At 29.2% G+C, this 133648-nt stretch overlaps 17 protein-coding genes across 17 annotated transcripts; 4 read left to right on the forward strand and 13 right to left on the reverse strand.

Annotated features, from left to right (window-relative positions):
* Positions 1 to 30462: 30462 nt before the first annotated feature.
* On the reverse strand, positions 30463 to 30744 carry VNE69_01068 (uncharacterized protein; the record flags this gene model as incomplete). Its single annotated transcript, XM_065472202.1, has 1 exon — positions 30463 to 30744. The coding sequence occupies one exon, from the start codon at positions 30742 to 30744 to the stop codon at positions 30463 to 30465; it is 282 nt and encodes a 93-aa protein (XP_065328274.1).
* Positions 30745 to 48706: 17962 nt separating this feature from the next.
* VNE69_01069 (aldose reductase) lies at positions 48707 to 49615 on the reverse strand (the record flags this gene model as incomplete). The annotated part of the gene is made up of 1 exon (XM_065472203.1): positions 48707 to 49615. One exon carries the CDS (start codon positions 49613 to 49615, stop codon positions 48707 to 48709), a length of 909 nt encoding a protein of 302 aa, XP_065328275.1.
* Positions 49616 to 53514: 3899 nt separating this feature from the next.
* On the reverse strand, positions 53515 to 54330 carry VNE69_01070 (NFATC2-interacting protein; the record flags this gene model as incomplete). The annotated part of the gene is made up of 1 exon (XM_065472204.1): positions 53515 to 54330. One exon carries the CDS (start codon positions 54328 to 54330, stop codon positions 53515 to 53517), a length of 816 nt encoding a protein of 271 aa, XP_065328276.1.
* A 3688-nt stretch (positions 54331 to 58018) lies between these two features.
* On the reverse strand, positions 58019 to 58687 carry VNE69_01071 (uncharacterized protein; the record flags this gene model as incomplete). Its single annotated transcript, XM_065472205.1, has 2 exons — positions 58019 to 58575; positions 58645 to 58687. The coding sequence occupies 2 exons, from the start codon at positions 58685 to 58687 to the stop codon at positions 58019 to 58021; spliced, it is 600 nt and encodes a 199-aa protein (XP_065328277.1).
* A 2001-nt stretch (positions 58688 to 60688) lies between these two features.
* On the reverse strand, positions 60689 to 61354 carry VNE69_01072 (uncharacterized protein; the record flags this gene model as incomplete). The annotated part of the gene is made up of 1 exon (XM_065472206.1): positions 60689 to 61354. The coding sequence occupies one exon, from the start codon at positions 61352 to 61354 to the stop codon at positions 60689 to 60691; it is 666 nt and encodes a 221-aa protein (XP_065328278.1).
* A 1819-nt stretch (positions 61355 to 63173) lies between these two features.
* On the reverse strand, positions 63174 to 63916 carry VNE69_01073 (uncharacterized protein; the record flags this gene model as incomplete). Its single annotated transcript, XM_065472207.1, has 2 exons — positions 63174 to 63593; positions 63671 to 63916. The coding sequence occupies 2 exons, from the start codon at positions 63914 to 63916 to the stop codon at positions 63174 to 63176; spliced, it is 666 nt and encodes a 221-aa protein (XP_065328279.1).
* A 9636-nt stretch (positions 63917 to 73552) lies between these two features.
* On the forward strand, positions 73553 to 74461 carry VNE69_01074 (aldose reductase; the record flags this gene model as incomplete). The annotated part of the gene is made up of 1 exon (XM_065472208.1): positions 73553 to 74461. One exon carries the CDS (start codon positions 73553 to 73555, stop codon positions 74459 to 74461), a length of 909 nt encoding a protein of 302 aa, XP_065328280.1.
* A 141-nt stretch (positions 74462 to 74602) lies between these two features.
* Positions 74603 to 75250, reverse strand: VNE69_01075 (uncharacterized protein; the record flags this gene model as incomplete). Its single annotated transcript, XM_065472209.1, has 1 exon — positions 74603 to 75250. The coding sequence occupies one exon, from the start codon at positions 75248 to 75250 to the stop codon at positions 74603 to 74605; it is 648 nt and encodes a 215-aa protein (XP_065328281.1).
* A 2434-nt stretch (positions 75251 to 77684) lies between these two features.
* VNE69_01076 (Ste12-like transcription factor) lies at positions 77685 to 78596 on the forward strand (the record flags this gene model as incomplete). The annotated part of the gene is made up of 1 exon (XM_065472210.1): positions 77685 to 78596. One exon carries the CDS (start codon positions 77685 to 77687, stop codon positions 78594 to 78596), a length of 912 nt encoding a protein of 303 aa, XP_065328282.1.
* Positions 78597 to 78909: 313 nt separating this feature from the next.
* Positions 78910 to 80496, reverse strand: VNE69_01077 (kinesin-like protein KIF22; the record flags this gene model as incomplete). The annotated part of the gene is made up of 1 exon (XM_065472211.1): positions 78910 to 80496. One exon carries the CDS (start codon positions 80494 to 80496, stop codon positions 78910 to 78912), a length of 1587 nt encoding a protein of 528 aa, XP_065328283.1.
* A 1565-nt stretch (positions 80497 to 82061) lies between these two features.
* VNE69_01078 (uncharacterized protein) lies at positions 82062 to 82469 on the forward strand (the record flags this gene model as incomplete). The annotated part of the gene is made up of 1 exon (XM_065472212.1): positions 82062 to 82469. One exon carries the CDS (start codon positions 82062 to 82064, stop codon positions 82467 to 82469), a length of 408 nt encoding a protein of 135 aa, XP_065328284.1.
* A 201-nt stretch (positions 82470 to 82670) lies between these two features.
* VNE69_01079 (structural maintenance of chromosomes protein 5 (SMC5)) lies at positions 82671 to 85886 on the reverse strand (the record flags this gene model as incomplete). Its single annotated transcript, XM_065472213.1, has 1 exon — positions 82671 to 85886. The coding sequence occupies one exon, from the start codon at positions 85884 to 85886 to the stop codon at positions 82671 to 82673; it is 3216 nt and encodes a 1071-aa protein (XP_065328285.1).
* Positions 85887 to 99368: 13482 nt separating this feature from the next.
* VNE69_01080 (uncharacterized protein) lies at positions 99369 to 100091 on the reverse strand (the record flags this gene model as incomplete). Its single annotated transcript, XM_065472214.1, has 1 exon — positions 99369 to 100091. The coding sequence occupies one exon, from the start codon at positions 100089 to 100091 to the stop codon at positions 99369 to 99371; it is 723 nt and encodes a 240-aa protein (XP_065328286.1).
* Positions 100092 to 109175: 9084 nt separating this feature from the next.
* On the reverse strand, positions 109176 to 109892 carry VNE69_01081 (putative SP-containing protein; the record flags this gene model as incomplete). The annotated part of the gene is made up of 1 exon (XM_065472215.1): positions 109176 to 109892. The coding sequence occupies one exon, from the start codon at positions 109890 to 109892 to the stop codon at positions 109176 to 109178; it is 717 nt and encodes a 238-aa protein (XP_065328287.1).
* Positions 109893 to 119280: 9388 nt separating this feature from the next.
* Positions 119281 to 121244, reverse strand: VNE69_01082 (uncharacterized protein; the record flags this gene model as incomplete). The annotated part of the gene is made up of 2 exons (XM_065472216.1): positions 119281 to 119575; positions 120637 to 121244. The coding sequence occupies 2 exons, from the start codon at positions 121242 to 121244 to the stop codon at positions 119281 to 119283; spliced, it is 903 nt and encodes a 300-aa protein (XP_065328288.1).
* Positions 121245 to 125945: 4701 nt separating this feature from the next.
* VNE69_01083 (ubiquitin-conjugating enzyme E2 D1) lies at positions 125946 to 126455 on the forward strand (the record flags this gene model as incomplete). Its single annotated transcript, XM_065472217.1, has 1 exon — positions 125946 to 126455. One exon carries the CDS (start codon positions 125946 to 125948, stop codon positions 126453 to 126455), a length of 510 nt encoding a protein of 169 aa, XP_065328289.1.
* A 275-nt stretch (positions 126456 to 126730) lies between these two features.
* On the reverse strand, positions 126731 to 127825 carry VNE69_01084 (uncharacterized protein; the record flags this gene model as incomplete). The annotated part of the gene is made up of 1 exon (XM_065472218.1): positions 126731 to 127825. The coding sequence occupies one exon, from the start codon at positions 127823 to 127825 to the stop codon at positions 126731 to 126733; it is 1095 nt and encodes a 364-aa protein (XP_065328290.1).
* Positions 127826 to 133648: the final 5823 nt, after the last annotated feature.

Raw genomic sequence — 133648 nt, forward strand, 5'->3', positions numbered from 1 at the left:
TATTTCTTTATGTTGGCGAGATAAAGCATCGACATGTGCCAATTCCGTAGGTTTTTTGTATTTATTTTCACAGTCATACATCTGAATATTTTCTATTTATCTAAAAATTCGTGATGACTTAATTTCCCCTTTTAGGTTGAGGGCTTCTAACGCTCTGTGGTCTAAAAAAAATCTTTAACCAAGTAACCAATATTTAAAATGCTTATTGCCCATAATGAAGCCAACATTTCTTTCTCCGTGATCGTATAATTTAACTCTGAGTCTCTCAGTTGCCTGGATGCAAATGCTATGGGTCGTTCTAATCCATCACAAATTTGACTGAGTATTGCACCAAGTCCCGTGTTGGACGCATCAGTCGTTAAAATAAATTTAGAAGATAGTTCGGTTTGATATAAGCATAATCTAGTTAATATTTTCTTAAGCGTATTAAATGCCCGTTCTTGGCTTTCTCCCCATTCAAACTGTTGATTTTTCTTTAACAAAAGCACTAACGGGTTACAGATATCATCACGATTCTTTTTAAATTTTCTATAATATTTAATGACTCCTAAAAATTTTCTTCCGTCGTTTGCGCTCTTGGGTGTTTTGTATTTATTAATTCCTTCTGTTTTATCTATTATTGGTCTAATTTTATTTTGTGAAATTTTATGACCTAAAAACTCAACTTCTTCTTTTAAAATTGTGATTTTCTTTCTATTTGCAGATAATCCTGCTCTATTAAGCAGACGGCATTTTTTAGCCAAAGATTTATAATGCTCTTCAATAGTTTTGGAGTAAATCAAAACATCATCAACATATGCAAAACATATTCTCCCAATTTCCTCATTCAAGACTTTATCAATTACTCTTTGAAACATTGCCGGAGAGTTTTTAAATCCCATTGGCATACGGACATATTCATATGTTATATTTTTTATTCGAAAAGCCGTTTTTTATCTGTCCGCTTCACGTAGTTTGGCACGAAAAATGCTTCTTTAAGATCTATTTTCGAAAAGTATTTGCTTTTACCTAAGCAATAAATTAATTCCTCCATCCTAGGTAGGGTATAACTATCTAGCTCAACAATATTGTTGAGTTTAATTAAATTTATGGTCAATTTTACGCTACCATCTTTCTTTTCAACAGGCCTCACATTATTTAACCATGTTAATTTCAACTCTCAAATGTAATTATTATGTAATAATCTTTTTATTTCCACTCTACTTTCTTCTCCCAAGCCTGTGAAATTCTATTGGATCTTTCGACAACCTTTTTTTCCTTTTCTGTGTCAATTCTACGTTCAAAACCTTTAATTCCTTCTGGTTTCCATGTGCATAGCTTGTCAATTTCGTCTTTATAATTACAAATCTTTGATTCTTCAATTTTCTGACCCCCATGGGACATCCAATGCCTTCCTATAATAACTGTTTAATCTGAGCTTTTTGGTAATATATAAAATTTTTCTCTGTAAAATTTTCCTTTGGAGTTGAAATCTAACCATACATATTCTTTTATTTCAAATTCTTCTAATAAACAGGTATACAGACCGATTGGTTCCTTTAGTTTATTATCCTCTCTTTTACTTTATTTAAAATTTTAAGTGCAATGAAACCTACCTCCGAACTAGTATCAAATATGGTTCTAAATTTATAACTTTTTATTTAAATATAATTGTCTTTTATTATATCATCAATCTTTTCAATATTATTAATGTCTTTTTTCCTTTTATCTTCTCTTACAAATGTTTTTTGGCTCTTTCTATGCGTAGCATCTTTTATTATTTCTTCTAACTTGTTAACTATTTCTGAAAATTCATCATTTATAACCGAAAACTGTACAGTGGCTTTCCTAATTTCTACCCGCATCTTCTTTAATCCAAGAAAACCGACTAATAAAATTACTTCCTCATCTTCATTTATGCTGTCTCCAAATTGCTTCATTCTTTTAAAATAATCATAACATGTTTCATTCTTCTTCTGGAATTCTCTAAAAAATCTCTTTTAGAAATTTTATTGCAAAGCTGGCAATCATAAATTCTTTCCAATCTTTATAAACATATTTTTTTAAATTTCTTGCCTTTTCAAATTTCTCATGGGCATCAAAAATTTAATTGCTTGCCCTTTCAAGTAAGTAATCAATCTTGTACTCATCGGACAAGGACTTAAAGTTTTTATTCCTTACTATTCTTTTCAAATTAGCTATTATATCTTTACCCGATATTTGTAGGGTGAGATTAGCCAACAACTCCATAATGTCTGTTTTTTTCATATTCTCCACCATGTTAGACATATCCAAGTTAAGGGTTATTTATTTATAAAATATTTTTAGGATAATAATCCGCAACAATGATAAAACAAAAATTTTCCGGAACTTAAGCTAAATCTTTTCTACTGTGTTACATTACAAATATCACTTTTTACTTATTTTTATTTTATCAACTTTTCTATTTAAAAATTGGCTAATATTAGCATCTATAATAAAAAACTGGGGGTCAAAATTTTAAAAAATTTGCCCCTTTTTTAAAAAAAGGAAAGGAAGAGAAAACATAAGAAAAAACAAAAAATGTAATTAAAGTCTTTACATGCAATAAAATTAACATCAAAATATTTTAAATATATCAAAAACATAATTTTAATAATGCTTTAAAAGTGTCTTGGCTCTCATTTCTCTTAATCATATATGAAGTTACATATATTTCAGCAAGTTCATAAGTCCTAACCTTTTCGGCATAGAGGCTTTCGAAAACCTCCAATTTCCTTCTATAGTGTTTGTATGAACACCCGTCTCTCTGTCATTATAAGTTAAACTGTATTTCACAGTTCTATGGTCCGTTAAATAATTTTTTACAGTTATTTATGCTTTCCTCAATTAGAAATATGGTTGAATTAAAATAAACATGCTTGAAAGGGAGTGCAAGCAGTGTATCTTTGTTTCTTTTGTTTATTTAAACAATAACTATCTTCTTTTCTTCTGTTCTTTCTACATTCCGAACCACCTTAACAAGCCCACCCCTATGATAGTTGTTTGCCCTCATTTTACTCTCACCTATCTCTACTATAATATCTCCACTTCTAATCTGCTTTATCTTATAAAAATACTTATCATAAATTTTTAACTTATAAAATTTATTAAGGGTGTAACTTACATTTTGTGCATTACATCCTTAAATTCTTGATTTATGAATTACTTTAATTCCTAAAATACATCAGTTTACCATTTTTAACATTAGTAAATGTTCTATTTTAGTGGTTTCAAATAAAGTATACTTCCAAATAGAAGATCTATGTCTACATTTTTCAGCCTCACACTTTAAGTAGCTAGTTTCGTTAAATATTAAATTTAAAACCAACCACATTTTATACTTTTTGGTTGTATTGTTTATTTGACAAAGATATATAAAATTTTAATCTCTTCGTTGCTCATTATTTCCTTCCTTTTTACAAAAAGTAACAAATATTAAATTATTTTGACCCCAGTTTTTTTACATAGATGCAGATATTAGCCCAAAAATATAATATTTAATTAATTTTATCCTGACCCCACACGAAACCATGAAACAGACCAATGATTAATACCCTTGAAACCCACGACCAGGAAGGGCTACCAAGCCAGGGACCAGAGTTCCTATAGAGAGGGCCACGAGACAATAGTGCAGACATTACAGGGTTTTGCATTTTTATAGTCCAACTTTTGCATTTTTTATAGTCCAACTTTTGCATTTTTATAGTCCAACTTTTGTATTTTTTATAGTCCAACTTTTGTATTTTTTATAGTCCAACTTTTGCATTTTTATAGTCCAACTTTTGCATTTTTATAGTCCATTTTTTTTAATTTCAATGGCCTTTTTTTTTAATTTCAATGGCCTTTTTTTTGAAAAAAAAAACCCCCCTAATGCCCAGAAAAGCGAGATCTTCGGTCACTCCTGATGTCTTAAAGCTCATTGAAAGACATATAAAAAACGAAAACTTGACCCTAAAAGATATTGCTACGACATTAGATTTAAGTTATAAAAGAATTTGGAGGATCTATAGGAAAATGTTAGAGGAAGAATCCATTGTTTCTACAAATACAACAAATCGTTCTAAAGTTTCAGCTCATAGAGTTTTAAAGCCTATCGACATTGTGCTTAAAAACGTCATTGCACGTAGTAATGACAAGACTCTAAGTGAAATCAAAGAAGAACTTTATACAATAGCAAATGTTTCAATGTCTTTGTCAACTATTTCGAGAAAGTTGAAATATCTAAATATTACAAGAAAAAGACTGTCTCTAATTCCTGCAGAGCGTAATTCGCAGGACAAAATTGATAAAAGAGCAGAATATGCTATGGAAATATCAGGATATTCACTAGAAAATTTGATTTTTTTGGATGAAACTGGATTTAATGCTCATACCACAAGGCATTATGGGTTTTCATATAAAAATAAAAAAGCATTTAAAACAGTCCCTGCAAATCGAGGCAAAAATTTAAGTTGTCTTTGCGTAATTTCAAAATCGAATATTATAGCATACGAAATGAAAAGGGGCGCATATAATTCTGCTCTATTTGTCGAATTTATTGAAAGACATCTTGTAGAATTTTTCCAAAGAAATCCTCAAAAGATTTTAATCATGGATAATGCTAAATTTCATCATTCAAGAGAAGTTTTAGGAAAGCTAAGAGAATTAGGCATATCTTATGTTTAGTTGCCTCCGTATTTCCCACAGCTTAATCCAATTGAAGAGTTTTTTCTATGATAAAATCAAGGTTTTGTGCTATAAGGAACTCAAATAATTCTGTTGAAACGGATTTGGAACAAGTGCTGAACGATGATTTCAGCCTTTCGTGTAATGGATTCTACACTAATATGTTAAGATGGTTAGAAATGGCAAGGCAGAAAAACGAGTTTATCTAATTAAATGAGTTTGTATATATTTTTTGCATAATTCTATTGATTTTTGATTTTTTATCAAATCTTGGTTTTTTTTCAAAAAATGGACTATAAAAATGCAAAAGTTTGACTAAAAAAATGCAGACCCCTGTAAACATTAAATTTAATCGAACTATATCTATCCAGAGGAACCACCTCTGGTTTTCTTCATACTGCATTATTAAAATTTCGTATACTACAAAATCTCGATTCTATCATAGACTTATTTTTCAATATTGTTTAGACAAGGTGAAATCGGAGGAAAAAAGATAAGAAATGCCCAATTCTCTTAGTTATCCCTAAACTTCTCTTTAATAATAAAAATTTGCAGACTAGTATGATTGCTCTCGCCTTTATAGACATAAAAAAATAAGGGTTTCAAAAAAAAAAGTGACAATAAAAGTGCAAAAGATGGGCCACAAAAATGTAAAAGTTAGACTATTAAAATCCAAAAGCTATTTTTCTTGCCCAACAATACTGCAAATTCCAACAAAAAAATATATCATCGTATGAATGGTTAAAAAAATATAAATTAATCGGTGCTTCTTTGGTATGCGATCAGAATTTTTTTTTTAAAAAAAATTTCTGACCCCCTAAAAATGGAAAATAGTGACTTTAAAATTTCTGATCGCATACCAAAAAAAAGCACGAAAATCAAAATAAAGACAATACAAAGGCCTTTCTATGGTATTGACGACTGTTTAAAAACATTACGCGAGTTAGAAGTCTTGAAAGAGCAAAAAACGTGCTTTAAATGCAATGAGATTTCAAATGTGGTATTATATAAGAAGAGAGAGGTTAAAAGAGTGGTATACAGGTGTTCTAATTATAAATGCAGTGCTAAAATATCAGTTAACAAAAAAAGCAAGTTACCTTCATATAATTTTTGTGAATTAATATTTAATTTTGTGTAGGAGTAGTTATTTTACCTTAGAGGCAAAACTGGGAGTTTCTTCATCGCCAGTTACCTTTGCAAAAAAAATAGAAAAATTTTAAATAACAAAATTTCTAAGAGGCTTATTATTGGTGGACCATGAAAAATTGTCCAAGTTGATGAGTCTGTGATTTGTAGAAGAGGTAAAATAAGAAATCCAACAAGTTGTGATGATATAATCCCGGATACTGTTTGGATACTAGGTATAGTAGAAGCATCTAATCCTACGAACTTTTACATTACAGTGGTGGATAATAGGAAAGTCGAGTGTTAAACAGTTGCTCTAGAAGGTAAAATAGGCGTTAGTTCGATTTTACATAGTGATGGTCATCCGAGTTATCCAAGTGTAGCATGAAATCTTTGTCTTGAACATAAGGTAGTAAACCACTCTATCGGGGTTAAATCTGCAGATGGTACTCATACCAATAACATTGAGAATGTATGGTCGCAGCTAAAATCTGAAATGACCAAAGAACATGGAGTTAAGCGTAATGAAATTGATTCATGGCCCAATGAATTTATATTTAGGAAAAGTTTTTGTGAAGGTGACAATTTGAAGGGGTTTTACCACTGTTATGTTGATTTATTATATAATTTACTTAATTAAATCAAATTTATAGTATTTTTTAACGTTTTTTTCATTTTTTTTTCATTTTTTTTTCCTTTACAAGGGAGGGGTCTTAATGTCCGATCGCATACCAAAGAAGCACCAATTAATATTTTTTATACACCATAGACATACAAATAATAACTTCCTAAAAATAAAACCGATTTCAAAAATTTGAAGCATCCAGAACGGACAGAAAAATCTCAAAAAAAAATAAATTTTTAATTTTATAACCAAAAACAAAAAAAGCCTTTACCTTTTCAAAAGTTCCATTAGTTACTTACTTATCAAATCTTCTCATTATTATGCATTCAAATGTATAATAAAAAAGCTCGTATTTTAGATTAAATAATGAAAATTCACAATGTTATAAATATTAATATTTACAAAAAATCTATAAAATATATACTTATATAGATAAATTAAATTTATCTTGCAAATGTTTTATTTTACAGTTCACAAAATGATGTCATTACATGGATATAAATGTTTCAAAAAACATAAATATAAAAATGATCTCATATTTTATCTATAAAAACAATAGAGTTACAAAAAATACAAAACAATTGCACGTCATAGAAAAGATAAATCGTGAATCTTAAAAACAAATATAATATTAAATTAATGAAAATGCTCTAAACACAATAAAATTTATCACTATGACACGGTAAGATATTTTTTTTATTACATATTTAGAGTCTGTTTAAGCACAAGTTTTTTAAACGATTAAACTAAATTTGCTTTTATGTTTTATATACAATTCGATCAAATTTGGAAAAAATGTAACTATTTTTTTGTACCATATTAATATTTATTGTTATACATTATTTAATTAGAAGTTGACCCTCAACACTTCCTCTATATGTATTGTCTCAATTAATAGCTTTATTTTTAATATTCTTTAAGTTTATTGTTCTTTCAAAATGTATTTTTTATTTTCATCCCTTGCTATATGGATTTTTTCCACGCTTTAACATCATTTTACCTACACTTGTGATCCATTCTTTATTAAATCTCAACTCTCTACCTAAGTCTTTTCTTTTTGTAAATCCAACCTTCGATTCTCTCCTTTTGGTTTATACCTTTGCTTAAACTTTCTAGCATACTCGCTACATTCATCACTATATAGAAATACCTCATTTTCTTTATCTTTCTATGCTTCTAGTGGTGTACGTTTTGGTGCCGTATATCGAGGTTGTGTGTTTTTATGGCCTATCCTACGTTTTCTTTGCGTTTCTTTTATTTTATTAAATCATTGCTCCCTAGCGTCCCAATACATAGTTACATCCTTCTATTGCTCCTAAAATCTTTTACAGTAACTTTGGTTAACTAATTGTTACCGGCTGTGTTGCACACACCAATAATCAGACTAAAACTGAAAGATGAAACAAATCATAATGATCTGAAACATGATTGTTTCAGATCCGAAACTAAAACTATTTAAGAAATCTTAAATAGAATAAACATGCCAAATAAATATAGTTCTTCTTCTAATAAAAAGCCTTCTTCAATAACCAGCTCTCCTTCTGGTAACACTGGCTACAACTATTCGAAATCCAACGAATTGGGCCACCTACTAGAAAAATTAGGGATATCTACTAACACAATGGTGAAATTCAACGGTACCCAAGGCGAGAACGCATGGGTCTGGATTAATCAATTTAAATACCTCGAGGGAGAATGGAATGATATAAAACTGCTCAACTACATTAAGAGATACTTAGGGGAATCAGCTCTCCTATGGTATGAGGCTGTAATTGAAGACGAGGTGGAAGGATATATGGAATTCAAACAGAAATTTCTAACAAAATATGGGAAAGAAGAATTCCGGGAGGGAATTAATCCCATTAAAATGCTTTATAAGAGACTATACTCTGGACCTGTAAATATGAAAATTGAAAACTTTATATACGAACTAATGAAGCTTAACAAGAAAGCAGGAGTTAGCGTGTCTGAAATTACGGAGGAGTTGGCTAGATATTTCCCACCGTCACTTAAAGAAAAGGTGGAAGAGGCAACGTCATGGGACGTTGTACTAAAGATTTATGAGAGAAATCACAAATTTATTGAGAGTTCAAGGCAGAGACCTGAACAGAGTAGGCCAAGAGAAGCGAGGACTTTGAGGTCAGATACTACAAGGACTAAAGAGAGTCCAAAAAAGCTAGTATGCTATAAGTGCGGAGGTGAGCACTTGCTTAAGGACTGCAATAAACACGAGGAAATAGAGGTGTTTTTAATCGAGGCAGATCCGGTGTCAAGAGACACGAACGATACTACAGTCGAAGGAACCGTTAATGGCGATGTAGTAAGAATGCGCCTGGGATCAGGTGAATCCAACTCATTTGTTGATAAAACCTTAGTTAATAGAAAGAAACTAAGAAGGGCTAAAGGAGGCCATTGCATTCGAAACTATCCACAGAGTATAGACAAAAGAGTGTCAAAGCAAGAAGATATGCGGATTAAAAAAAGAGCAAGTATAGAAACAGCTCAGACCCCACTTCAGTATCGAAATCTGAGATTAACCGAGATGAGTGCATCGACCAGCAGGCATATTGTTTGCTTACAAAAGAACATACTTGGACACGATGGAAACCACCCAAACATTGCGCAAGTAAATAAAAGCGCGGGAAGAGACGACTATACGAGCACCAAGGACTCATTAAAATCGATCGTAACGAAAAGAGACGATGGTGTGCGCCTATGCAATGAAGATACAAAAGCAAAAGAAACCATGATTGAAGAAGTATGTCAACCTCAGTTGTTTGAAGAATCTTTTACATATTTGAGTACAGTGAAATTGAACCGCCAGCTCGACCCGGAAAGGCGATACTACCAAACACCCGCTGTAATCGCAACGGAAGGGGTCGACTGTATGCAACTATGCATAGATTTTAAAGAGTTTAATGGAACAAAGTACAACAAGGCCAAATCTGGATTAATTGCGCGTTGGGCTTATCTAAGTAGCACGAAAATAAACCAACAGCTCGACCTGGAAAACAGATACTATCAGATACCCACGAGAAAGGAATTAAGTGGGTATGAAGGAAATAAAGAAATCCCTATACGACCATTTAAAAGCGTGGCGAGCGAGGAAGATACGGTCGCTCGAAGCGCTCACGCATCAATCGTGCCAAAAAATGATGTTGTTTTTAGGCCGAAATTTACAGGAAAATTACTGTGGAATATCATCCCCTATGGATTAGATAACTCGAGAAAAAGGTTAAAAAGAATAACGTACAATATCCTCAAGAAGCCACGTAAAAAGTTCCTAATGTCTTACCATACATTATATAGAAATGAAAGATTGGATAAAATTTATATAGGACCCTACATAGTCACAAAAAACAAACTAAAAGGAGCCTATGAAGTAAGGAGTCTTGAAGATGGAATAGAACACTCTATAAACCGAAATGATTTTGTAGTATATAAGAAAGACGACGATATATTGGAGAATATAACATCTTCCCTGGAAGTGAAGCCTTGTTCTAAGGAGGGGAGAGTGTTACCGGCTGTGTTGCACACACCAATAATCAGACTAAAACTGAAAGATGAAACAAATCATAATGATCTGAAACATGATTGTTTCAGATCCGAAACTAAAACTATTTAAGAAATCTTAAATAGAATAAACATGCCAAATAAATATAGTTCTTCTTCTAATAAAAAGCCTTCTTCAATAACCAGCTCTCCTTCTGGTAACACTAATATTCTTTATCTACAACAAATAGCAAATTTATTACTAATTTTTTGTCAACATTATCTTTCTTATATTTTTTGGATCAAGTCCATTATATGCCCAGGATTAGAAATTTTGGGTATATAATGGACTTAACTCAAAACTCTGGTCATATAATGGACTTAAGTTTTTTATCAATTTTTTGAATTTTCAAAAGCAAGTTGCTAATACTTTAATGAGTCGAAGAGAACTTTCTGACTTCGAAAACTAATATGATATTCTAACAAATGAGTGTAGAGAAGCACATACAATACCTTAGGGGGGAAATGCTTCTCAATGAAATGTCTTGTTGCGGTTGTGGATTGAAAATGGTTGAAAGACCAAAAGAAATTGTAGATGGTCGCTGTTGGATATGCGAAAATAAGTTGTTTCCGAAGTATAGCATCACTTTAAGCATTAGACATGGTTCCTTTTTTAAGGATTTTAGAATGCCAATAATCGATGTTTTTACTGTCATTTATCTTTGGGCAGCAGACAAACAGTTTATGGATATAGCTAATGACTTTTGCATTCAAAAAATATTGATCAAAAAGATATTTTGAAAATTAAGAACTCTTGTGGGCAAATATTTTGTTGAGAACCATATTAGACTAGGTGGTCCAGGCAAAATATGCCAAATTAATGAAAGCCTGTTTGTACACAAAACAAAATATAATCGCGGTTGGTGGCTAAGTGGGCAGGTATGGGTATTCGGAATCGTTGATACAAGTATCAGCCCTGAAAGATTCAGTTAAATTTTTTTTTCTAATAGAACAAGAAATACTTTATATCCAATAATCACCGATGTATGCATGCCCGGCACAACTATTTATTCCGACAGATGGGCTGCTTATGTGGAAATTCAAAATATATTTGGGTTTAATCATGAGATGGTCAACCATAAATTTTATTTTGTGCATCCTAAGATTGGAGTTAACACACAGACAGTCGAGTCATTATGGAACAGAATAAAAGGAAAAATTAAGGCAATGTGTGGGATAAAGAAAAGCCAATTACCGGGATTTTTGGAAGAGGTCATGTTTAAGAATGAGTTCGTAGAAAGTTTGTTGGGAAGTCTAGCAGTTTTGTTGGCAGCAAAACATGATTAAAATTATTCATTATATTTTTCGTTTTGGATATTTGTCTTTAAAATTATCGATTTATAAAGATTTGGGCATATAATGGACTTAACTACAAACTCTGGGCACATAATAGACTTAAGTTTTTTCTGGGCATATAATGCACTTGATCCTATTTTTTTTTAAACATCCAACCTCTTTCATGCATTTTCTAAATTTTTGAAAAACTTTAGTCGCTTTTTTTTGAATTTTAGCGCCTATGTTCCCCTCGTAAAGTAATCAATTCATACAAACACGTATCCTTTCTTTCCTCCTATGTCCATCATAAAAATAGCCTCCTGCATAATTACTTTGTTGTAATTTCAAAATATGAACTTCCCGTCAATTTCTGCTATAAATATCATACAATTCTCAGTTTCTTAATGTTTTTGTTGCGTTGTCTTCCATATCTGGCCAATACCATTTTTGTTTTATACTTTAAAATATCTTTTTGGCTTCTTAATGGGTTAGCTCTTCATGTGTCCACCAAATTTCTGTTACTCTCAACTCATTTTGTAGTATTTCTTTAATTATTTCCGTTAATAGTTCTAATGCGTCTCCCCCAGTTGACGTTTGTGTGCTTTGACAAATTCCTTTTTTTTTATTTTTGGGCCCGTATTTCTCTTTTACTTTTTTATATTTCGTGCACCTCTTTGTTTTCAAATTGTCTACTAAGAAGATCTGCATCCGTAATCATTTCACCTTCAATATACTCTATTCTAAGTATAACTTCAGCAAATGCTTTATGATTAGTCATTAGAATAATTTTAACGACGCAGATCTGTCTAAAAAGTTTCCTATTTAATTTCACTACCAAAATATCTTTTGCGCTAATTGTATAATAATTTGGTCGACGTTCACATTTTCGATGCCTACTGTAAATACATTCCTTTTCCTTCCTTGTCTTTTTTATGTAATGTAGCTTCAATTCCCATATCACGTGCATCTGTTCTTACCTTAGATATCTTACACTGGTTTTATTTGTAGTCATCCTGTATCCTTGGCCTGTTTTTATAAATATATGCTATTCGCACATCCTCAAACCATTCCTATTCAATATTCTCCATCAATTCTTCTGTATGTCGCCAGTCCTATACTCTTAATGATAGACGTAACTTAACTCGTTAGACCAAATATATCAATGTTCTGTTTTAGTTTTATTCCTTCTATATTCTATTGTTTCTTATTTCTAATTTAAATGGGTTTGTATTTTCTCAGTTAATTGGTATTCCGAGTGGCGTTACTTCCCCAATTTTGTATTCTTTTGTTCAAATACAATTTTCATTCACGTTCTTTAGACTTTAAGACCTTAGTTCTAGTAAATTATCGTGTATATTACAAATCCTCGCAGGAATAACAACATCATCCATTTCCACCTTAAAATCTTAACCTATAAACTTGTCTAATACCTCATTCATGGCTTTTTACACTATATGACGGGATTAACAAATCTCATATCATACTTCATCAATTATATACAATGCTTTATTTAAAAATTGTCTTATGTTTATAGGGTATCTTGATTCTACATGATAATTCTCCTCCTTTGAGTCCACAACGTTAAATATTTTAGAACAACGTGTAGCTCTAATTATATCTTAAATCGTCACAATTAGTATAGATTCATCCAATTATTATTCTAACGCCAATGTGTTGTACCAATCTTACTTTTACGTTACGTTTCATTAACTGCTTCTATTGGGATTTCCACTAACTATTTGACCACTAATAATGTCTCTGCATTCCAATGATTATAGGTTCTTTTGGTTTTTAGAAAATAAGCGAAACATTTTAGTTCTTGTTATCCCCCTTTCTCCTTGTTTAGTATTTATGTACATTTTTCTTCTGTTAAGTACTTTTTTTACATACACCCAATCTGCGCCTTTCCGGATATTTTACTTCTGCTTCTTATGATTAATCAATAACCTTTCCCCAATTTCATCTAGTTTCACAACATCAAAAAAGGTTATTCTTGTTGTTTTTACTTCCGCATTCTAATGAGTGTCATTTTTCAATTATTTCTTCTTAGTATTTACATTGCTAAAAAGGCAAATACTTATAATTCTTATTTTCATCATTCTCTTCTTGTACTTCTACACTATTCATTCAAATAAACCTTTATGCTCAACCTTCCACGTACAAAACACTTCTTTTCTCCTCTTCTTCTATGCTTGTAACTTCTTTCTTTCTTTTGCTCTTCTAAACAATTTCCTCAGACTACATCTCTATAATCTTAGAGTAACATTCTTACTATTCCTTCTAACTCTCTTTTTTTTTTAATACATTTTTTCCTTTTTTCATTTTATTTAACTTTTGAATTTCTAAATATTTTATTCTAATTTTTCGCTCTACCAAATTTTTCTCAATAATAAGTTTCTGCAGTTAAACACTCGGCACTCCTAATGCCTGATTCTTAGTTACTTTTTTAGCCCTTCCAATGCTTAGTTACCGCATCTATTATTTTTTCTTATTTTTTTACTTTTTGAGCTCTTGGCCCCGGTCTTACTTGTTAACCCCTTTTCCTTTGTGTTCGCCATGTTATACATTTATTTAATAAGGTGTTACCCCGTGAAATTCGGCGAAACATGTTAAGTTTCAACAAACTATTGTTTTATCTTAAGTTCGTTTATCTTAAATTGTCTAAATGCAAGATAAATATTATTATATCATTATATTTATGTTGCTATTGAAAAATTATATGAGTAAATATTAGGGCTTAGACATAAAAGAACTTTTTGCCTTCATTAACTGCATAGACACTATGCTAATAAATCAACGACAGAAGAGAGACACATAAATTATAATTTTCGTGGGTTTAAGTAACAGGAAGGAAAAAAAAATGGAGGAAGGATCCGAAACACCCCCCCCCCTCAGAGGGTGTTCACTTTATTTTTTCGAACCCCAAAATTGAAGTGCAAAAAAAGAAGGAGCAAGAAGGAGACAAAAATTTCTAACCACTTTAAATATTAAAAATATAAAATAAATAAATATTTAAATACAGAATTTAATTTTAAATTGATTTATTTAATCAAAAGTGATTTTCATTAATTTTTCGAACGTATTTTTTGGATTATTTCTTTTAAAAACAAATAAGTTTAACCAAGGTGTAATATGTTTTTTGGACCTATATCTAAACGGAATTCCTAATTTTACGCCTGCACATGTACCTTCGATGTGGTTTGTGTGTACACCTGTCGTCAAGTTTACAAAACCAATGGAGTGGTTAACAGTAAAATGTCTGTATATGCCAAATTTGAAAAGGTTTACGTAGCCTTTCCAAAAATCCGTATATATGATACTTCCTGCTTTAACATATTTGAGAATTACACTTTCTAGTGTAATTGCCTTCCTATTTTCTACTTCTACTAACACTATTTTCCTTTGTGTGGTCCTTTCAACCATCCCAAGAACCCATACTCCATCGACTTTATGTCCTCTATGATTTTTTCGCTTACCGAACTTAGATTCGTCTATTTCAACTATGATGTCTGGACCACCAATCATTTCATTGCTTTTTAGGTCTTTTGCAATGTTTTTTATTGTTCTATATACCGCCTTTTACTTATTGATAATATTTTAATTATTGTTTTAGCGTGAGTATTGTTTATAAACAGAAATATTGCTTGGCTTATTTGTAACCAACTTAATTTTGTTCGGAAAAAAGGTTTTTTATACACTAAAGTCATTTCAAACCTACATCTTTTTTTACTACATCTTATAAGATTTTGTGTTTCCTTTGTCTTTTTCATATTACTAAGACATTTTGGACAAAATCTCCCTAATATGCATAAATCAATGCATTTAAGCATGATTTCTTCTACGTCTTTATATTTTTCTTCTGGCATTTCTTAAAAGTAGGGGCAAATAACCAAAATATAAAGTAAAATATAGAAAATTTAATATGCCCAAAAAAACAAGTTCTAATAAAGACGGGAAGTATTTTCTGGTTTAAAATTAAATTCTGTATTTAAATATATATTTATTTTATATTTTTAATATTTAAAGTGGTTAGAAAATTTTGTCTCTTTCTTGCTCCTCCTTTTTTTGCACTTCAATTTTGGGGTTCGAAAAAATAAAGTGAACACCCTCTGAGGGGGGGGGGTGTTTGGGCATCTTCAGCCAAAAAAATTAGTTCAAACATGTTGTCATCATATATATATATATATATATATAGTAAACGTTGCATCAAGAAGTAAATATATTGTACAACTTTGTGACTATCAATAGTCATGAAAAAAAAATTCGTTTCAAGAAGTGCTGTGGTATTTTATTCGTATTCTAGATATCATGACTTATAACTCTAGATTGATTATAGGACTGAAATAGACTAATAATAAATTGGTAATAATCTGATACATCTCGTTTCGGATCTTTTCCTAATTGTATCTAAGAATTCTTTAATATAAAAACAGGAATTTTTAATACTAAAGAAGTGAATGGCAACACATTTCTGATTGGTGCCCTTAGCACAGTGGTAGAAGGCAATGCTTCCATTGAGCAATGGCTGGGTTCGATTCCCAGGGACACCAAAATTGTTTCTACTTTCTATGATGCTGTTGGAACAACTCAGATGATGAAAATGTCCACGATAATCATTAAGTTGATTCAATGAAACTTGTGTGTGTTCAGCCACAAGGGGATTAGCATCTAGTGTGAAAACGCACCTCAAAGCCAAAAAGCAGTATCACCCTTTGGTGACTTAATGATACATAAAAGTATCTAATGTGTACGGCCTAGTTGGAGCCCATGCTGGTGCGCCCTAGAGTAGGATTTTAGAGCTAACTAAGAGACTAGAGGAAGTAGGGCAATAGAAGGTCTCGTGCCCCTCACCTACAAGATTCTGTAATACGGTGGCCGAAACTAGTGGGAGGCCGATGGTCAACGCAGCCCAATAAAAACGCCGGGCCGGGGATGTGGTCGTGTAAGGAGACGTGTGTGTAATACAGATGATTGTAGGGACCTTTGAGTCAGTAGGATGATGTCATTTCTCGGGTTATAGATAACCATGTGTTAAGTTATTTCGCTGTAAGGTCACTCTGGACGCGATTAAAGGTATAAATAGAAAGTGTTCTCCTGGAGCCAAAGTCCAATGGATAAGCGGAGCTTGCTGCTCCGGCAAGTTGTGTGGAGGGAGTTTTAGGGAGATAGAATCTCACAGTACCAGTTGGATGAGGATCACACCCAAATCCCTTTGGTGCCTAAGTAAGGTTTCTCCTTACCTCTTACTTGCAAGAAAAAAACACATTTTTTGCAAGGGCCTCAACACAACCCTTGCTTTGCCTCGTCGTAATAAAACAAAACAATGTATTGTCTTTGTACAATAACGTAAACAACGCATCTATTTGAACTAAGGAAAGAACATCATGGGGAATTATATATGTTTATGCTCGCTTCGGGCATGTGATACCACAATTATCAAGACATTTGTAGTCCGCACACAAAAAACATGTATGCATAAAAAATTTATAAAACAACAATTTGTCCTATTGCATAGGGTCACAATGAAAGGACAAAACTGGAAGCTTAAGAAAAATATAATATCTATATATTAAAACCCATGTGTAGTTCTATACATCATAGGCCGTTTTTTTTTATGGAAAGTTGTATAATATACATTTTTTATAATATATTTACCATGTTATGTTCAAATTGCTCTGATAGTTACGTAAAGCAACGAGGTCAATGAAGATATGTAATGTTGAGATAAGTATTCACTAACACCTAACCGACGATATTATAGATATTAAAAAACAGTTTGCTACTTATCATTCTGTGTACAACGAATGGCCACTATACAAAAAAAATGAACTCTTTTGAATGATATTCCAAGACGAAAACCGTTACCCAATAAAATTTGCATGAATACAATGATAACAAATCTGTAGTATTTGTAAATTAATATAATATTTTGCTAAAAAACTCCAAATTATTAATTTTTGGATAAATATAAAAATTTATTTCTATATTGACATATATCTAAATCTTTTTTTTTAAAAGTGTTTTTGGCATTATATGTTTGTCTAACATTATTTTGTGATTTGTATAACACAATTGCAATAAACAAATAATATATGAAATGGAAATTTAAACATTTTGTTAATTTTGCGTCCTTAAATCGATATTTATTTTTAACCCAAATTTTATGCTTAAAAGATCTTGAAAGGTGACAACCCATCACAAAATGATGTAGTTGACATTCAGTAGCGTAAGACTATCAAATCAAAATATGACGAAAAAACATGGACTTAACAAATTAAGATACACTTCTGTATTATGTGACTAAATCGTTGGGGCAGATGCCTTAAACACAATTTGTCAATGATTTCATAAAGTCTGTTGATAAAATTAGCAAACAAACACTAAAAAAATTTATTTAAATATGTACAAAAGTGTAAAGACCCAACACGTGGTATTCTTGTTTGTTTTATGGTCAAATAAAATCTTCTATAAAAAGAAGTTTATTAAAAAAGATCTGAGAATCAGAATGTTTTATAGAAATATGGACAATGGGAGCACAAATAACAGAAAAAATTATATTCTAAGCTATTTTAAATAAAAAAAATAAATAAGTAGCTTCCATACAGGACGACTCTAAATAATTTAATATTTACACTAATAATATTATAAACGTTTCCAAATTATAGACTTGATAAAAATCGCAAATTACGTAGTTTCCTATTAATGTTATAAACTTTATATCGTTTTGATATAAAATTGTATTTTTTATTTATTATTTTTGTTTACTTTAACATTTCTTATTATTTTTGTTAATTTTTAACCCCTATTAAGGATAGGTCCCATGTCTCCACTTCCATTGCAGAAGACAAATGCAACGGAGATATCCTATCAAGTCGGGGCATGCTCTTTTAGCATAAGAAAGCCAAATAAGGGTCATAGGCAGATCAAAAATAAAATTAGGAATTCTACTACCGTTTCAAAAGAGATCAAATTTTACCAGAAGAGTTTTACTTTTTATGTGGTCGCCAGCCTTTTGAGGGAAGATGGGGCTATTCTGGGAGTATAGCAAAGAGCACAAGCAGTAAAGTGCCTCGATTTACATCTTAGTGTGTTATAATATTGCAAGACGTATTTGTGACACATCATACTTCGTTGTTGAAGACTTTTTGTTTAGCGAGTAAGCTGAAGGAAATAGTTACTTTATTGCCTAGACAAAAACTAATGAACAAATTCAAAAAGTGTGACCAGAACATTTGACGTAAATAAGTAGTCAAAACATCTATATTATTTATTTTATCTTACGTCTTTAACGTTAGATTTGATATATGTATTTCTATATAAAAGATATGAGTAGAATATATTTTACATCATAAATTCAAACCATTTTATACGTATGACCAAATCTAATTTATGATGTACCATTCATACTTTTTTGACCTTTCTACACAATACAATGATAACAAAAAAAAACTTACTTGTTTTTTACCTCCACTTTATGCAAATCAGACAAATTTATCATGTTAAAATTGATTTCAAACCATTAACAATTAAAAAATTATGTATTATTGGTAATTTAAAAATATTTCAAGATTATCATAAGTTCAGAAAGGGGATCCCTTGTCTATGAAAAATTAAATATAATTTATTTGGGTATAATATTCGGCTTATTAAATACTTTTCACAAGATACGCTTACAGTATCAATTGGCAGTTTCAGGACTTCCTTCTGAGATTCACCCATTGGGCTCTCGAAACCCCCTTCCTGATCTGTATCAAGCCCATGTCTGGCCGACATAGTTAGGCTTTCTAAAGTCATTTTAAGGACTCTTAACTGTATATATGCTTCCGTTCTGGGTTCTAATCTGAGCACTTTGATATGCGTACGGAGAGTCCATGAAAAAAAATATTATTTTTCGACCCTATTCTTTCTTAGAGAAGTATATCAAAAAAAAAATTCTATAAAGAGCATAGCAAGCCCATCATGTTTTTTAACTAAGAAGCTTTACATAAGCATACATTTAAAAAGAATTTTATTTGATTTTGCATTCTTAAATAAAACAAAAAGAAAATATAAAATGTGTGAATTGAAGTGTGACAACAGTGTTTTTTATTGCGTTTTATGGATATTTTAAAACCGAACACTATTTACACATTACTTACAAACCATTCTATATTCTTGAATATACTTTTCATTTTGAAATTTTTCTTTCTAGCAATATAAAACAAAAATAATAAAAACGAAGTCCTTGCATATTGTTATTATTGTGTATATAATATGTTACTAGTGGCATATTTTCTTTGCTTTAAAAACAACAATTGCTTTTCTTTTTTTTTTTTTGCAGAACTGGAAAATCGAAAAGACAAACGTTTTATAGTTGGTTATAAAAGATTAAAATTTATCTATAATGCCAAAACAAATATTTGTGGATGATTAACTCAAAATATTATGTTAGACATAATCCAAGTTTGAGGTTATTTATTTATAAAGAAATGTAGGATAATATTCTATAACATCTCCGCGACTAGGTATTTGTACACCTTTAACCCTCTGAAAATAGGACTGCTTTTTTTTATTACAGAGTTGAATTATATGTCTTTTACCAACTTTACCTTTCAGATTAATCAGATACGTATTGTTATTCAATATACCTACAACTTCGCCCATAGCTGAAAATTGAGTTTTCCTTTATATTTTTGTGTATGATCTTCTATCAGAACTGTTAAAGACAATTGTAAGTTAAGGGTTAAATTTATTAAATCTATATTCTCAACATCCCCGCGCTAAATTCAGAATTGGGCGATGAAATTATCTTTACTACTTCCTACGCCTACTACTGGGCTCTCAAAATAAAAGTGCATTTTTGTGTTAACTGGCCATGGGCTGCGCTTTACTCTACCGCGTCTTACAATCCCTTCTAGTATTGGTCTTCGAGGTACTTTCTTTCTCTGTTTTAATACATGTAGTCTATGGGCATGTGATTATTCTTTACACATGTCTTCCCAACAATGAAATCGAATTTTTTCCGTCTATCTCATTCTTCGACTATAACACAGTTTCTTTTTAATTTTCTTCTCTTTTTAAATCTCTCTGGATTTATGAACACTATTGGTTCAACTATCTTGCCACGATAGCTTTAATGTAAATAGTAAGATTACCACTACACACAATCTCGGCAACTCTTATGCCAGATCTTATTACAGTCAATACTGTTTCTCTACAGCTCTTCATTGCTACTCTACGTCTTCACCTATCCGCGTCCCTAGACTGATGCAAGTCATTACCTTCTCTTATGTTAGACAACCAACCATCCCCATTCTAACATTACTGCATTTTTTACGTCACATGCCTTGACGGAACTTACAACCTCTTCTTTTGTAAATGTTTAGTTTCGATCATTTTTTTTATTCTCCACCATGGTAAAGATAATTGTAAGTTAAGGGTTAAATTTATTAAATATATATTTTCATCAGAATTAATTGAATAAATTTTAGTTTTGTCTTTTTTTATTTTTTTAGGGATGCAGGGGGGGGGTAACATCGCAACTTAACACAAAGCTAAAGTGCACTTTGGCAGGAAAAATCTAGTATAGGTTTAGCATCCACCACTGAGAAACGTGACTAAAATATCATTGTTTATTTAATTATAGTAACTTGCGTTTCTCTCGTCCTCGAGTCATTGTCGTACCCTTCTAAGATAAAATATTTGGATCTAGTTTGCTACGCGCCCGGAATAAAAAATTAAAGCTTTTAAGAGAAAAGAACTTTTATAGCATGATAATAAAAAAGCAGCATTGTAAAAAGACAGGCTTGTTTTAGAATTATTTTATTTTTAGCTTATTGCTAGTAAAGCTAGCATTCTAACGAACGCAGTCTCCTTAAACTCATCTCTGAACATCAGTTCAGCTATAAGCCCGGGAAGTTGCGCTTTTTGAAAACCATACATTTTCTTAATCACAAGCTTCATCTTATTCCAGAATGACTCAATGTTCTGGGGATGGGCTCCAGTTATCGGATCAACGAAATTTGTCTTGTAGTTCAGGACCAAATGACGGAACCCGAGCTCTCTTTCAATATTCGCATATGATCCCCAGCCATCTGAGTGAATGATTGTGCCAGTCTACATATCCTAGCAATGATCGGAAGTAAACCACCAGCTGATCGATTTGGGACAAACTTTATATAGCACTTCGCAGGAAAGAAAAGGTGTCTGCGATCCCCCAAACCCACACATCGCTGTATGGTGCTCTGCCATGATGATGATTGATCTTGTGGACGAACTGGCAATAATACCTGGACCTATCAATCTACTAGGATCAGCCTCAAAGTATACTTTAAGGATAGTCCTCAGCTTGTTTATAACTGCCACGATGCTGTTTCTTCTGAATCCATGGTCTAAAATAATCTCTTTAATCTGTTTTCCTCGCTCCAAAGCATAATCATAGCGAAGATCTCAGACAATGGCAATTTAAATTCCTCAAAAAGGATCCAGTTCTAATGCTCTTTGTTATCCTGTAGAGCCTGCACACTTTATTATCGCAAATCCAGCATATGAGGTCTGGGCCTTTCTTCGATCGCTCAACCATGCCAGATGACCACTTAGAACAGGACATACTGGTCAGAAACTGGTTTTGTTTTCGCAGAACAGAAATCATTTCTAAAGGTGGCATCCAACGGATTTGTACGTAAATTTTAAACTGCGACACAACCGTTCTCATTGGGATAAAATTTTCTTAACCTAGTTTGTTATACACTCTTTTCGGGCGTATAACAAACTAGATCCAAATAATTAAATAATTGTAGGCGGGGAAGCTGAGAAATTTGGAGGGAAATACATATATAAATATGTTTTATGATATTGAACACGAAAGTGTCTATGTAACAAACCATCTTCTATTTATTGATATCTAAAGCTCCTCACAGAGAACGATGTTGTTTTAAAACTGATGAATGGGGAAACTAAAAAATTTTCTCGGCCGTAGGATAGAAATGAACTGAAGTAAGTCTGCGACTAACTGTATTGATTGTGGCGAAGATGAAGTAGTACTAGAAGGGCATCGAGAATACAAATACCTTGGAATAACAGAGGATGCCTCTTGTGCTGTCAAAAGAGAGACTTTTGAAAAAGTAAGAAATATGATCCTACAGAAAGTTGAAAAACTGTGCAAGACCCAATAAAATTGTAAGAAGATGATTCAAGTTTTTAATTAGCATGCAATATCAGTAATAAGTTATAATGTAGGATCTCTAAAATTAGAACCAATAGATTTCAAAAGTCTCGATTTTGATATCCGACAGGTACTTATCAAGTAACAGGTAAATCTGCTGCCAACCTGCAAGAAATACTATACCTATCTGGATCTGAAATGGGTAGAGGCCTCATAAGTATCGAAGATAGAAGCGAAAGTATGCTTCTAACATTTATAAAACATTAGATGAGTCTAGAAATGGCTCACTAATACGGGCAGCGATACTTAAGGTAGAGGCAGAGAGCAAATCCCACTTGTTTACAATTAAAGAGTATTTAAGAATTATGTTTAGCTTTGCAGGAGAGATAACGCAGAAGATGCTAATAGAATCCCAAAAAGAAGCGCTTTACAACAAAATTAACATAGGGACAAACTATGGAAAGTTGTTTAAAGCTAGAGACAATGATTTAGTAAGCATTAGGGACTCTTCTACCTGTCTGGTTAAAGGAAACAACCAAGCTAGATCCGAAGCAATTTATTGCTTCTCTACCGATAGAAATATCTTCTGTGGACAAGAGATACAATGTCCCCATTGTGGATCTCATAGGAAGACCGTGGATCATTTAGCTACCAAGTGTGATCGAATGCTGGGTTTTGATTATATTAAAGAACACAACGAGGTAGTTAGATGCATTTATCTCTTACTATGTATTAAATATGGGGTTAAGAAGAAAAGGAAAATACGTGGACACTCAGTACAAGAGATCATGGAAAATGATCGTGCAGAAATAAGAGTAGATACGAGAATATCCACTAATATAAAGGTAACCCATAATAAGCCTGATATTCTTGTGTTTGACAAGAAGAAGAAAGAAATTTTAATAGTTGAAGTTGATATAACCAACCAGGATCGACTTACTATAGTTTAGAATGAAAAACTGAAAAAATATGACCTTCTTGCAAATGAACTGGGACTAATACATAAATCCCGGACAAGATAGTTTCTTATGTAATGACATGGGATGGAGTGGTGACCAAATATCACAGAAAGTACATCAGGGAGCTAGAAATTCAACCCTACCTGGAAGCATACATCCAGTCTATTGTGATGAAGAAGACTCTAGAGTCCATCTCTTTGGAACGACGACGAGGATACGATCAGGAGGATGCAGGAGAAGAAGTGGCTAGAGCTGTAATTCACAAGCGACTATGGCGACTGTTAAAGAAATGGTGTCGGCAAAGGGAATGAAGCTGAAAAGTAAAGTTGGAAAACATTAATAATTCCACAGAAACCAAAGTCTGTGAAAGCTAAACCCCATGAGCGATACCGGGGAAAGCTGGCCTATGAATATCTAATCTTAATGATAAATTAACCTAATAAATCTTTTATTTTTTACAAAAAGATCTTTGGAATATCATAATAGAATTTGTCGTAGGAGCACTGGGCTCCTACATGTTTGACATTTTTTAATATTTGAAACTTGTATATTTTACTTCTAAGCCACATGGAAGGAAACGAGATGAAAACAAATTAACAATTAAATATCGACATGACGACAATAGCAAGGCTATTAGTGATTTTAGTGATGATAAGGGCTGAGACATTATGATGTGGCTAAAGAAGGTAAACATCCTGTCTTAGAATGCAGAATTATCAGAGAACGCTATTTTAAGCGATCGTAATTAAACTTACGGAATTGCCAAAACGTACTTAATATTTGTCCTGTATAAACGGGACTTTGCTATATTTAAAATAGCTTTCTTAAATATTGTTAATATTAAGATATTTAATGGTGGTCTCTTTGTTTTTCTTATACTCCATGCCTTTCACTGAAAGACTTTCTTTTATGGTTTATCTTTAATTTATTAATTGTTGTCAACACTAAACACAAACATTGGCGTACTTTCGAATGTAGTAGCAGCCGTGCAATTTTCGTTTGTTTGTGCGACTCATCTTGACAGGTTGCTTGTGACGCCCGACGCGTCATTAAAGATATGTGACAGGTGATGTTTATGACACATGCCCTTGGGATGTAGTAATATACATCACAATATTTATAACTAATTAGAACATTGCCAATATTACTTTGAAAAGTTTAATATTAAATTTTAAAAACGTTTTGGTAATCGAACAGACAAAGACGAGATTCTTGACCGCTTCTTAGCCATCAAAACGGTAAATTCAAACGAAGAATATGTAAAACTGTTCAAAGTATCTACCATTTGTTCGAAACTGGATGCATTTCACTTCAATCGCTGATAAGGATGATTATTTCAAAGTCCCCGGGAACTTTAAATCTTGTTGTATCAATACTCATGTTGCGCTTCAGAATGAAATCCCCTTGGCCAACAAGCGGAGGAGGTGACCTGGATGGCTTTCCCGAGAGAATTTTTTTTAGTTTTGGCTTAAAGATCTTTATTCATAATAAACATTAGGGGTAAATACATAAATTTCTAAATAATACAATATCCCACTAGTCAAGAGGAAAGCTCGTCTATAATTACTTGCAGTTGTAACGCATGCCTTTTGATTATATTATTTTTCGTTAATATATATGAATTTTACCAGACTTGCTAATAATTATTTCTCTAACCTTGAATCTGGGCAATCCCATAGTTCGAACTACTTCCTCTTTACTTAAATCTATATCATCTTATTTTAATATTACCCTTTTCTCTGTTGTAGTTTTCTTCACTGAACTTAATTCTTTTCTTAAATTGTATTCCCATAAACATTGATGATTTTCTTTTTTTTAATGCCTCTTCAGGTATAATCTCTATGGCAGTGTGATATGACTCATTATATAATTTTATTGCTCTTGCTAGTTTTTTTGAAAAGGTTTATCCTATTTATTCTTGTATATTAGATCTTGTAGAATTCTGTTGAATCTCTCAACACATCCATTTGATTTATGATGCAACGGAGAGGTGTAATGCATTTCAAAATTTTTTTCTATTGCAAAATCTTGGATTTTTTCACTCGAATTTTTTAAATTGACCTAAATTTAACATCTAAATTTTAATTTTTTGTGAAGTTCCTTTACAAACACAGGGCATTCCTATCTTGTCTTGACTTGATAATTTTTGGAATCGCATTCTCAAAAAATAAACAATTCCTAAAATTATGTAAAAATTTTCTTTTGGCCTTATATCCATGGCCATCTTTCTACTACTTTCTGAGCTGTTACAAACATAGATTATTTATTTCTTTTTGGATTGTATTGTTTGCATACTACACATTTTAAAATCTCCTCTTTTATTATTCTGTCCATTTTATTAAAGCAAGTATCATGTGAAAGCAGTATATGTTTTATTGTCTTTTCGCCTCTGTGTAAACTGTCATGTCCTCAAAACCATGACATCTGTGTTTTACTGTGTTAAAACTTTAATCAGTAAAACACTGCCCCGAACGAATAGTCTAAGGCAGTGATCTCTAACGATCGGACATGAAACGTTATGTTTCATAAATAAATATAAATAGTCCAAAAAAGTTAGAAGACACCGAGCATGAAGAGTAACTTTAATAACAAATCAAATAAAAAGAAATATAATACAAATATTTTAGAAATGTATTTAAAAAACGGAGATATTACTCCGGTTCATGTCATTTTGAATTCAAAGACATTAAATGAACAAAACGAAAAACGAAATAACGAAGATGACTATATACAAGTCAAAATCAAAGTTCCAGACTCGGACCTGGAATTTACGAAGAAATTAAAAATAATAAAAAACATCGAAAAATTCGATTTCATTCCTTGGTTTAAGGAATTTGAAGAAATAGCCACACAGAACAAATGGAATGCTGAACAAGGCATCATGATACTACGAAATTTAATTACTGATCGACGCCTAGAAGCGGATATTTTCATTACAGATGCAGCAACAACCAAAAGAAACTTAATTAAACATATTTTTGAGCAAGATGCTAAAGAAATGTTGCAAGAAGCCTTTAAGGTAAAACAAATAGATTTTCTTTTTATAGAAAACTATTATGAAAAGATTTACAACAAGATAAGTATCTATAGCGCTTATTACGAAATAAGCAAATCGGAATTTAACAGACATTTAAGCGAATGCTTTTATCAAGGGTTAGGAAGAAACTCTACGTTTGAAATAATAAAACATAACTTAGGCGAGAACGTCTTAAATGCTTATAATCACCTAAAAAATATTGAGAAAATGATTCGAAAGAAAGCAGAAACTAAGAAAATAAACAAGGTGTCTAATGACGAGCCAGTATATCAAGAAAGAGAAGGATCATACAGTAAAAAGTTTTCAAACAAGACGAATAACCCAAGATCTTCGTATATAAATAAATGGTGTTCTATGCACAAAAACACTAGCCACGACACCAAAGACTGTTATTACAATAAAGACCGACAAAATGAAAATAAGAAGAAAGAAACGAGAGAAAATCTTAAGATAATCAAAGAACCAATAAAAGTAATAAATGGAATTGAATTAGAAGGTTCAATTGAAAAGAAAGAAACCAGATTTTTAATCGATACAGGTGCCACAAGAAATTTTATTAGTAATAAAAAGATCAAAGAATTGAAATTATCACCCATTGAAGATGTGGAAATCCAAACAAAATTTGCCAATGAGCAAAAAGAAATAACTAACAAAACAGTACTTGTTAGAATAACATTAAAGAATCTAATGAAAGAAAAATACGTAAGATTTTATATATTAAAAAACAACAGCGATGATGTAATATTAGGAAATGAATTCCTAGTCGCAAATGAAGCAGTAGTAAATTACAAAGAAGGAACAATTTATGTAGGAAGGGAGAGTTTGAAATTTCTACATAACGACGAATGTTGCGAATTAGACGCAATGTTATTTGAGAAAATGAATGTGTGCAAACAGGTAGATGAATGTGCATTAAAAACAGAAAATAAAAAGAACTTTAAAAAAGATGAAAAAGAAAGATTTTATATTGACAGAAAAATGACTAAAGAATTTATTAAATTTGTCCACGAATTGTCGGGACATTGCGGGCAAGTAATCATGTATTTAAACTTAAAAAGATGGTACAACATCATAAACATTAGAACAGTGATCCGCAAGATATGCAATCAGTGTATCGTATGTAAAGAAAACAAGGATTTTAAACAACAGAATCTAGAAAGAAATAAAATAGATAGCAGTGCACCATTTGAAATAATAAGCACAGATATTTTTGGTCCTTTTCTCCTGGAGGAGTTTGAGGGCGACTCTCTAAACCATAAGGGTTATATCTTGACCATAACCGATGTGTTTTCGAGATTCACGAGAATTTGGTTTGGTGAGAAGTTTAGGAGTGAGGAAGTTATTATGTGTTTAAACGAATGGAGTGATGATTTTGCGAAGCCTAAAGCGCTAATTTCGGACAATGGTCCGCAATATAAAAGTAAAAAAATGAAAGATTATACTAATAAAATACAAATCGAACATCGGCTAATACCGATATATTACCCTCAAAGCAATGGAATTTCAGAACGTATAAATCAAACAATTGCAGAAGTGCTGAGAATGAATATAGGAAAGAATATAAAACACATTATTATGCAAATTGAACATCGGATAAATAATAATGTTAATACCACACTGGGAATTGCGCCTATAGAAGCAATTTATAAGAATAGTTTTTATGACATTGAGAAAAGGGTTAATGTGCCATTTTTGCGAAACATACCTGCAGTTGAAGTGAACTATAAGCGATGTATCGCAGTAAATGACATTGTATACTTAAAAAATCATAGCAATAATAAACTCGAGCGGAAATACTATGGGCCGTTTAAAGTTATGGAAATCGGTAAGAAAGGAAGTTGGGTTCGACTTAAAGACATGCCCAACTGGGTTCATATTAAACAGTTGAAGCTGTAGGGGGGCAGACTGTCATGTCCTCAAAACCATGACATCTGTGTTTTACTGTGTTAAAACTTTAATCAGTAAAACACTGCCCCGAACGAATAGTCTAAGGCGGTGATCTCTAACGATCGGACATGAAACGTTATGTTTCATAAATAAATATAAATAGTCCAAAAAAGTTAGAAGACACCGAGCATGAAGAGTAACTTTAATAACAAATTAAATAAAAAGAAATATAATACAAATATTTTAGAAATGTATTTAAAAAACGGAGATATTACTCCGGTTCATGTCATAAACAAACTCAAAGAACCTTACTTATATATTTTTTTTGTTCACTTTTTTCACAATCTACGTAATTTATTTTCATTAAGACATTTTCCTCCGTTTTCTCCAACTCTGTATTCGTGATGTTTCTACTAAGACAAACTACATGAACCATCTCATTTCCTTTCCTATATTTAATATTAAGGTTAAACATACACAATCTACCTTGCCATCGCTGAATTTAAGACATTCTATATCTCCATTATTAATAACATCTAAAGCTTTATGATCTGTAATAACATCTACAGGTGTCCCCAAAACAAAATATTAAAAATGTTCTAGTCCTAATAAGGTAGCTGGAAATTCTTTTTTCTAGAATACTATACTTTCTCGTGTTCTTTTAATCTTCTCAAAACAAATGCTATTGATATCTTTCCATTTCATTCGTTTGAGTAATAATTACTCCTATACCATGATTAAAAGCATCTGTTTATAATTGGAGAGGCTTATTAAAATCCGGCCGTTTCAAAACAATTTTCTTCTTAAGTTCTCCCTTTAATGCTTCAAATGCATTCATCGCTGTCTCATGCCATATATATTTTTTCTTTTTCTGCAATAAACCACACGAGGGTGTTTCAAAAATTGCACATCCTTTAAAAAATTTTTTATAATAATTTATAAACCCATAAATTCTTGTAGTCGTTTTCGGTCTTGGGGCATCTTTGTATCATCAATGCCCTGTGTAACTGAGTTCTTTGAATATACCTTATTATGAGTGATTATATGGCCTAAAAATTCTACTTTTTCTTGCTTATAAATTGTTTTTTCGGTATAAATCTCCAAATGATTCCTGTCTAAAATGTTAACAATATTTCTAAAGACGGCCTCATATTCTTCTTCACTTTTACTAAAAATTAATATGTCATCTACGTAAACAAAACACGATTTACCTATTTCTTCAGCCAAAACTCCATCCATATGCCTTTGAAAAATTACTGGGGCATTTCTAAAGCCCATAGGCATTACATTCCACTCGTACAATCTATGTCGTACTTGAAAAGCTGTTTTATGTCGGTCTTCTTTGGCCAACGGGATTTGAAAGAAACCATCCTTTAAATCAATCTTACTGAAATATTTCATATCTAAAAATATACTAAGATAGTATTTATATTAGGTAAGACGTATAGATCTTGTTCTACTAATTTGTTTACTGCTACAAGGTTGGTTGTGACTCGGATGCTTCCATTCGGTTTAACTACAGGCTTATATTATTTAGCCACATGGACTTAGATTCTGAAATGTAGCCTTTCTGCAGCAACTCAGTTACTGCCTCATCAATTCCTGATCCAATTTTCTTGGGCATATCATAAACTTTTTAAACAACATTATTGCCCTCTTTTTTCGTATTTCTGCTTATTTGACACTCTCCACTTTTTCCATTAAATTTTTTATGGTTCTCTTTCTACAAATTCTTCTCTGCTCCGACTTTTGGTAAAATATAGAATTTCTGTCTTAATCTTTTTCTTTTGTATACAGTTTTCAAAAAAAAAATGTTCTATTATACAAAGGGGCTCATCTTAACAAGTATAAACATTCATTTTTTGATGGTTACTCTTTGTTTTAACTTTTAGTAATCTCCTAACAGCATCTGATGTGAAATTATGATAAACAAGGTGTTTAGTGTACCTTAAATAATAATACATTGATATGAATTGAATTATTTTAATTAATTAAGTCTTGAACTTTTTCCGGCGTCTCCTACTATTTCATTAATTCATTTGTATGACATGTTATTAATTCGCGGGCTCTACGGATTTTAGATGAATTTCTGATCTTCCACAGTTGTAACAAGAAAACTGTTTCGGTCCCTATATCTTTGACCTTTGAAGCTGTGACAATATACCTTTTTTTCAGTAATATTTCTTTTTTAGATTTAAGGTACTTTTTTTCTTGTTCCTTCTTTTCCTTTTTCTTCTTTTTTTCTGCCTGATAAATCTCTTCTAACAAAAATATCATTAATTAAAACCTCATCTAACACTTTACTCCTAATTATTAATCTTTGTACATCTAAAATTTCCCCTTTCGGTCCATCTAAAATTATTTTTATCTTTTCTTCGCTTTTTAATTTGTAAGGCTTTGCTAATTCCTCCGCAAATTTAATGTATTCACAAATTGTTTGATTATGTTCATGCTTTAAACATAACAAGCCGCCCATCTCTAACTTATTTGAGCTGCAAACCCTCTCTAACTCCTGTTTAAAGCGAATCTAGTTCATGCAGTTTTTCTTGACGTTGAACTAAAAACCATTCATGATTTCATGGCATGCTCTGCTAATAATAATTTTTTTCCTATTCGCTCATGCCTTTAAGAAAGAAAAAAATTCCAGTCTCTTTAGCTCTAGAGCGGCATTTTCCACCGTTATTTCCCTTGTCATAGTCGCAAACTAAATATTCTCGACCATTTTTTTTAAGAACTTTATTCGTAGTAAAAAATTATGGGTAATTATATAAATTTTTTAATAATTCAACCAATAAGAAAGCATCTACTGAAGCAAAGACGGTTTATCAGAGAATAGAAAGGAAACTTGAGAAAAGGTGCTTTTCTTCACTATCCACAGTCAAGAAGGTCACCACAGAGAATTGCAATGTTGTATAAGCAATTGGAAGGGAAGGGATGGAGAAAGGAAAATTGGCTAATGCGTTGGAATAAAAATACAACACGAGAGAAAAATGGACGAAGAGTATGTAAACTTTAAAATCTATACATATAATTCTCTTATATTTAATAGAACTCTTTTCTTTATATACTCTAATCTTTCAAAGTGAGCTCTCCATCTGACACTCTTTAGACACAGGAGCCGATATCTCACTTTTATACATTGACCAGATATCAATTTAAAATAAAATAATTTTTACAAGTGCGAAAATCAGATCGGCCGCTGGCACTTTCATTAATATAATAGGCGAAATAATATACCTTAGATTAAGAGTGTTCGGTGAAGAAATTAAATGCTCATTATTGGTTTGTATGATACTGCCTGACTATTCTATCCCTGGAGATGTTATATTAAAATTCTCACGCTTAGTTTAAAAATTCTAAGAATTTGTTTACCTTCAACGAGAATACATAGTATCCCACGGGAGCAAGAGTTACTACAGAAACTAAAACAGAGCATAGAGGATAAAAAATATTGAATCTAACTCTAGTTATTAGGGTAGAATTTATTTCAACCAATAACTTCAAAAATTTGTTACAAAAAGAACAAAATAATTACCAAATTTTAAGGGGGCTTCGGAGTGACGATAGCACTAGAACCCATTAAAGGTGCAACATTGCATTTTATGGTCACAGGAGAAGATCCTTTAATAAACCAAAAGAACTATCGGATCCCTATACACTATGAACAAGAAATCACTGAAGACATTCGCCGAATATAGATTAGGTGTTATGAGAAACAAATAGCCCATGGTGATAAAGACTCGTCCTATTCAAAAGCCCGATAAACTGTTAAGACTATGCATTGACTTCTGAGCTCTAAACAAAATAATGATAGGAGACAAATATCCACTTCCTCGAATTGATGAATACTAGACAGACTAGCTGTAGCAAGTACATTTTCTACCCTAGATGCTGTATCTGGATACTATAAGATGTGTATGAACGAATCAGATAAATATAAAACAGCGTTTGCATGGAAGGTCAGACATATGAATATAACAGAATGCCTTTCGGGTTATTTAATGCTCGCGATAAATTCTAAAGAGCCATCCATAGACTGATCAGAAATCTGTGCAATGACTTTGTTTTCCAAATCTAGTCTTAAATTATTTTTTAAAGAACGACAAGGAACACGGAAAACATCTTTTAATTGTGCAGGATAAATCGGGGGAAAAACGTAGAGTATTTAAGAAATCAGAATAGACATTTTTTAATGACGAAATAAATATTCTAGGGAATCTTGTTTGAAGAGATAATTAATTCCCGACCCTAAAAAGATCAAGACAATTTAAAAATTCCCATTTCGAGAGAACCAAAAAGCTTACGGCCATTCTTGGGGTTAGTTAATAACTATAGAAATATGTAGCATCTATTTCCGAGTTAACAGGGCCATTTTGGGAGCTTTCCCACTTTAGTCCCACCCCCTACATATATAAATATCAATTTTTAAAAAATATCCCTTTTTTCAAAAACCAAAATGAAAAAAAATCAGAAAAAAGTACTGCTTAAATAATCGAAGATACAAAAATAAATATATAATTCAAGTTAATTTTATTATAAAAATGTAAATTTAATTCTTTTATATCATCATATGTGTCATATATATTAGTTAGGATTTTAATTTTTCCAGAAAATAATAAGGTAACAAAACATTCAAATAATCAATATTTTGAACTTCTATCAATTATTTATCAATATAAATGAATTTTTAGTGTTCATAGTAACACTGATGAGGATTTTTTTATTTAGTACCCCATTACATGCTTAACAATAAAGAAATATACAAAGCATATGATAAAATAAAAGAAAAACTTCTTCAAAAAAAATGCTTCAAATGCGGGGAAGAAGTTAAATTAAGACAACAAAAGCCGTGTGTTGTCAGATGCATTGAAAAAAATGCAAAAAAGAGAGGAGTCTTTTTACGAACACAATATTTGCAAAAACCCACTTGGATCACATAGTTATGTTAAAGATTCTGAACCTCTGGCTTACGAAAATTTCGCCTCTTCATATTGCCAAAATGTTAGATATTTCCCTTAGTGTTGTATCGAGGTCCCTTAAGCAGTTTTTGTTAGACGACGTTTATCATAAATACATGGAAAACGCAAGAGAAACACTAGACGGTAAGAATATAATAGTCGAAGTGGATGAAAGCAATTTGGAAAACGTAAATACAACGTTAGACATAAAGTAGAGGGTGTGTGGGTATTTGGGATGGTCGAACGGACCTTAAAAAGAAAAATTTTATTTGTTCCTCTCCCAAATAGATGTAAAAATACATTACTAAATCTTATTGGTACATATATAGATAAATAATCGACAATTTAGCTGATATGTGAAAAGGATATGCAAAAATGACATCTATAATTGCCAAACATAATACAGTTAACCATAGTAAATGGTTTAAAGATCCTATTACAGGTGTTCATACAAACACCATAGAGGGGAATTGGTCTGCGAAAAACGTCAAACACCGCTAAGATGTAGAACAAAAACTTTAATTTGCCCTTATTTATTAATATTTATGTTGCTTAGAAACTCTAAAGACAATTACTTTGATGTTTTTATAAATTTATTTTTTTGATTTTTTTTTCTCCTCCTTTTTTTTCATTTTGGTTTTTGAAAAAAGGGATATTTTTTTAAAATTGATATTTATATATGTAGGGGGGACTAAAGTGGAAATTGGTCCCATTTTCTAACCTTCTTAAGAGAGAATCAAAAAATAGTGTAAAAAAGTACTTTAGTCAGAAGATTTACATATAAAGTTTGCCAAGATAAAGCAAGCTCGTACAGGCGAAAGCAAAATGTGACAACCAGGCCTTTTAAAAAAATTTATCTTATGACGGATGATTCTGAATGTAAATTGGTGCTGTCAATGCATAAGCTGAAGGTAATGGTTTAGAGAAAGCGATTTCCTTTCTAGTGAAAGACCTGATAATTGTTCAATGAAATAAACAGTTACAGACAAAGAACTTCTGGCCGCCGCTAAAGCTATTAATAGCTTTGACACTTCTCTCCTATGGAAGAATTTACATTTAAAACGGACCAAAAAGCACTCACATATCTATGGGAATCAAAAAATTACACAAGCAGAATCCTAAGATGGCCAAAAACGTCATAATAATAAAAATCTAACTTTGAATATATAGAGGATGAGGCCAATATCGCGGATGGTTGTAGTAGAATATTTGGCAAGGAAATAATAATGGCAAGTATCAAAAAAGTTTTTTCAAGAAAAGAAAATGAGAAGATGCTTAAAGCCTTTACATAGAAACAGGACATGGATCCTTAATAACATTAAATTCACATTCAAAGAAAAATATTATGGGGAAGGACTTCCTAAAGATATTGAAAAGCTGGTTTCAGTGTGTGTTATTTGCTTGAAACTCAATATAAAATAAGAAACATAAAGCATATAAAAATAAAGACAAGTATTAACAACGAGCTATAGAGTTTGCTTGATAGGATTAAGTTCATATAATAACACCAATAATTTTATCTTAGTAGAGATCGATCATTTCAGCAAATGTATAAAGACAAAATACTTAAAAACAAAGAAGCTGGAACCATTAGAGACGCTATCAAAGAACTAATAATTAGGAAACATATTACACTGTAAACAATGTCGTCGGAATGCGGACTCGAGCGCAAGAACAAGCAAATAAATAATTTGAAAGTTAAACATGGGCTTGAATGGAAATACTCATCATTGAACACCACTATGTAGTAGGATATGTTGATAGAGTAAACCAGACACTTTGGACAAATCAAAAAAAACTTGCCAACTACGACGAAACTTATAAGATAATTGCGTTAGAAAAAGCAACGCACGCAGTAAATTTATTTTTAATTCGGCCTGTGAAACTTCCCTATACATTTTCAATATGCAAGATCTCCTAAATTTAAGATTGATAATTATTTTGAACCGAAACCAATAAAATGCTTAAGAACATTCCTGACTAAGAAGTGAAACGAAAACAGTGCGAAGTATAAAAAAAATATAGAAACCGCCTATTGATTTTTAAATTAGAGATGAAGTTTTAGATTACAGAGAAAGCAAAAATAATAAAATGGAAGCGAATTAGTTGTGGGATATGGAATAACGGATAGATAATTACCAGGAGGCTTTATGACCAAAATTAAAAAGACTAAGTAGAGTGAAAAAAGCTCGTATTAGGCATGATCTTTCTTTTGGGGAATCAAGATGTCGTGGAGCCCTTGGGCTCCTACATGTTTTACATTTCTTAATACTTAAAACTTTTACATTTTACCCCTAAGCAACATGAAAGAAAGGAGATAAAAACAATTAAATATCGACAAAGTTTTTTGTTTTTTTGCTCTTTTTTCATAAATTGAAGAGAGAAAATGCTAGGAAGGAGTCAAAACAAGTAAAATAAAAATTTTAATAATTCGTCAAAGACTGAAGCCGAGGAATTCCTTTGGGGTATATACCTAAACAAATAAAGTTTTGAACTATTGACTGATCTTTTTCAATAAATATAGAATTTTAAAAGTGACCAATTACCTTTTATGGTATTGGTATGAACTCCCGTATTTGAGTTTCTGAAGTGCAATGAATGATTAACCATATGATGTTGGTTTAATATATGTGGCATCCCACATGTCAAACATATCATTTTTGACATTTCTTGATTTGTTTACCCTGTAAACAAACAAAAAAAACTATAAAAGAAAATTCCATACTTAGGGGTATGGAAGATAAGAGAAATAAACTATTTACTCAAAACTTATCTTTATTGGAGTTGTACTTTCGCAGGAGGTACGACAATATAATACTCAAAGAATGATAAGATCCCCCAATATCGCTATATAATACTATCTCTTTTCACATATTTTACTAAAGATCTGTAAGTATTTTTAATCCCTTTTTATATGTAATATTATTATTCTACGTTAATAGAACGTCCGATCGTGCAAAACACCAGAAGCCATTTGTTAATTTACCTCTGTTGTATTTATTTTTTCCATTTTTTGACTCGTCAATTTCTACTATATTGCCTTCTCCACCCGTAATGTTTAGAGAAGTTAATAACTGTCACCGTTCGGGGCGAACACAAGGACAAATACTTATTTGAGAAGGGTAAAATATTAAGAAAAAAATGTCTGTTCGGAGCGGACGCCAATGAAATGCTTAATTGAGAAGGTTAAAATATTAAGAAAAAACTTTGGTATTTATTTGTAATTTGTATATAAAAAAATTTAATTTGAAGGGCATAAAGGTAACAATGAAAATAAGAAGATTTTGTCTTTTTACAGACTGTATGTTCCAACAAGGTTGGTAGAAAAACAAAAAGAGATACTTTTCAGAAAAAAAGAATAAACTTTATCCCCTTTGAGGATGTGATTAATGGTATCACAGAGCTCACGGTGCGATTTAAAGTAGGTCTATACAGATCATTAAAATTATTTGACACCGACGAGCAACGTTTCAAAATCGATCTTCGTCATAAATGAACATGTGGGGCAGGACAGATTGTTTGCATTATGCAAACAAAAGTCTACAACGCAACCAAAGATAGATTCGGAGAGCTTTGAAAACTTTGATATATCAATATCAAAGAGAAATCTAGATACTAAACCCGTTATTAGACCAATTGTAGCAAAATATCCATTGAAATATTTGTTGCAGACTTGATTGATCGTGGTTATATCACAAACTCGACGGAGGATATTGTCATACGCTCACTATGACCAATTATATTAAGGAAAAAGTTGTTTCAGATCAATGTTTTAATTGGTACTTGTGTATCCAATTATATTTGATTTAATTCAGAAAAACTATTTAAGAAAATTATTTTAGAAAAAATATGAATTACACTTCAACTTGTAAATCTATTTACATTTCTTTTTCAAAAACCAACAAGGCACCGCAAAGACATGGCAGATATAAAGGTTATGAATTATGTAGATTTTTAAACCAAATTTTGTTGGACGGTACCAATGCTTGACAAAACAAGTATTAATGTATGGAATCCCTTTAAAATATTGTTTATGACGTTTGTTCTTGTTATATACTTCATACGTATAACGGCAAAGAATTCTTAAACCAAGTACTCGTCGATTTATGTCAGAAATATGAAATAGAACACGTAAGGAGGGCTAGATGTCTATGAAAACAAAGACAGATAGAACGATGCAATCAAACAATAAATAGATGATTGCATCTATTCAGGACAAAAAAAATTTTGATTTAATGAACCAAAGCACAAGAAGAAGTTATGTGGTCATGTAATATTTTAAGACACTCTTCTAAAAACAAAGACCATTCTCTAAAATGTTCTGTGAATTTATTAAGGACATAATGGACGAGTCTAGAATCACGGGTATTCTAGATTCGATTAATAGCGATAATCACGAACAAGAATGTGAGGACGAAGAACACGAAGAATAAAAATTTATCAGATGTTCTAGATTTATTATCAATGAAAAAACACAACAACTATATGCTCTTAATAACACAAACCTTTTTGAATGAATTCATCGTGATGCAGCTAAAATTCATACACAAATTGCTACAGATAGAATGGTACAAAGAGATATGTCGTTAAATGATTTTTTAGAATTTAAAATAGGAGATATGCTCTTTATAAGACCTTATTTGGGCTTAACGTCAATACTCGAAGACATTCTCTTTAAGCTCATTTAGATGCAGAAGTATATCTTGTAACTGACATTATACAAACTAATAAAGTAAAATTTTCAGAGAAGATGTTATGGAATTATATTAGAAGAAATACGTACTAGAGATTTAAGGTTGTTTTGTAATACATAAAGTACTGAAAATTTTGTTTATTTCATTTTTCTCCATTGTTCGTTATTCCCACTTATTATTATAATAAAAAACAAAAATATACCCCGCAAAAAATCGAAACAAAATTTGGGCCTCATTATAGACGTAATTACTTGTTCTTATTTTCTAGTTCGCCCCTCACTGGAGAGATTTTTTTAATTTTTTACCCATGGTGTACTCTCCACACTATGACCATAACTTATCGTAAAAAACAATTCTTTTCATTTTTTTATTGACATTGATGTAGGTTTTTTTTAACAACCTGAAATTTGAGAAATATGCTTTCGAGAATAACCGAAAGCCTACATATTAAGTATTTGCAAACATGTTGTATGGTTGAGTTTACAATTATCAAAGAACGTATTATGCTAGATGAAAATAACTTTTAACAATCTTTCCAAGTACATTTTAAGATACAACTGCCTTTTCATTCTTTCTTTCTTCATTCTAGCAAAACATATATCAAAATTAATTTTGAAATTTCATTATTGAATCGTTGTATGATTTCCACTTCTTCTCTCGTTAGAATTTCCTCCTCCATTTTTGATTAAAAGGTGCAAAAAACAACCCCACAATATCGAATTTTGCGTGTCAAGGTGCACTTTGGCCCAAAACAAAAGTAAAGGTGGTTGAAAAGATCTAATTAATCCTTAATATCTTCGTGAAAAGTTTGGAAAGTATAATAATTTAAAAGAAAGTAGAGGTATGTTTATAGGACAAAGAGTGAAAAGGAAAGCTCATAAGAAGCATAGAAACCCCAAATGTAGAAGTGAGATTGATAAGTGGAGTGCTGCACAGAGATACGGCTTGTTCCAAAGTAGTACTTCAAAGAACTATATGTTTTGCGTCTTTCCCCGCAGGCTTTTAAAAGTTTTAGTGTGAATTTTATTGGGGTTCCTAAAATATTTTAAAAATAAGAAGGAGGGAAATTATTAAAAATTGTAAAATACATCCTATGGGAATTAGAGATGTTTTTAAAGCTGTAATACCACAACAAGCAACTTGATGGCTTCAAACGAACTGGATAAAAAGGATGCGAATAAATTGCCACTGATTAGAGACATTATTAAGCAACGTAAGGTTCTTAATATTTATGGTTATAGACCTAAGGATATGATTCTTTTATAGAAATTGAAGAACGTTACAATTATAAGGCAGCGTTTGAGATAAATGGTAGAAATACGAATGTTTTAGCATGGCAATGGGATCTAAAATTTTCCCATAACATGCAAAGAGTTTTGAACAAAATTTTAGATAAGCTAAGAGGCAAAGGTATTGAAATGTACATGGATATTATTATTATTCATGCAAGAGAAAGTAGTGTCCACAATAATTTATTAGAAAAGTTGCGGAAATATAAAGAATGTAGCTTAAAAGAAAACTTAATGAAGCTATAATACAAATTCGAAGAAGTAAAACTATTGGAGTAACGATCACAGGAGAAGACATATAATTAAACAAAATTATAAAACAAGAACGTTAGAATACAGAAGGGCTAATAACATAAAAGAGCTTAAAGATTTTTAGGGTCGGCAGGCTGGTTTAAATTTTATTCCCCATTATGCTTATCGTACACATGACTTACAGAAGCACTAAAAAAGATGTCATAAGGGAATGGTCTAAGGTTATGGAAGAGCCTTTATGGATATCGTAGAGGGTTTAAGGATATAAAAATAAAAAATAGTAGACAACCAGAAAATGTTTAGACTGAGAACAGACATATACTCAAAGGAAACTTGAACATACTATTACAAGAAGACAGGGATGTAAGGTGGGTCTTATTACAATGCGCATCAAAAATGTCAACATTAACAGAAAAAGGATATTTAATAATTGAAAAAGAAGATTTTGGCAGTGTTTTAGAATAAAAAAAATTAAATTTAGATTTGGACAGAAGAAAATTCCATTTAATGACAGACAATAAGGCACTGGACGAAATTAGCAACAAGCCCTTTTAACAATGACCGAATCAATAGATGGATAGAATATATACAAGAATTGACTTTACTATTGAATATGTAGAAGTATGTTTATGACGGATGTAGATTGCCTAGACGAAAATTTGAAAATGATTTAGTGAAAGAAAAAAAGAAAGAGAGAAACAGACATAAAAACAGATGAAGGGGAAGGAACAAAGCGCATGGCTAAAAAAAGAGGGAAACTAATGAAGTTTTCATCAGGAGAAAGTACAGAAATCCTATACAATGAACTGAGGGAACCGAAAATTCGCGAGAAACTAAATCATCGAGAAGTTAAGGGAACACATTTTAGATAAAACAAAGATGGCATTGACCAGGTATGAAGGACCTGATAACGACAACATTAAACAGTTGTGAAGTTGTAACGTTACTAATAGGAAACCGATCGGAGGCTACAATTTTGTAATGACATTTAAGAAATTAGAAAAGTAGCTTTAGACCTAATGGATACTGACAGAGAAAGAAATATACGTGCTATTGGGGATTGACTACTTTACGAGAAGAGTATGGGGCGCAAAAAAAGAAAATAAGGAGGTGATGTTACTACGAAAATTTTAGAAAAATGGACAAATAGAGATGGATGCCCTGATGCATAAATTATGGATAATGGTAAGGAATTTTTTAGTGAGAAACTTGTAGTTTTTTGTAACGAAAACGAAATTATGCAACGGTTAGTAGGTTTAGAAGCTCATAGAGCAACGGAAGAATAGAACAATGTAATTGAATAACAATGAAACCAATGATTAAACAAAAAGAAGGAAACTCAGAGAAAAAACTAGAACAAGCCGTACAAACTTTTAATAACACTCTACACACAGCGATTAAATTACACCAATGAAACATGGAAGGATCAGGAGAAGAAGTCTTTATGGAAACGATGAAAAGGGCGTATGCAAATAAAATCATACAAAGGCATAGAAAAAATTTTGAAGTGGATCATGTTGTAAGAATCGCAAGAAGAGTAAACTTGGGCAAAGAGATGAAAAGTATGAAAGGATGATTTACAAGTGTTGGTAAAATATTGGGAAAGAGTGAGAATGATTCATATATTGTAAGGACAAATAATGGAAGATACATCTAGAAACGACATTATGACTTAAAAGAATATAAAAATGAGAAACTAGAGGCTTGTAACGCGAGAGTACTCGTCTGAGTGGAGTGTGAGAGTGGAATTCCCTATCAAAAAAATGTAGTACATGATATTCTAAGAATTATTCAATATATTCCAAAATCATCCCTTTAAATTAGTCTAGTTTTCCCTTCAACATTTACATCAATATTTTACCCAGAGAAGAGTACGTTATAATCAAGGAAAAATAAATTAATAATAAAACCCTATAATACATTCCTCAGCAGGGTACCACACTGAGTTATTATGAAATATTAATAGGGAATAAAAAAACAAAATCTTAACGATTTATTCTCTTACTAATTTTTTGCACCATAAAATTGAATTTAGTTCATCGCAATAAAATAAGAAAATAGAGATTGTCAGAGGACAAGACCAGCTGCATACTGTGAGTTGCCCTGCCTAAGGGATGGCGTGTGTTTTGACAGGCCTTTGAGAGACCAACATCATGTTTGAGATGGGGGATACGTCAAACCTTAATTATGTTAGAATGTCTAAAACAACCATGTTTGAGCAATTATAATTTTGTTGCAAAACATGTCAAAGCTATCATTCTCGCTTATTTAAGCGGAAGCACCTCGAGGGGATGAAACTGAGGTCAGAAAAAGAGATAGAAAACTCCGCAATACCAAGTTCTAATGAAAACGTTACTTATAAAAATCATTTAAAGCGGGTAGGCAAAGCCAGCCTCACAGAGATCTTGTTTTATTTTCTTTCTTTAAATAAAGTCAAATTTGATTCTGTTTATAGTGACAAATTTGTAGCTTTTTTCCAAACAAATTTGTTTTTTTTCGTACAAACACATATCATATTTTCGTACAAACATATTACATTTTTTTCATAGAGAAAAATTTGATTCTTTTCATAGAACAAATGTTTTTTTGGCTGTATAGATATTTTCTAACCGAAATTATCTGGCTATTTTGACTTCAAATTTGCTTGACAAATTCTGTGATAATCATTAATTTTAGATTAACATTTTGTAAAGAGTACTTATCACTTTTTTTAGGCCTTTTCTCAAAACATCTTACTTGTATTTTTATCATTTAAAATTTTTTATCAAAAATTTTGCCGTTAATTTTGTTGTCTGATCTATTGCTTCTGATATTTTTTGATTTTTTAATTAACATCATTTGATTGATTTCCTAGCCAATAAGTGATACTCTCTATTTCTCCAGAAGTACACAAAATGTAAAAAGTTTATTCATTGTTTGTTTACTTCCTATTGATTTACTAGTTTTAATGTGTTTTTATAATAATCTAAGCGAATAGCCGTAAATAATAATATATCACGATGACTATCTATAATATTAAAAAAAATACGTTTGAGGTCACGAATTAAAAAATTTAAATTTTTAATGCTGCATTAAATACTCCGTTGCGTAATATTTCACTTTTTATCTTCTATTTTTGTGATTTATATACCTAGTTTTGATAAGAAAGATTAAAGTTCTATTGAAATTACTAATAACTATAGTAATTAAACGTTCATTTTTTATACTAGAGTCGATATATTCTATTCTTGAACATAACAAATCAAAAATTCTTGATGTAAACAGCTAGATTGAATTTATTTGCAATTCCTCTTTGCTAATATTTAGGAGCTTAATAATGAAAAGTTTATATGTAAACAAAAATTTGCAATTTTTGATAAATATATGATGAAACAAGAAATAAAACACATTGGATCAATAAAAGAAACATACTAAATCTTTTTAATGAATACACATAGAAATACAAAAAAATTATCATTTTATTTCTTTTTTGTTTTTATCTATATTTTTCTTAACATATTTTATATTAAATTTCGTAATTTATTTTTATTGTTTCAATGATTCGTTTAAAAACAAATACGAGTTATCATATGTAAACTTTCCATGAACCCCCCCCCCCCAATTTTCCGACGTTATGTTTTATATAACGTCTTTTAATAATTGTTGTATTTAAAAGTTGTTGAAAATTGAAAATTTAATTATAATTAAAAATCGTAATCGAATAAAAAATATTTTTTATCGTTTGTTTTATACATAAAATACAACGTAAAAGTTATAGTCGAAAAACGGCATTTCATTGATTTTTATTTACTATTTAATTTTTTTTGTTTATGTATTGATAAAACAAATATCGTAAATTTTAACCTCATATTTTTTTTTTATTATTGCCAGTTTATGTTTAGATAACAGATTTCGGAAGTGTCGAAAATAACATAAGTATTTTAAATATACTGTATTCTAAACTTATATGCAATATGCGACTATTACATTGGAAAAGAAACTATCGAAACTTGATTATATCAATAAAACGTTCACAAGATGGTTTTTTCAATGAAAATTTCTGTTTAAATATGGATTTATCATTGAGTAGGTGTTTATTGGTTATTATATAAAATCAACAATCACAGATAGTATAACAGGGAACTGGAAAACTAACTCTACCTTGAAGCTTACATCTAGTCTATTGTGCCCCCAAAACGACGAAGATACGATTAAGGGGATGCAGGATAGGAAGAAGTTGCTTAGCTATAATCGCACTAGTAGATATGGTGACTGTTAAAGAATTGTCGTGGTCAAAGGAAAGTGAAGCTTAAATTGCGAAAATTAAAAACTAAAATTATTAAACAGAAACTATGGTTTGTGAAAAGCTGAATCACATGAGCGATACCCGGACAAGTTGTGCTACAAATATCTAAACTAAAGCAAGAAAATTCACTCAATCATCTTTTATTTTTTAAATGTACCAACATGTATAAAGTCGAAAAAAGTAACTATGATTTTTGATGATTTATATTTCTTTATGATATAGCAGTAACTTGAACAATTACAATAAAGAGTTTTTACAGAAATATCAAAAAAAATAATTTAAAAACAATTTTTGGTACTTTCTATATTTTATTAATAAATTTTTTCCAAATAAATGATACAAAGTCCTTTGTATAATATATTTTTATTTTAGATTTTGGACTATAGCCTTACTTTTTACTTTTTAAAAACGAGATCTTATCAGAGTAAATTAAAAAAATGTATGTACATATTTTTAAAGCATGATTACTGAAATGGCCATATATACATTATATCGTTGTTTTATATATAGACATATATATAAGTAGTGGATGCAGAAGTAGAATAAGATATTTTCTATGTCTTTAATGACTAATTTTAGACTAAATGTATTCATTGTATTTATTCACTAAAAACTGCAAAACAAAACTAAATTGCTGATAATCTCCTCGGCTCATTTCTTGCAACTAACATTTATTTTGGCGTTTCTTTGGTATATGATCAGAAATTAAGACTTCCCCTTGTAATGGAAAAATGAAAAAATGGGAAAATAGAAAACTACTAGAAATATAATTTTTTATATTTTTAGTTTTTTAATCAACATAACAATCAAAAAACTCCTCCAACATATTCACTTTTGAATTTTTATAACATGATTTAATAATCCAAGTATTTATTTTTATGCTTAACTTCATGTTCTTTGGTCATTTTAGATTTTGCCTCAACCAAGCGTTCTCGATGTTGTTAGTATGAGTTCCATCTGCAATATAAATCCGATAGAGTGATTTACAACCTTATGCTCTAGAGAATGTTTTCGTGACACATCTGGATAATTTGAATAACATTAACTGTGTAAAATTATACCCATACCTTTCACATTACAAAGCCTCTGTTAAAACACTCGACAGTCTTATTTTTCCTTCTTTTATTGTAAAACTATATAGGATTTATAGCTTCTACTATGCCTACTATCCAAATATGTCGGAAATTTAATTGTCTGAACTTGTTGGATATCTTATCACGTATAAAATACAAATAACAAATGGTTCAACTTGGACAATTTTACCTAGTCAAACAATATTCAGACTTCTAGAAAACCATATTTTTTGAGCTTTTTAAAAGGTTTTTTTTGCACCAGCAGCTGTCGACGATGAAATTCCCAATTTTGCTTTTACGGCAAAATAATCACTTCTACACATAATTAGAAATAGTTATTAGCTATAAATAACCAAAGACAATGTGATTTTTTATCACTGTCCTCTTTGCACTGAACTTACATTTGGTATACTTGTATGATACTCTTTTAATCTTTCTTCATGAATGAAAATAACTCTACAACTTCACTGCCCTTACAAAAAATATATTTTATTCGATGTTTCTGACGTGATAATAAGTCTAAATAATAATTCAATACTATAAAAGGTCCTTGTTTTCCTTAGGCTTCACTTTAATGCTTTTCTTTGGTATCTGATAAAAAAGTCAATGCCAAAATTTTTATTTTAAAAAGTCGAATTTTTTTGTGAAAAAATTCCATCAAATGCCAAAAACAACCATACCATTGAATAATGATATCTTTCTGTACATCAATTTGGATTTACAGAGCTAGTTTCGGTTTTTTCTTTAAGAGCACTAATCTACACATTTTTTTTATTGAAGTGCCGCAAATATCATTTCAATTTCTTCAATGGTATTGTTTGAAGACTAGTGACCATCCTCTGTAAAAAACAGAATATAATCCTGGTATTTTCAATTATAGGTGTATTTGGCCTGTATTGCCGACTATGTTTGGCCAAATTATAGTTGTAAATGAGTTTATTACAATGTTTCACACATTCATTTTCATCTTCGGTTCTAAAAATATCCACGGCCAGCAAACATTCTCCAATTACATGTTTTTGAATAGTTCTAGTTAGAGTTTAGTTACTCCTTTCTTTGCAAGTACCACTGCGGGTCATCGTTCTACTCTGTTTTTAGACAATAACAAAGTATACATAAAGTTTATTATATGATAATTCCAGATATTTTTTTCAATTATCACTTTGAAGAATTTTGCGCGAACCAGTTAAGATGAAAAATAAGAAATCTAGTTTTTTGAAAACTTCTTCTGGCGTTTTACTTTAAGATAGAAAAGCCTTAAGCAAGCTTAGAACACACATCTATTATCATCCAATCAACAATACTTATCGTAAATCTTTTTATAACACGTAATGTCTACAAAATCAATCATAATTCATATCATCAAGTTAGAGGCCGTAAATTAAACTTTTGCTCTTTAATTTTTTGGCAGTTGCTATTGTCCACGTGAGATGCATTCTAGACGACTTTTCTTGTAATGAACCTAGTTGTTTTATTAAAACCTTCTTACATGATGCTTCATATATATATATTGTGCATTATGATGAAGATGGTACAAAGCATTCCGTCTTACTTCCATAGCTGTAAATAAACACTATTAAAGACCTTTAGGTGTTTTCCATCGGAACAGCCTTTAAATTTAACGTACCATCTATAAGAAGATAATTGCATGACATTTTTTGCCAACTATTATTTGTTCTCATCTAAAACAAACCTTTTATCCTTGCATTGTAAAATAAAGCTATTTTGTATATGCACAGCATTTCTGGGAGAAAGAAACATTTTCTAAGAAATCAAAAATAATTATTTATCCTCGAATGACACTATGAAAGTAATTACTATATATAGGTTTAATTTTTTTTGATAAGCCATAGTCAAGTTGTATAATTCTACAAGTTTTTGTGCATGGTCCTATGGTTCGATCCCGTTTGGAATATTAATTTGTTTAATTAAGAAATTTTTTAGGCAGGGTTGTTGTAAGAGAAACTCAGAGGTCAATGCCTATTCAGTTTGGAAAATCCTAGAAGAACACTGTTTGCACGAGTAAAAAATTCCTAGTTATCAATGTTGGTAGTAGTTGGAAATATCTTAGGGGGTAACGATCGCGCGCTACAGTTATTATTATGCCTCTTCTATATTTTACATAGAATTAGAAATTTTTATTCAAAAAAAACATCCCTTGTGTTTATAGACAACAAAAATTATTCAAAAAATAATAATAATATTTTTTTTAAGATCCATGTTTTTTAGTGATTTTTTTTATTTTTTGTGCTTATGCAAGTAAAACAAAAAAAAGCCGAGAGGCATCGTAGATCGGCTTAAATCATCATTATAAACAAACTCACATGCTAAAACAAATGTTGATGCTGATGTAGTACTAAGAGCTTATGATAGAAAGGATAAAAGTTGCATATCAAATTTGCTTGGTCATAAAACACTTACTATAACGCAAATTCATATTAACTCGAATTTACAAGAACTTTTTGATTATATTTATAAAAATATGAACTTAAGAATCATAAAATTCCTCCTTTACATGAAGATATGAAGGCACATGACCGTTTGGAACCCGCTTCTGAAATTTTAATAGACCCCCCTTTAAGAAAATGGCAAAATTGGCAAAAAGAATGTTTGTTGAGGCAGATGAGCTTTTTAGTGATGAAATGTATTTATGCATGGAATACAAAATAAGTTTATGTTGGAAACACTTGATGGTGAATCGGCGTGCGCCTTGCACGCTTCTGTGACTAGTAGAAATACTGCTTTTCCCTTGAGGTAATACAAGATAATGTATAACCTGTTTCTATTACGATCTCTAATCAATGGTTAGCATATGGGGCCACATTAGACAAGCAAAGGGATGAGGCACAGTACTATGAATCATTCCATCAATGTTGTAACCCGACAGCGATTCTGAGTCACAATTGTAAATAATAAAGTTGGTTTTAGCTCATTTCTAAAAGAGATATTTGGCTTAGACATAAACAAAGACGAACACTATGAGTACCTTTTACAGTTCCTTTGGGCTTTCCAAATTCCCAAAAATTACCGGAAAAATTGTCTTCTGTCATTATTTAAAATAAATCTTTAAGTCTCTTTTTTTATAATTTTTTTGATTTTTCCTTTTTTTGAATTTTTCAAAGCGGGTTCATTTTCCCAAAGTGGGTTCAAAACGGCCATGTACCGATATGAAAGCTATGTTGCTTATGGATGTCGCTAATATTATAATCAAAGATGAAAAATATATTGAGACTAAGTGTAGGAATGAAATATTACCTATTGTTAGAAATTGGGCACGACTTCATCCGAGGGAATTTTAGGCTCAATTGCAAGAGGTGCTGGGTTTATAGAACAGAGTTCAAGTTTAATGTTTTTTGTTCTTTATAATTATGAGTATAAAGTTTACAAGTGGTTTATGATAATGTTTGACATTAGAATTATTTATTTAGGCTTTCAAAACGAAGAACTATCAATAAATGGATACAAGATTTGCATCAAATTAGTATGCAGTTTCACGTAAAAATTCTTAAAATAATAAATTTTGTCTAACAATACCATAAATGTATCTCTTAAATCCTAATTATAATAAGTTTTTATGTTATCGGCGCGGTTCTTGCATCCTTAAAATTCTACTGCCTTATAGATACTTTGACAATGACTACACTATTGCATAGTGTAGAAGCCGCCATTGAAAGCAACGACTCTACCACTTTAGATTCTCTTATTTAGAGAATGATAATTGTTAATAGATAAGACAAAGGAAATTATCGAATTATTTGTCATTGTCATAATCTATCATGTCGTGATTTCAAAAATCAGCAGAATCTATTATTATGCCGATTAAAAATATTTTATATGCCCTTATTAATATAAAAAAATATTATAATTTAGTTTTTTTCCAAAGTTGTTTATTTAAATCTATCTGGGCCGAGTTGGGGTGCATCAATAAATCTAAAATTTTTATTTAGACCGGAAATGAATTTTACATCTTCTTGAGATATTTCAAATAAGTCTCCATTTTCTTTAATATGTTGCTCACTTGTGCTCTTAGGAATTACAAGGATGTTTTTTGAAATTAGATAACTTAATAGAATTTGTGAAACAGACTTATTATATTTTTTTGAAAGATTTATAATTTCTTTGTCTTCTTTGAGATTATATTTTTTCTTGTCTGTTCCTCCCAATGATGAATAGCTTACAACATTGATATTATTTTTATGACAAAAGTCTACTAAATTTTCTTGTGTAAGATATGGATGTAATTCAATTTGATTGATAGCTGGTTTGATTTTGCACTCCTTTAATATTTTCCCAAGATTGTATTCTCCGTAATTTGCTACACCAATGGATTTTGTCATTCCCTTTTCTACTAATTTTTCCATTTTTTGCCACAATCCGATGCAGTCAAATTTATCTAGTACATTGTTACCTTTATCATCTGCGGAAGATTCGAAATTGTTATTTGTTCTAAACTTAACGGGCAGATGTATTAAATATAAATCTATATAATCTAATTGAAGATCATTTAAAGTTTTTTGTAGACCCTTTTCTGGATTGTCGTGATAATTGCACCACAATTTTGATGTAATAAATAATTCTTCTCGTTTTATTAGTCCTTCATCGAAAATTTTTTTCAAAGTTTCTCCAATGTATTTTTCATTTCCATAGATAAATGCGGTATCTATATGTCGATATCCGCATTTTATGGCACTTCTTACCGAAGTTTCAATTTTATCTTTGTCTGTAATCATCCAAGTCCCAAGCCCAACTACGGGCATTTCGTAACCACTGTTTAGTTTTACTTTTTTCTCAAACATAGAGAAAAAATTAAATTTTTAACTTATATATTTTTATTTATTACTATAACCAATTATTTCTTTAAATAAAGGGAGTAATCTTCCATACTAATTTTTGTAGCCCTTTAGAAATATTCAGCAAATTAATTTAACGTCAAATATAAATATTTGTCTTTATAAAGTACAAATTATAACTTTCTCCTTTTTGACATAAAATTATAGACTAATAACAAAGGCTTCCGATTGTTTTTGTTAAATTGTTTATATAGTTTTTATTGCAGCTTGCCTTAGTGTTTTCAAGTATCATATAATTTTAATATTGGTAGATAAATTGATGAAGAATCTATATGTTTCTTGATAGAGATTATGTGTTTTCTTTTGTCTTTACGTACAAGTTGATTTAAAATCTACGTGTACAAATTTTTTATATTTTCCAATTTTTAGGGATATTTATCCACTATCAATATATGAATTTTTTGTTCTTATAATTTTTTATCACATTAAGACTGAAATGTAGGCGGCGTCATATTCCAAATCCCGTATTATAAAATAGCAATTTACTCAATGTGTGGCATATAAATTACACGAGAACCTCAAAAAGAACAAATAAAATTATATATGTATACGGGCCACGTCATATACTAGTGGAAAAAAGTACTGGGTATATGTTTGAATCATAAAAAGACAATATGCAATAAATTGTGATTTGAATAACCAGGAAACGATGCTCTACTTCAAGAATCTTGCTTTCTAAGCAGCAAACATGGTCTTGATTTATATATATAAAATAACTTTCTGAAATGAATTAATTTTAATGTATAGGAAAAACGATATATGATCTTTTACACACAATTAAATTATTATATACTCTATATTGAATTTAAGTAGGTAAATTTCATAGTTATTCACGTAGTAGCACAAAAACATATGATAAAACAAGAGCATAAACCTAAATTAAATAGTAAGTTAGAATGCTTTAAATCTAGTGATTTTACAAATTATTTTTTATAAACAGTTTGCATGTTTATATACAAAATAAAAATCTTTTTCTAGATTAAACGTTCACGCATTATAGCAATATGAACATGCGTTTACTAGGTTTAATAATTATTATTTATAGAATGGTATCATTGGTTTTCTTCCAATATGTACACTATGATTGAAATAATTAAAAATCACGAGTCAGTGACATCGGCGTTATGTATAAAAGCCTAATTTGAGTTTACACAAAATGTTTGTATTTTCGATTATTTTATCATGTAAAATATTTTTTATCCAATTATAAAAAAACATTGTCTGTTTTCTTCGATCTTTTAGTATATTCAAATGTGTAGTCTACATAAGTATGTCATATTACATCAAACTATTTTGTACTGTTAAGGTATATAAATGTTTTATTTTTGGCCTAGGTTTATTTTAAAATTTAAAAAATCGAGGAGATAGGTATATAAACTATATGATTACAAAACCACCGCATAGATTTTATAATTTTTTTGTGCAATTATAAAATTCAAGACTGTGATGTTCTGAACTCCTCACATCAACTTTCAAAGGTTTCCTCTATGATGTGTCAATAAACAAACAAACAAAAGAATACTTTGACAATAGGTCTATAAATGTAAAAGCATTAACCTTTAGTAGAATTGCTAAACAATTCTTATATTGAAAATATTATATAAAAAGAAGTTTGTCTTTAAAGGTTATGGAATATATGGAGTATAAGAGAAATAGAGAAACCATCTGTCAATTGCTTTATTCGAATTTTCCATCCCCTCTTTTGGAAATGGTTTTATAAAGTTTAAGTAGCCAATCAAATACGTCCATTTGTCGAAATATGATTGGCTGAACTTGATGGGCTACGACACCATCAATAAAATAAATAATATTAAAAGCTATTACAAATATAGCAAAGTCCCTTCTATACAGGACAAAGACAAATCGAAAAATTTACAAAAAAATAAAACAAATCATGTAAACTTTTTAAGTGCAGGTAAAACATTTGGACAAAATACAAAGAAGAAGTTAGAATATCCCTTACACATCTTGTTAGATTTAATGTTTAGACATTTTGATCAATCACGCATTTTGTTTTTCGCCATGAAGTGCAAATTTGCATTGGAATTTTTTTGTAAATCAAAATTGTATTTCTCTTTATTTTTTATCTAATGAATTAAAATATCTATTTAATAAATTTTGCTATATAAAAAGTATTTAAACCTTCACTATTTTTATACCTAAATATTATAAAACAAAAGGCTGGAACTAAATGGGCACTAAAAACAAAGCTTAGCACATTTTTTAATTCAAATCGAACACTAAACTCTACTATTAGATTGTGAATTATAGTATAATTTACAGTATCTTGAAAATTTTTAATATTTTGTACCTTCCGCATAATTTCTGTATCTTTTATGCTCCATTAACTTTTATTATGTTCCATTATGTTTTAAAAGTACACGAATTCAAAAGTGTATAGTATATATGTAAATTTTAATTTAGAAATTTTTCGGTAATTAGTTGTCAATCCAAAAAACATATGTTTTTGATAAAACCCCCATGCAATACATTAAATCGTACGTGACGATAAATTATTTTTTTATAAAGTGTACCAGTGTACCCACATTTTCCATATTTTGTCCCGAAAAGTCGTTTTTACGTTACCTATCATATGATAACACTCGTACTTAAACTAAAACGCATTTTTTTGTTGCAAATAATTTTTTTAAATCATTTTGGAAATTTTTTTGTTAGTAAACATTTCCCATGACTTTATGTTATTCTTATAACTTTCCTTTTTTATAAATTATTGTGCTTTAGGTTAATTTTTACAATATAAATAACGTTTAGATATATATTTGTTTATAGTTATTTAAGTTGTATGACTATTAGAGATTGATTTTAAATATTAAATGAAAAAATATGTATAATTATTAGTAATACATAACGGAAATCAGTTTTAAAGACAATTATAGCAAATATTACTCAATTTTGATATCTCTAATTCTTTATATGCTATAAAATTATATATTTTGATTATTATTATAAAAAACCACAATATTTATAGTTTAGTGGCTATAAAGATAAAATCTTTGGAAATAAAATAATTCGTATAAGATCTAATTATTTGTCGTCAAAAAATTTATTTTTTTTTAAAACATCTTTTAGAGAAAATATTGTAACCATATTAAAACATTAGAAGTTATAAATTCGGACATATTAAGACATATAGTGTGTTTAATTAGTATTGTTAAATTCATTTTCAATGTACTTTCAACTATTTTATGGCCATAAATTTTATAATTTTTAATTAGTAGATGCTTTAAGACATTCAACATTATAAATTTTATATTAAATGATTTTGAAAACCGGTTAATATATGATTTTTTATCTTAGTATAAATTATTTTTAGTTAAACATAACATTATTAATATATTGCACCTCTCAGCATTAGTATATAAATCTCAAATCGTACTTTTTTATAAATACTACAAATAATATAGAACATAAGCCGCCAATACATGAATCTTTAAAAATTTAAAATTGGAAATATTTTGCTGTGTTTAATCAAATTCAATAAAATTTTTACAACCATGTTTAAATATTATTATTTTATTGTTAAATTTTGTAATATCATAATGTTAAATAAAATTTAGAAGCTTAATTTTGATTCATCTGCTTTTTAAATTGTCATTAAGACACAATTTTGTATTTTTATAATTTTTTTTATTAAAAATTAAGTTGTCATTTGCTCTCTTAGCCTCCGCGTTGTCAAAATACAAAGTCTTTTTTTTTATATTGAGTTTACCCGTGCTGTTATATTAAATTTGAATTTAAGTGTTTTTAGATGCCTAAATTTAATTGTAAGCCTCGACGATAAGCTGTGCTATTAGAAATAAATTTTTTTTCATTATAAATATTTATTATACATCTTGATAAATGTCAATAACATCATTGTCCTCAAATACTTCTTTTATTTCTTTATGATCATCAATTATTATCCCGTTCATTATGATGCTTCCTTCTTTGCCACTAATTTCTAAGATATCTTTTACTAATTTGTTCTTCCCTATTGTTATGTTTTTTATCGTGTAAAAGTCTAGATTTAATTTTAAATTAATGTCGGTATTTAATTTCTCTACTACTTCAAAGTAAGGCTGCGTACTATCAAACCCAATTTCATCAAGAGTTAAATATTTTGATACTGGTAAATTATTATATTTAATTTTAATATAATCGTAATCTTCAAATATATTTTCTAATGTATCATCTTTTTCTAAATACAATTCTAATTCTTTGTCATCATCTTTTATGTAAATCTTAGTTTTTGCTGGTACTAATTTATCTAAATTAGAAATTGGTTCTATTTTAGAACACAACATATTATTTGACGATAACTCATTCTTATTTTCAGAACTAACTAAAACTTTTTCTTGTTCAATAAACTTTGATTTGTCATTTTTTTTGATTTCTTTTTTTGATTTATCATTTTTTTGGATTTCTTTTTTTGATTTGTTATTTTGTGGTTCTTCAATTTCTTTATTTTTTATTGTGTCATTTGATTGTCTATCATTTTTCATAGTTAACATCTGAAAACTTTTTTCTTCATCTGAAGATAAAATTTCTATAATTTTTTCACTTTTCTTAAAATTATTATTCTTTTTCTTTTTTGTTACTTTACTGACCTTAGTTATAATTATATCTTCATTACTACTGTCTCCATTGTCTTTAGACATCATGAAAAGGGATCTTGAAAAAAAAAACTTGATAGAAAAGAAAGGAAGCCCAATAATTAAAATACAACATTTTTAAGTAAATGTACTTTAGATAAAAAGAAAACAATTTGAGTTTAATCAACTTAAAAAACAAATCATTGGACTAGTTTTATATCATCCAATTTTGTAATATTTCATTGACTCGGTCTGTTTATTTTCCTTATAAATTTACGGGAGCTCGAAAAAAAGAAAAAAACGATTTCTTAAGGCTTATGGATTCTCAATGAAAAATGCTTCTGATTGTCAAAAGTCGAGGTGGAAAAAACTTGAAAGAGAATATAATAACTTATTAGTACTTAAAAAATTTAATTTGACATTTAATGAACATATAGTACGACAAACATCATAAATAAACTAATATTTTTGAAATTAATATTTTTAATTTTTAAAATTATTACTTCATTTTTAATTTTTTATCTAACACTACACTTGTGTTATACATGCTACCGATTCTTTAAATAAAACATTTTTTTTTGTTATAATTAAAATGTTCCTTGCATTTTACAATGCTTAAATTTTATAATTAAGAAAATTTTTACAAAAATAACCAGTAAATGTTCTCTTTAATAATTTTTTGGTTTTATGTTCACATTAACTAAAAATACATGTGCATACTTTTTCGATCATTCATAATGCATTTATTAAACCAAACCAAGTTATGTTTACATTTTAAAATTTAATTTTAAACAACTTACATATTCTGTCTTGTATATTAGATTCATTTAAATGTAAAACATTTGAAAAAGATTTTTTGTAAGATTCTCTATAATACATTGAAATGTATAATATTTGAAGATAGAAACTTAATACTTAAAAAGTCGAACATAATAAGAAAATGAAAATTTTATGTTGAAATATGCCTTTTATCTTATGTTTTCATTCCAATACATTTTTAATTAGTCTCTTAAAAACATACGTAATAAAAATCTTATTTCCATATTGTCTAATAAAATTGCAATCCTTTCATTAATTCAAATTTTGTACAATATTAACAATTATATTTCAAAGTACCTATCCACATATTCCGTCGTAAAATAATATCAAATGAGCTAATCTTAAAAATTTTCATGAGTAACATAAAAAGAAAAAGCTCAATTATTTAACCAATAAAGAAGATAATTAAATGTCTAGATAAAACTCCCGTTTTTATATACTAAAACAGCTAGGATACAACTAAAAACTTATTCGAAATTTTTTTGACTATAAAATTACAATTGGGTTAAAAAAATGTATAAAGAAATATTAGTACTGTATAATTTAAATAAATTAATATTAATATCGTCTTTTTTAGCCAATAGGCAACAAAAAGTTTGATAATTTTAATCCAATTATTGTTTATTGATACTTTATTATAAATAATATTTGTCTAGAAGATCCATATCTTCTAGCTTCAATTTGCGTATTTTTATGGAATATTTCTTAAAATCAAAATCTCCCAAATATATTATTTTAATATTAAACATTCATAAACCATTTGTAGACTCTATATTCATGATAAAACTGATCAAATTCTTTAAAATCTATAGTACTCGGTCGAGAATTCGGAATTTTTGGATCTTCAATGTGTAGTTCTTTCAAATGTAAACGTGCAAAGTTTTTTACGACAGGGAATATTATTTTTAGACATTTGATTCTATTGTATTTCTTATCCTTAATGATACAATTGCCAATATTCATTAATAACACGTATCTCATAACTATATGTAGTGACGGGGTTGTATAAAAATAGTCCATAATTATGAATATAATTAAAAAGTTCTTCTAAATGACTTGATTTAATATGGCTTTGCTTTATAGTAAGTGTTTCAAAGTCGAACAACTTTGATATATCACTTATAACAGGCCTGTTACGACGTCTTAGTTTCACCCCTCCTTTGTTTTATCTAACTGGTCATTCTTCAATGAAGAAGTGCTCTTATTTATACCAAGATTTGACATCATTTGATTCGAACTTCCGTAAACACAAGCATTAAATAAAATTTTTAAAAAAATCATGGGTGCAAAAAAAAAAATATTATTTATATTAAAATTAAATCCATTTATTTATTTTTTTAAAAATGTTTTATAGAATTTAGATTTAGTGTAAATACAGATATAATAATTATAGAGAATATGTCAAATTTCTCAATTTCTGGGTATTTATTTGACATGGCATGGAGTCAATTTACAATAAAAAAAGCCATGCTCGATCATAATAAGTAAAAATTCTTCTATAATATTATAAAATTGGTCAAAGATATTTGAAAATCTTTTTATCACATTATAAATACAGAAATGGACAAAAAGGATTTAAAAAATTTTCTAAAAAAGAAATATATGTTTTACAAAAAAGGAGAAAATGCCGGAGGAAAATATCGCATAAAAAATTTAGAGGTACATACATAAAATGATTTATGTAATGGAATTATTGTATTTAAGTTTAAAAAGATATCCTAACCTCAAAAAAAAATTAAATAACAATGTAAGAAGTCGCCTGCTGAACGAATATAGGAAAAATTTAACAAAAATATGGTTTCATTCGAAGCAGACGTCGGGATATTTTTTTTTATATAATTATTTAGATGCGCTTGGGCTCAATATCAATGTAAAAAAGTTTGATTTTTGGTGGTTGACAGAGGAGGCATAGATTTTTTCAAGGGTAATTATAAAATACTAAAATCAAATTGACTTTATCTTTTTTGTTGTAAATGTTTTAGTATCTAAATATGTATTAATATCAATAAATCAGTTTTCTTGAAAATTTTGTGATTAATGATAATTTTAAGATAAAACAATGTACATACGTTGATAGAAGAACCTAGATAATATGCTGTATTAGATAACTTCAAATAATGTTATTAAAGTTTTTATTTTTCACTGATCTTTTGGCACTCAAAATTCATTATAAGTTAAAATGTGATCATACAGTCTAGTGTGGAAATTATATCGTTGAAAGATACATGCAAAATGAATTTATTGAGTTAAAATAGTATGGACATAAATAGTCAATATAAAATAAGCATTGGAATATTTTAAATGCAAAGCATATTCAATAAATGTAAAGTAATCTTTTAACAGAATTACTCGAAAAGTATAATTGAAGGTGCTACACTTGGTTTAAAGATTTATTTCATCTTTATTGGTCATATAGCGTGCATATGAGCATGGAAATTATAATTCGAGGATATGAAAAACGATATTTACTCACAATATATCGAACATGCAGGAATAAAATAACAATGTTCAACTTAGTATAACATAAATATCGGGCCAATATTGACATTATTACAGATTTTTGGACAAAAAACGTGTTAAAAGATAGAAAAAACATGATACTATAATTTATAGAATCAAAACATCAAAATCGATAGATTTTTCAAGCTGTGTATGTAATATAAAGCTTGAAGCAATAAGATTAAGTTTTAAATTTTTAGGGTAACATTGTAATTCGTAAAGTAATTATGAGTCATACAAAGATTATACACATTATTTGACAAAAAAGGTTGGAAATTTATATATAACTTGTATATAAGTTTTAATTTGGGAATGAACGAGGACACAGCCCAAATAAAACATCATTATATAAATTGTTGTTCGTAAAAAAATTTACGTAAAAGTCAAACCATGTAATACTATAAATTTAATAAAAAAATATTTTATTTTGAAATTCTGTCTAAACTTTAAAATTTTCCTTTTTATAATATTTATCAAAAACGTCCATATCTTCTAACTTCAATTTTTGTATCGAAACTAAATATTTTTTAGAATCAATATCTCCCAAAAAAATTATTTCGATATTAAACATTTTCATAAACCATTGGTAGACTAAATATTCATAATAAAATTCATCAAATTCATCAAAATTTATGGTTTTTAGCTGAGAATTCGGAATTTTTGGATCTTCAATATGTAGTTCTTTTAAATGTAAACGTGCAAAGTTTTTCACAACAGAAAAAATTTTGCTTAAACATTTAGTTTTATTGTATTTCTTATCTTGGATGATACAATTGCCAATATTCATTAACAAAATGTATCTTAAATCTTTATGAAGTGATGGGGTTGTATAAAAACATAGTCCATAATTATGAATATAATTAAAAAGTTCTTCTAAATGACTTGATTTAAGATGATTTTGCTTTATTCTAAGTGTTTCAAAGTCCAATAACCTTGATATATCACTTTTAACGTGCCTGTTACGATGTCTTAATTTCACCCCCTCCTTTGTTTTATCTAACTGGTCATTCTTCAATAAAGAAGTACTCTTATTTATACCACGATTTGACAATACTTAATTCGAACTTCCGTAAACACAAGCATTAATCAAAATTTCTAAAAAAATCATGGGTGCAAAAAAAAATATTATTTATATTAAAAAAAATCCATTAATTAATTTTTGTTAATAAAAATTTTTATAGCATTTGGATTTAATGAAAATACAAATATAATCATTATAAATGATATGTCAAATTTCTCAATTTCCTTGCATTTGTTTGACATGGCATGGAAGTCAATTTACAATAAAACTCATGCTCGATCATAATAACTAAATATTGACTTAAGCATAATTAAATTAGTTAAAGAGATTTATATATCCTTTTATTTATTATAAATACAGAAATGGACAAAAATGATTTTTTAATTTTTCGAAAAAAGAAATATATGTTTTACAAAAAAGGAGAAAATGCCGGAGAAAAATATTCCATAAAAAATTTTAGATGTACATATATAAAATAATATATGTAATAGGTTATTGTATTTAAGTCCAAAAAGATATTCTTAACTCAAAAAAAATTATCTTTACAATAATTTAATGAATTGCTTTCTGAGCTAATATAGAAAAAACTCAACAGAAATATGGTATCATCATAAGCAGGGAGTTGTGATTTTTTGTTTTTACATAATAAATTTGGATGCGCTTTAGGCTCAATATCAATGTAAAAAGAGCTAGTTAATGGAGGTTACGAAATAGGCATATATATTATAAAGCGTAATTATATAAGACTGAAATAAAAATGACATATTATTTTTTGTTAAAAAAATAAATAAGCTCTAAACTTGTATTAATATTAAAAATTTGGTTTTCTTGAAAAATCTTTGAAATAACAAAAATTATTAGATAAACAAAGTCCTTGCGTTGATAAAAAAGATCCAAGATAATTAGTAGTGGTTTTTTTAAAAAAATGTTATTGTGGTATATTTTTTCATAACTTTTTGACAGTTAATTTCTTTTTAAGTGTTGAAAAAATGGGAGCATGCAGTCTAGTTGGGCAATAGTATCGTATTAAGTTACATGCAAAATAGATTTATCAAGTTTATGTAGTATGGGCATACAATAGTCATTGCAAAATAAGCCTATGAGATGTTTTATTAATGAAAAGTGATATTTTTAACAGGATTGTTCAAAAAGCAAAATTGAAGATGCTACAATTTAATGTAAAGATTTATGACATCTTTATTGATCATATATCGTGCATATGAGCACGAAATTTTATATTTGAAGATATATAAAACGGCATTTTTTCACAAAATTTTGTTATTCAGACACAGAATTACATTTTTCACATAAGTTTATCATAAAGATTGGGGCGATATTGGCATTTTTACAGATTCTTGATCAAAAAATGTGTTAAAAAAAATAAAAAGCCGATGCCATGATTTAATTAATCCAAACAATAACAACTATGATTTATTAAATTGCATATGTGACGTATACCTTGAAGTAATAAAATAAAATAAGATCTTGAGGAGAACTTTAAACTTCGTAAAGCTTTATGAATAACATACAAAGGAAATACACTTATTTAGCCTTCAAATAAAATGAAATAATATATGGGTCTAATAAGTTAAGAAAGTATAATGTTCTCGCGAACGAACTGGGTCTAATATACTGTTTAAAAGCAGAAATAATTTCCTACGTAATCACTTGGGACGGTATAGTGACTAAGTTTCACAAAACTTATGACAAAAGACTTAAAATCCCTAATAAGGTAGAAGCGTACATTTAGATGATCATGCTAAAGAAGACGCTAGAAAGCATTTCTCTGGACTACAGAAGGAGCGGAGACGAAGCCGATGTGAAAAGGACTATGGAGACAAGAAGCCACATACAAGCAGGAGACGCTAACGCGGAACCTATCCTTGTTATACTAAAAATATAAATTACAATAAGCATACCCTAATTTAATCAATTTATTTTGAATATTTGTGGATTAATTTGATAATTCACATGAATACAGCTAAAATAAATTTTCACTACATAAATTGTTGTTCTTTAAAAATTTACTTATAAGTCATACTTCTTAATAATATAAATTTATTTAAAATATTTTATTTTGATAAAACTTTAGTGCGTTTCTTTAAAATATCTATCAAAAACATCCATATCATCTAATTTCAATTCATGTATTGAAAAATCATATGTTTCAGATTTAGGCATAGTCTCTATCAAATATATTATTTTAATATTAAACATATTCATAAACCATTTATAGACTCTGTATTCATAATAAGAGTCATCAAATTCATTGAAATTAATTGTTTTTTGTAGAAAATTAGAAATTTTTGGATTTTTGATATGTAGTTCTTTTAAATGTAAACGTGCAAAGTTTCTCACAACAAGAATTATTTCGCTTAGACATTGGCTTTGATTGTATTCTTTATCCTCAATGATGCTATTAGCAATATTCATCAATAATATAGATCTCATAACTTTATGTAGTGAAGAGATTGGATGATTATTAAGTCTAATTTTATATATATAATTAAATAGATCTTTTAAATGACTTGATTTAATATGACTTTGTTTTATATTAAGTGTTTCAAAATCCAATATCTTTGATATGTTATTTTTAACACCCCTATTATGACGTCTCAATACCACATTTTCCTTTGTTTTATCAAATCGATCATGCCTTAATAATGATGAATTCTCATCTATACTACTAGTTGCCCCTATACTATCAAAACTTTCATAAACACAAACATTGAATAAAAATTCTAAAAAATACATGGGGTCGAAAAAAAAATATTTTTTAATGTTAAAATTTAATTACTGATTTAAGTTTTATGTTAAACATAAAAATTAAAAATTGTGTTTTATAAAATAAAGTAGAGACGATTTATAGAATAAATGTCAAATATGTCGACATCGTTTTTAATAAATTTGACACGGCATGGAGGAATGAAATAATTTACACTATAAATTACTTTCCATATTTAAATTGCTATTTGTTTACTTAAACCTTTTTTTATTACAAGGCTGTAGAATGTTTTAATTTTTTTCATAAAAAAGCAGATAAAAGAGTTAAAAAACTTCTTAATAAAAATTTATTTGTTTTACCAAAAATAAAAAAATTCAATAATATTCTTTTTAACCTAAAAGGTCATGAGTAATACTATTGTTGAATTTGATTTGTATCAAAACACGCTAACTTCTACAAATAAATCTTTTATAAGTATTATATTTTCGAAAAATTCGATATTCAAATTTGACATATGTTATGAATTATGAAATTCCTCGCATTACTGGTCCTATGTTTGGCCACAATTTTCCTTTGTACTTTATGTTTTCTCACATAATTAAAAGAAATAATCTTCAAAGTCCTTTCCAAAGTTATAAATCGAAATAAGTCACAATTTGGTTAAGTATGCTAACTTTTAGGATCTAATTTAATTTATTACGTTTATATGCAAAATCGTTTTGAGAAATTATTAGGGAAATATCTAACAACATTACGATATGGTAAAACTGGAGTCAAGAGACATTCGTAGTCATTAATTTGATGTGGACGCTAGAAGCCTTTAAAATTATGTAAAAGCCTAATTTGAAAGTATTGGCCGGAACTAGCAGGCATACAAATAGCATAATTTCATTGTACGTATTTTATATTAAATTATTATTTCGTATTATACTATAGAATTTATTGGCATCTGAACATGCATTTTATAGTATAAAACAATTTTTATGTTAAAACATTTAAAATAATGATAGTTTTGGGCAAACAGTGTTCTTTCCTAGGAGATAATATCTGTATACCTATATTCAAAACTTAAATACACTAAGAGACTTTTATTATTAGTAAGTAAAAATCCCAAAATTTTATTACATGGCTATGCGTTACAAATGATACAAACGTGTATCTTATGGCACGGTAATAACTTAAGTAATTGTTAGTGTTATAAGAGTGAAGATGTTTTTAATAGTATCACTGATGCAATTAGTATCAGGAAAAGACTTTATTTAACTTATTTATAAAGCACATTTAATATACTAAAAAAATTCTATAGAATATTCTAACACATAAAAGGAACGAGTTAAAGCCCGATGTTTGGGTAGATTGACCTTTTTTATGTTTTTAAAAAGTATATTAGATATAATCTATAGAATATGAAGAATAGTATTGAATATGAGGAAATCATATTCGACATTCACGTAACTTGACTGCGAAGATTTAGTCAATATGACAATATTACAGATTTATATTTGAGAAGTTTTTATAAGTTAATTAGCATTATCGTCAAAATTTATTAGAAGATTAATAAAATCGCAAATAAAAATTCTTAAAACAAAAACGGGGAATTATAGCGATAATATGTAATATTTTTTCATTGCATTCTTAAGAGTAGCTTTTTAATTCAGTTAGACTATAAGTAGCAAAAAAAAAGAAATATAAATTGTTTAACTCTGAAAAATATAAACTTCATATATATTTTTTATCAATTTTATGACATTAGATCCATCGTTACACAGACCAGATAAAATAATAAAATATCATTTATTAAATAAATGTCATATTATATAAAATTTTAATTCAAAAATAATTGATTTTTTATTTTTGTGGATCATCAATCAAAGTTTTTTTTTCTTGTTCCTCAATATAATATTTATCAAGAACATTCAAATCTTCTAACCTCAATTTATACACCAAAAAATCAATTTTGTTAGATTTAGATACTGTTTTATAATTATATTCAGGTGGTAGCCCGAGTTCTGGTTTACTTATAGTCTCTCCTAAATAAATCTTTTTAATATTGAACTTTCTCATATACCACCAGTATATTTTATATTCATGGTAATCATAATCATCTTTCTTGAAATTTTTCGTTGCTATAATGGAATTCGAAATTTTTGGGTCCTTGCGATGTAGTACCTTAAAATGCAGTCTTGCAAATAAATAGACAATATTGAATATTTTGCTTTCACACTCGGTTTCATTGTATTCTTTATCCGCAATAAGCAGCTGGGAAATCTGCATTAAAAACATCCACCTCATTTTTTTTTTTACAGGTTTAATTTTGAAAGAAGAATTGTAATCATAAAAATAACTAAATAGCGTTTGTAAATGGCTTGGTTCAAATGACTTAGTTTTATTCTAAATTCTTCCCGATCTACTATATTTAGTATTTCTTTTGCGTCTTTTCTATTATGTTGTCTTAATGTGACCTCGTTTGTGGTTTCAACATCTTTTATATTCTCAAATACTTCTATTTCCTCGGTTATTTCCCCACTCGTCTCATCTTTATCTGTAATGCTGTAAACACAATGTATATAAAAAAAATATAAAATCTCCATGGGGTTGTTTCATTATTTTTTTTTAAATTTAAAATCAATTTACCAAAAATATATTTTTCATGACTAACACAAATATGTAAAAAAATATAAAATTTCATTACAGCGCCACAAAATAACGTGTTATATTAAAATGCAATAATCAATAGTTTTTAGCATATTATATTGACAGAATTGCATATATAATAGCATATAAAACTCCTTTATAGTTGATTTAATTTTCCCCTTAAATGATGGATATAAAATGGTAATTACAAAAAGGGAAATTTTTCTATAATGGTGTCCATTTTACTTTTATAGTTGATATTAAAAAATTTTACAATACTTATAAATGCTTAAATTCATATTAAACTTAATTATATATAAATAATAAATTGCACATTTATATGCAATAGGTGTAAAAAATGAACAGTTCTCTTATAGTATTTATGTATAAGTTAGTCTTATCTTAATTATATGATTAATTACGTACCCGTATGATCATCTTTAGTTTTATTAATAAGGCACATTTGGAATCAGTGGCCGAAGAACTGAATATGCCGAATTTAATGTTATCTTGTTTATTTAATTCATATTTTTTACCCGGCGGAATATATATTTAAAATGTAAAAAATATTTAAGCTAGTTTTCTAGAACTTTGTTCAAAAAAAATTGTGAAAAAGAATAATTGTTTGCATGCTTTATTAGATTACTATTTAATAATGTCTTACACTTGTCATCTTTAATTTAAGGAAAAAATTTTGTTTCTTAGATGTGATTTTTAGAAAAACTAGAAAGTTTGAGATTTTATATTATACAGGAAGTGCAAATTGCTTAAACAAAACGAGTGATAATGATATTCTAAATATCATAAAAATTTAGAAAAATTGATACTTTAAAATGTAAAGGTTACCCCTTAATAATTATTTATTTTACCCTATAGGGGTTCGTGATGAACATAAAGTGTAACAAAAGAAATATTTAAAACACATTTCTGAGTGGTGGATGCCAAAGTGATATATCTAACTTATTTTATCTCCTAAACAAACTTTAAAAAAATTACAAAGTGCACACTATAATATTTTACAGCCCAACCATTTATATACTTGCTATGTACATGTTTTTTGCAAGACCAATTCGGAATAATGTATGACAGTAATACACAATTGTATTTGAGCTTATATTTGCAATGTAAATAGTTTTACAAAAAATCGTAAGCAGCTCTATAAATAGATCAATATACCCTTATGTACATACCCAATTTGAACATTTAAGCACTAGCTAAAACATCTGGAATTGTAAATTAATTCTATGCAACATAGGAAATTAATTTAATTTTAGTTATATTTAGATAAAAAATATTAAATGTAATTCAGTTGACTAGATGTTTTTTAAGCAGAGTAAAATGAGTTTCACACTAGACATAGTACTTTTTTTTATTCCTTGTGAATATATAAAAATTATTTTTTTTTAGTATAAAATAGCTCATAATGATTAAAAATTTTAGATTATTCGATATGCATATCATTACATTGTTTAATATAGCCAAAATTAATATAATCTATGGACATATTTGGATTTTGTCAAAAATTAGTGGCAGTTATTAAAAATCATGTATGAAATTTATTTTTATTGTTGACACATTCGCAAATACATCTTCTTGCCCAAAAGCCGATCTTAGATAATTTTCCTAAAATTAAAAAGGATGAAAGATTATGCGTATATTAGAAATTCAATTAAATACTTTAGGAGTATGGAAGGAAATCCCCCTCCCCGCCATTGCAATAGTAGTATGCATCAATTAAATATTAAATGTGCAAACTGGGATGTACAACGTAAGAATATGTAAATAGCTGTAGATCTAAAAACATTTGTGATCGAGCTTATTTATCCGACCTTACATAAATACCAATAAATAGATTAACAAATACTAGTATACTTTTTTGATTAAGAAAGATTATATCTCTCCAGAGCCGGACTTGGAAGAGGGCTCCAATGCGTAGAACATAAAAGTGAAAGAATGCTTTTACAACTAGCCAAAGAATTTGAAAGCACGAAAGAATCTGTTCTAAGACGCAAAGCGATTTTCCACTCCGAGAAAACTGGCTACACATATCTATCCACCATAGAATGATATATAAAAGAGAAATATAAACTTAAGGAAAACGTAACAGCTAAAATATTAATAGAGGCTCAAACCGAATCTCTTTATAGCGATATAAAAATAAAAACAAACCATTCAAAGCTATTTAGACCAAGAGACGATCCACTTATTGATATAAAACAGGCTGCCACGTGGCTCACAAAAGGAAATATAAGCCCGAGAGAGGAAGGCAATTTATGTGCATTACAGGACCGAAATATTTTCTTAGAGAAATAGATAAAATGCCCACACTGCCATGAATATGCAAAGACAGTAGATCATATGGCCACCCAATGTGATCGTATGCTTTCACATGATTACATGAGGCGGCACAATGAGGCACTGCGATGCATCCACCTGCAGTTGTGTAAGACGTATGGTCTATCCCATGCCAAAAGAATTAGAAATCATTCAGTCCAGGAATGTGTAGCTAATGAGTATGTTGAGATACGAGTCGACAGTAGGATACATTCAAGTATTAAAATAAAGTATAACAAGCCTGATATACTAATTGCAGACAAGTTAGGAAAGAAGTGATCGTTGTAGAAGTTGGAATCACAAGTTTTAACAACATCCATGCAGTAGAAACAGAAAAGAAACATAAATACGACTTGCTCGCAAATCATGTGGCTTCTCTCTACAAATACAAGCCGAAAATTATTCCTTATGTGATGACGTGGGATGGAATAGTAACTAATTTTCACCGTACGCATATCAAAGTGCTCAAATTAGAACCCAGAACGGAAGCATATATACAGTCGAGAGTCCTTAAAATGACTTTAGAAAGCCTAACTATGTCAGCTAGGCATGGGCTTGATACAGATCAGGAAGGGGCCTTCGAGAGCCCAATGAGTGAATCTCAGAAGGAAGTCCTGGAACTGCCAGATGAGACTGTAAGCGTATCTTGTGAAAAGTAATTAAAAAGCCAAATAACATACTCAAATAAATTATATACTACTTTTTTGATTCGATTTAATTGGGGCCATTATAAAACACATGTTTAATTTTGGCATGATAATCTTTAGATAAAATTTATCTAAGTAAACATGCTTTATTATCAAGTACTTGTCAAAAATCACGTCTACAAAAAAATTTTAATTATCAGATGATGTAAATTATCGTAAGGTCATAACACATAAAACAACTAAGTTTGCCTGGAAATTTTTATAAAGAATGATTACTTCATGTCTTGTTTAAAAGCCAATGAAATCTTTTTGAAAATATATATACAAATATGCTGTATATAATCAAAAGGGAAAGATCCGACATTCACATTGTTGATATTTTTATATTTTTATTACCCCAATTTTTAAGATGAGTAAAGAAGTGGAGGAGAAGAATCTCATAAATAAAATGGTGGAGAATATGAAAACAAAGCCAGTTGAAACTACCATCAAAAAGGAAAATTTGATGAGTGAATGTAGAAGGTTAGAAAATATGACCTTCTTCAGAGAAATGTGCGATGAGAGGAAAATCGAATATTTGATTGGAAGAGCTGACTACTTTATAGTAGATTGGCACCATGAGTTGATGGACACTAAAAGGAGGTGTTCGTTGGATTACGAAAAATGGAAAGAGTTGGCTAGAACCGAATTTGAAAAGAAAAGGCTTACTATAGGGGAGTTATATCGCATGGTACAACAAGATGAAGAAACTATACCAACGTTTATAGAAAGAGTTAGAGATTCGGCCAGAGAGTATAAACTTGCAAAAAAGGAAATCATTGATATAATTACAGCTGGACTATAAACAGGAATGGGCGATGTAAAAAGATTTTTATTGGCAAATAGTGATATTACAGATGAAAATCTAGAGACAATCAAGAAATTGGAAAGTGAGTGTACAGCTGAATTACACCGAATTAATGATTTAAAATTGATGATTGAAAAAATTGATACTCTTAAACTTCAGAACAAGAAAACAGTTAAATGTTACAACTGTAATAGCTTAGGCCATTATGCTAGAGATTGTCGAAAGCCAAAGAGAAGTAATAATCTTAGGAGAAACATTAATGAAATTACTGAAGAACTTAGAGATTTATTAAATAAAGAAAATTCAGTTTACATTTGTGGAGAGAAGGTTCCAGTATTGTTTTATACAGGTGCAAATTATAATTTTATAAGTAGTGCTAGTGTAGCAAGATTCAACCTTTTAACACATAATAACACAAGGAAATTAAGATTTTGGACATGTTTGGAAGAATCATTTGTGATAAAAAGACATGTTATATTAAATTATACATATAAAGGACATTTATATAGATCAAAGTTTTATATATTGCCAAAAGTACGAACTGAAAAAATCCTATTTGGTAGAGAAACATTAATTAGACTTAATAATATTGAGAAACTGTGTTATACATGTGAAATCAAAACACCTGAAGGCTCAAAAGTGATCGAAAAGATATATAATTTACCAAAGAAATTGGAAGTAGGAATTGAAATTGCTATTAATAAATTATTAGAAAAGGGATATATACAAAACTCAAAATCAACGTGGGTTAGTAATTTGAGACCCGTGATAAAGCCAGATGGCACTGTAAGGGTTACAACCAATTTAATAGCACTTAATAGGTTGGTAGAACAGGATAATTATTCTTTACCAAGAATAGATGAAATCCTTTGTAATTTAAGAGACATGACAGTATTTTCTAAATTGGATTTGAAGGATGGATTTTTTCAAATTCCTTTGGCACCGAAAGATAGATATAAAACGGCATTCAGATATAAACATAAATTATATGAGTGGAAAGTAATGCCACAGGGGTTTAAGAATGCTCCAGCAATATTTCAACGAAAAATGGATAAAGTTTTGAGAGATGAAATTGGTAAAAGTTGTTTCTGCTACGTAGATGATATTCTAATATTTGGAAAAACTGCAAAAGAGCATGACGAATCATATAATAGAATTCGAAAACTTTTACTAGAAAATGGTCTCAAAATCAATAAGGAAAAGTGTGTATTTAGACAATCCGAAGTTCTATTCCTGGGATACAAAATTAAACACAACATCATTATTCCGCTCATAGATAAGATGCAAGCTATTGAGGATTTAAAACCACCTAAGGACAAAAAACAGGTTCAAGAAATTTTAGGTGCCATAAACTATTATAGAAAATTCATTAAAAACTGTTCAATTGTATGTGGTCCTTTGTATGAATTATTGAAAAATAAGAAAGAATTCAAATGGACGAATATAGAAGAGAACGCTTTTAAAGAAGTTAAAAGAATTTTTATTAAAACGGTAGGACTATTTCAGCCAGATTGGTCAAAAGAATTTAAACTAGAGACCGACGCTTCAAATGAAGGTATAGCTGCAATACTCTCGCAAAATTTTGATGGAGATGAAAAACCAATTGCATTTGCATCGAGAAGGTTATTAGAACATGAGATTAAATATAGTATCAGCGAAAAGGAATGTCTGGCCATGTTATGGGCAATGGAACACTTTCGATATTTTTTATACGGTACACATTTTGAAATTATCACAGATCATAAAGCGTTAGAAGCATAAAATAAGGGTCAAATTAAGTCTCTGAGAATACAAAGATGGCTAGATAGAATGTCATTGTTTAATTTTAGAATTAGGTATAGACGAGGTAAAGAAATTCCTCACGTGGATTGCCTAAGTCGAAATTCTGGATTGGCAACAAACGACGCGAGATTAAATTTACACGAAGGATCGATAAATTAATGTGAAGAAATAGACGAAAAGAAAATGCTTCAGATGATTCGAGAAATTCATAATGAGTTACTTCACCGTGGGATACAATCAGTAAAATATGAGATGTTTAAAAGAGGTATTAATATAAAAAATTCACAAAAATTGATTAGAAAAATTATAGATTCGTGTGAAACATGCAACGAGTACAATTCTAAAAAATCTAAACAACACATATTTGTTACCTCGTATGCAAAGGGAGAAAAAATTGCTATAGATATAATAGGTCCAATAAACACACAATACATTATAACCGGGATTGATTATTTTACGAGAAAAGGATTTGCTAAAGTGATAAATAAGAGAAAAGATGAAAATGTGGTTAACTTTCTAAAAGAAATAAGTTCATCTATGCCTTTGAAGATATTGATCCTGGATCAATCGAAAGAAAATCTCAGTAGTAAGGTAAAAATGTTTTGCCAAGCAAATAAAATAGAATTACATTATACCACACCTTTCCATCACCAGTCAAATGGGCGTGTAGAAAGGTTTAATCGTACTTTACAAGATTTAATTTATAAAAATAAAAAGGAAAAATTACTTACTGAAAAGGTTAACAGAGGAATAGAGATATACAATAATAGCTATCATTCGGCTACGAGGATGACGCCAAATGAAGCTTTCTTGTTAGAAAATACGGATGAATTAAAAAATGCACAAATTAAGAATATTGTTGCATATAATACAGCCCAAATGAGGAAACCAAAAGAAATTAAATTAAATATGGGCGATATAGTAATTATCAAAGAAGAAGGAATAATAAAGAAGGGACAACCTAGATTTAAATTAAGGGGTAAAATTCATGAATGTTTAGAGGGCAATACGTACATGTGTCGTAACCTCGGGTGAGGTGTCCGAAACGAAGTTGTTGTTCTATGAATGAACAAATAAAGGGTTTTGTTTTAATTAAGTGTTTATTTTTATGATCTCTCTGTGGAGTCATGTTTACTTGTTGTCTCTCTGAGCTATTATATCTTTGCATCTTTTTGTGTGCCCTTCTTTTCATATTTTTTATTTATAGAAAACTAGCGTATGCTTTCCCGTTTTGAAAACGGGATTTACATGTTTTGTTTTATAATATGTACCTCCTTTATCTTTTTTGTTTATTTCCATTTTGGGATGAATGAATTTGAAAAGGAGAAAACATGATTTTGAAAAAAACTTTTTAGTAACATATAAAGAGTAATGTTCCTTTAAAACATTTAATAACTTCAATGAGATAATTTTGGGACCTACTAAGCTCAATTTTTGACACTTATATTCAACTTTTTCTTTGGTTAATATTTTTGTGAATTTTTTCTAGAAGGGTTAAATAAATTCTAAAAAACGATTCTGACGATATTTTGGAACTGAGTTTTACAAAACAAAGAATTAAAAACAAAAAAGTATTAACATACAGTACACGCACATATGATGGTCAAAATCCTTCAGTGAGTTTAAATTTGATATTACAATAACACAATAAGCTATAATAAGAAGTTTAGATTTTACAAAACCATAAAAAATAGGGGTAAAAAATTAAATAAAATTCTTTTATATATATGATATTTTCTAAAAATTCACTTTTTCTAAAAATTAAAAAATATGAAAAATTTAAGAAATAATTGTGGTGGATACCACAACATGATAGACACCGGTAAAAGAAAGTTTAAAAGGCATATATCTCAACTCAAACTTGTCATTGATGACCCCATCCTTTAAGCGGAGGGATGTTGATATTTTTATATTTTTATTACCCCAATTTTTAAGATGAGTAAGGAAGTGGAGGAGAAGAATCTCATAAATAAAACACATAATAATGTTAGTTTTAATTAATTGAATATAGAATGGGGGGCACTTGCTGATAAAATCGCGATGGGATGTCTTATTATCAATTATGCTATGTAATAGGAGTGTTGGGATATAAATTTCTCAAAAAACAAGGATTCTTGATGTAAATATGTGTATTTTCTAGATTGTTATATTTTAAAAGATTTTAATCTTATAATATAGATAAATATTCTATTGAGAAAATAAGAATACTGTGATATAAATATGAAGGCCGATATTTACGATCGTATCTTAAAAGGCCGTGGGTCTGTAGTGTTACTGAATAGCAAACAAGCAATTGTATAAATAATATATTACGTAAAAGTTCTAAGTTTATAGATTTTAAAACATAAAAAAACTCTTTAATATTAATTCTTTGCACAAGGTTTTTATTTTTTGTAAAAATAAAAAAATTTTTAGAAAAAATTGCTCCTTAAATAAACAAAAAGCAAACAAAATTTTACTAAATTGAAAAAATTAAATATGTTTACAAGGCATTATTATTGGCCTTGTCGACCAGATTTTAAAAATTAACTGTACACAATGACGTTACAAACTCAAACAACACTTGGTCTTTATGTGTGATTGGTCTGTTATATATAATTACCAATGTATCCATAAAAACACAAAAAAACAATAATTTTTGTAATAATCGATCTGTAATTTTTTGTATTTATACATCATTACCTTCAAACACTTTAGATAATTTGGTAGTAATATATTTTTAGTTATTTAAAGTACCTCTGCTCAATTTATTACTATAATAACGTCTTATAAATGATATTTTACGAAAAAATGAAAATATATGGTAATACTTACGGAATTATCAAAAATAAACTAACACTAGACAGCATAAAGACTAATTACAGAGTAAACCTAATAAATTTTAATTATTTATTCAAGTAACACTAAACGGAAACTTTACGACCAGCTACCGATCGTTATTTTTTGCAACATTTGACTTTTGAAATGATTTTTTTTTGCAAATCCCATTTTTATTATGATCTTATTGATAGCGTTAATATAAGTTAAGATACATATCACGACTCAACAAATTCCTTAAAAAATTTCCAATAACTTACATGTAATTTTTTCTTTTTATATTAAATTTATACTTTTTATGGCTAATTATGAAAGTCTCTTTAAGTAGCATTTTTCTCCTAATTTTGCCATTCTTACATTGTAACTGCATTTTTTTTTAATATATATATATATATACATATGTATGAATAGAACACGTACACTCACAAGAACAAAGTTAAGTAAAGATATTTATAATTTTTTTTAGTCTGATAATGACAACAAAATGAAAATAAACTAAAAATATGGCTACTTTTCAATGTTGTTTTCCAATAATACATATAAAACTCTTTACAATTTTATAATATAAGAAATAGATCATTATTTTAGAAATCATAAGGAGGATTTAAATGATATGAATTTTATAAAAAAGTTAAAATATGTTTTAACTGTTTTGATTTATTATTTATATTTTTTTTCATATTATAATGCTAATTATATTTTACTAAAAAAATTAAAATATATATTTTGCATAAGTGTTTATAAAATTATAAAAATACATAACGTTTTTTATATGCAAAAAAAGAAAACAAAGGCAATATTATATATAAAAGTTAAATTTATTAATAGAGATTTAAATATATAATTAACATCATGTTCCCCTTAAATAACATATATAATAGATTTCCCGTTTAATTGATTATTAAATTGTCACTTGTTGTCAAAACACAAATCATCTTTATTAGGGAAATGGTTTATCTATTTGTTAGTAACTAAAAAAGGAGAATTAATATCCATATTACCGCATGCATTTATTATAAAAATATATTACTTTGGAAATTTTTTACACTTCGTAATTTTGTATATTATTTAAAAATTTAATATAATCAAAACTCCTTTTTCTCCAAAAATTAATTGGTTAATAAAAATAAAAAAAAATATATAAATAAAAAATTAATTTTTCTTCTATGTTTGAGAAAAAAATAAAACTAAACAGTGGTTACGAAATGCCCGTAGTTGGGCTTGGGACTTGGATGATTACAGACAAAGATAAAATTGAAACTTCGGTAAGAAGTGCCATAAAATGCGGATATCGACATATAGATACCGCATTTATCTATGGAAATGAAAAATACATTGGAGAAACTTTGAAGAAAATTTTCGATGAAGGACTAATAAAACGAGAAGAATTATTTATTACATCAAAATTGTGGTGTACTTATCACGACAATCCAGAAAAGTGTCTACAAAAAACTTTAGATGATCTTCAATTGGATTATATAGATTTATATCTAGTCCATTTCCCAGTAAAATTCAAAACAAATAACAATTTTGAATCTTCCACAGATGACAAAGGTAACAATGTACTAGATAAATTCGACTGCATCGGATTGTGGCAAAAAATGGAAAAACTAGTAGAAAAAGGAATGACAAAATCTATTGGTGTAGCAAATTACGGAGAATACAATCTTGGGAAAATATTAAAGGAGTGCAAAATCAAACCAGCTATTAACCAGTTTGAATTACATCCATATCTTACACAAGAAAGTTTAGTAGACTTTTGTCATAAAAATAATATCAATGTAGTAAGCTATTCATCATTGGGAGGAACAGACAAGAAAAAATATAATCTCAAAGAAGACAAAGAAATTATAAATCTCTCAAAAAAATATAACAAGTCGGTTTCACAAATTCTTTTAAGTTATCTTATTTCCAGGAACATCCTTGTAATTCCCAAGAGCATAAGTGAGCAGCATATTAAAGAAAATGGAGACTTATTTGAACTATCTCAAGAAGATGTCAAACACATTTCTGGTCTGAATAAAAACTTTAGATTTATCGATTTACCAGAACACGGACCAGATAGATTCAAATAAACAACTTCTATAAATTTTTTTTAAAAATTTTTATTTATGCAATTCATAAAAAACCAAAATAAATATAGTTTAGCATTCGTGATTTTAACCAAAAAAAAATAACACAAAAATAATATGTTTATTATAAGAAAAAATATTATTTTAATAGTGCAGACCAAGAAGCTGCATACTTTCTAGTTCCAAAACTTCTATCCATTTAAAAGAACCATTTTCGTTTTCAAATATTAAATACATATTTTTTATGTTATACATTTGCATAAACCACTTGTATACCTTATACTCGTAATTATAGGGATCAGAAGCATCAAAATTCTTATCTATTCTATGAAAACTCGGAATTTCTACATCTTCAATTTTTAGAATTTTTAAATGCAGGTGCGCAAATTTTTTAACAACATCTAATACTTCATCCAAAATAACGCTTTTATTATATTTTTCATCATTAATGATTTTAATAGCAACATCCATAAGTAAAATGCATCTCATACCCTGATGTAAAGGTGGAATTGCATGGTGTTTTGGATTATAATTATAAATATAATCGAAAAATTCTTCTAAATGATTAGATTCGATGTGACTTTGTTTTATAAACAGCGTATCACGATCGAATAAATCCGAGATATTAATATTATTTTCTTTTTTTTGACATCTTTTAAACTTATCTTTCACTCTTTTGAGAGTATCACTATTTCTAAACGATTTTCCTAATTTACTTATCATATTACTTGTTTTCTTTTCTATTGAACTTCCGTAAACAAAAACGATGCACAAAATTTCTATTAAAAACATGGGCATAAAAAAGATTTTTTTAATATTTATGATTGAATTTTTGATATTTAATCGAATCAAATATTTTAAAACTGAATACTGTTTAAATTAAATTTTTTATTAAAATTATTTTTTATAATTTATAAAACAAAAACATTAGAAATCTTTTATAAATTCCGTCTTACTAGTAAATTTAATTCTAAAAAGCTGATTAAAAAATTTAAGTGAAGAAATGGCGCCCAAAGCAATGTGAAGTTTTGTATCTCATCTAATGTGATTATAAAATTTTTTTTCGGCTGTTTTATTAATAAAGATATTGCAAAGTTAAATATTGCATCAAGAAAATGTTCTTTTGTTTCTATCTTCGCCAGGTGATATAAATATTGGCTCGCTAAATTTTGTATGTAAAAAAAACTATTCATTAGGCAAAAAGGATCAAATGGACATATCAGAATCTTAAATGATTTTTTCCAAAAATTTTGTTTATAATTTTGTATATAACAACAATACGCTAAAATCATCTAAAAAAAGTAAAAATTATGTTCTATAAACTCATAAGAAACAAGAGTTGCAAGCTCGGTCTTACAACAAAGACGCAAAACAAATATCGATGTAGCTAGTATTGAAGAAATGTTGATTGACAAGAATGTTAGAAAAATTTCCATGAGAATAAGAACAAACTAGAAAAATAAGATGTGAATGTACATGGACTTTGCGCGGATATAAAGTTTAAAATTTTCCTGAAGTGGATATTAGAGAGTGTAAAAATTATTTAAATTACCATGAGCTGAAAGATGAAAAATTGTAAGTGTATGTATGTGTATCTATGGATCGAAAAAGTTGTAAACACAAGAAAATATTAGTGATAGTTTACTACGGGGAGCTCATGAAGTTTGTCGATTCGAAGAGCACAATGACATTAATAAATTTTATATGTTAATTAAATAAATAATTATATGAAACGTTCTAGAGTCAAGATGTTGAATTGTATTGATATTATATATTTATTTTTTTAACTTACAATTTTCTTCACTATGAAATATAAGCAGAAATGGTAAAGCTTTTATACTATCAAAGATGGATAGTCATTGTATAAAAATTAAAACTGTATAATACTATCGACATATATTCATGTAACATTAATAATTAACATTTGAGATTTGTTTATGATAACTAAATGTTTGTTTGCGTATAATTATAAATCATCATAATATTAAATTGACAACAAATCTAAGTAATAATATTACTAATTAAGCTGTTTACTTTACAATATCCCTCTTCTTCAAATAATATAACCTGTTTGAAGTCGGGACAAGGCATCTTTTGTATGAATACAATTAGTTTGTTTAGATAAACTAAGTTAATGCAAAGGTATATAATTGTGTAGATAAAACTATTTAAGTATTCTATACAAGTCTATAATTTTAGGCAAGCGTTTTAATATGTGTTATGTATCTTCTTATAGATCGTAGTTATGATCTCAATCCTTTATATTTACTTTGCGTATATAAACAATAATCCGTTTTTATAATTACTATTTATAATAAAAATAATATAAATCCTTTTTTTTACTTGTCACTAAAATTTTCTTTTTTATAAATTTATTTCTAATACTGTTATGAAAACAATATAAATAGCGGTAAGCTTATATTTATACTGTACTCGTACACAATTAAACATATACATTTGTAATAATTAAAGAGATTTTTTTATAATAATAATTAAATATGCCTAAACATAATCATCAAAAATCTTTTTTTAATAATATTGGATGTTTTATTATGAACTCTGCTTTGCCATTTTATAAGCTGAATTATATTTTTATATAATGTGGTATTGTATTGAGTCTATAAACAAATTTTTAAAATGTTGAATGGTAACCATTAACCACTATTAATCATAAGAAATTGTTTTTAAATTAGTTTATATCTTTTTTTGAAAGCAAAAAAATTAAATAAATTTCTAAATTTGTAATTAATATAAAAAATTTCTAAATTTGTAAATAATATAAAAAATTTCAAGTTTCAAGGTAAATGAGTTACAAATGATACAATTTTTAATAAAATATTGAAAAAATTTATAAAAAAAAATTCTTATAAAATTAGCTAACCCCTTCAAAATGACATAATTTTCTGATATTTTCATTTTCGATCAATTTGATTTATCCATTTTGTTTCATCATTTTCATCCACAAATAATTTAGTTTCTAATATACTTGACCAATAACAGTACACAATTTACAAACATTAATTTTGTCGTTTATACATTTTTGCACCAAAAAAAGTCTTAGTTTCATGTCAAAAAAATCAATACAAAAAAAAACAATATAACCTTTTTAACTATTTGTCCCTTTACAATTATATTTCTTCATTTTTTTTATTATTCTTTATACCAAATCTGAAACGTTTCATAATACATCGAAATATAAAATCAAATAAGTAAATAAATAAACAATATGTTAAACAAAGACAAAGAGTTATTCGATTTTTTATCAAATGCTCCTAAAGAATTCAGAGAAGGAGAACAGATTAAAAAGTATCAAATGAAGAATGGTGATTTCATACATTGTGTTTTATGGAATATGCATTTTTACTTAACAGGCACAGACATAGTAAAAATTTTATTGTATAGGTTTCAAACTTCAGGGAGACAACTTTCAAACCTTAAGAAGTTTGAAGAAGGAATTTTTAGTGATTTAAGGAATTTGAAACCTGGTATTGATGCTACTCTTGAAGGACCCAGAAGTGAATTTTTGGAATTTTTATATAAAAATGGGTGTATTAGGACTCAGAAGAAGCAGAAAGTTTTTTACTGGTACAGTGTGCCACACGATGCGCTTTTCTGTGATGCAATGGAAAGAGACATGAGAAGAGAGACACAAATGATTTCTTACAATAAATATGTGAATAGTTCAGGAAGAATGACACCATCTCCGAATTTTAATATGTTAAGAACTAATAGTACGAATACCCATTTCCCCCGTATGGAATCAAATAATAATCATTTTTTCAAGGAGCCAGTTCGTTCTTTTGATATTAATAATACTAATAAGTATTTCCCAGATTATTTACGACACACACCTACTGCTCCTGTACGAGTTTATCCTGAATATGATGATTATGATCAAGATGCGTTTTATATGGGAGTTCCTAATAAGTTGACTATGGATTTTTATGTTAATAATCACAAACAAGTTTCACCATCAGACATTTCTAAGACTCATAAAACCAAATCTCTGTCTATTGATGATTTTGATTTTTTAAGAGAGCGAATTGAGTCGAGATCTAAAACAGAGTCTGAGAATAAGGTAAAAAAGAGTAAGAATATTAGTGCAGGAGATAATAAAGATATCTTTACAAGATTTTAGGAAGAGAATTAATAATGATTAATAAAATATATTCACATTAAAAAAGACTTAATTTTTTTTAATATAAATAAACTTGATTATATTAATTTTTTATAATATAAATAAACTTTATTATATTAGTTTTTTTTAATATAATTAAACTTGATTATATTAGTTTTTTTTAATATAAATATACTTGATTATATTAGTTTTCTATAATATAAAAATCTATAAAGATAGTTATATTTTTTTATAATTAAATTTTATTTTACAAAGTTACCTTACTTGTTGTTTACATTCTATAAATTTTTTTTTTAATATAAAAAACTTTTCTTTACAAATCTATAGATGCTAATATTGATGATATTACTTTCTCTGTAAATATTAATTTTAAATCATCCAAATTTTCAAAAAAGTTCCCACTATTTATAAAATCCACTACACTTTGGGCTCTTTTATCTCCCACACTTTTTATTTTTTTTATTTGTAAAAAGTTCCCACTATTTAAAATGTCAAGTAGTTCTCTTTTTGTTATTTTTATTTTTATAATTTTTTTCTTTTTCATTTTTTCTGTAATTTCTTCTATTTTTTCTTGTATTTTTTCATTATCTTTTATTTTTTTTAGAGTTTTGTAGTCGTCTAGTGCTTTTTTTAAGTTTCCGTCTTTTTCGTATTTTTCTGCTCGTTTTAGAAATGCCTTGTAACTTTTTTCCTGTGTATTTGGAGTTAGAAGTATTTCTGGTTTATCGTAGAATGATGATTTTATAATGAAAGTTGAATCTTCTTTGATTTTTTTATTCGTCTTATTTGTTTTATTCGTCTTAAACGTCTTATTTGTTTTATCTTTTAGAATAGAATCTTCTCTATTTATTTTATAAGAGCCTTCTCTATTTATTTGATAAGAACCTTCTCTTATATTAGTCAGAGATCTTTGTTGTTCTCTTATATTAGTCAGAGATCTTTGTTGTTCTCTTATATTAGTCAGAGATTTTAAGTCGTACCTTTGTTGTTCTCTATTTTGTATATTCGTTCCTTTGTTTATTATTTTTCTACTTTTACTCGCAAATTTTAATGTGCTTATTGTCTCTTCTAAATATTCATATTCGTCTATTATATTCGCTATTATGTAACACACACTTTGTCCCCCTAAACTATCTTGTAATAATCTTGTCAATTTACTATCTCTATAAGGTATTCTTATATTCTTATTTAATATTGAGTTTACTACTTGTCCCAGTACAAATAAGCTTCTATTTATATTATTTGATTCTACCATCCTCATTCCTTCATTTCCTGTTTTTCTATTATTTTCTGATCCTGCTAGATCTATTAAATATAATTTTGTATTTCTTAATATTATTTGTAAAATTGAGTGACTTCTACTACTTGTCTTGTTTAATTTTGTCTCTGCTGTTTTTCTATTTAAATTTCCAATTTTAAAGTTTTCTTTAAATTCTGCATAATTTTTTATTTCTTTTTTTTTTAAATTTGAAATGACGATTTTTCCTTCATTTTCTCTTATGACGACTTCTTTAGTTTCTAAAAGATCGAAGATCTTTTCATTATAAATTTCCATATAAGACATTTGGAAAATGTCTTGTTTTAAAATATCTTTGACAATATTGAAGACTAGTCCTGGATCTTTATCAGTTCCTATCATAGTGTGAGTTTTCCCTGCTCCTGTGTTCCCATAGCAGAATATTGTGGTATTAAAACCTTCTCTAAATTTATTTAGAGAAGGTTTAATATTATTAAATATATTCTGTTGAGTACTAGTATGAGAGAAGACACCATCAAAAGTGTACTCAGATTCCTGATTATTCTGAGTTATAATTTTGACAGTTTTCTCTGAGTGTATAAAACTTTCCATATTTGATCTAATTCTTATAAAAGCCTTTATTGGGATTTTACTAGACAACATTAAGGGCATGAAAAACTGCATAAATTTAATGATGTATAAAACTGCATAAAATTGCATAAATTTAATAATGTATAAATTTAATTAAACTGCATAAAGTAATAAGACATTTGGAGCTTTTTCACTTTATGCCCCCCCCTACATATATAAATACAAATTTTTAAAAAATATCCCTTTTTTTAGAAAATCAAAATGGAAAAAAAAGGAGGAGAAAAAAAAAAATTAAAAAAAGTACTTAAAAATAATCTAATATACAAAAATAAATAGATGAATCATATCAATTTTATTATACAAATATAAATTTAACTCTATATGTCATCATACGGTCCAAATTTTTTACTTACTATTTTAATTATCATAAATAATAATAAGTAATGAAACAATACAATAAATTCATTTATTTGAACTTATTACAACGATATATAAATTAAAATGACGATGTAGTTTTCTTTGTAGCAATTTTAAAAAATTTAATTTTAGTGCCCCCTTTTTATGCTTACTAACGAAGAAATAAATAAAACATACGAAGAAATTATTTATAAACTTCTTCAAGTAAAATGTTTCAAATGCGGGAAAGAAGTTAGGAGGAGACAGCAAAGGGGTTACAATGTCAGATGCATTGGTAAAAAGTGCAAAAAAGAGAGGAGCCTTTTTGCAAATACCATATTTGCAAAAACCCATTTGGATCATATACTTATGTTAAAGATCCTGAACCTCTGGCTCACAAAAATCCCTCCTCTACTAATCGCCAAGTTGTTATATATTTCCCCATGTGTTGTATCGAGGTGCCTAAAACAGTTTTGTTTGGACGAGGCTTACCATAAATACATGGAAAGTGCAAGAGAGACACTGGGCGGTAAGGATACAATCGTAGAAGTAGACGAAAGCAAATTTGGAAAACGTAAATACAACGTTGGACACAAAGTAGACGGTGTGTGGGTTTTTGGGATGGTCGAACGGACTAAAGAAAGAAAAATTTTGTTAATTCCTGTACCTAATAGAACTAAAAATATTCTATTAAATCTTATTGCCACATTTATTAATAATCAATCTACTGTTTATTCTGATATGTGGAAAGGATATTCAAAAATGAACCAGATAATGGCAAGCCACATAACTGTTAACCATAGCAAATGGTTTAAAGATCCCATTACGGGTGTGCACACTAACACCATAGAAGGGAATTGGTCAGCTATAAAACGCCAAACGCCGATAAGATGTAGAACTACTTGTTTAATATATCCCTATTTGTTAAGATTTATGTTGCTTAGAAACTTTAAAGACAATTATTTTGATGTTTTAATAAATTTATTATTTTAAGTATTTCTCCTCCTTTTTTTTTCCATTTTGATTTTCTAAAAAAAGGGATATTTTTTAAAAATTTGTATTTATATATGTAGGGGGGGGCATAAAGTGAAAATTGGCCAGACATTTTAATAATGTATAAATTTAAACTAGATAAAACTGCATAAATTTAATGAAACTGCATAAAGTAATAAGACATATTTTATATTAAAACTATATTAATGAAATAAAACATATTTTTTTTTTATTGAGATTTGCCCATCATGACAAGGGAAAAGAAAGAAGATGACACTGAGAAGATTAAAACAATGTTATTACTAGAAAATAAGAAGAATGAGATCTTGAAGATATTTGAGTCAAATCTGAGGGAAGTCTTCTCTCAGATCCCTGAGAAGATGCTCTGTCTCCCCATTTTGTCTCTACAGGATTCTATCCTGGCAGATTACCACGGGGAAGATATAAATTTAGTAGACTCCTTTAAGAAGACCAAGAGGGAGTCGACTGTCTCCATTACATACGGGGAAGAATACACTTATGATGGGAATATATTCAAGGACTCTAAGGGGAGAGTGAAAAATGACTCACTTGATCAAGATCTTAAGGAAATATTAAAGAAAGTCAAGAAACTAGCAGACCGAAAAGGAAGGGACTTAAGTTTATTTATGCAGTGAACTCATTTAAATAAGCTTAAAAATATTATATTTCTTATATAATATTTTATATTATATTTTATAATCTTGTTTATAATTCTTATCTTCTTTTAATCTAACTTATATATTTTAATCTAACATATTTAAATCTTACATATTTTAATCTTACCTTAGATATCTTATAAATATTTAGATATCTTATAAATTTTATATTGTCAATTGTCAATTCTGAAATATTCGCTTGGTTTCATCACTCTGATCTGAAAATAATATTATTATCTTCATATTCTTACTATACTTCAATCCGTCTACTAACTTGGGAGATATTATAAAAAACTGTGTCTCCTCTTCTCTCTCACATATATCAAATAATATCTCCAATATAATCTTCTCATTAATCTTATCCATCCCTTGATTTATCTCATCTACTAATCTAAAAGGACTTGTGTCTACTAATTGTAAAGCTAATAAATACAAAATTGTAGAAACAGACTTCTCTCCTCCACTTTGTCTAAATGAACTTAATTTCTCTAATTTCTCATTATTTCTAAACTTCACTAAAATATTAAGTCGCCATTCTTTACATTTCTTACTTTTAAAATCAAATTCTAATCTTCCTTCACATCCTAATTTATAAAATAAATTTATAAATTCTTTATTGATTTTTTCTATTAAAAAATAAATTTCTTCTTCTATTTTGTTCTTTTTATTTTCTATATGAAATTTATAACTTATCTTGTCTTTTTGTATCTTCTCTATATTTTTATATAAGAAATCTAAAGATTTCTTATTTTCTTCATATTCATTTTTTATATTTTCATCTACTGTATAAAATTGTAACTGTGTCTTCTCTAAATTTATTAAATTCTTTAAATCTTCTAATTTATCTGGTAAATTTATCATTTCTTCTTTAGTATACTGAGTATTCTTTAAGAAATCTTTCTTATTTTTTATTTCTAATTTTAATTTCTCTTTTATATTTTCATGTTCTAAAATATTGGATTTTATAATTTCATTTTGTCTTTCTATTAAATTTCTACTATTAAATAATCCTTGTAATTTACTTGTTTCAGACTTTGTTTGTTTATAAACAAATTGTATCTTTTGAAATCTTAAAAGATACGAAGTATCTTTCAAAATTAGAGAAATTTTCATATTTAATTTCTCTAATTCTTTATTTATAAATTTCTTCTTTTTAATTATTTCTTGTTCTTTTATATTATCTTCTTCATTTTCTAATTTCTTAAGTTCATTTTTCATAGATTTAATTTGTTCTAAAATTAATTTATAATTATTTATATTCTTCTTAATCTTTATTATCTGATTATTATGTTCTTTACTTAATTCATAATATTTCTTTAATTCATAATCTATCTTATCAGATTTAATATGTAAATCTTTTAAATCAATATTTAAAATTCTTCTTTTTTCATTACATTCTAATAATTTCTTATTTATTTCACTTGTATCAATTTTAGAAGAAAATAAATTCTTAGAAATTATTGGTGCACAAATTATTACTGAATCTTTGGAATTATATTTACTTCTTCTAATTTCTAAATATTTCCCATTTACTGCTATTCTTTTAAAAGATGTATTTTCAAATATAAATTTATCATTTATATTCTTTTTAGTAATTGGAATATTTTGTAAATGACAACTAGACATTAAGAAATTTTTAATTTCTTGTCTAGTTTCTATAAAATCTATTACTAATCCTTCAAATCCTAAATTTCTAACTTGTTCTTTTGTATATTGAAAATTTGGTACATTTTTTATATCTTCTACAATATTAATTCCTAATTTCATTTCATCTTTTAAAATTTTACTCATTTTTTCAAAATCTATGCTATTTTTACAAATAAAAGATGTCAATGCATGAAAACTTAGAAAAATTTCAATTTCTTGCATAAACTTTTCATCAGAAATGGAAATTAATAAAAATGGTGGTTCAATAATTTCATCTTTAAAAATCGACTTATTTGATCTTAACCAAATTACTGCTTTATAAGTGTCACTAGAAAACTTCTTTAATAATTCAAGTCTTCTTTCTTCATCTTCAGAAAATTTCCTTTTTTTCTCTTCTAATTCATCAACTTCTTTTTTTATATCAAAACATTTTTGATCAATTTCTAATCTTTTATTTTTCAATTTATACTTTTGATCTTCTAATTCGTTTATTTTGACTTTGTTGTATTTAACAAACAAATTGTCAAGATTTTTAGCATTAAAAATATTTCTTTCAAAATCGTCATCTAAATTATTATTATTATAATTTGAATTATTATTTATATAATTTGAATTATTATAATCTAAATTATTATTATTAATATAATTTAAATTATTCATATAATTTGTATTGTCTGTTATAAAATATTCCTTTTTTTCAATTATATTTTGTTTTATCTTTTCTAATTCTTCTTTATTACTCTCAATTTTCTGTTTTAAATTTTCAATATCAATTTTCTTTTGTTCTTTATTTTTTTCTAAATGTTCTAAATCAATATCTAATAATCCTAAATTCTCATTATTAAAATTATATTCTTTTATTACAGATTTAATTTTTTGATCAAATTTATCTAAATCTTCTATTAATTTATTTAATTCTAAATTTTTCGGATTATTTTCAATATTTTCTATTTCTAAATTTATATTTTCTATTTCTTTATTTGATTCATTTAAATTCTTCTGTAATAATTTTATTGAATTTTCAAGTCTTTTATAATCTTTTACAATTTCTTCATATTCTAAATAAATCTTTTTATTTTCCATTTTATCAACTTTTAATAATTTCTCATCTCTTTCTTTAATTTTCTCTACATCGACATTTATTTTTTTTACAATTTTTTCTTTTTCTTCAATTTGTTTTTTTAATGCATTTTCTTTGGAAATTTCACTATTTATTTTTGATTCAACTTCGTTTATGCATTTTATATTTTCTATTAATTCATTTTCTTTTAAATTTAAAAGTGTCGAATTAAGAAGTTCTTCATTACTCATTTTACAAAATTCTGAAACTTTTTCTTGTGGCAAATATTGACATAAATTATTTATGTCAATATTTAATTTAGAAATGAAATTTTCATAAATTCCTTTTTTTACTAATTCGTCATTTAAATACCAAAAATTATTAGCGATAGAAATTCCTCTTCCTAATTTTATGATTTTATTATTGTAAAATATTTCTGCTTCGATTTTACAATCATGTTCTCCAAATCTAATGTATTCTTTTAGATTTTTAGATTTTCCTATGGTCTTTGGAGAGCCGCCAAAGATAAGAGAAATGGCATTACTTATGGTGGATTTACCAGAACCATTGGGACCAATAATGAAATTTAAAGATGGAGAAAATGAGAAAACTGAAGATTTAAAAGTCTGAAAATTCTTCAGAGATAGGGAAATTATATTTCCATTTTTAAAATTTCTACTTTGGACCATTTGGGGTACAAGAAAAGAAAACTTATCTTGAAAATTTTATAAAAATTTTTTATGTCTTGAAAATATAAATGGAGTGCACTTTTATGGAAAAGAAACAAAGATAACCTATTTTTAATTTTTATTTTTGCATAGAGAAGAAATTAAAAAGAAAAAAAAAATATCATTTTTAAAAAAGACACTTTTAAGCAACATATCAATAGTATAATCTCTTTAAAAACAATTATAAAATTCAATGAGGAAAATTTGAGGCATTTTTAAGCATTAAATTTTAATATTCTCAGCATTTTTTCTTAAAGATAAAAAAAACAACTCTGACCACATTTTAGAACTGAGTTTAAAAACTTGGCTTTTTTAATCATAATTTACAGATGTATATTTGGCATAACATAAATCAAATTTACATATTATAAAAACAAAAAAAGAGGTGTAAAAAATACATCAAATTTTTTTTTATAAATAGCATAATGATAATCTATATCTGAGGAACAGTATAAAGTGTGTTATATTATCACTCTTGCTCTATATCGACTAAGTATTATACCTATTAATATAATATTTAATGCCTTGTTGTTTTGTCAAAAAAATCAAAATTTTTTTTACTAATAAACATTTAACTACGATGCAAATGTGAATAGACAAAACAATAATGAAATAAAACATAATACAAGCATATCTTAAGATTTAGAGGGCTTTATTTTTTAAAAAATAAAGTCAAGAAAACGTCGAGGAATAAAAAAAATAAAAATCATTTAGATTTTTTATTTTAATAAAAAGTAAATATACATCAATCATATAGTTCAATAAATGCTCATATGGATATTTTCTTGCGATTACGGAAACTTTTTATAATTTATTTCGACATAAAGTAAATTACTTTATTTGTATGAATATAACATAAATATAAATACTCAGTTATAAAAAGAAGTTTTTAACAAAAATAATAGCAGTATTGGACTAGTCAATATTACTTGTTCAAATTTTTTTTAAAGTTCAGACAAATTCATAATTCAAATTAAATAATATCAATTACACGTTTGCTCTGTGTTAATGCCAATAAGTTCATTGAAAAAAATTAAAATCCTTTCCGTGTTTGATTTCTTATCTCAGTGGATTAAACGATGTAAAATAATATATTCTTAATCGATAAACATATCTCGCTTTTGACAAAAAAATTATTAGAAAATATTTAAAACCACATTTCACGTAAGAAAGCAAAATTTACAATTTTCATTTTTTTAAGTGTCAAAGTTCTTTGATTGTGCTATATTGATTTTAATACAGATGAAACAAGATCTCTTTCTTCTCATATTTAATCATGTTTCGTTGATAGTTAAGTTAAATATCCAAAAATATTAAATCTTAAACGGTCAACAGATTGAAATTATGCAAAGAAGTGTGGTTGTACTTCTTCCCTGATATGTTTCTAATAGCATTTTACTTCATTAAAAATTATATTATTTTGTAATTATTTTTATTTTATCTTAAGATAAAATATTCTGTATGACCGATTTTGTGCTTAAAGCTTTTTAAAGAAATAATATGTCTCTTTATAATAGTTTCGTAAAAATCTCTTCTTCTTCAAAGAACCTTGTCACTTATAAGATTTAATGTAATTATTTTAGATCACTATTAAATGTTTTGAGTTAATGACTATCGACTGAAAGATTCACTTATATAAATTAAGATCTCATTACACTACATTATAAACTTGAGTGAATCACGGATTTAACTTATGTAATTTCATTAAGAAACTTTTCTTTAATCTACACATTACAGCATTATCAGCACAGAACAACACATATATCTAACTTTGTGGTACACAGAACTATCTATTGCGTATAAAAAAGCATTCTTGCGACTCAAAAACATGTAATTTGCTACCAGAGATTATTAACTTAAACTAGCAGTTCTGATAGCGGCTTAGTTTATATATTTGCAGAATTTCATATCTTTAAGAAATTCTAGAACTATATCAAACTTGCACATAGGCACCAGGCCATCAGATGTAAATTTTATGGCAAATGCCTTTTAACGTAACCTATAAATTCTTTCAAGCTAGACAATATGTCGGGAAGACCTAAAATAGCGATGCTAACTTACACTTCTAGCCGATTCCCAAATCTTAACAACGAAACTTACCCGCAAATAATTTTTGACAATTGATGTCAAACTTACCTTTTTATATTTAATATTTTGGCGCCAAAAGAGTTGTCTAAGCGAAAATATGCATAAATATGACGGCTTTTGCAGTTAAACAATACATATTCTTTGTTAAAATACAATACAATACTAATTTATGATGCATATTTTTAAGAAAATAATTTTTTCTTTAAATACAACAAAAATACAAAATATATACCTACTGTTAATATGTTTATTGTTATTCTCCATAAAAATTAGGGGTTACATATAAAATATTTAAAATTATCAACATCCCCCTCTACAAAATTGGCTCATCAACTAAAAGCTTTAACTGAGAAGCGTGTCTTTTTATTTTCTTTTTTCCTATCTTGATTATAAACGCATTATTTTTTAAAGCTTTATAAACACATCCTCGAACCTTAAACTTAGGGCTACCTTTTCCTCTATTTCCTTCTTGTCTGATTAGCACAACCTCCCCTGGTCTAAAAAAATGTTCTTGCTCACCTTTTCCATTCTTTTTATTGTATTTTATTATATTTTCCATTTGAATCTGTCTTAGTTTGTCTTGTACATTTAACAAGGTTGCTTCTTGGGGTGTCATTAAGATTCCAGTATGAAACGTGTTGTTGTAAATCTCTATAGCTCTTTTTAACTTCGTTTTTAAAAAACTGTCTTCCTTATTCTTAAATATTAGATCTTGTAGTGTCCTATTAAATCTCTCTACTCTACCATTGGATTGGTGATGGTAGGGAGATGTATAATGTAACTCAATATTATGATGCTTACAAAAGTTGACGACCTTTGAACTTAAATTTTCTTTTGACTGATCTAATATAAGTGTTTTTATCTTGACCTTTTCGTTGACATCTTCTATAAAACTTACTACCTTTTCATCGTTTCTTGAACTAAGAACTTTTGCAAAACCTTCTCTAGTAAAATAATCAATTGCTGATATGATATATTGCTTTCCTATTGGGCCTATTATATCCACCGCAACCTTTTCTCCTCTTTCGAATGCCGTAACAAAAATAAACTTTTTTTTTTATGTTAATATGTTTATTGTTATTCTCCATAAAAATTAGGGGTTACATATAAAATATTTAAAATTATCAACACCTACAAATGAAGAGATTTCCCTTGTTTGTAAATAAAGTTATCAGTATTGAGCCTACAATATGTAGCAGAAATGCGCCAGTTAGCTGGCAGTTAATGATCTGATAACACTTACGATTTCATAAACCGAATAACTTTTTTATGAATAATAAATTGAGGATAGTTCAGTATAGTACAGGATTTAAGTTCCAAGATTGTATGTTCTTCCTTGATATAAATGTTTTTTTGCATAAATATGGATAAGTCATTAATGTTTATGCGATAATTCCTTTAGTATCATTTTTTCTGACAAATATTAATTTGATCGTCGAATATGTATTTTTGAATGTGAAATTGTGATGTATATGACTATATTACAAGGCATATGTTAGAAATATCACCCTTCACATATTTTCAAAGGCGCATCGCGTGTCTTACTCTGATTTTCATTATGAGTCATATAGACAAACCAACAAATAAAAGTTGCATGTTTCGTAATTCAAGAGAAAGTACGCTGATGTATTTTATTGTTGAAACAATACGTAAATTAAAAATATATTATAAATGAAGTTCGTACTAAAGGATACGATACATACGCGATAAATATGGATTTTAAGAGAAATAACTATATCATCAAACAAAAATTACAATAATTATAATTACACTAAATCTACTTAGAGAATTCTTATAAAATGCGCTTACTCCTACGAATTCACCACAGAAATTAATGTAGAATTCGTCTACCAACTGCTGGTTCTAGGAAAATTCACCGACCATCAATTCACCGAAAATCAATTCACCGACCAACAAATTCACCGACAACAAATTCACCGACTACAAATTCACCGACTACAAATTCACCGACAACAAATTCACCGACAACAAATTCACCGCAAAATTGAAATATGTATTTTTTATGGGTATATTTATGATATACATATTTAATTTAAATTTTTTTTTGTATGGATCATAAATATTGTGCAATATAGCATTTGAATATTACTATATTTATATAACTAAATAAATTAAAAAATAGAAAAAGTATCAAAATGTTCATTAAAAATTAATCTGAAAAGAAAGATTATTAAACAACGCGACAACAATTCCTCAAAATTATGACATATAATGTACTAGTATACTTGTAACACTAATGTTTTTACATTGCATTTATGTGTAATGTTCTATCTAGACATATTGTAATAAAGTCTCATCCAATTCGATACCAAAGTGCAATGAAGGTATCCTAGGCACAATTGGTAAGGCGCAGGTTTGCGAAGAAAGATCTATACTTTACTTAAAATGGCACAACTCTTTTTAAATATTTTAACATTTTAATTCTGAACCCCTAATTTCAATAATGCAGATCGAATATTTACTCTCAGAAAAGGGGAAGAAAAAATTAATTTTAGAAGGTCATCTTTTCTTTAAAGAAAAAGATGTTTGGGAACTATCCAAAATATATTGGAAATGTGATACTATCAAAAGTACAAGTGCAAGTGTAGAGTGATTACAATGTCTAATGGGGAAATTAAAGTGTTTGGCGAACACAACCATTCGGGAGATGCTGCTAAAGTCGAAGCCGATAAAATATATGCTAATGTTCGAGCTTTGGCGTAAAGCTCTAGAGAAGCGCCACAATCTATTATATCAGATTGTTTATCTCTATGCAGCCATGCTGCAGCTCCAAAATTGCCATCGATTGACAATATGAAGCGTAGCGTTCGGAATATTCGACAAATTGCAGAAACTAGCCCCGCACTCCCAAATTCGCGGCAAGAAATTACATTCACAGACGAATTCAAAGAAACGACAAGAGGGGAACCCTTTTTGCTATATGATTCTGGACCAGATGAAAACAGAATTTTTATTTTTTCGACGACTCACAATTTACGGCTTTGGCAGATAGTCAACACTGGTACGCAGATGGCACCTTTAAAACCGTACAATTATTATTTCATCAACTGTACACAATTCACGGGCTAAAACAAAGTGCTTCTATCTCCTTGGTCTTCGCTTTATTGCCAATTAAATTAGAGCAAACGTATTTTAAATTTCTTTGCACTTTAAAAGAGTTGGAACCATCATTAAATCGCAATCCATAACTGTAGATTTTGAAAAAGCCATGATGAATGCTATTTCAGTACAGTTTCCTGGTGCAAGTGTAAAAGGATGCTTTTTTCATTTCTCACAGTGCATTTTTCGAGCCGTTCAAAATCATGGACTCAAACTACTGTACAATACAGATCCAGAATTTGCACAGCAAATAAGATCGCTGGCCGCCATAGCATTTGTACCTTTCAATTTTGTTGTTGAAGTTTTTGAAGAATTGTCTGACAGAATACTGCCCATCGAAGCTCTGCCCGTCTTAGATTATTTTGAAGATACTTGGATTGGCCGCCCAAACCGACGACAGCGTCGAGCCCCGAAATTTGCATCAGAGATATGGAATATGTACATCAGAACAATAGATGGTCTACCGAGGACTAACAACTCGGTCGAAGGTTGGCATCGTGGGTTCGAGTCGCAAGCTGGTGGTACTCACCTGAATATTTGGAAGTTTATCAATTGCTTAAAAAAGGAACAATTTCTAAATGAAGTTCGAATAGAACAATTTCTGTCTGGTTTTAATGCTCCTACGTCTAAAAAAAAATATCGCGATTGTAGAATGAGACTTCTAAATATAGTGTCCAATTTTAATCGAGAAAATATTATAGGATATATTCGTGCCATTGCCCATAATCTGACACATTAAAAAAAAATTATTAGATTTTTATGTTTTCTATTATTTTTGACGCAATCCAGAGGAGCTACCTCTGGACAAATATAGTTCTATTAAATTATACGTTTTATTTATTTGATTAAAGCCTCGTTGGGCATCCGTAATGGGATACTGGTCCCTGGCTCTGAGGCCCTTCCTTGGTCGTGGATTCCAAGGGTATTGATCTTTGTCTTGTCTCATAATTTTGTGTGGGGGTCAGGGCAAAAAGGAAATAAATATTTGATTTTTGGAATAGACCGGTCGAATGGTCTATTTTCCAAAAAGGGAAAATTGATAAAATAAAAAGAAATAATTTGTTGTATTTATAATACCACATTCTACCCCCTCTAAAGTTTAATGTTCTTGACATGTATCCACTCAGAGATTCCATTAACCTTTACCCATTTTCCTTTGGATCCTAATTGCGTTACCTTTCTCTTTCTTAAGTACTTCCGGTCTAACTTCGTAGCTGTCAAATTCCTTACATATACTTCGTCGCCTAGCCTGAATTTGGGAGTAGTTAATGTTTTTTTCATATTACGCATTTGTATTGCTCTTTCTAGTGGATCATAGTATTCTTTCCCATTTAACGCAGCATTGGGGGAACATCCTATTGATCTATTATAGTTATTATTGATCACCCATTCGCACATATCAATGGCTGTGATTATATTTTCGCCTTTCATTATAGACAGTATGAATGTTATAGTGCGGTTTACTGACTCTGATATACCATTTGAACTTGGGGTATATGTTGGAACGCGTAAGTGCTTTATGTCCACTTCGTTTAAATATTGTTCAACTTGTTTGCTTGTATACTGCTTTCCGTTATCTGATATTAGTATTGTAGGTTTAGATTTTGTTAATTCAGTCCAATTGCTGATTGCGCTTATAATCTCTTCTCCTCTTATTTTATATGCTAAATATAGTTTCGTGTATCGTGTCTTTATGTCTGTTACTGTAATAATAAATCCTTTATTATGCTTACCCGCGTCCTTAAATTTCTCTAAATTAAATGGACCATATATGTCCGAGCTAATTCTTTCAAGATTGTTTTCAGCTGACATATGGGCTCCTACCTCTCTTTTGACATAAGTTACTTTGTAAGTTTTGCATTTTCGACAATCATTTACTATTTGTTTGATCCTATGGAATAGATGTGGAACATAAAAAAAATTCTTTAGGTTATTATACATTGTTGTTATTCCTCTATGGCCTTGTTCATGATGTATTTTATATAACCAGTGTTTTACTTTATTTGGTTTCATAAAAATTTTTCCGTCTTTATTCATTTTTATCCTTTGATTTTTGTCCTTTATCATTGCATCTTTGACCATTTTTATGTATCCATCTTCATTGTTTTTGATAATTGTGAAGCATCTCGATAAACTATCTGCAATTACATTTTCTTTACCTTCTATGTGTATTAATTTATGGTTAAATTCATTAATGATTAACTTCCAACGACACATTCTTGAGGTTTCTAGTTTCACGTTGTTTAAGCAATTTTTACTGTCTGTTCTGACTTCTACAAAATTTCCTTGCAAGATGCCTTTAAAGTGTATGAGTGATAAAAGGATTCCAAGATATTCCTTTTCTACAATACTATAATTTAGTTCAACCTTTCCAAATTTTTTACTAAAATATCCAATTGGACCATCCTCTTGGTAAAGTACACTACCTATCCCCATATCAGAAGCATCACATTCTAAGGTGAATGACTTTGTGTAATCTGGGCAGATTAATCTCGCTCTATTTTTAATAAATTCGCTTATGTCCTTAATAATGTTCTTAACATGCTGAGTCGATTCTATTTTTGCTCCTTGCTGCAGCATGTTTGTTAATGGGAGTAATTTTGTAGACAAATTTGGTAGGAATTTTCTATACCATCCAATCGTCCCTAATAGTTTTTGGACATCTCTTTTAGTTTTTAGTCTTCTCTCTAATATTTCTTTAGGAATCAATTTGTTCGCTGGAAACACACCGTCAGCATTTATTGTATTTCCTAGTACCGTGATTTCATCTTTCATAAAGTTACTTTTTTCAAAGTTTATTTTTACATTTTTCTCTTTGAGTTTGTTCAAAACATTTACTATTAATTTGTTGTGTTCTTCCTTGGTTTCTGAGAATAATACAATATCATCTGTCAAGTGACAGATCTCCAGTGGTCCTAAGATTACCCTGGAGACTAGAGAATACTATTCTATAAGTATTCTCCTCCTTTACCAAACTATGTTTATGGGGGGAAAATGTACAATATTTTCCCGCCTATAAATATAAAAGAAAATCATACCCTTGGGGTATGAAGATGAAGAACAATAAAAATTATAGTTTAAAACATTCTTCTCGGACTGATGGGAAACCATCAGTCCACAATGGTGGTAACGGTGAAGAGGATTTGAACGATCACTTTAATAGTCTCATCACGCACATGAAAAAAATATGTCTGAGCAATAGGTGGACAGAATTTAACGGCGAAACTTTAAAACAAGCCGAAGATTTTTTAACTCAGTTCCGCGAAATTGAGGATGTGTATACGCAAGATAAAACGCTAGATATTGCCAAATCTAAACTTAAAGGCAAGGCGTTAACATGGTTCAAAGCGTTCGAGGGTGATGAAATTACAGACTATGATTCATTCAAAACCCAGTTTAAAAAAAAGTATTTAAAAGAGAAACTAACAGAAGATATAGCAGATAGGTTCATGCATCTATATGTGGAAGGTCCAAAGGAAAGCGACATTTTAAGTTACGCTTATGACCTCAAAAGATATGCAAAAGGAAACCCTGAATATTTTGCCAGATCAAAGATTTCTATAGGAAGGAACTCCCCTGATAAGTTGAAGGAGCCTATTAAAGAAACGAAAGATTGGTTGGAATTGCTGGAATTAGTTGAGAACAAACAAACTCTTATAAATTATCATTTAAACAAAAAGAAAACATTTAGTAGAAAACCATCTTATGAAGCTATCTCACGAGAAAAAAAAGATAATAAAATTTGTGGAGAAAAAGCAGAACAAGTAAATTCTGCCATGCTTTTAAGGATAGGAGAAATGAAATCGACTACTAAACTACAAGATATCCGCCCGAGGATAAATCTATATTCGGGAACGATAAAATTTTCCGCTCTTATTGATACCGGATCTCAAGTGAATCTCATTAGTAAAACAATGATTCAAAAACTGAAATTAAAACCAACAAAAGAAACTCTTACGGTTGAAGGAATAGGGGGCCAGTTCAAATCAGGAGGAAAAATACAGGTCTTTATAAAGAGGCCCAAGATCAAGAAAAATGAAATGATCGAGGCTTACGTAATAGATAAATTACCGGAAGACTTTATAATTGGCATAGTAGATGCCAAGAAACTAAATCTACTCAAAAGGTTTGATAAAATAGATGGCGCTATAACAACGAAATCTGTCTGCACAACGGGAAAAATATCCGAAACACATCTAACAGACATTGTAAAAGAAAATTACTTTCAAGAAGGAAAAGAAAAAAGTAATAAACTTGCCATAGTACATTCGAAGGCTTTCCATATTAAAGACCAAAACTTAAGCTTTAGTAGTAGCAATGTTATAGATGAGCTAAAGTATTGTCCGGAATCTAAGTGCATCCAACATAGGAGACCATTAGGTCAAAGGGAAGCGATAAGAGTCAAGCCCAAAGTGCTTTTGAGTAAAATTGGAAAGGAAGAAACTGTATCGACGTTTACTCTCCCGGTCGCTCCAATCAAAGCATCTTTCAGTGACATGGTAATTTGTAATGACAAGGGAAAACTTAACAGAAGTAAAAAAAAAGAGTTTTACCCACATCCTTTAATACAAAAATTACATGATCCACCCGTATTGACAAACTTTGAATTGAAGTTAAAATACCTACAGCTAAATACCTGGGGGAAAGGCAGAGAACATATACCTCACAAAAAAAGGAGGAAAAAAATTTATAGGGGCAGTATGCTGCCGGAGCTTATAAATAGACAATTTAGATCTATTAAAATGATAAATGGATGGCGGAAAGACTCCGACGAAAAAGAAATGCTTCGTTATACATCTATCGCTTACTCGCGGAAGAAACCAAGAAATGAAAAGGAAAAAGTTAAAGACAATGTGAAATTAAGTGTTCATAGAGTTCGGGACGTAGTACGAAAGCGAAAACCACCGATAAGCATTCAGAAGAAAGGAATTGACAAAATGAAAAAGTCATATACTATTCCTACGGTTGGAATAGAGGGAGTCTATAAAGTATATAGCCTAAATAATGACGCATTCGCTATTAACTGGAAGTACTTGAAGACGCGTCAACAAATGGTAACCTAGGAGCCTTTAAAGAAGGGGGGAGTGTCAAGTGACAGATCTCCAGTGGTCCTAAGATTACCCTGGAGACTAGAGAATACTATTCTATAAGTATTCTCCTCCTTTACCAAACTATGTTTATGGGGGGAAAATGTACAATATTTTCCCGCCTATAAATATAAAAGAAAATCATACCCTTGGGGTATGAAGATGAAGAACAATAAAAATTATAGTTTAAAACATTCTTCTCGGACTGATGGGAAACCATCAGTCCACATCATCTATGTACACAAAGCAGTTATCCACTTCGTGTAATATTTCAGTGATGTATCTTTGGAAAATTTTTGGACCCGGTTTAATGCCAAAGGGTATTCGTTTGTATCGGTATTGGGCTCCCATAATCATAAATGATGTCAAGTCTCTGCTTTCTTGCTGGATTTTAATCTGGTTGAATCCGTTCTTAAAATCTATTTGAGAAAAGTACTTATTTCTTCCCATCCTTAGTATACAGTCATCTATTTTTGGTATTGAAAAAATGTCATCTTCGATGTGATCATTTATCTCTTTAAAATTTATGACCAGTCTTAATTCACCAGTTTTCTTTTCGATAAAATATCCTGGGCTTGCGAAAGTTGCTCTAGACTTCTCTATAATATCTTCATCAAGTAATCTTTTAACCTCTTTTCTTGCTCTTTCATAATATTTGAAAGCTATATTGTAGAATTTATGTCGCGTGATATTCAACTTCTTTATAACCGTAAATCGAGCTTCATCCATTTTCATAGAGTAAAATTTATCATTTAGTTTCTTATAATTTTCAAGGTGTGAAATATAAATTTCCTTCGAAGGAGACACATAAAGTAAATTGTTAAATCGTTCATTTAACATCTCATCCGTGTTTGGTATCGCGTCCATAAAGGGAATTTCTTCATTGTTGATAACAAGTGATTGGTTAGCAAAATCAATTGTAGCTTTATTCTTCCTTAGCCATTCAGATCCTAGTAGTAAATCGACGGGGCAATTTTTAATAATATAGAATTCAATATCCATGATAATATTTGGAGACAACCTTATTCGTATTCTAGCTTTAGTGTTAATCATTCTTTCATCTCCATTTCCAAATATAGTAGTGAAGGGCTGACACGGTTCAGCTATATGATCATTCATGTTGACCACTTGTTCACTCACAAAATTCAAGTGTGAACCTGTATCGATTAACAATAAGTAATTATTTGAGTCTAATATTCCTATTATTTTTACTTCTTTCTGATTACTTGTTGTTCCTAGCTGAATAACCATATTATTTCTTTTTGTTTTTTCTTCAAAATGTATCGTTTTATCTTTAGTATCTTTGAGATTGTTCCGAAGTCTACAATCTCTTGTATTGTGCGAAAAGCTCTTGTGCACACTACAATAAGGATTTCTTGATTTGCAAATTTTGCTTGTTTCATTAGGTACATATCCATTCTCGTTTCGTCTTCCTATTTGAGAAATAATAGTTGATTCTAAAGTCTTTAGATAAGCAATAACGTCTGAAGTGGTCCGCGTATTAACCTCATTTTTGCAAAGTTCCATCTCAGTTTGTTTACCTAGTCCTCTAAAAAATACTTCTGAAAATTTTCTCTCAGCTTCTTGCTTAGTTAAATTATTTGAGAAACTGTAGGCATCTAACTTTTGGGAAATATTCTTCACATAATCTTCCAGATATATGTGGTTGCACTGCCTAACATCTTCGAGCTCCTGTGCAATTCTAAATCTCATGTTTCTAGGATAGGCAATTTCTAGTAATGCCGCTCTTAAATTTAAGTATGATTTACTATACTTGGCGTTTAAAAAGTGATCGCCAACTAACATGGTCCCATATATTCTTCCCATCTGCTCATCATTCCAGCCATTGGCCTCTGCTAGATTCTCAAATTTCTGTAGCTCCACCATTGAAATTTCTGATGGTTTTTTAATAATTTTTATTTTTTCTTTACTTATCACATCTGTTCCAGTGATCTTCATGTCGAATTCTCTGTATTCGAACATGGAATTTCTATCTTCGTAATTACTATTTAATTCGTCTTTGAATTCAAAATGACGCAATCCAGAGGAGCTACCTCTGGACAAATATAGTTCTATTAAATTATACGTTTTATTTATTTGATTAAAGCCTCGTTGGGCATCCGTAATGGGATACTGGTCCCTGGCTCTGAGGCCCTTCCTTGGTCGTGGATTCCAAGGGTATTGATCTTTGTCTTGTCTCATAATTTTGTGTGGGGGTCAGGGCAAAAAGGAAATAAATATTTGATTTTTGGAATAGACCGGTCGAATGGTCTATTTTCCAAAAAGGGAAAATTGATAAAATAAAAAGAAATAATTTGTGGTATTTATAATACCACAATTTTAAATTAGTTTTTTATGTTTATGATCATTTTGATACTTTTTCTATTTTTTAATTTATTTAGTGATATAAATATAGTAATATTCAAATGCTATATTGCACAATATTTATGATCCATACAAAAAAAAATTTAAATTAAATATGTATATCATAAATATACCCTTAAAAAATACATATTTCAATTTTTCGGTGAATTTGTAGTCGGTGAATTTGTAGTCGGTGAATTTGTAGTCGGTGAATTTGTAGTCGGTGAATTTGTAGTCGGTGAATTTGTAGTCGGTGAATTTGTTGTCGGCGAATTTGTTGTCGGTGAATTTGTTGGTCGGTGAATTGATTTTCGGTGAATTGATTTTCGGTGAATTGCTGTCGGTGAATTGATGTCGGTGAATTGATGGTCAGTGAATTCTCCATACACCAACTGCTATGTTGATTCTATGGCTTTTAAACTGCATATGCGATCTATTGTGGTCTTTAAATCTATGATTAAAGATACGAAAAGTACAATAAAGCCGATTTTAAAAGTACAAAACCATCTTTTCTCTTTTATTTTTAAAAAAAACCAATATCCAAAAATTGATGATTTTTACATTACATCATTTAAATTTTTTTCAATAGCTAATTATCTAGAAAAAATTAAGTATTATTCCTATTATAAATAAAATTTCACATAATTATTTCTCAAATAATCTTAGATTCGTTTATTGAATACCAGAGAATAATAATGATGGAAAAAAAAGAGATAATATTTTATGTTGACTTACAATATAACTTAAAAATTTAGACCAACAGCAGTAATAAAAATTTTATTTATTACCATACAGATGCTAAAAAGTACGCTATTAAAGGAATTGTAAAATAAATAAAGTGCAAGGTTCTTTTATGCGGCCATTTAGGTGTTATTTCCTCATTTTCATCAAACAAGGCCGAAAAATTGAATTTTCGGAAATAACAACAGCGCATATAATAAATGAGTAGTTGATAATCAGTTTTTTTAAAAATTTGTTCAACCTGCAAATTGTTTACTTTATTCATCACTATATGACAATAGTTTTTGAAGATTCTTTTTAACATATTCAAATCAATTTTTATGATATTATAATCAACACGCATGAGCTCTTCATGTATTAACTTAGTCTTCTTAGCGAAAGAATATACCAAATTATAAACAGCCAATTGCTTGCCAGTACGTGCTTTTTCATCGCAGTTTTCATATAAAGCATTCATAAATAAGTCAAATTGTATGTCTTCTCTATTAATTTCATATTCTTCTTGGTTAGGTTCTTTTGGCCAACTAAGCTGACTTTTTAGGGGAAATGTCGTTTTTTCTAACAATGCGTCAAATAATATCTTTAAGCTTTTTTTTTCATGATCCATATTATTTATTTTACAGTTATGCAGTTTTTCATCTTGGGATTGTACTTTAGTAAGTTGATCAACATTCATTGTTTCTTGAGTCAATATCCCAGTATAATTCTTAACGGTAGCTTTTATTTTCTGTATATTTAGAATGAATAATACCATAATTAAAAACATCTTATGGGGTTGAAATTATTTTTTTTATTTATAACAAAAAAAAACTAGCTTAAGCTTTAACGTTTTGAAAACGAGATATATGTAATCGCGAATTGAATCGACAATTTGTTTAACCATTTTTTTAGAAAATTATTGTTCGGATTTTAATTTAACAACAATAAAAATTAAATTTTAGAAAAACTCAAATTAATGTGATATAAAATGCTCTAAAAATTCAGAATGATGACTTTATTTATTTTAAAAATATTTTTAAATCTTTTGATCGAAATCTTTGATTTTAATTAACTGTGGAAGATTTTGATAAATTAAAAATGATCCTAACGACATTTAGGAACTGAGTTTTAAAAAAATATAAATCTAAATTTTTTCTTTTATATACGCAATTAAAATTATCAAATTCTACCATTAAATCTATATTTGTTGTTACTTTACAAAAAAAACATTAAACACTTCGTTAAAAATACATAAAACAGATAAGGAAAAAATTGAATGAATAAATATAAAGAGATATCATATGAGTTTAGATTTGAACTTTTTCTGCTCAACATAGCGAACACAAATGAAGAAGAGCAACAAGTCAGACAAGAGTTCAGGGGAGCTGAAAATTATTCAAAGAAGCTAAGAGAGTTGAAGCGATTTAAAGAATTCGGGGAGAAGCAAAAGAAGTGCACTTAAGCAGTCGTCAAAACAAGCAAGTATTGAACTGCAGGATCAAATTTTCGAATAATTTTGGAGTACGGAAGATTGGGAGGATATTAATGATGAAATTTGAAAATTAGTCTAAGAGGAGGAAGAGAAGGAAAACAAATAAAAGATAATGAAGAAAGAACTGGAAGATAGGGTAGAGATGATGAAAGAAAAAATAAGAAGGGAGATATTAGGAGCAATGATCAGAAGAGTGGCAGTATCAGGAAGAAATTTTTAATATGAAAAATTGAAAGAAAACCATTGTTTCATATGTAGAAGAATTAAACATATAGCTGGAAGTTGTATGGAGCATAAAGAAATACAGGAAGAGGATGATTGAAATAAGAGTTTAAAATTTTTTGTATATGTAATATAGTAAAATGAAAATTTTGGAATTAAATGACTTTAAATTTAGAATCGTAGTAGAGGCAAAAAGAGAAAACACAAAAAACAATTTTTATGTGGGAAATACAAAACAAAATGAAGAAAAAAATATTAATAATCTTAAAAATTGGAAGGAAAATTTATAGAAATATTAGGAAAAGACGAGAAGAAAATAATTTGCTTAGCAGAAGGAAAACATTCTAGTTTTATAAAACAACGAGTAAAGAGTAATTAAAAGGAGACAACATTCCTATAATCTACGTGAATTGTTAGAAAATTAGGAGGCGAGGTACCACAGTACCCCACATTTGAGGGTGTTTACTTTATTTTTTCGAACCCCAAAAACGAAGTGCAAAATAAAGGAGGAGCAGGAAGGGGACAAAAATTACTAAGCACTTATGATATTAAAAATAACAAATAAATACATGCTTTTATTCAAAATTTAATTTTAAATTTAGTTATAATAATCATTTATTGTGTTGTATCTTTTTTGCCCTTCTTATTTTTTCCATTTTTTTTTAATTGTTGGTTTATTATAAAAGTAGATTTTCTTCAAAAATCTACTTTTATAATAAACCAACAATTAAAATTATAAATATTATTTATATAAGAAAATTTAAATAAATGTTCAACGATCTATACAGATTGTTAAATCAAAAAATTTAATTTAAAATATGTTAAGTTATTTAGAATTATATAGTTTTATGGTTATATTCTTTTTTTAAATTAAATTTCGTATACAAATATATAATTATTTGGTATTTTTACTGTTTAAAGATGCAAGTACTTTGAGTGCTAATGATTGCTTCTCCTTTATTTTGCACTTTGTTTTTGGGGTTCGAAAAAATAAAGTGAACACCCTTGGAGGGGGGCGTGTTGGTCCCCAATTCTAATAAATCAGAAGGGTAAAAAATGCTTGTTAATTTATATAAGTGTAAAAACTTGTATTAAAATATGATTCTGTACATAAATATATATTTATTTGTTATTTTTAATATCATAAGTGCTTAGTAATTTTTGTCCCCTTCCTGCTCCTCCTTTATTTTGCACTTCGTTTTTGGGGTTCGAAAAAATAAAGTAAACACCCTCAAATGTGGGGTACTGTGGTATCTTTCACCCGAAAATTATATAAATTTATTAGAAAATAGAGGAATTATCAGAACAACAAAGAGTGGGGGGAGGCCCATTAAGGGCTATGAAAACCTAAATAAAGATGTGAGATTAGGAATTAATTTGATGGCCTTTAACAAACTTGTTGAAAAGAATCCGTATGAATTGCCATTGATTAGAGACATTATTAGGGCAACGCAAGGTTTTAAAGTATTTACGGTTATAGACCTAAAGGAAGGATTCTATCATATAGAAATTGAGGAAGCTCACAAACATAAGACAGCTTTTGAGATAAATGGTAGAGTATACGAATGGAATAGCATGGTTATATGATATAAAAACTATCTCCATATTATGCAAAGAGTGATATGCGAAATTTTAGATGAGATTAGAGGCAAATGTGTTGAGGTGTACATGTATGATATTATAATTCATGCAAGAGATAGCAATATACACGATAATTTATTAGAACAAGTAATTCAAAACCTAAAGAATTTGGATTAAAAGTAAACTCAAGAGAAGAAGCAAAACTGCTAAGAATAACGATTAACGGAAAAAAAATTAAACCAAACAAAATAAAAAGCATGAGACAAGAAAACAAAAGGCCCAATAACATATAGAGCTTAGATGATTTTGGAGGCTAGCAGGCGGGTTTAGAGATTTTAGCCCTCATTATGCTTATCGGACATCAAGACTTAAACAAGCTCGAAAAAATATGTTAAATGGGCATGTTCCGAAGATATAGAGATAGCTTTTATTGATATCAAAGAGGAATTAGAGATATCTAAAAATTAAAAATAGCAGACAGTAAAATCGGACGCATGCGATACAGAAATTAGCCATACTATTACATGAAGATAAGAAAGGCGGATACCAATAAAATGGGCATCGAAAATGAAAACATCAGCAGAAAAAAAGATATGCAATTAGTGGAAAGAAGATGTTGACTGTGTTATTTGGAATTTAGAATTCGAGACAGATATGTGAAGAGAAAATTTTATTTATTGAAAGCATAAAGCCCTGGTCGAGATTAGAAACAACCCGTTTTCAACATAAACTGAAATAATAATGGATAGAATATATACAAGAATTCGACTTCACTATTGACTATGTAAAAGGAGAGCCGATTACGGATGTAGATGCTCTTAGTAGACAATTTGAAAATAACGAAGTATAAGAAAAAAGCGAAAGAGAGAAACAGACCCAAAAACAAATAAAAGAGAAAGAAATAATGAAATGATTCAAAGAGGAGAAAAAACTATTAAAAGTTCTCAACAGGATAAATTAATGAAATTCTACACGAAGAATTAAGAAAAACAGAAATTCGTAGAGTTCATAGAGAATATAATCATTTAGACGTTAAGGGAACACATTATAAGATTAAACAAAGATGGTACTGGCCAGGTATGAACGACCAGATAACGAAAATTTCAAAAAAAAAATCTTGAAGTATGTAATATTGTTGTAGACTGTATTTCTACAACATTTATTTTATTTCACTCCCTGTCAAATCTATCATTGAATTTTCTAGAATTTTATTTGCTATAAATAAAATTCTAGAAAGGAAGGGTACAGAAGGAAGATGGAGAGACAAACACAAGGAGTGTGTAGACATAGCAACAAGACAGCTATGAGAGAGTCCAAAGGGACGTTTAAAAATAAAGGGCAATATATTAATTCTATTTTAGAGTGGTACTTTATCACCGGGAGAGCTTCCCCGGGATACCACAACTTGAATTCAAGAGCGAGTGTAGGAGTACCAAGTGCGAGTACAAAATTACTAATGAATGATAATAAAATTAATCATGGTGAAGTAAACCAAAAGAAAATAAAATTAAGTTACACTATTCCAGGAACGGAATTTAAAATTGAAGAAGAACTGAATATTATAGAAGATATTCAAAAATTTGATATGTATGAATGGTTTAAAACATTTGAGAAGATTACCACAAGAAACAAGTGGAATTCGGAGCAATATGAGCTCATACTAAGGGATTTGATTTCGGACAAATCCTTAGACGATAAAATATTTAAAGGAGATTTAATGAAAATACAAGAAAAAATCTTTAGTTATGTATACAGCGTGAAGAAAGCTGAAGGATGGATTAAGAAACTTGCTAATGCAAAACAAGTAGATTTTGTAACCATCAAGGAATACTATGAGTACATTAATAAGTACGTTAAATATTATAGTCTTGCATATAAGATAAGCAAGGACGAGTACAACAGAAAATTATGGGAGTACTTTAAGAACGGGTTAGGTGAAAACACTAGAAGAAAATTAATTGATAATATCAATGTTCACAACCTTGAGGAATATATGAATAAATTGTTAACGATGGAAGAAGAAATACTTAATTTAAATAATCCGAGAAATGATTCAAGAAAGTTCGAAACATCTGAACGAACACATAAGAACAATTCCTTTTCAATACAAAAGAAGTGGTGCAGATACCACAAGCACAACGGACATAATTCTGTTGATTGTTTCATGAATAAAGAAAAAGGAAATCAAAACCATAGGGATTTACCAAGAAGAAATGAAATGAATGTCATGGAAGAAGAAAAAGACAACATTAGAGAAATGGTTGTTAGAGCGAATATTAATGAAAGTAACGTGAACATTTTGTTAGACAGTGGAGCAAGCAGAAGCTTTATATCTGAAGGATTAGCTAAAAGATTAAATTTAAAGCTTAGAGAAAACAAATCTATAAGAACGGTTATAGCCAATGGAGAAGTAATTACCACTAATATGTCAACCGAATTAGACTTTAAATTTGAAGGAGTAAGCAAGAGTTACTCTATTGAACCATACGTCTTTGATAGATGCATGTATGATGTGATTCTAGGCAGCGATTTCTTGTTTAACAACAATTGCATTTTAGATTATAAAAATAAGGTAGTTATTTGTGACGAGAAGATTGTCAAAATCATTGGGTATGAAGAGGTGGCGGAAAAAACATTGGACGAAATAATGATTGAAAGACTATGCGTAGTGGAAGATGAAAAAATTGAAAATGAAGATCATAATAAAGTAAATAATTATACAGCCAAAACGAAAGATAGTAATGTGAAATTTGGTAGGAATAAACATAAGAAAGAAAGAAATACAGTGTTTGGAAAACAAAATTGGGTTAAAAAGAATAAAAATAAGAAAGTAGTAACAGAATGTAAAACTGGTAAAATTATTAAAGATAAAACAAAAGATCAGGTTAACCCTGTAGTAAAATATCGAGATAAGATTTCAAAAATAAGATTTTATGATCCTTATAAAGGTAAGGTAATTTTTAATGCATCAGATCGGCCAAGAAAGAAAAAGACCAAGATAAAAATGTGTAAGCAGAAAAATAAGGTCGAAGTTCTATTCTATGCGAGGAACTTCTCGACAAACAAACTTAATAAAAAATTTATAAGTCCATACAGGGCGAATCTAAAGAAAAAAACTAAATTATGGTATAAGGTATATGGACTAGCAGGATGGGCTCATAGGAAATAGTAAAAGTTTTGAGAGGGGGCAGGATGTTGTAGACTGTATTTCTACAACATTTATTTTATTTCACTCCCTGTCAAATCTATCATTGAATTTTCTAGAATTTTATTTGCTATAAATAAAATTCTAGAAAGGAAGGGTACAGAAGGAAGATGGAGAGACAAACACAAGGAGTGTTTAGACATAGCAACAAGACAGCTATGAGAGAGTCCAAAGGGACGTTTAAAAATAAAGGGCAATATATTAATTCTATTTTAGAGTGGTACTTTATCACCGGGAGAGCTTCCCCGGGATACCACAAATATTAATATGATATCCTAAATATCATAAAAATAGTTTTTAAATATTTCCCTCCAAATTCTTGCAGTTTCCCCTCCAACAACTATTTAAATATTTTATCCGGAAAGGGACACGGAGTTATGGAAAGAAGAACTAATATTTACAATAAAAATATTTTACATACTTTCCTCAGTGGTGGATACCACATATATATTGGTAACATTTAATTATATGGTAAATGGCAAAATAAAAAGTTTTAAATATAATAAAATAGATGCATTGAATTACAATCAAGTATTGTTCAAAATTGAGGTTAATTCATATTTAAAAAACATTTTAGATTTTAGAAATAAGATTTATTCGTATACAAATTCTTATTGAACATTTTTGTAAGATTTTTTATCTTCTTTTAATCAAATAGAATTAAATATTTAAAGATGAAATTAGTTTATAAAAATTTACATTAGCAATAATTATAAGAGTTATACATAAAAATTAACACAAATGTCTAATATTACGTTTTATGTTGAGTAGTGCTGCACAGCTAAAAATTTGAATATCTATTATTTTGGCATCACAAGATCGTAATCCTAATTATTCAGATAATACTTAATGCATTTCTTAAGATTATAAAAGAATTGGAATCAAGGAGGACAAAAACGACAATAAACAGGACACTTTTTCCTAATTACAATCCCAATTTATCGAATTAATGATAAAATGCTTAAAAATTGTTTAATAATCACATATAATAGTATTTAGAAGGTAAAATTCTTTGTTGCGTCAGTATATATTGCTAATCTTCCACATATTTACATAACAATCTTTATTATTTAAATTTTTATATTCATAACTAATTTGATTAGGACAGACTTAAAATTTTAACAATATTATGGCTTAAATATAGCCGACTTCTCTGGTAGATTTTCGTGCAACAATTACCAATCAAATATAGATCAAACACATATATTAATTCTACCCACAATCTGGGCGTACATGGTTTTTTGTTTAATCTTAGCATTTTCTGTTCGACGTCTACTCATATACATCCTCTTTAGTTTGACCCCGTCGTGGACGAAGGCTAAAAAAATTTGACAATATTTGTTTCTAAGAAATACATTTTTGGGCGCTACTTCATTTTCTTGCCCCCCTAAAAAAAACATACATAAAAAGATACAAAATCGTGTTATTTTTCAAATCTAAATATTTTTTTTTTGAGGGGGGCAAGAAAATGAAGTTAAGGTATTTTTTGTCGATTTGAGAATTTTTAAATGCCTCCTTCAGATTCCGTATTAAGGGGTTAAAAAATTTTAATTTTTTAATCCTTAATAAGAAATTTAAAGGAAGCTATTCGGGAGCTAAATATCTGCGAAGATGCGTGCTTTAGGCACAATGAAGCAGCAATTGATTTTTTTTAGATAATAGTCTTCTAAAAAGATCGATTGCTTGCAGACATTGTTCGACATCAGAACGAACTGTTCTTATGAACATTAATGGATGTTCCGGCTAAATTGACGGTAAAGCTTATCGTTGTGTTAATAAAAAGTGTAGTTCGAAGAGTTCACTTAAAAATGGTACGATGTTTAAAGGGATAAGCGTTCAATTTCACAAAATTCTTAGAGCATTCTATGGCTGGGTATTAAATTATACTACTTACCAAGCAATAGATCTTTGCAAAATATGTGAATATTCATATATTTAAAACAAGGATACAGTGATGGAAGTCATTGCTTCTAAAAGCGATGATAGCTACCAAATATGAGGAACTTATGTTTGTGTACAATTTGATGAAACCGCCATATGCAACGGGGTAATTGTATCCAATCCTTCTTCAACTTTGGATTCCATGTCTGGAATTCAATGGATTATAGGCGGCATAGTAGAAGGTAACTGTAGAGAATTTGTTCTTGAATTGCTACCGAATCGACAATCTGGTACTATTGAAGAGTTTTTTAGACACAGAGTAAAACGTGGCTCTATTATAATTTCTGATGGATACCCTTTATGCCCTCCAGCCTCTAGAAATTTTGGGAGTGAACATTACAAAGTAAATCATTCGCTTGGGTTTATAAATGCAGAAGGAGACCACACAAATAATATAGAAAATTTGGGGTCCCATTTGAAGAATGAATATAGATTGAGAATGAGGCTTTAAAGGCATAGGATAAATTTTTTTTTTAAAAGAATTCGCTTGGAAAAAAAAAATATCAATCATTTCAATAATGATGATCATAGGTGTGCTTATATAAAAATTTTAAAACTTTGTAGGTTGGAATAATTAAAATTTCTTCTAAATAATTTTTTTTTCTAGGGGGGGGGCAAGAAAATGAAGTAGCGCCCATTTTTTTGAATACCGGCCGTCTTTGGAGAAGCTTAAAATATTTTTTCCATTAAAATTTATTAGCTGGACATTCTAAAAATTTATATGTTAGGGAATACACTCCAAAAAATAAATTATCATTTTTTGGCATGGCACAAAATTTTATACGTGAATCCAATAGCTCGGATTTATATTTCTATCTAACATTAGGTCACTTTTCTTATCACTATACCAAAAATACTTTGCTTGTTTTAAGAATTGTTTTAAAAATTAAGGACTGGAATTTTCACATGTAACTTGTTTTTGATATGCAATCTGTATGATATACTTGTTTCTAATAATCCTAAAGGTTTCTGAATTTTCTAGTTTTTTATAAAGATAACATTTTTTTTTATGCAAAACATAGTACTTAAGTTTTTTTCACAATAAAAGATACGGGAAAACTAGAATTCCTATAAATCTTCCAATACCTTAGAAAGTCTATAAAAAACGACCTTATATGTTACTATGTCCGAAATTGAACTTTGGTGCAAAATAAATCTTTTTATAACGTTGTTATATTTTTGTACGAATTTACAGTATAAACATTTACAAATCTATTTTTGTATGAATTGGAACAACTGAAATGCTACTCAAATAAAAAACGGTAAATGCTATATACGTTGTGTCTTCTAAAAATAAAAAATTTTAAGCTTAGTTTATTTGTAGAAATTTTAAATCTTTTATTCGTTTTATTGACTAAAAATTTTGTAGAAATAGATGGAGAATATATGCTCAACATTGTTTATGATAATAATAAGCAAAATTTTTAAAATTAAAAATTTATTTCGCACAAAAAAAAAAGAACGACAAGCAATATTGTTACCTGAACAATATGTAGAAATATAGAACGTCTATACCTAGACATACGATCGTTCGTATTTTTAATAACATTGTGGCATATATTAAGTTGTTCAATACTTTTCGTAATTTCTTTATAGTCATTGTTTATAAAAACCTGCTCAAATATCAAATTATTCTCAGCGTTTAATTTTATATTAACGGACATTTTAATTATATTTTCAATCTGTTCAAAATTAAGATTTTCATAAATATGATTTCTGAATAGTATGTCACTATGCAATTGCTTTGTTTTTTCAGCAAGATTAGATAGCATTAAACGAACAGCTTCTTTTTTACCACTATGTACATTTTCATCCTTATACCCATGTAAAGCATCCATATAAAAGTTAAAATCCATATCTTTTTTTTGAATTTCATATTTTTCATCGCCACACTTCGATGGCCAACTACTTTGCATTTTTATAGGAAAAGTCACGTTTTCCAATGAGCTGTCAAACATTATCTTCATTATTATTTTTGATTCATTTATATCACAGTCCATTTTGCTATATCGGTCGTTCATTGCAGGGAGCATTTTATCGCTTGCCTCATAGGCTTTATTTATTTCTTTAGTTGATGTACTTGCACTATTTTCGCTGGTAGCTACTAGTCTTTGCATATTTAAAATTAATACAGGAGTAAAAAACATCTTATAGGGTGCGGCATAATTTAATTTTATAGAAAAATTAAATTTTAATTTACAAGTTTGATCATATTTTTAGAAAATATCTATTATATAAATTTAATGTTTATTGGTAAAACAAGTCTTACTAAATTTTCTGATTAAAAAAATGAATCTTTATCATTTTTCTAATCTTTTGAATTTCATTTTATGTATGAGAATGTAATAGAATAGATAAACAAAATTATTTATTTTTTAATAACTTTTATATGTGAAAACATATTGCAAAACTTTACTTTTGGCTTTATTTTTTTTGTTATCATTGTACTATTAATTTTATTCTAAATGTGTCCTTGGTAAGTCTTCCGACAATAACTACTACAGTGCTGATTAAAAGAAATGGTTTATTTGCGTCACTATATTAAAAATTTTGCAATATTTTAATATATACAAAAAATGGATAAATATCAACATACACAAGGTCTTCGTAATTGTTAACTTTCATATGTCAGCTGTTGTACTCAAAACTTTTTTTTTATTATAAAACATGTTTTTAATGATTTAATCAATTTAAAATATCAAATGATATTTAATCTATCAGTATAAAAATTTATACTTTAACACTCTACCTTCTTTCAAAAAATAAATTTTTTATATTTCTTAATCTTGAATTTATAATTTTCTCATTTGTTAGCTTTGTTTGGGCAAATCCAAATTTCATCAAAACAACAGTTCCTTTGAAAGTATAATCCGCTTATTATTTATGTTCTTTTTCGATAGGATGGTGATACAAATTTTTTATCACACCACTTGAAGTTCATCTTGAGTCTGATTTCTTTTACGTTTGCAATAACTTGTTTTGTAACGTTAAAAAACCCCTTTGCCGTTTTGACATTTTTTATATGACATATCCTGTGGCGAGCAGCCTATTCCGCGGTAAAATGAGTTAAGATATCCATCCAAAGTCTTACCTATGCATTTTTCCTTGTCTATCCTTCCAAAATTTAATACTTTTTTCAGCTTCTCTACGTAAGTCCGATTAAATCTCTCTACTTATCCCGTAGTCGTCGGAATTTAAAGTGCTCCTAGTCTTCATTCGATTTTGTAGTTCCTAGATAACTCTTTTATAAATTAATTTACGAATGATATTTCATTATTCGAAATTTTAATCTTTGGTACTCCGTTTTTATGATGGTTTCTCCGATTCCTCTAAGCGTTTCGCCGGCATCTTTTGCTCATAACAATATTATGTTCGCTACCTTTGAAAAGTGATCAATTATCGAAAATATATATTTACATTCCTGTTGGCTTTAGGGTAGTGGGTCTACTATGTGTATCTCCCATATTTCATTTGGTTATTCTAAAATAATCGAAATAAAGCTGTTTTTTATATAGTAAGATCTTATTTGTTGACATTATAGACACTTTTTTATGTTTGCGCGTCCCCATTTAAATTTTTTATTTTGTTTCTCGTAAAACGTACATCGTTGCTTTCTTTAATCCGTGAGCTAAACGACCGTGCAATTTGACTAAATTTTGTCACGTGTTTATATTCCTTTACGTTATTAATTGTTTCCCCATCATTCTACTCAATCAATCACTTGGGTTACTGCTCATTTAATATCCTCGATTGCCATATCATATTTTTTTAAATACAATGCCATCTTGCAAACTTTGTTTTTATGTTCGTATTATTTTACAGGTGCTTTATTGCACTATGAGATGTTTTAAGTAATTTTTTCCCTATTAGATAATGTCTATAAAGGTCGGTTGTATTAATCTCCGCAAGTAACTCTTTCTCGGTCGTCGAATAGTTTTTTTTTCTGTCTTTAAATAACTTTCAAATAATAACATATGATTCTTTCTTTTCATCTCTGTGTCTGTGAGAATATTGCACCTGATCCAAGGTCTAAAGCATCGGTCGTTATAATAAATCTTTAATTTAAATTCGACATTGCAAGCATTTAGAATTAAACTGTGTTTTCTTAAACAGTTCGATAACTTTTATGTATTTTTTTTGATGATTAATTTCTTCTAGTCGACGTCTACCTTCTTTTTATAAGCCCATATAAATATGCCGTCTCCTTTGATTCATTTTTTATAAATTTACTGCAATAGTTGATTGTACCTAAGAAAGATCCTAACTCTTTTCTGTTTCAATGAATTTTAAGGTCTTAAATAGTTTTTATTTTTTCCGGATCAATCCTTACTCCCCTCAATAGCTAATATGTGAATTTGTCTTTTTTCATATTCGCATTTTTTCTTGTTAAGCTTCAATCTTGCCAGGCCAATTGGTTCCAACACCTTCCTGGCATGTTCCTTGCATTTAATAACGATTTGCTTTATATAATAAAATCGTTTATATAAGCCATAGCAAATTTCCTAAATATGGCTTCGATATTATGTTCATCATTCTCTGGAATGTTGCCAGTGCGTTTACAAGACCAAACGGCATGTATAAGAATTCGTAGAGTTCGCCTCCGCATGCATACATAGATGTTTATATATCTATTTAATTCATTTTGATTTGGTGGTGCCCAGAGAGTGCATCCAGTTTAGTTGATAAGGTCGCTCCATGAAATGAACCAATATTTCATCTACCCGGTGCATCGGATATAAGTCTTTGATGTTATTTTTATTGAATTTTTTGTAATCAACACATGGTCTAAAGTCATCATTTTTTTCTTTGCATATCTACTGGGCTTCGCCACAGGCTATTTGATTCCCTTATAATACCTCTTTTAAATACTGTTGGGCAATCTTTTTTGCTTTCTTTTCTACTTCATATTCTAATCTGTAACAGGCATTAGTTATTGGTGGGTATTCTTTTTTGGATTCTTTGTTCTCCGAGCTTATTCTTTTCCGTGCTCCCTTTTGTCTATTCGATGATCTGTATCAAATAAATTTAACGTTATGTTTTCATGGAAAATTTAGTCCTATGATCATATTAGAAGTAATGTCATTCTTTACCACAAATTTTCTTATGAAAACTTTTTTCTTCAATCATAAACACTTGTTTTATCACTTCTAAAGTCTTGATTTTTGTACTATTGGCCGATATGAGGCCTTTTGTCGATTCTAATACCTTATTCACTACTAATTTCCATTGATTGAATTTACACATGCTCCAGAATCGACTAATGCTTGTATTATAATATCTCCAATTTTTATTAAAACTGTAAGGTCTTTGTTACTCGTTTGTCCGAGAGATCGAACACAATTGTAAAAATCAAGAGTTTATTTTTGCCAATTTCATCATTCTTTTCCAAATCATTTCCGATTTTCTACTATTTCATTTTTCACGGTCTTTTTTAAAATGTCCCTTTCTACCGCAGTACCAACGTTCCTTACTATTTTGCAATTTGCAGACCTCCATCAAATCCTCTTCAAGCTTTTGAGGAAGCGTCCTATATGTTCTTGACCTACTGCTGCAATCCAATCTCTTACATGCATTATAAATATAGCCCAAATATCTTCTGTAGGTGTATCATTAGTAGTATACCCCAATATCGTCAGGTAATTAGTCCATTCAAAACGAATGCAATCAGCACATTATCTGGGAGTCGGGCTTTAATTGCAAGCCTTTCCATTTGGTCAGGATCTAGTAAAATAAACCTTCTGAGTAGAGACATCTTGCCAAATTTTTTATGTGTCCGACGCTACTCAACATTCCTTTAAATCTTCTTAAAAAACGCTTCACATAGCGCTATAAAGCCGCAGTTCCATGACACTGATTCTGCTCAAATTGTTGAATTCCCTGCTAAATGATCTTTAAAGAAATATATTTTTCCCTTTTCACCACAATTGGCTATCGTTGCACATCCAATTACGTATGCCAAGAAAGCACCGGGATAGTCGTCTTTACTATTTCTAAAAGTTTTTTTTGTTTGCTGTTGCCGCCAAATTGTTATTAGAAAACATAGGTTGGGTATAGGATACTTTAGACCCCCCCCCCTTTGAAGCGCTTCGATTTTTTTTTCGAACCCCAAAATTGAAGTGCAAAAAAATAAGAGGAGCAGGAAGGAGAAAAAATTTAAGCACTTATTACATTAAAAATAACAAATAAATATATGCTTTTATACAAAAATAAATTTTAGATTTAGTTATAATAATCATTATAAGTATTGTATCTTTTTTCGCCCTCAATATTTTTTCATTTTTTTTCATTGTTGGTTTATTATAAAAGTAGATTTTTGAAGAAAATTTGCTTTTATAATAAACCAACAATGAAAAATATAAATAACGTTTATGTGGACTGATGGTTTCCCATCAGTCCGAGAAGAATGTTTTAAACTATAATTTTTATTGTTCTTCATCTTCATACCCCAAGGGTATGATTTTCTTTTATATTTATAGGCGGGAAAATATTGTACATTTTCCCTCCATAAACATAGTTTGGTAAAGGAGGAGAATACTTATAGAATAGTATTCTCTAGTCTCCAGGGTAATCTTAGGACCACTGGAGATCTGTCACTTGACACTCCCCCCTTCTTTAGAGGCTCCTAGGTTACCATTTGTTTCGCGTCTTCAAGTACTTCCAGTTAATAGCGAATGCGTCATTATTTAGGATATATAATTTATAGACTCCCTCTATTCCAACCGTAGGGATAGTATATGACTTTTTCATTTTGTCAATTCCTTTCTTCTGAATGCTTATCGGTGGTTTTCGCTTTCGTACTACGTCCCGAACTCTATGAACACTTAATTTCACCTTGTCTTTAACTTTTTCCTTTTCATTTCTTGGTTTCTTCCGCGAGTAAGCGATAGATGTATAACGAAGCATTTCTTTTTCGTCGGAGTCTTTCCGCCATCCATTTATCATTTTAATAGATCTAAATTGTCTATTTATAAGCTCCGGTAGCATACTGCACCTGTAAATTTTTTTCCTCCTTTTTTTGTGAGGTATATGTTCTCTGCCTTTCCCCCAGGTATTTAGCTGTAGGTATTTTAACTTCAATTCAAAGTTTGTCAATACGGGTGGATCATGTAATTTTTGTATTAAAGAATGTGGGTAAAACTCTTTTTTTTTACTTCTGTTAAGTTTTCCCTTGTCATTACAAATTACCATGTCACTGAAAGATGCTGTGATTGGAACGACCGGGAGAGTAAAGGTCGATACAGTTTCTTCCTTTTCAGTTTTACTCAAAAGCACTTTGGGCTTGACTCTTATCGCTTCCCTTTGACCTAATGGTCTCCTATGTTGGATGCACTTAAATTCCGGACAATCCTTTAGCTCATCTATAACATTGCTACTACTAAAGCTTAAGTTTTGGTCTTTAATATGGAAAGCCTTCGAATGTACTATGGCAAGTTTATAACTTTTTTCTTTTCCTTCTTGAAAGTAATTTTCTTTTACAATGTCTGTTAGATGTGTTTCGGATATTTTTCTCGTTGTGCAGACAGATTTCGTTGCTATAGCGCCATCTATTTTATCAAACCTTTTGAGTAGATTTAGTTTCTTGGCATCTACTATGCCAATTATAAAGTCTTCCGGTAATTTATCTATTACGTAAGCCTCGATCATTTCATTTTTCTTGATCTTGGGCCTCTTTATAAAGACTTGTATTTTTCCTCCTGATTTGACCTGGCCCCCTATTCCTTCAACCGTAAGAGTTTCTTTTGTTGGCTTTAATTTTAGTTTTTGAATCATTGTTTTACTAATGAGATTCACTTGAGATCCGGTATCAATAAGAGCGGAAAATTTTATCGTTCCCGAATATAGATTTATCCTCGGGCGGATATCTTGTAGTTTAGTAGTCGATTTCATTTCTCCTATCCTTAAAAGCATGGCAGAATTTACTTGTTCTGCTTTTTCTCCACAAATTTTATTATCTTTTTTTTCTCGTGAGATAGCTTCATAAGATGGTTTTCTACTAAATGTTTTCTTTTTGTTTAAATGATAATTTATAAGAGTTTGTTTGTTCTCAACTAATTCCAGCAATTCCAACCAATCTTTCGTTTCTTTAATAGGCTCCTTCAACTTATCAGGGGAGTTCCTTCCTATAGAAATCTTTGATCTGGCAAAATATTCAGGGTTTCCTTTTGCATATCTTTTGAGGTCATAAGCGTAACTTAAAATGTCGCTTTCCTTTGGACCTTCCACATATAGATGCATGAACCTATCTGCTATATCTTCTGTTAGTTTCTCTTTTAAATACTTTTTTTTAAACTGGGTTTTGAATGAATCATAGTCTGTAATTTCATCACCCTCGAACGCTTTGAACCATGTTAACGCCTTGCCTTTAAGTTTAGATTTGGCAATATCTAGCGTTTTATCTTGCGTATACACATCCTCAATTTCGCGGAACTGAGTTAAAAAATCTTCGGCTTGTTTTAAAGTTTCGCCGTTAAATTCTGTCCACCTATTGATCAGACATATTTTTTCCATGTGCGTGATGAGACTATTAAAGTGATCGTTCAAATCCTCGTCACCGTTACCACCATTGTGGACTGATGGTTTCCCATCAGTCCGAGAAGAATGTTTTAAACTATAATTTTTATTGTTCTTCATCTTCATACCCCAAGGGTATGATTTTCTTTTATATTTATAGGCGGGAAAATATTGTACATTTTCCCTCCATAAACATAGTTTGGTAAAGGAGGAGAATACTTATAGAATAGTATTCTCTAGTCTCCAGGGTAATCTTAGGACCACTGGAGATCTGTCACTTGACAGTTTATATAAGAAAAATTAAATAAATGTTCAACTATCTATATAGATTTTTAAATCAAAAAATTTAATTTAAAATTTGTTAAAATATTTAGAATTATATAGGTTTATGGTTATAAACTTTTTTTAAATTAAATTTCGTATACAAACATATATTTATTTGGTATCTTTACTTATTGAAGATGCAAGTAATTTGAGTACTAATGATTTATTCTCCTTTATTTTGCACTTCGTTTTTTGGGTTCAAAATAATAAAGTGAACACCCTCAGAGGGGGGCGTTTTTGTTTCCAATTCTAAAAAATCAGAGGGGCAAAAAAATGCTTATTAGTTAATATTATTGTAAAAACTTGTATTAAAATATAATTGTATACATAAATATATATTTATTTATTGTTTTGTGCAGGAATGTGTAGCTAATGAGTATGTTGAGATACGAGTCGACAGTAGGATACATGCAAGTATTAAAATAAAGTATAACAAGCCTGATATACTAATTGTAGACAAGTTGAGGAAAGAAGTGATCGTTGTAGAAGTTGGAATCACAAGTTTTACAACCTCCATGCAGTAGAAACAGAAAAGCAACATAAATATGACTTGCTCGCAAATCATGTGGCTTCTCTCTACAAATACAAGCCGAAAATTATTCCTTATGTGATGACGTGGGATGGAATAGTAACTAATTTTCACCGTACGCATATCAAGGTGCTCAGATTAGAACCCAGAACGGAAGCATATATACAGTCAAGAGTCCTTAAAATGACTTTAGAAAGCCTAAATATGTCAGCCAGACATGGGCTTGATACAGATCAGGAAGGGGTCTTCGAGAGCCCAATGAGTGAATCTCAGAAGGAAGTCCTGGAACTGCTAGATGATACTGTAAGCGTATCTTGTGAAAAGTAATTAATAAGCCGAATATTATACCCAAATAAATTGTATATTTGTTGTAACTCTAGTTACCAATCATCTGTTGTAATCATATACCAAACTGTTTTAGCACAAGTTTGACCAATCCAACATGGTTATCACAAACCACTGTTTCAAACACAATATAAAAGATAAAGTTTTTAAATAAATATGCAATTTCGTTCAGACTCATTTACTCTTTTCAACAATATTATTTATTGTTTTTGTGGTATCCACCACTGAGGAAAGTATTTAAAATATTTTTATTATTCATTCTATGCTTCCTTTCCATTATTCCGTACCCCTCTCCAGATAAAATATTTAAATAAATGTTGGAGGGAAAACGGGTCGAATTTGGAGGGAAGATTTTAGAAATATATTTTATGATATTTGGTATATCATAGTTTTTAATGTCATAAGTGCTTGGTAATTTTTGTCTCCTTCCTGCTTCTGGCTAATTTTCACTTTATCCCCCCCTTACCAATATAAATACAGAATTTTTTATTTTTAGCCCTGTTTTTTAAAAGTCGAAGCGTCCAGAGCGGAAAGGAACAGAGAAAAATTTACATAAGTAAAAAAATGGTCTTAGAAATATCTAATTTATACATAGTTTATGAAAAATATATTATTTAAACCAATTTAATAATGTTTTCTAATAAACTATGAGTTAAATAGAAGTCTAAATTTGTAAAAATATGTTTTAACCTATTGCTTTCTTTTGTCATTACATTTAATTTTTGCTAAAGATAAACATGTTTATACTTAGTTTATGTTGTTTAAAACAGAATCTAGGTTAGGTTATTCTTAGTTTGGTAGTATATTTATTAGTCTTGTTTTTTAGGTTTTTATTGGTTTTTCTAGACAAACAAAGTAAATAATGTTATATTTATGCTCTTTAAAGAATTATTGAATCGTATAGAATGTCAATTTATCAATATATGTTATATTTTAGCTCCAAAAGTAAAATATTACATGTTTGGAAAATTCTTTAATTCTTGAAAAATATTCATTTATAACAGCAAATGAACCTTATAAATATTGTTTATATAGAGATTTCGTTGTTATACATTGCAATGTACAATAAAGATAAATCTTGATCAATAATTGGATGAAGGAAATTTTTAAAAAATGAAAAAAAAACGAAAAAACAATTGTTTTATTTTTGGTAAATATGCTATTTTATTTACAGCTTTATTTTTTTGACTTTTGCTCCTTCACATTTTTTCCGCTTCGAATTTCGAAAAAAAGGGATATTTTTAAAAAATTCTTGATTTATATTGGTAAGGGGGGGGATAAAGTGAAAATGCTCCCTGCTTCTCTTTTTTTTAGCACTTCAATTTTAGGGTTCGAAAAAAAAATCGAAGCGCTTCAAAAGGGGGGTTCTAAAGTATCCTTCACCCTTTTTTATCTTCTTTTAATCAAATAGAATTAAATATTTAAAGATGAAATTAGTTTATAAAAATTTACATTAGCAATAATTATAAGAGTTATAATATAAAAATTAACACAAATGTCTAATATTACGTTATATGTTGAGTGGTGCTGCGCAGCTAAAAATTTGAATATCTATGATTTTGGCATCACAAGATCAAATTTTAATTATTCAGATAACACTAAATGTATTTCTTAAGATTATAAAAGAATTGGAATCAAGAAGGACAAAAATGACAATAAACAGGCTACCTTTTTTCCAAATTACAATCCCAATTTATCGGATTAATGATAAAATGCTTTAAAATTGTTTAATAATCACATATTATAGTATCTAGAAGGTAAAATTCTTTGTTGCGTCAGTATATATTGTTAAGCTTCCACATATTTACGTAACAATCTTAATTAATTTATATTTTTATATTCATAACTAATTTGATTAGGACAGGCTTAAAGATATGCGACTTCTCTGGTAGATTTTCCGTGCAACAATTACAAATCAAATATAGATCAAACACATATATCAATTTCACCCACAACCTGGGCGTTCGTGTTTTTTTGTTTAATTTTAGCATTTTCTGTTCAGCGTCTACTCTCATATACATCCTCTCTAGTTTGGCCCCGTCGTGGACGAAGGCCAAAAAAATTTTACAGTATTTTTTTCCAAATAAATACATTTTTAAATGTCGGCCGTCTTTAAGGAAGCTTAAGTTATTTTTTTCATAAAAAATTTAATAGCTGGACGTTCTAATAATTAATATGTAAAGGAATACACTTTAAAAAATTAATTGTCATTTTTTGGCATGACACAAAACTATATACGTGAATCCAATAGCTCAGGTTTATATTTTTATCTCACGTTAGGTCACTTTTCTTATCACCATACCAAAAATACTTGCTTGTTTTAAGAATTGTTTTAAAAATTAAGGACTGGAATTTTCACATGTAACTTGTTTTTGATATGCATTCTGTATGATATACTTGTTTCTAATAATCCTAAAGGTTTCTGGATTTTTCTAGTTTTTTTTAAAGATAACATTTTGTTCTCATGCAAAAAATAGCACTTAAGTTTTTTTTCACAATAACAGATATGGGAAAAACTAAAATGCCTATAAATCTTTTTGTTACCAGAAGGAGAGCTAATTATTGAAGAAGGCTTTTTATTAGAAGAAGAACTATATTTATTTGGCATGAATTCTCCTATTTAAGATTTCTTAAATATTTTAGTTTCGGATCTGAAACAAGTATGTTTCAGATCATTATGATTTGTTTCATCTTTCAGTTTTAGTCTGATTATTGGCGTGTGCAACACAGCCGGTAACACTTTTAATACATTATAAAGTCTATAAACAACGACCCTGTATTTTACTATGTCCCAAATTTAACATTAGTGCAAAAATAAATCTTTTTATAACGTTTTTATATTTTTGTACGAATTTACAATATCAATATTTACAAATGTATTCTTGTGACAATTGGAATAACTGAAATGCTTTTTTAAATAAAAAACTGTAAAAGCTATATACGTCATGTCATTTTAAAATAAAATTTGAGCTTGGTTTATTTGTAAAAGATTAGATCTCATATTCGTTTTATTGACTAAAAATTTTGTAGAAATGGACGGGGAATATATGCAAAACATTATTTATGATAATAATAAGCAAAATTTATAAAATTTAAAATTTTATTTCGCACAAAAAAAAAGAACGACAAGAAATATTGTTGCCTGAACAATACATAGAATTATAGAACGTCTATACCTATACGTAAGATCTTTCATGTTTTTAATAACATTGTTGCATATATTTGCTTGATCAATACTTTTCATAATTTCTTTGTGATCATTATTTTTTTGAACCTGCTCAAATATCAAATTATTTTGATCGTTTAATTTTATGTTAACGGACATTTTTAAAATATTTATAAGCTGTTCATAATTAAGATGATCATAAGTGAAATTTCTGATTAGTATGTCACTATGCAATTGCCTTGTTTTTTCATACAAGATTAGAAGCGCTAAATGAAGAGCTTCATTTTTACCATTATGTACATTTTCATCACTATACCTTTGTAAAGCACCCATATCTTTTTTTTTAATTTCATATTTTTCATCGCCACACTTCGATGGCCAACTACTTTGCATTTTTTTAGGAAAAGTCACGCTTTCCATTAAGCTGTCAAACGCTATCTTCCTTATTTTTTCTAATTCATTTCTTTCATAGTTCACCTTACTATATTGGTCGTTCATTGCAAAGAGCATTTTATCTCTTGCCTCATAGGCTTTATTTATTTCTTTAGTTGATGTACTTGCACTATTTTCGCTGGTAGCTACTAGTCTTTGCATATTTAAAATTAATACAGGAGTAAAAAACATCTTATGGGGTGCGGCATAATTTAATTTTATAGAAAAATTATTTTTAATTTAAAAGTTTGATCATATTTTTAGAAAATATCTATTATATAAATTTAAAGTTTATTGGTAAAACAAGTCTTACTAAATTTTCTAATTAAGAAATGAATCTTTATCATTTTTCTAATATTTTGAATTTCATTTTATGTATGAGAATGTAATAGAATAGATAAACAAATTTGTTTTTTATTGATAACTTTTATATGTAAAAACATATTGTAAAACTTTACTTTTAGCTTTATTTTTTGTTACCATTGTACTATTAATTTTATTATAATTGTGTCTTTGGTAAGTATTCCGGCAATAACTACTACAATGCTGATTAAAAGAAGTGGTTTATTTGCGCCATTATATTAAAAATATCGCAATATTTTAATATATACAAAAAATGGATAAATATCAACATTCATAAGGTCTTCGTAATTGTTATCTTTCATATGACAGCTGTTGTACTCAAAACTTTTATTATTATAAAACATGTTTTTAATGATTTAATCAATTTAAAATATCAAATGATATTTAATATATCAGTATAAAAATTTATACTTTCACACTCTACCTCCTTTCAAAAAATAAATTTTTTATATTTCTTAATCTTGAATTTATAATTTTCTCATTTGTTAGCTTTGTTTGGGCAAATCCAAATTTCATCAAAACAACAGTTTCTTTGAAAGTATAATCCGCTTATTATTTATGTTCTTTTTCAATAGGATGGTGATACAAATTTTTAATCACCCCACTTGAAGTTCATCTTGAGTCTGATTTCTTTTACGTTTGCAATAACTTGTTTTGTAACGTTAAAAAAACCCTTTGCCGTTTTGACATTCTTTTATATGACATATTTTGTGGCGAGCAGCCTATTCCGCGGTAAAATGAGTTAAGATATCTATCCAAAGTCTTACCTATGCATTTTTCCTTGTCTATCCTTCCAAAATTTAATACTTTTTTTAGCTTCTCTACGTAAGTCCGATTAAATCTCTCTACTTATCCCGTAGTCGTCGGAATTTAAAGTGCTCCTAGTCTTCATTCGATTTTGTAGTTCCTAGATAACTCTTTTATAAATTAATTTACGAATGATATTTCATTATTCGAAATTTTGATCTTTGGTACCCCGTTTTTATGATGGTTTCTTCTTATCCTCTAAGCATTTCGCCGGCATCTTTTGCTCATAACAATATTATGTTCGATACCTTTGAAAAGTGATCAATTATCGTTAATATATATTTATATTCCTGTTGGCTTTAGGGTAGTGGGCTTACTATTTCGATCTCCCATATTTGTTTGGTTTATCTGAATTTATCGAAATAAAGCTGTTTTTTATATAGTAAGATCTTATTTGTTGACATTATAGACACTTTTTTTATGTTTGCGCGTCCCCATTTAAATTTTTTATTTTGTTTCTCGTAAAACGTACATCGTTACTTTCTTTAATCCGCGAGCTAAACGACATGCAATTTGACTAAATTTTGTCACGTGTTTATATTCCTTTACGTTATTAATTGTTTCCCCATCATTATACTCTAGCAATCACTTGGGTTACTACTCATTTAATATGCTCGATTGCTATATCATATTCCTTTAAATACAATGCCATCTTGCAAACTTTGTTTTTATGTTCGTATTATTTTACAGGTGCTTTATTGCACTATGAGATGTTTTAAGTAATTTTTTCCCTATTAGATAATGTCTATAAAGGTCGGTTGTATTAATCTCCGCAAGTAACTCTTTCTCGGTTGTCGAATAGTTTTTTTCTGCCTTTGAATGAACTTTCGAATAATAACATATGATTCTTTATTTTCCTCCCCGTGTCTTTGAGAATATTGCACCTGATCCAAGGTCTATAGCATCGGTCGTTATAATAAATCTTATATTAAATTTGACATTGCAAGTATTTGGTGTTAAACTATGTTTTCTTTTAACAGTTCGATAGCTTTTATGTATTTATTTTTGATGATTTATTTCTTCCAGTCGACGTCTACGTTCTTTTTTTATAAGCCCATATAAGCATGCCGTCTTCTTTGATTCATTTTTTATAGGTTTACTACAATAGTTAATTGTACCCAAAAAAGATTCTAACTCTTTTCTGTTTCGATGGATTTTAAGGTCTTGAATAGTTTTTATTTTTTCCGGATCAATCTTTACTCCACTATATGGCCTAATATGTGAATTTGTCTTTTTTCATATTCGCATTTTTTTCGTTAAGCTTCAATCTTGCCAGGCCAATTAGTTCCAACACCTTCCTGGCATGTTCCTTGCATTTTCATAACGATTTGCTGTATATAATAAAATCGTTTATATAAGCCATAGCAAATTTTTCAAATATGGCTTCGATATTCTGTTCATCATGCTCTGGAATGTTGCCGGTGCGTTTACAAGACCAAACGGCATGTATAAGAATTCGTAGAGTTCGCCTCCGCATGCAAAAGCAGTCTTTCAATATCTTTTTAATTCATTTTGATTTAGTGGTTTCCGGAGAGTGCATCCAGTTTAGTTGATAAGGCCGCTCATGTGGAAAATCCAATATTTCATCTACCCGGGGCATCGGATATAAATCTTTGATGTTATTTTTATTGAGTTTTTTGTAATCAACACATAGTCTAAAGTCATCATTTTTTTCTTTGCATATCTACTGGGCTTCGCCACGAGCTATTTGATTCCCTTATAATACCCCCTTCTAAATACTTTTGGGCAATCTTTTTTGCTTTCTTTTCTACTTCAAATTCTAGTCTGTAACAAGCACTTATTATTGGTGGGTGATCTTTTTGCAAAATTTTATGTTCTCAAAGCTTATTCTTTTCCGTATTCTCTTCTGTCTATTCGATAATCTGTATCAAATAAATTTAACGTTAAGTTTTCGAAGAAAATTTAGTCCTATGATCATATTAGAAGTTATGTCATTCTTTACCACAAAGTTCCTTCATAAACTTTCTCTCCAATCATAAACATTGTTTTATCACTCCTAAAGTCTTGATTTTTGTACTATTGGCCGATATGAGGCCTTTTGTCGATTCTAATACCTTATTCACTACTAATTTCCATTGATTGAATTTAACATGCTCCAGAATCGACTAATGCTTGTACTATAATATCTCCGATTTTTATTAAAACTGTAAGGTCTTTATTACTCGTATCTCCGAGAGATCGAACACAATTACAAAAATCAGAAGTTTTATTTTCGTCAATTTCATCATTCTTTTCCGAATCATTTCCGATTTTCTACTATTTCGTTATTCACGGTCTTTTTTAAAATGTCTCTTTCTACCGCAGTACCAACGTTCCTTACTATTTTGCACTTAACAGACCTCCATCGAATCCTTTTCAAACTTTTGAGGTAGCGTCCTATGTGTTCTTGATCTACTGCTGCAATCCAATCTCTTGCATGCATTATAAATATAGCCGAAATAACTTCTGTAGGTGTATCATTAGTAGTATACCCCAATATCGCCAGCTAGTCTATTCAAAACGAATGCAATCAGCACATTATCTGAGAGTCCATCTTTAATTGCAAGCCTTTCCATTTGGTCAGGATCTAGTAAATATGAACCTTCTGAGTAGAGACATCTTGCCAAATTTTTTATGTGTCCGACGCTACTCAACATTCCTTTAAATCTTCTTAAAAAACGCTTCACATAGCGCTATAAAGCCGCAGTTCCATGGCACTGATTCTGCTCAAATTGTTGAATTCCCTGCTAAATGATCTCTAAAGAAAAATACCTTTCTTTCTTCACCACAATTTGCTATCGTTGCCCATCCCCTTACGTTTGCCAAGAAAGCATCGTGACCATCATCTCTGCTATTTCTAAAAGTTTTTTTTGTTTGCTGTTGTCGCCAAATTGTTATTAGAAAACATAGGTTCATTTATTTAATCAATTTATAGTAAATATCAAATAATATTGATATATCATTGATTGACATTTATACTTTCAACAATTTTTGTTAAATATCTTGTTGTGTAAAGATTTTAGAATTTTCTTCTATCATTTTACGCTTCAACTTTCAAAAAACAGGAAGTTAATTTGTACTAACAATTAAATGCCTCGGGGACTAAAGCGAAAATGCTCTTGTCCATTTAAGTGTTACTTTGTTTGTATCTTTATGATTAGAATCCATATTTATCTCTCAAGGATATTACAATTCCTAGTTATTGTGTCAAATAGGAATAGAATGCTAAAATCGTATATGCTGATTTCCAATCAGTTATTCGTAAATTGTCTAATTTACTCGATAAGGTAATTCGTATCCTTATTAAGAGATTCTAGTGGGAAGACCAGATAAGCACATGACATAAATAAAATTCATGCTGAGTAGATTTGCACACTGTTTTTATATTCTTAAATTATTTTTGATTTTTGACAATTTATATGGCAGCTCTGGAATTTAGCAAGAGGTCGACTCTAAATGTGTAAACTAGAGCATCAGTGCAAAATGATGTCTTTGGCTTGACAGGACACTTTGTTTTATGCCGACTGTTTTTTCTTATAAACAAATCTTAGCTGACTAATAAAACAGGAGTCGTTTTTAAAAAGAGTAGAGAGTTTACTGATTTTTGACTTTAGTTATTATTTATATTATTAAGCTTCTAAATTATAAGATTATTATGTCTTTATTCCTATGCAGCTTTGTTTATAAATTATCTTTTTTGTAAATTGTTTTCTTACCCTCAAAATGGCTGTACAAGATTCTGCTGCAATAAAAAGACTAAAGAAGGAATATTCAAACATGCAAGAAAAGAAGAAAAATCAAGATAACAATGACAGCACATCAAAATATATCCACGTAGAGCCTTTTATTAATGGAGATCTTTTTACATGGGAAGCCATTCTCACGGCCCCTGAGTGGTCTGTTTACACTGGTGGCAAATTTAAATTACACATAAGTTTCCCGCCCGACTACCCCTTTAAAGCCCCAAAGATCACATTTATCAGTTCAATATACCACCCGAATATTAATTCTAAAGGGACAATATGTATTGATATATTGGGAGATGGATGGTCTCCTGCTCTTACTATTGACAAAGTCCTTGTGTCACTTCTGAGTTGGCTTGATGAGCCAAATCCAGACGACCCTCTTCGTAGTGAAGTCGCTGATATTTACAAGAATGATTTTGAAGAGTATAAAAAGAGATGTAAAGACAGTGTAAAGAAAATGATGAATGACAAGAACATTAAAAAATAAATACAATTCATAAAAATATAAAGATAAATATATTAAAACTTTTTAAGATAAATTTTTTTAAATCTATTTAAACAAATTTATTTTATATAGATTTAAAAAATTTATCTTAAATAGATTTAAAAAGACTTATTTTATATAGATTTAAAAAAATTGATCTTAAAACATTTTACTTATAAACTTATCTTAAAAAGATTGATATTTAAAAATTTCAGCAATAGATTTAAAAAAAATTATCTCAATTAGATTTAAAAAAATTTATATTAAAAATATTTCTTTTACTTATTTTTTAACAAGTTATCTAAAAATTTAATTTGACATTTTAGTTTATAACTTTTCATTACACATTCTTCAATCTTCATAATAGGGTGTTTTTCAAGTTTAAAAATTTTACTTAATAAATAAAAACATCTTTTTCTCATAAGTAAATTTATGATACTTTTCATCTCTTTTGTATCTTTAAAAATTTTTATTATCTTCACAATTTCCCATTCTTTATTTTCTTCAATACATTTTTCAATATACGAAATTGTGTACTTTTCATCAAAAAGCACAATCTTCTTCATATCTTTAAAACTCAATTTATCAAAATTTATAAAATTTTTAAGTTCTTTTTTATCCAATTTTCTATACAAATCTACTATATCTGAGATATTAAAAAGGTCAAAATTGATAAAATTAAATAATTCTGGTTTATAAAGACAAATCTCATGTATGAAATTTATAGTCTCTTTATTTAAAATATTAATTTCTAAATTTTCAAATAAATTAATTATTAAAAACATTTTATAAATACTTTTTGGCTTATTATTTATAGACTCATAATAAATATCTATAAAATTAATATTCTTCTTGATTTTATATTTATAAATTACGTCATTACACGGGTATGTCACTAGATAAGATTTATAAATAAAATGGATTTTACCATTTAGATAAAAAAAATGTGACTTATTATTGGTGGAGGAATTATAAAGTGTTAGATTGTTAATTTTCAATAAAAAAAAATAATCTGAAAAATTGTAAAAATTTTCACAATTACTAAATAATTCTATATCTTCATTATTGGTGTCATGAATTGTAGAATCAGTTGATTTTATAACTTTACACCTTTGAATGTTTTCAGTGTGAAATATTTTTTCAAATTTACATTCTTGTCTTAGGTAGTTTTTTCTTTTTTTGATTTCGTACTCTTCAATTTTGTTTGTCCTGTAAACAAACAATCTGTTGCAAGAAATAACAGATTTACAATTAATTTTACATATTCTTTTTGTATTGTAAAACAATATTCCTTCTTTTATACTATATTTTGTAATATTTTCTCTGATTTTCTTTTCTTCTGAATAAATAGCAGATAATTTTATTTTTAACATTTTTCTTCTTGTTGAATACCCTCAATCGTTTTATCCTTTCTTTATTACGAAAAAATAATAGTGTCAGAGCACGAGATGATCAACAGGAAAAAAACGAAATCTTTTTAATTTTTTCTTCTAGGCTAATATGATAGAGAAACAAGATTAGACATTTAATATTAGTCAAATATTATAATTGTTTTATTGTGTAAAATGTTTTCTACAAGATTTATAAGAGATAAATCTAGAAATATGCAAAAATAACTTGTAAAACACGTTTTTATAATAAAAAACCGAAAAACTTCATGTGCTTAAAAAACGATAATAATGTTGGCGACACGTCATTATAGCTTTGCAAAAATTAAAATATCTTAGAGGAGAGGCTGTTTGTGTGCTCTGCAAGATAGTAGCATCTTTCTTGATATAAATAAAAAATGCTCATACTGCAATAAAATAAAAGGCAGTTGATCACATGTCAAAACAGTGCTAAAGAATGTTGATTTATGATTATTTGAGAAGGCATGGCGTATTTTAAACTTATGCACATTCAAATTTGTTGCAACTATGGACTGAGAGGACCTAAACATAACTGACCACTAGATGCAAATATGCATTGTCATTAAAGATAAAATGGACCGCAAAATATAGACCGCAAAAGGGTAAGTATAATAAGCTTGAGATATAGATATATGACAAAATAAAAAAGGAAATTTTCATAGCAAGTTTGATGTTACAGGATTTGACTGTAAAAGAACAATAAAAAAGAACATAATTATAAAAGCAATTTCTAGTCGATTCATACAACTTCTATGTGCACAATAAGTTAAGGAAATTACATATTGCTCACGTGAGACAATGTAGTCAATATATATCACTACTGATGCTTAGAGACGAACATAAGCTAATGACTAAATTTAGACAGAGGCACTTAAGAACGTGCTTTAATAAGTCTCGGGGCACCAAAAATCTCTATCTTCTACGATGCAGTTATAACAACTCATGTGATGAAAATGTGCACACTAATTATCAAGTTAGAGTCAAAAAACTTTTGCTGCTTCCTGAAATAAAGGGATTGAGCATCTAGTGTAAAAACAACCTTCGGGGACGTTAAAATATGGCCCTTATGAGAGCTAATTACACGTAAATTATTGCTGGTTATATCTCTAATGGTGCCTGAGCTAATGTAATCTTGAGATCCTAGATTACTTTGAGAGACTAGACGAAATATAGTAATAAACCCCTAGTACCCTTTGTTCTACGGGATTATTTAACGCGTGGCCTATACTAGTGGTTAATAGCAATTAAAGTAGTATAAAAATGTTGTTCTGAGATTATGTTGTGTTAAGGAGCCTTTTATGCGACGCGGATGACAGTAAATCTTGTATCTAAGGTGACATTCCTCCCCTCGAGTATTATTACTATCTCTTTTATTTACCCACTGTGAGGTCACTCTGGACGAGATAAAATTATAAATGGAAAATTATTTTGTTGGAATTAAAATCTAATGTGTAAGGCTAAACTTTCTGCATCAGAAAGTATAATGTAGAAGGATTAGGCGCGTATGAATCTTAAAACATCAGTTGGATAAGGATTAAATCGATATCGTCCCGGTCCTTATGTATAGTTTTTCCCGGCCTCTTACTGAAAAAAAAACGGAAATGTTGGACAAAGAATCAAAATAAGAAAGATTTAGAAAAATTTTGCAAATTTTTAGTACGAAAATTTTCGGTATCATAAACTTTTGAATATTCATATATGTATTTAATTAAAATTTTATTTTCTTAGAATTATATTTGTGTAAACAATCAATCAGGCCTGTTGTATCGCCTTTTCTTTACTATATATTGATTTATTCAGCTTAAAAATTTAATTTTCAAAATTTTAAATATTGAAGTTCATAACAATTTAAGGAGGTGCCCTTAGCCCATTGCTCAATGGATGCTCTTATTGAGCAATGGCTAGGGACAAATCCCAGGGACATAAAATTGTTTCTACTTTCTATGATGCAGTTGGAACAACTTAGACGATGAAAATGTCCCTGATAATCAATAAGTTGATTCAATGGGCGCAACGGCCTGAGCCCGGACCTTTTTTTCTCTCTAAGGGGGAGGGGCCCTTAGAGAGAAATTACTAAAAAAAGAGCATTTTATTCAAGAAAACTTTGATAATTTTAATGAAAAACTCTCTTTAACTCTTATATTTTTATATATATGGCGCGCCTTCTTCTCTATTTAAATTTCTCCAAAAAATCTGGGATCGCACTTTCTTTGATCCCTTTTCTAGCTATTATATCACATTAAAGATGTGACCAGACTCCCTCTATTGAATTTGTGGCCTTCCCTAATTCGTTTTAAAAGCCGTCATCGTAAACTAAACGCGATGATTAGAGTTGATGGATTCTACTGCTGCTGCTGGGTAGGATTTGTGCCTATTAGTTATGCAAATAGTTTCGTTTTTATGTATTTTTTGAAAAACTAAGTCATCGTTTGGATAGTTCGCTAAGGCGCAATCTCGATTCTCAATTCTAACAATGCCCTTAGCACAGTGGTAGAATGCAATGCTCCCTTGAGCAATGGCTGGGTTCGATTCCCAAGGGCACCAAAATTGTTTCTACTTTCTATGATGCAGTTGGAACAACTCAGATGATGAAAATGTCCACGATAATCATTAAGTTGATTCAATGAAACTTGTGTGTGTCCAGCCACAAGGGGATTAGCATCTAGTGTAGAAACGCACCTCAAGGCCAAAAAACAGTATCACTCTTTGGTGACTTAATGATACATAAAAGTATCTAATGGATACGGCCTAGTTGGAGCTCATGGCTGGTGCACTCTAGAGTGGGTTTCTAGAACTTACTAAGAGACTAGACGAAGTAGGGCAATAGAAGGTCTCGTGGACCCTATCCTACATGATTCTGTAACACGGTGGCCGAAACTAGTGGGAGACTGGTGGTCAACGCAGCTTAATAAAATCGCCGGGCTGGGTATGTGGTCGTGTAAGGAGCCGTGTATGCAATACGGATGATTGTAAGACCTTTGAGTCAGTACGATGATGTCTCTCCTCGGGTTATAGATAACCATGCCCGTTAAGTATATCCGCTGTGAGGTCACTCTGGACGCGATTTGAGGTATAAATGATAAGTGTTCTCCTGGAGCCAAAGTCCAATGGATACGTCGGAGCTTGCTGCACCGGTAAGTTGCATGGAGGGAGTTTTAGTGAGTAAGAATCTCACAGTACCAGTTGGATGAGGATCCCACCCAAATCCCTCTGGTCCCTATGTAAGGTTTCTCCCTGCCTCTTACTTGCAAGAAAAAAAAATCAATTCTAACGTTCGCTCGTCTATTGTACCAACCATGTGCTGTTTTTGACTGTGCCATATCTTTCCAATGGTATATTGACCAATTTTCCTTTTACTATAACCTTTTCATTAGTCTGTGTCACTTCTTCAAACCCTCCTATTATTTAAGAGCTTAATGTATTCCTTTTCCAGTGCTTCGTATATTTTTTTGGCTCCGAAGACACTGGAAGTATTCACACGGGAATTTTTGTTTAAGTTTAGTGTAGACTGGTTTTTAGTGAATGAATACAGAATATATAAATAATTATGTATAGGTATTTTAGGACTAGAAAATGAAGTTTTATCAAAAACTCCCATTGATGTTCCACATCCTATCTTTTCCCTACACTTAACCCGGTGGCAGTCTATGTACAAATCATTCAGAGTTAAAAATTATATAATTTATTTGGGTATAATTTTCGGCTTATTAATTACTTTTCACAAGATACGCTTACAGTCTCATCTGGCAGTTCCAGGACTTCCTTCTGAGATTCACTCATTGGGCTCTCGAAGAACCTTCCAGATCTGTATCAAGCCCATGTCTGGCTGATATAGTTAGGCTTTCTAAAGTGATTTTAAGGACTTTTGACTGTATATATGCTTCCGTTCTGGGTTCTAATTTGAGCACTTTGATATGCGTGCGGTGAAAATTAGTTACTATTCCATCCCACGTCATCACATAAGGAATAATTTTCGGCTTGTATTTGTAGAGAGAAGCCACATGATTTGCGAGCAAGTCGTATTTATGTTTCTTTTCTGTTTCTACTGCATGGAGGTTGTTAAAACTTGTGATTCCAACTTCTACAACGATCACTTCTTTCCTCAACTTGTCTACAATTAGTATATCAGGCTTGTTATACTTTATTTTAATACTTTAATGTATCCTACTGTCGACTCGTATCTCAACATACTCATTAGCTACACATTCCTGGACTGAATGATTTCTAATTCTTTTGGCATAAGATATCCGGAGTTAATACCATTATTTCAAAAGAATTCGTACATCCTATGGCTTTTTTAGTGATTTCATCCACTAGCCAGCATATTGCCTCATGTGGTCTTGGATAATTTTTGACCTACTATCAAGAGGCTCTAGACATACCATAAGGGTAAAATTTTTTTGAAAAAATCATCTAAAAAACAAATAAGTTTATAGCTCAAGAAATGTTAATTCGAATGAAATTTAAACAAATCTGTAAAATTTTGACTCCTGGGGATATAGTTCGTAAAAAAACATCTTCACACTTTACGGTCTGTGACCGGATTCAGTAAGTAAAAAATAGCGAAAGTCTGGGCTCGGGCAGTTGCACCATTCATTAGAACTTATGTGTATTTAGCTACAGGTGGATTAAAATCTAGTGTAGAAACGCACCTCAAGGCCGAAACAGTATCAACCTTGTCGCGACTTAATGATGCATAAAAGTATCTAATTGGTACGGCCTAGTTGGTGCCTATGGCTGGTGCACCTTAAAGCGGGATCCTAGAGCTAACTAAGAGACTGGATTAGTAGGGAATAAGAAGGTCTTGTGGACCCTATCCTACAGGATTCTGGATCATGGTGGCTAAAACTAGCGGGAGACTTGTGGTTAACGCAGCCCAATAAAAAATGTTGGTCTGGTGATGTGGCCGCGCAAGGAGCCGTGTGTGCGATACAGATGATTTTAGGAACCTTTAAGTTAGTACTATGATGTCTATCCTCGGGTTATAGAAAACCATGCCCGTTAAGTATATTCGCCGTGAGGTCCCTCTGGGCGATTTGAGGTATAAATGAAAAGTGTTCTCCTGATGCCAAAGTCCAATGGATACATCGGAGCTTGCTGCGCCAACAAGTTGTATGAAAATAGTTTAAGTAAGTAAGAATCCCACAGTACCAGTTGGATATAGATCACTTCCAAATCCCTCAGGTCTCTATGTAGGGGTGCTCCCTACCTCTTACTTGCTTAAGAAAAAAAATAACAATTTGTAGGAGAGAAGAATGCATAAAAATGATAAAAATCACTTAAAAAGGAGTATTATTAGCAGCATTATGTATAAAATTTATTTAATGGATTATTTATTATAACTACATATAATTTCTAATTTATACTTAGCTCCCCCTCTCCAATAAAAATATTTGAATTGATATTTTTTTGCCTGTTTAAAAAGTTTAAATCGTCCTGGAAGGAAAGTAGCAAACAAAAAATTACATGTTACAAAAGTTGTCTTATTAAAATCATATTTGATTATAATTTGTGCAAAAGATCATTTTAAACTCTTTTTAATGAGCGGTGTTTTTATGTTTGTTTAATCGATGTCTAAATTTGTAAAAATTTTAAAAATGTTATTATTTTAATACTATAATCAATTTTTAAATCAGAAAAACATATTTTAAAGCAGTTTTTGTTGTTATTAACAGATTCTAGGTTTGGTTATTATTATTTTCTAATATTTAATATAGTTTATTTCTTTTTAGTATTTCATTGATTTTTAAAGTTTAACTATGTTGTAATATGTAATATTTATGCTCT

Source organism: Vairimorpha necatrix, chromosome 1 (assembly GCF_036630325.1).
Source record: "Vairimorpha necatrix chromosome 1, complete sequence".
In the NCBI taxonomy this organism is placed as follows: Eukaryota; Fungi; Microsporidia; family Nosematidae; genus Vairimorpha; species Vairimorpha necatrix.